Source organism: Sabethes cyaneus, chromosome 2, assembly GCF_943734655.1.
Source record: "Sabethes cyaneus chromosome 2, idSabCyanKW18_F2, whole genome shotgun sequence".
Classification (NCBI taxonomy): Eukaryota; Metazoa; Arthropoda; class Insecta; order Diptera; family Culicidae; genus Sabethes; species Sabethes cyaneus.
Window position 1 is genome coordinate 38,128,084 of NC_071354.1, and position 144,179 is coordinate 38,272,262.

The following is a 144,179-nucleotide window of genomic DNA, read 5'->3' on the forward strand; positions in this document are numbered from 1 at the left end:
TTCAAAGTAGGAATTGAAATTGGTTATAAATTGAATTTAAATTTAAAATTGCTTTATATGCGTCCAAAAATCTTTAGAAAAGTTGTAAAGCGTACTAAAACGAGCAAGTTTGCTGAAGAAATTGAAACTAACTATTTCTTACTGGTTGAGAAATATAATGATTTGAATAAGAATAGCATTTGAAAAATAATTTTGCTGAATAACTTTGCACACGACTTTTTTATTGCTTTCAATTGTTCTATAAAGTTATTCAGAATAATGAAATATAGATTTTTTCTGAAGATTGTTTATCGCTAGGATGTATATTTAATGAGTTATGAAATATTAAAAAAGTATTGGATCGGTACCTTTGTGAGATAGCACGAGCCAGTAACATAATTTCGCAGTCATTAAAATTTAAAAAAATTAGGACATCAAAAAAGTTAAGAAATAAATTATCTGTAATTTTTCCTTTCACATATCCCAACGTTTCCACGAAAAAAATAAGACTGGTGCGTATCACGATCAGTTGCCTCATATGTATTCTCAAAATAAGCCAAAACAGCTAATTAAAAAACCTTGATTGTATCAATATAGTTAGCGAAACGGGTCTATTGCTGGTTGTAAAAGTTTGATTAGAAGACTACTGACAAAAGCGCTATTTACTATCTGTTCTGTGAAATCAACTCAATTCAGTAGTAGGGTTACGGACGCTCTTCGTCATAGGTAAACACGATCCATAATTTAATGCGAGTTTTTATAAGAATCAAGTTTTTTACGCCAGATAAATCTGACACATCTTGCCTGTACATGTATACCCATTTAGCCCGAAAAAATATTTCGGAACTTACATTTCTCAGTGGAACAATTTTTTTCATGCTCCAGCGCAGCGGGAGTTCGTCATACGAAAATTCACTTCGTCATAAGCAAGATTTCCTTCGTTTATCCTTGACAGACAGCAATTATTTACAAAAATCTATGCACGTATTCTTTGAGCCATGTGCAAGAGCTACCCAACTAGTATAAAAAAGTGAAAATAGTTTGAAATACAGCTCAAAATTTCAAGTAGTTACTCTTCGTCATACTCAAACTTCTCTTCGTCATACTCAAAACTGGTAGAAAAATCAAGAGGACTTCTATTTTTTTAACAAATAGCGAGAAATAGTAATTTTCTAACATAATCTTTTCCTCGATAGCGAAGAGACAATCCATAAATATCAATACCAGGTTAGTTTGACTGCAATTCGCATCAAAATTGGTTATAATGCTGGTTTCTTGTCCATATGTGTGGAAAGTAAACGAAGACCCACCGTAGATGAACCCATCCAGCACCCTATTTCATGCTCCTCACAGAATCAAAATGACGGTAGATTGATAGCCGTGTTATAAAACTCGCGATTAACCTGTACCTAATGCACTTTCTGCCATAACGTTGCTCATATTTGTGGGTGCGCAAGTGTGGGTGAGCCGCATTACTTACATTCAGAATCGGAAGGCAAATTTACTTAACCTTCCCAGCGCAGTCCAACCCAGTCCAGTCCAGTCAGATGATAAAGATTTAAAGCGATTTTCTTCCAAGTTGGTTTGACAGGCTTGCTAACGACATTACGCGACAGGATAGAAAAAAAGCTTTTCTGCTTCGTAAAATCTGAAATATATCATGGATTGTGCAGCACACGGATAAGCATATTTTATATCTCACCTCGTTTTTTTTTCGTTCGTTCTTCGTGCCCTTTTTTGTACTTAAATTGACACAAGCATGGTGAGTGTAAATTATGTTGCAGTAAAAAGATATAAGTACTTAACTTCATATTTTTTTATTCAACTAGATAATGTTTTTCGACTATTTCGGTAGAATTAATAGTTCTTCGTACAGTGCGATGTCAATTTGGCCAGGTTATTAACTAAATAATGCACTGTTCATAGCAGTGCACTTAACCATTCGTAGGGTCTCTGTGACAGCGAAAAAGTGAGTCACGTCTTTCCGGCATGTAAGAAGCCAAATGATGGTACATTTTCTCCAGTGCGGACGCGGTTGTTAAATAAAGTTGAGATACTTTCCTCTCAAACGGTGAAGACGAGTTGTTCCGTCCCGCCTCACGGGTACAACAGGAGCCTGTACCAGGCTGGGGGTGGTAAGTAAGTAAGTACTGGAGGTCACACTGTGCGCACTCCTCTGATATCGTTGGTGATAATCAGATAATGGTTAGGCGAGCGAGTTGTGGCTGGTCCCAGGCAAAGTTCGCCCGTTGGAAGCATATATTGAAAAGTGAAAAGAAAGAATGTAGCAGCTCTGAAAATTTAATGCATTTTCGAGATTATCGTGCTTTCTTTACGTACCGCATGTGTTGTAGATGCAGTTGATAAGAGGTGACTCGATTTTTCTGAGATTTCTCTCTTTTGCCGATTCAAGAATCATACATTATCTCAATCGTCATTTACAGATTAGCTACTCTGGTTCTTAGCTTAATATTGATCACGCTCTACTTTCAATCATTTAGAAACGTTCAGAAACATTTTTCTACTCATTTTTCAAAGAAACTTCATGGGAAATGTTATCAACTGAACCCCTTAAGACTATGCCTTTTTCCTGCACATCATTCAAAGCAATCATCATTAGGCTTCTGTTGAGCACGTTTGAATTACCCATCTGCGTGCATCCTTCGTGCACACTTATCAAGCAAAACCTCGTGGCAAACCTGCAGCCTGCCAGCAGTGAATGACAGTTCATTCTGCTGCTATTGAAAAACAACTTAATTTTCTGCGTCATGATTTGCAGTGCATTTGTTCCAGCGCAACCCCCGCATAAAATATGCAGGATGCTGCCATCTGACACCGCTGATGTTTTATTTTAAATTCATTTTTCCTCATAATTCTATGCAACAAGCGACACATCTGGTGTCCTATCTGGTGCACCGGCTGCACCGGCAGCAGGGGTGGCATTGTTGATGCATTCGGTTGAATCCAGGCTGGTGCAACAAATTGTCCTACCAGCGCATCGTACACGACCCGCGTATCACAAAGCATACAAAGTTGTTGAATAAGTTTGTAAAAAGTAAAGGAAAAGGCGAAGAAAATAACTAATTTTTACTTTTTATGATTTAGGAAATAGTCCAGCAATGTCAACATTATGTTTTAAAAATAAATGATCGCATTTTTAAGTGTGCACAGAGCGTCCCATTCTTTCGACGAAAAAGTTGGGAAACTTTTTTAAATTGCAAGACAAAGCTGTTCAAACAAGGTAAATGCACACCCGCACATACACGAGATGACGATGATTCATTTTCCTACTTCTTGAGGCGGATCCTCTTGCAAGCTGCCTGCAGGTGGAGTGTTTTTGTTTGGTGCTAATGATGTCTCGGTGCGTTGCACCGGGGGACCTCCAAACTGGTGGATGTAAGTTCGAAATGGGTGGCTAATATGATGAAGTATCGTTTTTATTAAGTCTGAGAGATAGTTCGAAGTTTCTTTGCTTTAAAGTAAAAATATTATACAAAAAGGGAAACACGATAAACCATAATCATTTTTAACACCGACTGTCTTAAATAGACAAGGAACTCCTCAAAATGGATAGGATAAAAACTGTTGACTTTTCCAATCTCCAGTAATTTATTTTTAGGGACTGCTTTTTTTTCTACATTCCTTTGTTAAGATATCTTTAAAATTTAACACTTTTTTGTGTCCAATTTCGAATGAAATCTGTGATGTTAATGCTCGCCTTGATACCCCGCGTGTTGTTTGAAGAAAAAACTTTCCCAGCACGCATAGCTAGCAACCGTCCGTAGCCATAATGGTACGGAATCCTTTTGGAGGAGCAGAGCTTCTGCTTCTTTTTTTTGGTCAAAGGCCAGCTACAGCACAGATCCACAGATGATTTTGAATGCGTTTTTTATGCAGCAACGAAGCGACCGGCGACGACGACGACCGGCGGACGGACTGAGATGAATGTGCCGTGTATTCTGCCGGCTGGGTCTAATTTCATTAGCAGCTGGGAATATAATTCTAGCCATTTTTACAGAATGGCGAACAAGCTATGAATCCTGCTGAATGTTGCCGCAACAGAAAAGTTTTGGCGAAAGCAAAGGATTTTATTAGTTTTTGCTGGAAGCTCATATGCAGCCGTCACCTTTTCGGTGGCCTGATGTGACTGTAGGGCAGCACCAGGCTTCCATTGAGAAATGGCATGTTAAACTTCGTTGTAAAGCTTTTTCTGAGTTATTATCTTTTGGAATGTAACTTTTTTGAATTTTAGTTTTGGTCTCTGGTAATTAAACACGTGGAAAAAATTCTGAATGCTCTTCTGTGGATGAATAGAATATTCAAGGTTGTCAAATTAATTGCAATGATACCGTATACTTAGTTAGGTTGCGATGTGCTGCGCATGTGTTTAAATAGATACATTCGATGTCAATTGACCGGTTATATTCGATCATCTTTGATTTAAATCAAAATAGACATAATTATTCATTTCGATCCAACATTCAATTCTCCTGAGTTTCATACAAATTGATCAACTCCTACCGTGGCGCTTTTTCATTTTTTTCCGTATTTGTTATGGTGACGTTAATAGCTAAAGCTGAAAAATAAAATGGTCAGTAGTTCTACAAGATGCTTAATGTAATGGGATGTAAAATCAGTCGGTAATGCACTGCTTTGTTTATACATATCGCACTGACCGGATAACAGTCTATCTTCTCGACGGTAGAAACAAAGAAAAAGTCATACAAAAATAATTTCGTCGCATAGAAAGTGTGTGATGCATATACGGGGGATGATAGAATTGGGAGAATAAAACAAAATTAGTTATTAAACTACGTTATATAACGGGCTGGCAGTAGTTTAGTAAGTAAAACAATCGGGTGCCCGATATGTTTTAACCCTCTAACGGGCAACATCGTAAAAACGATGCGATCGAGCAAATGATTACTTTATCATGAAAGTACACTCAAAAGAAGCTCGAGTGTTGATTTTCACGGGAAAATATTTATCTAGAGAACCGCAAGGTATGAAAGAGTCCAATTTCTCTTTATAGTTTTTCATGCCTAACGCTCTACCCAAATATTTTTTCAGTTCAAATATATCACAAAAATGAAAAAAAAAGCATGTAAATTAGTCATAGGAAAAATTTGAGATCGAACATTCTGTTCTAGATGTTCTTTTTCTTCAAACGTAAAAATGGGAATATTCGCATCATAATTTTTTTCCGAATTTTTCGAAATGCTTGTTTTTGAAAGATGATAACTTTTGAACGCATGGTCAGAATGTTGGGATATTAGTATCAACATGTCAGCAAATCTGTTCTGAACAAATTTCTCATATTGTCAATTCAAGACAAATTTCGTATGTGGCTCCGGAGCTCCAAAAGCGAAGGCCGTCTACAGACGGTCTTACCCGTTAGAGGGTTAAATAATGAAATTTTGCAGTTCATCAGACGCTTCCTCTCTTTCCAAAAAAAGATCAGATAATTTTCCATCAAGAACTTCAGCACAGTCGAGCACCGCTTTTTCGGTGAATCTACAATCAGTTCCTGTCATCAGAGTCGGTTCATTTCTGTGCTCGGTACCGGTGATGAGGGTTTTCAACTTGTTCTACCAGGCAAGTATCGTCGTACTAGCTCATCTTCGCTTCGTGAAGATATTTCCGTCCGTCGAGCCTCTGGTCTCTGTAGCAATACCCTTGTCGTCGAGCCTTTGATCCGATTGCGCTCTCATATTGTTTTCCACCAGTTACCACAACTTCAAAGCTGTACAATGAAGCTACTACAACTAGCAACGTGGAAGATTACCACCCCATGCGATTTTACTACCAAAACATGCGAGGATGACGGACCAAAACGAATCCATTTTTCTGGTTGCAAGTGAGTGCGACTACGATGTTATTATGTTGACCAAGACATGGCTTGATAAATATTTATAGGTACAGTGCGCAACTATTCGGCAATGACGCCCCAAGTCTTTTGATCCTAAATGCCATCATAAGAGTGTTTCAACTCGCTGGAATCGTTGTATCGGTCCAATGGTTGTTTTCGAAACCATAGAACAGCTACGGGTTAGAATCGCTACGCCTCGTCGAGTTGTAAGTGTGGGTGTGATCTGTTGACCCCCAGATCGTCGTAACGATATTAAACAGCATTCATGAGCATGTGGACTCTATCGGTGCTTTTGTCTCTAACTTGGAACTCAGTAATTATGATCTGCAGTTTGGGGGCTATAATCAGCCTCAGCTTCGGTGGTGTAAGTCAAATGACGGAACAATTCAGGTCGACTTGCTACGGGTTTTATCTGCCGCCAATTCTACACTTATCTACGGTTGTGCCCTACATGGGTTGATCAAGTTAATTCTTGATTTAGTCTTGTCTAACGAAGCCGCAACGTCCCTCTGTACCGTTTCGTAAGCCATTGAGCCTTTTATTACTCTCGAAGCTGACCACCCTGCTTAGGGGGTTTTGTTGAAACTCCCAGCGCCGATTATTTTTCAGGATTCCTTCGAAAATGATGGTACACTGGACATTCGACAAGCCGATTATAACGGGATCAGATCCGCTATCTCTCGTGATGTCTGGCACTAAACTCTCCTGCATGTAGTGACAGCGCCGTCGAATATTTTCAGCAAACAATCTTGAACGTGATAACCGAATTTGTACCGTTTCGAAATAGGAACACTGGTCTGCCAGTGTTAGTTTATCTTCGGGAACAAGTTGCTAACTTTGAATTTGAGAAGTGCAATCTTTTTGCCCAACGCTTTACGAATTCGTAAAGCTCTGTTACACCTGCCCAAATCGTCATTGCCAGCAATGACTGTCCTAGTAATGCTTTTGAGTTCCACCCATTTCACATTAGTAAACACATCGTCATATCTTCTTTTGTTTAACAGTTCATTGCAAGAAAGTAAATTTCCGGAATTATGGAAATCCTCATTTATGTTCCCTGTTCAGAAGAAAGGTGACAAGAGAGACAAGAGGTGACATTGAGATCACTATTCATGAGGCACTTTTCTTCTCATGTAAGAATTGCATTTCAACTGCTCAACATGGATTCAATCCTAAGCGGTCTGCTGCGACAAATTTGACCGAATTTGCATCATTCTGCGTTCGCACAGTGGACACTGGTGGACACGTTGATGGTGTCTACACTGATCTCAAGGCAGCATTTGATCAAGGGGATCGCGGAATTCTGTTGAAAAAACTAGAGAAACTTGGAATCTACAGATCCTTGTTCGTATGATTCAGAACCTATTTGACAAACCCATCGCTTTGCGTTAAGATTGCAGCTTTTCGTTCTGAAGTGTTTAGGAATGTTTCAGGCGTCCTTCAGGGGAATAATCTTGGACCGTTTTTGTTTTCACTATTTATCAACGAGCTTTGTGTCATAACGCTATCTGGATGCCGCTGCCGACATCATAACAGTACCAATAATTGCGACTACTTGCAGCTAAGTGTAGATCGCAGGCAGAGTTGATACTTCCGGCACTTTTTGACACTTTGCATCAACAAATGCAATGTGATAACCTTGCATTGCAGGCAGAAACCGATCATGTTTGCGTATTCAATTTCTGGATACATATTCAGTATAACTCTCTTCTAAAAAAGTTTTATTACGTTATGAAACATTATCTCTGGTTTTATCATGGTGTAGCGCAATACCAAGACGATACGAGTCAAAAACTACTTAGAGTAAGGCGGGGCATAAGTGCGATGTTTGGAGTTGTCATCAATTTTTACGAGATATAAAGAAGCATAGCAATAAAATATATTTTATATTGATGCAATTACTCAATATCTTCACATTAAACTATAAATCATCTAGAGCAATAGTGTTATGCAACATAAATTCTCCATGTTTCTGATCAAGAGTTAAATCGCACTTTTGCCCCATCAACGGGGTAAAAGTGCGAATACGACGGGGCAAAAGTGCGAAGTTTGTATCCATGAAATTAGCACAGCAGTTGCTAACAAAACCATAACCTTCAATCTGCGATGTGTTTTGGTAAGGAAATTCTTAATTTGCACTTTTCCTATTCTCCGCTGGCGTACTGCAGCCAACATCAGATCGAAACTTTACCAAACGTTTTTTTGTTTCACCAGCGAATAGACGCTGTTTTTCTTCGACCAGCATCTGTAGAGCACACAGTTTACGCCCGATCTTTCATTTCTAGTACACTCAAATCTCGTTTTACGTCCACTACTGGGGGACGTAAAAAAGCAGTCGTAAAAAAGAGAGAACGAGAGAACGTTAATTCAAATTTTGGACGTAAAAAGAAAAGACGTTATTTTGAATTTTCTAAAACTATCTTTCAAATTTTGGACGTAAAACGAGAAGACGTTAATTCAGATTTCGGACGTAAACGAAAGGACGTCAATTCAAATTTGGACGAAAAAGAAGAGGACGTTAATTCAAATTTTGGACGTAAAACGAGAGGACAATAATTGAAATTTTGGACGTAAAAAGGTGACGTAAACCAAAATCTCGTAACATGAATGAACGTAAAGTGTGACTGTAATATAGTACCTAAAACTGTAAATAATTCAGACGGTAGATTTTACAATTTACGGAGGGAATTGTAGAAGAAAGTAATGAAACAAAGAGTCGATATAATCTAACAGATTGATACCAGACGGGAAGGGGAAAGAGTGGAAGATGATGGGGTAAGGGAGGGTCGTATGAGAATCTCGGCTAACCCGCTGACAGACGAACAGCGTCACGCGCAGTAAATTATAGGTCGCAATGGCCCACATAGTGTCGTCGTCCCGTCAGTAAAACGAGTCAGATTCTCGATCCATGAATCGCACTTATGCCCCGTCCGTTAATCGCATTTTTGCCCCGCTAGGCACTTGACGGGTTTTGATCAAATTACGGAAAAACGAAACAAATTTTGTAAATTCTTCTCACCGCAATTTCAAGAGAAATATCTGAGTGATGTAAAACGCTGCTACAATTTTTCATCAAAAAATATCCTCCAGCTGATATTGTATTTGCCGTATAACGAAATATTACATCAAAACCGTTGTAAAATAACATTAACCCATAACTCAGCAACCATGCTTCGTAAACAACAAATGTTTACGATACATTCAAGCTGTCAAAGTAGTCATCCATCCATGCCACTGTAGTCAATTTAATGGGAATCTGCACTGATAAATTGACTGCACTGATTGAATCGCACTTTTACCCCTCCTTACTCTATAGCTAGCTATGAAACCATAATAAAACTGTTTATAAAGCAGATTATATGTTGCTGCTTACATTACTACGATAAAACTGGTTGATTGCTACAAATTTCTTATAAACTTACTATAAGTGAGACGTAGCAATACAATATGGTGGAACAAACAAAGTTGATCTTGTTACGTTTGCTTGTCAAACCGCAATAAGATTGTCAGTTTTATGGTGCTATTAATATGGTAACACATATTGCCGTTTTCTAGTATATTATTGTGGTCACCAAATAACATTTCATCAAAGAAAACGCTGAGTTGCAAAATGGAAGCCATTAATTGGTTTTCACATCTGAATGCAACTGGAATGATTTTGTTTACAACTATGATTGTTTTGTTTAAGCAGCTGGTTTTCAAAAATTGCTAAATTTTGATAGCGCGTTAATTTTAGCCATTCCAATATGCACGATAAAATTGAACTTGCATATACTGCACAACTCTGGAAACTGCTGCAAACTTATTATATGTTCTTTCGGATATCAAATCGATGTAAATCAAATCGATCAACATGCTATGATAGTAAAATTTTACCTTTTCTGCTCCTGGCTATATATTTTCAAGTTAATATAGCTGGGTGATATAGTTTTTCACGCTGCTTTATAGATTTATCAAATATAGCGAAAAACTTGATTAGATTAAGGAGGATGCCGTCGGTTTTTTGCTGCTGATCTGTAGATCTATTTGAGCTTATGACCTGACTAAGACGTTTTAAAACCCTTCTGAAGAGTGGGTTTCTTGGTCGGAAGGAAGTTTCATAACAGTCATTAGAAGTTAGTTTTATTAGTGGTTTTATGAAATTGGTTGTGAAAACCACTAGTGGAAAATGTTCTTTTTGTTTTTATTCAAAACTTGTCAAACAACATGTTTGACTATTGCGTATGTCGCTATAATTCAGAAAAGCTCATTTTTAGTACCTGTCTTTAAATCTTGTAAGAAATCCTACATTCGTAATTATCGAGATGCTATAAAACACTTCTGTTTCATAACTCTCAACTACCATTCTCTTCGTTTCTTGGAAAAATTATCGTTAAATAAATATGACAAAATCGTATTTCGTTAGCAAATTCTTGTACTTTCTTGAGCATTTCTCTGCTTTCAGCTTCTGCTTCGCGTTAAGGTGCGTTTAAATTGGGCAATTTTTGACGTAGAACTACGTCTTGCTTGCTGCGAAAAGAATAATGATCGTGGCATGAAAAAGTGATAGATTTTATAGATAGAAAATAACTCAGTTTGTTTTTGATATTGCTGGTTTGCATCAGGTATCAGGTGTCGAAATTTTACATAAAGTTGTACAATTTTAGAGAATTTACATGAGCTTCCTGTCAATCACGTTTGAGCATTTTCGGGTATGAAATCGATACATCCATTGCATTTATCAGGTAGATGTGAGAGTGAAATCCACTATTTTTATAACCTTTTGGTCTAATTCTGGCTTGATCTATATGACTCCGTTTGATTTTTGCTTTTGACTAGCTATCAATAGAAATGATTGATTGATTGACAACATAGGCTCATGATTGTATTGCAATCTTTTTGCTTCTTGGTGTTATTTGTCTTAAAACACATTTCGTCCAGAAGAGAAAGCAAAACGGATTCATTTGTCATGTCTGTAATAAAGTCAGCAAAATGCTGATTGAAGTCGTCATAAATATGCAGTTCCTTCTACCTTACTACCTTACTCCCATCCACTCTGTACACTTTCGCAAGTTTTGTATTACTTTGTACAGCCTGCGTATGTAGGTCAAGTTCTTCTGCGACGGTGCGCTCAGATGCTACCCACCCACACCCACGCCACGGTGGGTCGTTTCGAGATTATGAACTTTTCACGATGATGTTCTGCTTTCTTGAAAAGCTCTGGATAGAATGAAGCATGTTCACGATGAAATAATGTTATACCGTTATACGGTGTGTGCAAATGATACAGTCAGTTACTAACTACAATCTTGACAAATTAAAAAAAAATAATTTTAATTTGGAAATTGTCGACCAGTGTAATTCTTTCCAGGTGGTGCAAGTGGAGTAGAGAACAATTTATTTAACATTAACAGTTCATTTATCTTTCCACAAGATACAACTACAGCCATTATTTTTGGTTCTGAGGCTCTGCATAATAATGATAAAACTATTAAACTGCACGCCTGTGAGGAGTATCGAAGGATTACTTTCGACATATGCTGAACTTTCATGCTGTGCCGTATATAACTTTATTTGTATGAATAAAAACCAGCCTTCAGATCTCGAAATAATTCCTCGACAAAACTTTCCATATCTTGTGGAAATTTCAAAAAATTTAAAACATGTCTGTTGGTTGTAGTTGACAAAATTTCAAACTGAATAATCGTAAAGTTAGGAAAGAATGGTGTCGTTCCGAAAAGGTAATACATTTTTCATTCCAATACAAGCGGTAGCTCGAAGCACGGTTTCGCACCACCTGTATACGACCTACGTGGGACTGCTTTGCTGCTATCTTCTTTTCACCCGTCCAAAATGCAAATTGTGGCAAATAAATTTCCATGCTTAGAAACGAACGGATTTTTTCTTCTTACATTCTACGAATGGAGTGTGTTGTCCTCGCTAAGAGCTACGCGTGTAACACTCGGAAAAGTCAAGTGGGTTACACCGATAAGGGCACTGCTGATGTTGCCCTGTACCTACATGTAAATATCCGGAGCAGAAAAAACAGATTCAACGGAGTGTAGTGTGTAATAGAGTGGTGGTTTGCATGTCAGAGTAATAAGTTTCTCTGGAAAATATTCAACACTAAATCAAACAACTGTACTGCTTCATCTTAGATTCGTACACGTGCGCATATGTTGACGTTATTTCTCATTTATATGCAACACAAGTATTTTTGGGATGTCTGATATTTTCTTTTGTATTTTGTCACGTAAAAAACCTAAACCCAAAAGTGAATAAATAAATTAAATTCTAGTGCAGTTCCTACCTTACTAAATTGGCTCACGCAAACGGTAACAACTGTTAATTACAATTGCTCTTTAAAGTTCCCATTGTGAAGCGTTGAAAAGTAAATTCTTTATAACCGTCTGCACTTGATTACAGATTCGCAAACCAGGAAATTCCGCTAAAAGCTTGTTTCAATTCATCACATTCCAGCTTCCGTCTGCAAAAAGCAATGATTTTAAGTTTCGCCGATGAATCACTTACTCTCGTCCTCCCACTCGCGCCGTAAGCCGGTGTGCCGTGCGTGCATTTCCGTAGATTACCTCTCACTCGGGATGGCTCCGGACGAGCCGGTACAATTGAAATTTAAAAACGTTCCGTTTCCTCTCATTCAGTGGCGCCAAACAAAGTGCATTATGTTGTAACATAAATAAACCAAAACCGCACATATCTCTCGAATGCAACTACACTGCACTGTCTCGTCGGGCCGCGCCGCGCGAAACCGAGAAGAAGTCCAACCAAGCATCGCATCGCCTGATGCATTTGCACCATTCATCGTGCGGCAGATTCGCCGGCATTGCGACCGACGATCCTTGTTGGTTTCCTTCATTTTAAACCTCTTTGCTGTGCGAGAGTTTTTCCGGCTTGAGGAAACATTGTATCATGCTGCCACTGGCGTGGTCGGGGAGGGGCGTGCTGCCCCGTCTCCTGTTGTTTAGAACCTCTTATTCATTCCACTTGAAACAATGAAAAGTCATTTTCTAGAATAGGACAAATTAATCTACTTTTTTGTGATACTTGGAAATTTGTTGTATTAATAATAAAATGGAAAATTTGATAAATATGTTGACTTTCATTGTTACGGTTACAGTTACAGTACAATTAACTGTGTAATAAAAAATTGAAAAATTGCTTTGATACCATATCTTCGATAAAAAAATTATTCATATGTAACTCTGAGACTCAAAAAGTCCGTATTGTACGGTCTGGGCACGATAGTGTAAGTTGCCTTAGATTTGCAACGCGACGAAAATCTCGGATTAAATAAAGTTGGCAGAAGGGAAAAGCCTCATTCCATTCACTTGCCGAAGTGATCTAGTCTGTGCATTTCGTTTTTATCTAGTTTCCTATCTATTTTGGCATAAATAAAACTGGACATGAGAATTAATGTATCATAAAGTGACCTATTTTAAATAACGCGTTTGTTTACTTAATTTTTATGGATTTTTTATTAACTCTTAACATTTAACGCTTTATGTTTAACGTTCCGTCTGTACAAAAAATACTTACGTTGTCTGTACATTGCGGTCAGTTTGACCCCAAAATTCAAACTGCTACATATTAGCAAAAAATAGACGGATTTTCAAATTTTCAAGTGAAAGGCCATTCAATGGACTACATGAATAAATCGGAAAATCGGGTTTTTTCAGATTTGTGGCGATTATATCACGAAATTCGTACCACCTAGAACAATGCTTCCTTCTACAAACATATACGCGAACACGAGATCGATCTTCAAAGTTACAGGGGTTAGACAAAATGATCGCGACAGGCAAAATTTTGACGAATTTCAAACGACCATAACTTCTACAAAATAGGACATTTTTAGAAAAACTACAGGGTATACAGCCCTAAGGGTTGTACGAAAGGGTGACGTAGGACTGTGTCATATAATACTCATTATATTGATAACATGTTTTAATCGATGAAGTATAACTTTATGTCTGATCATTAAATCAAAGACTAATGTAAACTGCGATTCTGGCATATGCATATTTGAGTATTTGTGAGTATCATTGTTTGGGTGTTTATTTGTAAAAGAAGAGCGAAATATTCTGATTTAATTCTTCATTGAATCAATGGTGGTTTTGAAAAAAACCGTTTGAAATTGTTTGGTGGCCCTGAAAAGAACTATGTTTGAGCTGATAGCACTTCTTAAAAATCAGTACTATAATTACTGTTGCCAATATATAGATGGATGTCGCTATTCGGTCCTTTAGACTCTAGGATGATGGTTGTCCGCTAATACAGGAGTGATAGGAAATACCAAATCACTGTAAAGTAGAAATGGATTAGTTTTATCAAAATACTGACCGTCCGTCAGTGCGATCGTGCGATAAATGAGCAGGCGGCGAACCAAGAGTACCATTTTATAGTCACTGGCACTGCCGCTGCTGCTTGTAAGCTAGTGTAGGTGGTGGGGGAAACCAGATCAATTGCTGCTGCTGCTCGAATGATTGTCCGACACTGATTGAGCAAGCTATCGAACAATTTCGCATGTCTGCGATGGGGATAATGTAAAATGTAATGTTAAGTGCATCGTGTGGGATTCACGTTGGCCATTGCCCTCTGATTCCGCTTGTCTTTGGGACCGGTGTTGCCGTCAATAGCCATCGTTGCCGATTGGATTGGAAAAGGGGTGTGGCTTACAAAGTGGTCTCAAGGTTATCATTTGGATCCAAATCCTTTGGTGTATCTAATTGTCGTCCGTGCCTGTGAAGCTAGGCGATAACAAGGGAAATGTATGGAAAAATTCGACCTTGAATCTTTACACACATTTTCACTATTTAGCGTATAAAAAATTATTGTTAGTATGTTACTATAAAATTGCTGGACATTTTATCTATCCAACGACATATTAACTGTTATTTTTCGTTCAGTAGTATAGTAGCTATTAGCGTTTGAAATATTTCATTCAAACGTTACACTTCTATTTCTCGTTTTTACAAAGTGCTACCCAGTCCCAGTATAGTAAACAAAGACGTAGTCCTACGTCAAAAACGAATTGCATTCGACGGGGAAATTTTTCTAAAATATTTCAAAGTTTGCAATAGTCAGCGGGCACCGGAGATATTCCGGGTTTTTCGGGGGTATGTCAAAACTAATTTTTTTCATCGCTTTTTCTGCCAAGAAAATTAATTAATATTTATATTTATATTTTATTCCGAAACTAGATTTCATTTTCAGTCGATTGGTGAAAAGAAGATCCGTCGAGAAACAACCAAGTTACGGCCATTTCCGTGAAATCAGTACTTGTAACATCTATAGCTCTGGCCAGTTTAGAACATGACGCAAACCATATCAATATGAGCATCAAACTTTAAGGTTTTAAGAGCCATTGACACTGGAAACATTTCCAGGTCCGCAGCGTGTCATGGCAACCCTGTAGCAAGTTCTAGGTACGCCGGCGGAATTGGTCGTTTTAGGGAATATTCGATATCATTCAACATGGGTGTCAAACTTCAGGATTTTCAACCCTCGTAAATTTTTGAAGTTTGACTTCCATATTGGAATGGTTTCGGTCATGTTTTAAAATGGTCATAAAGGTAGGACATTACCGGGAACATTTCCAGAACTGATTTCATTGAAATGACCATATCTTGGTTGTTTCTTGTTGGATTTCCGTTCTTTTTTCACCAATCGACTGGAAATGAAAATCTAGTTTTGGGATAAAATAGGAATATTAATTAATTTTCTTGACAGAAAATGATACAAGCGATGAAAAAAATTAATTTTCGAGTTACCCCCGGGCAACCCAAAATATCTCCGGTGTCCGCTGACTATTGCTATTACTATTAATTGGTTTCATCTAAAAATGTTCAATTTTGTAAAAGTTACAGCCGTTTGAATTTCATCAAAATTTTGCCTGTCCCAATCATTTTATCCCATCCCTGTACGTGTGGTATTTTATAGGATTTCTTGTTCTCGCTATAGTTGATTAGATAGGCAAAATATTAAGTGAACATTGTCTAGCGGTAGAAAAAACCTTAGCAAACAGTTTAGAATTCATCCACCAGGTGGTGTATGTGTACCATTTTATAAACGTTGGTCGCAGTTAACGACAAGGTCGTCAGACTACATTTATGGCAGTCAGCATGGCACCGAATATCACGCTTCCCAATTAAATTAAATTAAATTAGTTCATCTAACCTGCTAGCTGTAATAAGATCTTGCAATTTAACGCACTAAACATTGCATTCTATAGGTTCTATTACCTTTTGGGGCATAACTTACACTAAATATTAAGATTTCTGCCCAATTAAAATTCATCACTTTATTTTCACTTTTTCGCCGTGGATTTTTCATTTTTTTTTTCGACCGTTCCATTCCTCACATCACTCGCGAAACTTAACTTGAGGCACAGAAAACTTTTATTGACCACCCGAACACTTATTTAGTAAGACATTATAATGATTTTGTCCAAACTGTTCACTTGAATTGATAGGAAAAACTTCACTTCGTTTTGATTGCAATTCTGAATCCGCGACCGTCGTTGTTGTACGTTGCTAAGGGAACGGACGTTTATATGGAGTGATGCCAACGTAAACATTTGAGCATGAAATTGACCAATTATTTTCGCTATTAAATTAAAGATCGTCGAGTGTCGATAATATACTTATAAAATTCACTGTAACAACATTTTATGTGAAGGAATTACTGTCGGATCTAGTTCAACAATAGATAGATAAATAAATAGATAGATAAAAATAAATAGATATGCGATTCTTCTTCTTTTTCAGCAGCATAGAGCCGGGGTAGCTCGTGCTGTTTCAAGCACTCGTCTCCATTCAACTCGGTCTTGGGCCACTCGGCGCCAATTTCCTAGTCGTCTCAGAAGTCGCAAATCGCTTTCGACCTGGTCGAGCCAGCGTGCACGTTCCTGGTGCCGACCTTCTGTTCCTGGTGCCGATGGGGTTGTTGACGAGAACTATTTTCGTCGCACTGTCGTCCGGCATCCTTACGAAGTGTCCGGCCCACCGTAGCCTGCTGACTTTCGCTAGTTGTACGATGGGAGTCTCCCCAAGCAGTGCATGTAGCTTCCGCCACTCTCCGCTTTCAGTTTGTACTCCGCCAAATATCGTCCGCAGCACTTTCCGCTCGAACACGGCTAGTGCGCGTATGTCCTCCGTGAACAGCGTCACGGCTTCAAGTCCATAAAGAACTACCGGTCTAATAAGAGTTTTGAACATTGTTAGCTTCGTGCGGCGACGTATGCTTCTTGATAGTAGCGTTTTACGAAATGCAAAGTAGGCCCGATTTTCCGCTTGGATGTGCCGCTGGATCTCCTTACTAATGTTGTTGTCCGCGGTCACCAGCGATCCACAATACACGAACTCCTCTACCACTTCTAGTTCGTCGCCGTCAACGGTTACCGTCCGTGGGAGACGCGCGTTTGTTTCGTTTGAGCCTCGTCCTTTCATGTATTTGGTCTTCGACGCATTTATTTTTAGCCCAATTCTCCTATACTACGCTTTCAGTCTTGCGTAGATTGCCTCCGCCGTCGCAAAGTTCCTGGCTATGATATTGAAGTCATCTGCAAAGCCTAGAAGTTGGTTACCCTTGGTAAAAATTGTGCCTCTCGTTTCGATGCCCGCTCGTCGGATCACCCTCTCAAAAGTGATGTTGAACAGCATGCAGGGTAAACCGTCGGCTTGTCTCAACTCTCGCCGCGTCTCGAAGGGACTCGAGAGCGTCCTCGAGATGCGTACAAAACACATCACTCGATCCAATGTAGCCCTGATCAGTCGCGTCAGTTTGTCCGGAAAACCGTGTTCGTGCATTATCTGCCATAGCTTGTCTCGATCGACTGTATCGTGTGCTGCTTTGAAATCAATAAAGATGTGATGCGTGGGCACGTTGTATTCCCGACATTTCTGCAAGATTTGTCGGATAGTAAAAATTTGGTCCATAGTTGCGCGAGCTGCATCCATCTGTCGACCACCTCGCGCTCGTTTGTGACTAGATTCCCTCCCTCGTCCCTGCACATGTCAGGTTTCGATGTGTAGCCCTTCCTAGTTTGGTTTACCTTTTCATAAAGCTCGGAATAGTTGTTCTCTCTGTCCTCTTTTTGGCGCCTTTTCCTCCTCAGGAACGTGGTCAACTGGTTCCTAGCTCATCGGTATTTGGCCAAGTTCTCTCTAGTGGCAATACTTAGATAATTTTCTCAAGCAGTTTTTTCCCCTCCACCGCTTTTTGGCATTTCCCATCAAACCAATCATTTTGTGTACACCGAGGCTCAATACCTAGTGCTCAATACCTCTCCGATTGCCAAGCGTATTCTGCCCCAACCGGCTTCAAGGTTTGAAGCACCTAACTCGTCTGGAGAAGGCAGTGCCTCATTCAGTACTCGCGCAGTCGCGCGTAGTTCTCGGCAGCTTGCGGGTTATTTAGCTGTCTGATGTTCAGCTGAGGAGGGCGGCTTTGACATGTCCGGTATACGGTGGACAGCTTTGAGCGCACATGTACTGCTACTAGGTAATGGTCAGAATCAATATCCGCACCCCGTCGGGAGCGTACGTTCGTGATGTTAGAGAAAAACCGGTCCTCTATGAGAACGTGGTCAATTTGGTTCATTGCACGTTGGTCAGGTGATCTCAGCTTTGTGGATATCCTTGCGTGGGAAAAAGGTGCTTCGGATCACCAGGCCTCGGAAAACTGAGAAGTTTATACATCTTTGGCCGTTCTCGTTCGAGTCGGTGTGCAGGCTATGGGGTCCTACCACCGGTCTATACATCTCTTCCCTACCGACCTGGGCGTTCATATCCCCGATGACGATTTTGATGTCCCGTGGCGAGCAGCTGTCGTACGTTGCCTCCAGCCTCGCGTAGAACGCTTTCTCATTGTCCGGTCTACCTTCGTACGGGCAGTGCACGTTAATGATGCTATAATTTAAGAAACGGCCCTTCATCCTCAATACACACATTCTCTCGTTGATCGCCTGCCAATCTATCACGCGATCTTGCATTCCGCCCAACACTACAAGGCCCGTTCCTAGTTCGTTGGTAGTGCCACCGCTCTGGTAAAACTGAGTCTTTCCGCCACGGATCTTGCAGACCTTCTCTCCTTTGCGACAGATTTCCTGCAGAGCTGCGATGCCGAGTTTGCGGGGTTCAAGCTGTTCAATCAGCACCCGCTCGCAACCTGCGAAATTTACCGATCTGCAGTTCCAAGTACCGAGTCTCCATTCGTCGTCCTTGTTCCGTCGCCTTATCGCCCTATGTTATTACTTAGTTAAGGTAAATCAGTGAAGATATTCCGATATTAGTACCGTCCGAATTTTGATGCATGATTCGATTTTCAAATTAAGCGGATATCAGCTTAGTCAAAGTTTGAAAAAAAGCTTCCTTACCTGTTGAATTCCAAGCAATGGCGCAAAAGAATTTTTCATGATGGTTTTCATTCGACTGTTACTAGTTTGTATTCCTTTTCATAAGATACTGCGCATGCATAATTAACGAACAGCTCAAAAGTGTCCGAGAAATATAAATTATTATCGTCAAGTCAATGTATGCTGAAAACTTGGGATCTTTCTTTAAGCCCACTACAGGTTAATACCCTCAGCAACCTCTACTTTGAAAGTTTTTCCGAAAGATGTCATTCAAAAAGTTTATTCAATTCATGCACTATAAGTGCACGGGTTCTTTTTTTGAAAAAATAATCAATAGTACCGTGGCGCTCTGTGTTCAGAAATACTCTCATTATAATACAGTAACATCGAAACGGTGGCATAAGCCCACTACACCATGCATAGGCATCAACAGTACTAGCAAGTAAAGTAAAATCAAGTAAAATTTCAAATGGAAAATCCCGCAGCATCCTTAATATCACATTAATGTTTTACCAAAGCAATTCTGATGCAGAATAAAAATATATCTTTATAATCTCTTAGTCTACGACTGAAAATAAATCAATTATTACATGATTAATGTGAATATGAAAGCTTGAATTCACCGAATGAAATAGCAACCATGTTGTCACGTGTCGTTCGAACTTGCTATGTCTCATGCTCATCGCAGGCGGTTTGTTCCAGCACAGAGCGAGTAACGTTCATCCTTCATAATTGTTATTCAGATGAAGCTCTTTGACGTCAGTGTCACGCGTAATCACTTCTCTAGGTTGGAAAATAAATTTTCCATACCTACCTTCGGTGCAGGAGTTAAATTATATTTGACAAGGGTGCGTTCGCATAATGCCCCGTTCGGTTAACGTGCTGGCCCAGGTTGTTTCATTACGCAAAAGGAATATAATTAAATTCATTGTTACGCTTGTACTGTGATTGGTGCCCCTGAGACAGGCCGTTGGTTCGGGAATCCACCGGGTCACGCCTCTAATTATACAAGGCATTTCGGTTCCGTTAAATGATACTTGAACAATAATTACATTTCCGGATACCACTAGAAAGTACTTCTCAGCCTCGAAGCGACAGCCAATATTTATAATTCCCTCATCGCCGTCTCGAGCGCGACTGGTTTGTTTATATTGCAAATCAAATTTAATATAAATTTAATTCAATTCAATTCCGTTAGCCGTTTCCACCGAAGCACAATGAAGTTGAAGCAAGCACTTTAGCTTAAGTTTCCTTGACAGGACCTCTTACCCGGCGACTGAAGCATGGTTTTGTTTGTCTCTTCCATAAATCTGTTTCAACCCGCAGTTCGAGTGGAATTCAATCCCATGAAAAACCCACCTCTGCGTGGCGTCCGTCGCCGGTCGGTCGGTGGTTGGTGCGACTGAAGCCAGACAACGAGCCCAAAGCCAGAACTGCCACAGCCAGAGAATTCCTGCAAGAGTGGAGATTTATTCCAGTCAGCCAACAGCAGGACGAAAAGTTTGCAAAATTTTAACTCAAACACATTCAAGAAGCGCCCGTTTTGGACTTCATTTGCACAATCACCGCAGAGCGAGCGGTTGGTTTGCTATGCAGTACGAACTTGTCCGAATCTGTGCAAATTGCCACCTACTTTACGGAAACTCTTGGGCTAATGGTTGTTGGGTGATAATCTTGTTTGATAAGAGCTTGGTTCTGTTAACATCTACTGCTTGGAAAGTGGTGAGCTGAAGTTCCACAGAGGTCGCCATTTATCTTAATAATTTAAAAAGATATCTTTGTTCTAAGAGAGAGATTAAGACATGATAAATATACATTGCAATTATTTAATACAATCATTATCGCAATGAATACGAATGGACTAGGAAAAGTTTTTGTTGAAGAACTAATAATTTATCATCATTGTTCAGATTTTTGTCCTTGCTTTAAGATTTTCTAATAATTACTCTGAAAATTATGACTTTCAAGCAATAATCGAGGTTTGAGTTGACCACTATAATTCCCGTAGCTTATGCTACGCTCCGCTTTACTCAGCCCCCTCGATGGATGCACTTGTATCGATCGCCGCTCTGCTCTGCAGCAAATGCCATTCTCCAACGGGATTTTCAATTTACATCCCCGGCGTTGTTGGACGTTCGTTGGTGGCTAGCTTCTTTTCTCAGATCAAAGCATTTTCCGAGGCGAAAGAACTATCGAAAAAGTAGACACAAATGCCATTCCATCCCAATAAATCTTCTTAGGCTCTTTAGGGCGAAAGCCACATTTCCGCAGCCGACCGAGGCGTAAAACCAAGATCTTCTCTGCACGCTGGTCGCCGCGCCGCTGCCGGTTCGAGCTCGTGCTCGGGCTAAAGGCACTTTATTTCCCCGCTCGCTCCCGGCAGTCAATGTGTGCCGTTGATTGTTGACATTGTACCTTCCAAGTTATTTACTGCCAACTGTTTTATAATCCTGCCGCACAGTCAGCGTGTACGGGAACGAGATTCGCCAGCTCGACCGACCGACCGAACCAGTCGTCGGGCCGGATCGTCCCACTGTTTGATGGTGGGCATTTTCCGAAACGGAATCTTCATTGGTGTGCAGTACAATTCTTTCCGCTTCCTTTCAGGACGGTTGGGTCAACACACAGAGCAGAAGTGTCGGAAAAATAGTTTGTTTATTTATAGCAAAACAACACGACATCTCGACCTCGGCCACTCGTTTCGCATTTCCACTGTTGTTTGCTGTTTGTTTTTCCCGGTCTTTCTATTTGGATACGCAGGAAAACGTTGCAGTATGCGAAGTCATTGCGTTTTTTAACGTTTGCATTAGGTTTTTTATTCAAGTACAGTATTCGAAACATTGCTTTCAAGATGCATAACTTTCGACTACATGATTGAAAGTAATGCCCGGCGCGTACTTCCAACTTCTAAGCAACATCAGCACGATTTCCTTACGATGACACCCAAGCATACCGACGAAAGATAGTTATGGCCCAGCACCTGATCTCCAAGAAGTCAAACGAGAAATCGGGTTGCTGAAGACCAATTGAGCCGCCGGTAAGGACAGCCAACCAGTAAAGCTAGAGGAGGAGAAGCTACCAGAGGAATGGATGGAAGGAGTTGTTTGTCCCATCTACAAAAAGTGGGGTTTCATAGCCCATGTTGCAGAAATGTAGTGAGTACAATGTGCCCACGCATCCTTATTGACTTCAAAGCAGCATGCGATACAGTCGATCGAAACCGGCTACGACAGATAATACACGAACACGGTTTTGGACAAACTGACGCGACTGCTCAGAGCTACATCGAATCAAGTGATGTATTTCCTGTGCATCTCGAGGACACTCTCGTGTCCTTTTGAATCACGGCGAGGGTTGAGACAAGCTGGTAGCTTACCCTGCATACTTTTCAACATCGCTCTTGAGGGGGTGATCCGAAAAGCGGGCAACGTAATGAGAAGTACGGTTTTCACCAAGGGTAGCCAACTCCTAGGCTTTGCAGATGACTTTGATATCATAGCCATGGCGCGCCATGGGACGGTTTAAAAAGAAGACGAACATCGATATATGTGACGAAACTTTTAAAGGTATCACCTTAATATCTTCCGCAAAGTTTCGTCGCTTTATAAAAACTTTTTTATAGTATTGGAAAATTTGAGATTAAGGGGATAACACAATAGATAGAAAAAATGGTGGTTTTCAAGTTGTTTAAATTTTTTACTTTTTTTATTGCAAACTTTTAGGGGATATTTCTTATATTAAATGTTCATTTTACGCATGGGGAGAATGTGGCATCCTAGTATTTATACCAGATATGAGAAGATTTGCCTGTAATGTCTAATGTGCGTTGTTTACACATTACTTAGGTAGTTGCCGGTACCGTGTAACGGGACTGAGGGAAAATATCATAGTGAGTTGACAGCTTCCCGCATTAAATGGGACGTCAGTCATTCAGTCGTGAGACGGTGAACAAGCAGCATATCACAATCCGTAGAATATTTGATCCGTACGTCTGTAGAAAATTCCTAAATTCGTAGAACTACGGATAAATCCGTAGACCCGGCGTCACTGGCCGCTAGTTATCTGTCAGATAAGGCACAAAAAATGGGAAAACAACACGAACATGATCACGAAACATGATAAGAATAGGATTAAAGACATGTAAGAAGCAGAAGTTAGCAATAACATTAAAAAGCAAAGCAGTGTTCAATGCTCGTGCTTTATAGTTTTTAAGGAAAAAAATATTTTAAATTTTGTTCTTGAAAGATTAGATGCTACATTCCGTTATCGAAACTTGACCTTCTGTTTTTATACGACAGACTTCGCAGCTAGCTGTTAGAGTACAGGACAATTGTCAGTGCTATGATCCTATTGACACTAACAGCCACTCCCAATCGAGATTCAGGCTTGTTAGGCCAGCATCGCATTTCGAGGTCAACTGGGAGGCTTTTAGGAGAAGATACCTGGGCATTAAATTAAAGGGAACCTTCGCAATGGAATAATGAATAAACGTTTTCTAAACAAACTGCCTAAAATTATTTTAGGTTAATCTATACTAGTTTTTTGTAGAAAGATGTATTTTGATTGCAAGGTTCGACTCAATCATATAACTCTGGATTCACTCATTTCCCTTCCGAGAATATGCCATCTACTTTTCTTTGTAGTATTTCACGCAAATAGACCTGATTCAACGTCAAAGTAAAATGATAACAAGGTATTGTCCTTAGAATGTCGTGTTTATTCGTGCTAATTGGCAAAATCTGACTCTTAATTTAATCAAATGCTTGCCGGATGTGGATGTCCGGTAATACTAGATGAAATTCATTTATGCGGCCCTCTATCTGCGTTGGCGGTGTTGCTGATATTTTTGTAGGCGTTGTGTTCTTTTGTCTACATTTTGACAATTAATGAGATTTCTTATAGACGGGAGAACGTTAATAAAGGTTATTCGAAACCAAACAAAATGCTCGTCTGGGATGAAACAAGTTTATGCGTCGAAAATTCATCTCCTTGCAAATAATAAATTGGTATCCATAAATTGGAAAATCAGTAGATAAGTTGAAACAATAGTAAAATCATATGTTTTGATTAATATTTTCCCAGTTTTGAATATTTGAATCGATTTCGCGGAATCGCGGAAGTTCAGCTTGCTCGTATGAATTATAAACATAACATACTGCATAATCCACACCGGAATAGAACCGAAAGGCAACTGTAGCAGAGCGAATAAGATCTTCGCATTAAATTATCTGCCATATGCACGCAGTGCTAACCACCAATAGCCCGCCGATTTCTGCGGTTCGGTGGTTGGTTGGTTGGTTGGTGGAGACAAGATGAAAAGAATCAGCTGAAATGGGGGAAAGGATTTCGTTCCGCAAGCACTCACGTTCTTTCCCTATCATCAGTGCAGTGCAGTGTGCATGCAATAGGCAAACAGAACAGAAATTCGCTTCTGGAAAACGGAGGAAAATTTATCGCCGCTGCTGTACTCGGCTCTAAGAAAGCTTGCTTCCGAGAGGCGCTATGTAGGGCTATACGGGTGGTCATAAATCACTGCGAAAAGCAATGCATGTGAAGTGTTGAATGTTGGGTGACGAAAATAATAATGATATTAAACGGATTGAGATGTTCAGCGTATGTTGCTGCGAGCAAACATGGTGTGATTGCTAAAGCGTATGCGATTCGCTGATAATCCCATGTGACGTGCCAACATGTAACATTTTTATCACCAAATTGATACGGCTTTAAGATTCACAATTCAACAAAAACGCCTATTATCGCTGGTTTGATTAGTAATCGGAAGGTGTTCCGGAAGAGAAAGATGTGTCGATTGACCATATAAATGTAAAACATTCAACCGAAGTCCATCAAACATTCGAAATGTCTCGATTAAGCGCAGTTATTGTACTTGGCTTGATCGGTGCTATTTACGCCAGAACCCTCCCAGACGAATATAGTGCGTGGGAAGGTCGTATTGTGGGAGGTTCCAATGCTGACGAAGGACAGTTTCCGTATCAGGTGTCGTTGCGATCGGCAGCCAATGGTCACTTTTTTGGAGGTTCAATCATTAACAATAACTGGGTGATGACTGCGGCACATTGTACCGTGGGAAGAACGATACAGAATACGATTGTAGTTGCTGGATCACTTCTGTTGAACGCCGGTGGATCAATACATCAGACGGAGCGGATCGTTAACCACCCTGGTTACAGCGCCGTGACATTGACCAATGATATTTCCCTGGTACGCGTAACATCTTCTTTCGTTTTCTCTCCGACAATCGGTTCTGTTGAATTAGAATCAAACTTCATTGAATCTGCAACTGGAGCGCAAGCCTCCGGCTGGGGCCAAACTTGGGTAAGTTCAGCTTTTGATATCAAAACATAACTGCATAATGTTTTAGTAGTTTTCCAGTAGTTCCCGACAGCATCCAGCTGTACCAAATCACCTGCAGTGGGTCAATGTTGACATCATCGGTTTGCAAGACTGCAGGGATGCTTTCTCCTCGGCTAACGCTGGACGTGTTCACGATAACACAATTTGTACCCGATCTGCTACGGGAGTTGGAATGTGCATGGGAGACTCCGGCGGTCCGCTGACGCACGGAGGCCGCCAGCAGGGTGTCGTTTCCTGGGGCATTGCTTGTGCCCGAGGCTTTCCGGATGTCTTTGCGCGTGTTTCTTCCCATCGTTCATGGGTTCTGGAAAATTCGAGTGTCTAGGAAGATCACAGCAATTGCAACGAGCATCGATGATCGGCAGATTTCAGTGAAATGTTGGGCATAAATGACCACCAGATCGTAAAAGAACATTTTATTGGCAAAATCCTAGGTTTAAGATTCATCATAGTACGTTGTCATCTGAAACTGACCAAAAGCTACTCGATTAGAAGGTCGTAATAAAATTGTAGTAAAGGATGTCCCACATCAAATGGCATCACGGAAAAACGCTGTAGAAGATTACCTAGTTGACCGATTTTTTTCAAACTTTCAGACAATGAAATATAACCCATAAGTAAGCTTTTGGCATATTTATTTCATTCAACTTCAATACCATAACCGTATGCTCGCGCCTTATGCTTAACTCCGCTCATAAGATCCTGTACAACATCTAATTGCAGCTTCTTCTGTACGGAAACCCACGTTTTCTTCTTTCTTCCTCAGATTTGACCTACTTGGAATGCTTCCGTAGTGCCTACTTCATAATAGCCCAGTATTTTTCGATGGGCCATAATTCCGGGGTACTCCGTTTGCCACATGAGCAGATCACTTGCTAAATCATGTATTTCTTGTCAAACTTTGACAGTTTCTATTTCCTTACTTCCTCCGGAACATCAAACTTGTGCTAGGCGGTGAAGAACAGTAGCCCAATAAGCTGCTGGCAGTCCGCCTTGACGTAAGTCTCATCATCCATGATCAGATAATGCGGCTTCGTTAGCATCTGGATGTACAGTATCCGGGTTCGTGACTTTCCCACCGTATTTTGCAGTTCGTCACGATTTGGAACCTTCTGCACTCTGTACGTATGCAGTCGCTCCCGGTCCTTGGCTCTCTGAACGAAATTCAACTTTTTGGCCACATCCCTGACCGAAGTATTGGGATTCCGCTTAAACGCTTTCACTTGTGCGATACACTTGTGATCCTAATCACTATTCTGATCACTCTATTCTGACCGCATTTCCCCTTCCGTTCGATGCTCAGAGTTTCGTTTCGTTTAGTAACATTTAATCACACGACTCACCGTTGACGGTACGATTCCGAGTTGTTTTCCGATGTCCTGACTAGAGAGTTGAGGATTTTCCAGGTGCTTGCGCAATATCAATTCGCGACGTTGCTTTTCGGATGACGCCATTTTTCCTATTTTCGAAAAACTTAAAAGCGATAAAACTACAGTGTAAACAATACACTCTAGACTACTTCTATCCAAATTTTCAAGAGAAACAACCCGATGGGTAACTTTCGACAGCGTCCCATTGCCCATTGATCAATCCCCCTAGCAGTGGCGGTACTTCCTTTTTTTTACGATTTTTCTCTGAAACAGTTTGATGTGAAACTATGCTAATATACGACCGCGCAGTCGAATGATGTTATCAGTTTTTATCTAATTTGACAACATCATACATTTTTTTGCAATTTAAAATGAAAAATGCGGTAATCTAAAAACACACCCAATTTTATTTTCCAATAAATATGTTTAAAATGTTCACCAGAAGATTCTGCATAAGAAACACTTAACTAGAAAACATAATATTGGTAGTTTTGGAGATATGGCGTTTTGAATATCTGGGGCATGCGTAATTCTATCTGAATTGTTAGTGAAAGTATGTTCAAATTCGTCTGCTTACAGTTTCCGGACATTTCTAATAACTATTCTATTCTAATAACAAATAACAAATGTTATCTAAAACCATCACAAAAATGATTCAAAACGATACGAAGATCGTAGAAAGATGATTCCAAAGGGCCAAAATGCTTCGAAAGAAAAATACAAAAATGACACGAAAAAGGCATAAATTAATAGAGATAACAGATAATACAAAAATAACACAGTGAACAGTGAAACAATAGTATAGGGTAATATCGTTAGCATCGGGCTACTGTTATGGTCGGGTCATAACGATTTAATGGTTCTACTATACTCGTGCTATCTATTTACAAGCATTGTAAAACTTCTTACTGTGACTGCTAACTTTTCACATTTTGGAAATGGAGAACAAGAAGCAAGTTGATGTAAATTACACGGACTTGAAAGCTGCCTTGGATAGAATTGATCATACCATATTACTGGAGTAAACTTTTACAGCTAGAGCACAGACAAACAGACGTAACACTCGTTTTCCATTCTTAGTACCTATTAAAGCGTCATTTCAAATTTGAGCTTAGTTGGAAATGTCTCCGTTTTGGTCAAAGTGGCGCTTTTTGACGAAAGAAGGGGAATTCCCCGTAAAAAATACTTGCTATTTTTTGATGATTCAATGGCTAAGCTGGTACCTACGAGGAGGAGTGCTGCATGTGAAGCTTGATTCTTGTATTTTTTCACAGTTTGCGAACATGACTGGAATTCCTCAAAGTAGTAATTTGAAACCGCTACCTTGGCAATATTTTTGACTTCACTTAAATATGCCTGTAAGTTTATTATTTTTCAAGCAATCAGTTGAATAATTTCCATAAATATACCTTATTCTTAGACCTTTGCATCGACGTATTTAGATTTCCAGATTCTTTTTGGAGCGGAAATTATGCGCGATCGTCAAAAGAGGGGCCCAAGTACAATGACATTCCCTCACAAAAACAATTAAATAAAAAGACACTGACGCAGAGATGACGCATAGATGATAAAAAAGTACATATAAATGGTACACAATAATTTTAGTTAATATTTTAGAAGAAGAAATTTAAATTTCTTTATGTTTAATGTTAATGTTTAATTAAATTTAATATACCATTTAAAATCGCGCTCTGGGTCATTCGTGACTTCTGTGGAGTCGGGATTTGAGCCTAGTTCCTTGGTGTGAGAGCCACGAGAGGTGTGAATGCTTCTTCAGGATTGGCCCTTAGAATCACGGTTTATTATAATGACATAAAAAATAGTTATTTCCTAACATAAATAATGCAAAAATTCTACATAAATTACAAAAAAATATAACTGATGGAACAAAAATGGTACAAAAAAAAAAAATACAAAGTAAAAATATTATACAAAAAATAATAAACAAGACATAAAATTAACTAATGTTTATTTGACCGTCTTAGTAGAATACCTGAATCAATAAAAAGAATAAAACAAAAATTATTTATATCCTTTAATTATCGTTTAATAAAATAAATTGTAAAATAAATTTTGATTAATCCCCCTACAAATGCAATAAAAAATGTATAACACATTGTTGTGTTCTGCACAGTTTTATAGCATGTTATTACAAGGAATTTTGCGAAAGACAATAACCTTCTGTCTCTTCAGCAAAGGCAGAAAAATTCTATTTTTCATATATGAAAAATCGTTAAAATTCGTATTTCAGCTGTTTTTGTAGTTGTTGTATGAATGTTTCCTGTTTTTCAAAGTTGTACAAATAGTAAAAATACACAACATTGCTGAATATAGTATACCTCTATCTTTGATTGTTTAGGAATTGTTGAACTTTTAATATAGAAATAGGGTATGTTTCTACATCGTCGTAATTGCCTATTCCTGTCCTATCCAACACAAATTATTAAAAATATCAGCATTTTTCTGACACACAATGCAAAACTAATATTTTAGTTTGTTGTCTATGACATGCGATCAATCAAAGTGAGCTGAGATCTATTTAAATGCTTTTTATCATTAAAGCAGTCCTACCAGCCAAATTTCCTACGTTTTTTCGTGCGACGAAGTAGACAATGTCGACTAATCGTTTTAATTTCCGTCATTCATTAATGAAAATAACTCACGCAAGGCATTGTCGTTTTTCTACAGCCAGGAAAACTTGCCTGACCTGCAGATATTTGCAGAATAACATTTGTCATGCCGTCCTACACGAATACATGCGCGTTAGTTTCGTAAAAAATGTTGTGATTTTTAGTTCGGACGATGAAAAATTTTGATGGACGGATTTTAAAACGGTACGACGAATTTTAGAAATAAAGTCAGTTGCGTAATTTCAATAATATGCTTTAATAATCGCTTTTCAGTGATTTCAAAGTTCACGGATCGGAAGGTAAGTGTGTTTTAGTCAAATCAGCACAAGAACTTTTGGAGTATTTATTAAATTCATCCAACAAATGATGAAAATTAGAATGGCTTATTACGACGGGAATTAGAAAAAAAACCCTACCATAATTTTGATTGGCATCATCTTATTCAAAAAATTTCCCCTTGGAATGAGAATAGTTTCATGCAGGCTGAAAAGTTTTATAAATCATGTTTAAAAGCACAAACGTTAAACAAAATTTATAGGCTGACAAAATCGGGATGAAAAGCTGATAAAATACAGGGTAGACCAAATCGGGGGTAGACAAAATCGGGAGCTGACAAAATCGGAACATTACAATATAGCGGTATATATTGTACAAAAATGGTACAAAAACACAAAAATAATAAAACTATTATGTAAATAACTAGCTGACTCGACAAACTTCGTATTGCCACAAATTAAACTATGTTGTACATAAATCGTGAATCTCGGATGACCTTTGTCACAATCCCGAATTTTGCATGTTTCTGAGGAGTTCATGGGTGTTTTAATATACAAATTTTCCTCACAGTAAAGTATAAAACAACTCCCCCGATCGCTCAGCCTGATAAAATAAAGCGGATAGTATTTAAATATTCGCCATCATTACGAACCATTTCGCCGAATACCATTTTGCGGAACACCAATTCTCGGTTGACCATAACGCAGAATATAGAATTTCGCAGAATACCATTTCGCGAAAAACTTTACGCGGGATGTACCATTTCACGGAAAATCTTTTCGTAGAAAGTACCATTTCGCAGGGGTGACCCAACTGAAGGAAAGTAATAGAGGTCAGTAGATCTAGGAAAATAAATAAACCTAGATAGAGGTGATCTCTACGGGGCTGCCCCCTCGCGGCCTATGGCCGACTCGCGCTGAATTATCTAATGTTACTATTGATAGTTTTTGGTGGTCTTGTTATTGATTAATGTTTTATGAGTCTAAAATTTCTCGAGTTTGATTAGTTTTTGAGTTACGCAAAAATTTCTGTTTTATTTGTATGAGAGTCCTTATCCCCCTACCACAGGGGTGAGGGGTCTCAAACCATCATTAAAAAAATTCCCGCTTCTAAAACCCCCCACATGCCAAATTTGGTTCCATTTGCTTGATTACTTCTAGAGTTATGAGGAAATTTGTATTTCATTTGTATAGGAGCCCCCCCCCCCTCCTAAAGTCGAGAGGTTTCATTTCACCATAGAAAAATTCTTGTCTCCAAAAACACCCACATGTCAAATTTGGTTCCATTTGCTTGATTAGTTCTCGAGTTATGAGGAAATTTGTATTTCATTTGTGTGGAAGCCCCCCTCTTAAAAGGGAGAGGGGTCATTATTCCCCTACTATAGAGGGGAGGGATCTCGATTCACCATAGAAAAACTTGCCTAGAAAAACACCCACATGCTAAATTTGGTTCCGATCCGTTGATTAGTTCTGGAGTTATGAGGAAATTTATTTTTCTTTTGTATGGGAGCCCCCCCCCCTCCTAAAAAGGTAAGGGGTCCTAATTCATCATAGAAATAATTCATGCCTCCAAAAACACCCACATGCCAAATATGGTTCCATTTGATTAATTAGTTCTCGAGTTATGAAGAAATTTGTATTTCATTTGCATAGGAGCTCCCCCTCCTAAAGTGGAGAGAGGTTTCAACTCACCATAGAAAAAATTCTTGTCTCCAAAAACACCCACATGTCAAATTTGGTTCCATTTGCTTGATTAGTTTTCGAGTTATGAGGAAATTTGTATTTCATTTGTATGCGAGCCCCCCCTCCTCCTAAAGTGGGGGGGGGGGGTCTTAATTCACCAGAGAAAAAATTGTTGTCTCCAAAAACACCCACATGTAAAATTTGGTTCCATTTGCTTGACTAGTTCTCGCGTTATGCAGAAATTTGTGTTTCATTTGTATGGGAGCCCCCCTTCTTAGAGGGGGAGGATCTCTAACCATCATAAGAACCTTCCCTGGTACCAAAAACCCCTACATGCAAATTTTCACACCGATCGGTTCAGTAGTTTTCGATTCTATAAGGAACATAGAGCAGACAGAAATCCATTCTTATAGGCATAGATTTGTATGACAACCCCCCTCTTAGTGGGGGGAGGGGTATTTTGCCATCGAGAGAACCTTCCCTAGCCCCAAAAACCTCTACATGCAAATTCTCACGCCGATCGGTTCAGTAGTTTTCGATTCTATAAGGAACATACGGACAGACAGACAGAAATCCTTTTTTATAGATATAGATATGTGGCACCAAACTGGTACAAAATTGACACAAGCAATGAGAGAAAAATGCCTCAAAAATGATACAATAAAATTCGAAAAACAGTACAGATATGGCACAAAGACGAAACAGTAATGAATAAAAATACAGGAAATAATGCAAAATCAACTTCTTTTTCTTAAGCGTTGCTTCAATGACCGTTACCTAGTTTTCTGCTCTTTCCTCTTCAGGCCTTGTCCCATTCTTTTCGATCCTATCAACATCTTTGTTTTATTACTTTCTTTTATCGTCTCCTACGTCAATTGTAAAAAACTACCGTTACAAAAAATGTACCGTGCCAGCACCATATTCAAGACAGTGCCTAATTCTGGACAGTTGCAGATTTGACCTTCATATTGACAATAATCTAGCTATTAGAACTATTTTCATTGGCGGAAATGAAAAGGAGAGATTTAACCCCTCCCTAGAAAAATTGACTTGGCCGACCAATAAAACGGTCGGAAAAAATTCCGGGGCTATAGCCCCCCCCCTAGAAATGAGCGCTAGTTCCGCCAAAGACTATTTTAGTAATATAAAATCATCACATGTAGTTATTACATTGTTAAAATAGCTAGAATTTTGTCAATATGTAAGCCAAATCGGCAATTGTTCAGAATTAGGTACTCTCTTGAATATGGTGCTGGCACGGTACTGATTGAAACTTTGGGATAGTCTTTGTAGAATACGAAACCTGAAATTCATGAAAAGAAAAAAACTTTTCCCAAATAAATTCCATTATAAATATTTAACCGCGGCAGTTACGTATTTCGCCTACGACTTGCAGGCTCCTTCAGTGTCTGTTTCTGTGTTCTACTAAGACGCTTCAAAAACTTTAATCAAAAACACGAGGTTGGTCTGGTACAAAATAGGTTTAGTTAATAAAAACTTTTAATTATGTATTAGAAACTTTTATTTTTAAGTGCACAGTTACATCTTAATAAAAGTGATGTAAAAATCGCAGTTTTCGCCTTGTTAAAAGTGGCAAATTATGTGATCCAGGTGGCAGTACAGTGCCACCAATTCGGATTCGGCCTACAGGAAGCTCTGTTGAATATTTTTCTGTATTTTATGGTAGCTAAATAAAAAGGAAAGCCATATGATTTTTTGAAGAAAATTTAATCAAAATACACGTATTCAGGCATGACCGAATTTTTATTGTAACAGCCTTTAGTCACACATAATATTAACAAAAAAGGAATTAGGGGTGACCACGGTAAATATCAATTACCTTATGTATCGTTCGGAAAAGGGAATTCTGCTGCCATCTGCTTATCTTCGCGTAGTACACGCAGACGGTTGGTACTAGGTACAAATTGTCCTAATCCTACGTCATAACATGATAACAAAAAACTGTTTTTCGATTACAAAGTTTGAACACTAAAAAATTTGGGAATGATAACTTTGGTGGAGTAAAATTATGCTTTCTATGCTTTTTCTATTTCCCATATCATAATTCATTATTAGAACTTTTCCTCGAACATGGTTCATCATTCTTCGCTCTGGCTTGTTTGGAACTGCAAAGAATGCTTTACTTCTGTTAAATCTTTATCATCGACCAGTGTTCGTAATTCGGTCTTAGCTTCTGCGTTCAGCAGGATTGATTTTCATTCCCTGGAAGCCACAATGACGCTATTGTCATTGTACCACTGCACTGGTTGATCGAATTTCAATAATGGCAGTTTACCAAGTCGCACCAGAAAAAGCAGACTTCTTCGGAAGTTGAGGATAAGTACAACTAATGTAATAGCATTTGGTTACTGGTACTGATTTTTAGGAAGTTCAAACGTTCCATTCTTTCGGCATAAGTTTACAGTTACTACGAAGATCATGCAGCTCGAGCCATATCTAATAAGCTTTGATTACTGTAAGGTGGTAAAAGCTCCAAGGAAGTTTGCTACCGATAGAACGGGAGCAAATAAATCACTGCGAAAATCAACGCATTGTAGGTGTCGAATGTCAGGTGACGAAAATAAAAATGCTAACTTATGTCTGCTAAACGGTATGTGATTCGTTGATAATGTGGTGATAAACACCCACTCGTACTAAAACCCTTGATTTCCCATGACGTGACGGTATTTTACATTTTTATCACCAAATTGATACGTTTTCGATTTACGATTTAACGAAACCGTTTATTATCGCTGCTAAGATTAGTAATCTATTAAAAGCTAGGAGTGTCGAAAGGTTTTCCGGACGATAAAGAGCTGTTGATTGCCTGTATAAAAGTGGCCTGTTGACCTTAAGCCGGTTAAACATTCGCGATGTCTCGACTAAGTGTGGTTATTGTGCTAGGTTTGATCGGTGCTATTTACGCCAGAACCCTCCCAGATGAATATACGGCGTGGGAAGGTCGCATTGTAGGCGGTTCCAATGCTGCCGAAGGACAGTTTCCGTATCAGGTGTCGCTGCGATCAGCCGCCAATAGCCACTTCTGTGGAGGCTCAATCATCAACACCAATTGGGCGATGTCTGCGGCACATTGTACTGTCGGCAGAACAGTAGCAAACACTATTGTGGTTGCAGGATCACTTTTGTTGAACGCCGGAGGAACAACACATCAGGCACAGACTATCGTCAATCATCCTGCATATAGCTCGTTGACATTGGCAAACGATATCTCTTTAGTGCGCGTGGCAACTCCTTTCGTTTTCTCACCGACTGTCGGTTCTGTTGAATTGGAATCAAACTTCATTGAATCTGCAACTGGTGCGCAAGCATCCGGCTGGGGTCAAACAACGGTTAGCGAGGATTTGGATATATTAGCATAGATAAATAATACTTAAATATTACTTTTTTCCGACAGCACCCAGGCTCGATACCAAATCACCTGCAGTGGGTCAACGTTGACATCATCACCTTGGCAGCCTGTAGGGGCGCTCATAATGCGGTAAACGCTGCCCGGGTTCACGATAATACAATTTGTACCCAATCTCCTGTGGGAGTAGGCATGTGCATGGGAGATTCCGGTGGTCCACTGTCGCACGCAGGCTTCCAGCAGGGTATCGTTTCGTGGGGCATTGCTTGTGCGCAAGGTTTTCCGGATGTTTTTGCTCGCGTTTCTTCCCACCGCGCTTGGGTTTTGGAAAATACAGCCAACTAAGTTAGTTACTGATAAATAAATATAAATCGTTATAACAATGTACGTAATTTAGCATATTGTATTTTCAAGTAACCTCCAGAACTTTTATGTGGTTATGAATAAGTCTGACACAGAGACAAAAACTGCCAGTGTTCTAGCTTTCGTAAAGTAAACTGTAGAAGCTGGCAATGCGATCCGTCATGGTACTCAAGTTTGCTGCGTAAGAGTGTTCTGGCTCCATGAGTTGTGTTCATTGTTGGATGTTCCATTGTTTTGACATTCCAAGTCAGTTTCGCTCTAGTTATACTGCCTGTTGTCTGTCCACGGTTTACAATATAGCAATCCAGTCTTTCCTGTGATCTACCGATCGTAACATTGGGTGCGCCCGAGCAGGAAGCTATACCAAAAGAGTATCTTACTGATATGATTCATATTTATATGATGATGGAGATATTTACGATAACATATTTGTTATTGAGAAGATATTTAGAACATACGTTATAAGATGAGTTTAATAACTGATTGTGTCATCATCTAATATTATAAGCGTCGTGATTTGTCTGTAACAAAAACCAGGCATCTGACAGGACGCCATATAGGGTGATTTATGTATTTTGGACAGGCGTTACGCGTACGCTATTTTTGGCATTTACGGTAAAATCAAATGGAAATGTCCAAAATAGCGTACGCGTAACGCCTGTCCAAAATACATAACTCACTCTATCCGTGGTAAGCGTATTAAGCGAAGACTCAAACCAATTATGCCGGATTGTAGTCAAGCCTAGCATCAGTAACGTAGCTTATTGAGCTACATTACACCAAATTTTGAAGTGAAAATATTCGATTTCCATAACACGGTTGGACATTATTTTGCCTTTTACATAGCTTTGTTTTTCTCTTCGTCTGAAAAATAGGCATCGCTGTTCATTTAGAGCACATGTATTGCCGTCGTGTAAACGAGTGTTTACTGTACGATCCTCTGTCATCGTAAAATATCCTCTCATCCAATACCCTTTTATTTTAGTTCATAATGTATGAAACGTTAGCTAATATTGCTTAAATCGTTCATCAAGATCTTCTAGCAGCTCAGGGCTTACAATCGATTATCTTAGGCTTTTCCCGACTCAACCTAAATACGCGTTGGCCTGGGGATTTTGCCGGCTCGACCATAATATGAGTTGTTTTTGGGCTTTTCCTTACTTAACCCAATCGCAATAGGCCATTAGGCTTTTCCATGTTAAAACTTCCTAAGCGTTGGTGGCTTTGGACTTTCCCTTACTCAACCTCTTCAATCTTTGATCCTATTTTTTAGACCTTAGTTATTACATCGCGTTGTTTTGCTTATCTTACTAAAATTTTTCAACTGCATGAACCCGACTTAGCTGTTGAAAGTTTTTAAAAAGGTCAACATGTTTCCATTTCGGATTCGGATTTCATAGGCTTTTCCACTTATTTTGACATAAATTGTTTGACGAATCGACTAGCGGTAGAGCAGAAAAAACTTTCACGCCTATGCATTCTAATGCCTCGTGGTACAAACTCAGTAGAGGACGCTCCTGCAAAATCACGTCTTTTGAATTCCGTCCACTTTTTTCTCAGAAGTGTATTGGAACAGACTTTCTTCTGTTTTGTTAGTATTTTTGAGTTTTAGTATCAAACACATTCTGAATATAATTGGGTATGAAATGGGGAAGGCAATGAGGAGCGTCCAATATAGCTCTAGCTATCCCAAGCCCCTACCTAGCGCCTCCACGTGGCCATACCCGGTAATGCTCTAATGAGTAGCCAAGCTAGGAGGTGCGATACTGTGTGGTTCCCGGCTGCCTGATCTCATAATCGAGGTTTTGGGCAGACGGTGGAGCCACACGATCTGGTAAGCATAATATAAGTTATTTTAATTATTTTTTTCGTTTTAGCTTATGAAGCATTTACTGCTTTATAGTGAAAACTTTGGCCAATACGAGTGTTAATACTGCATATGGATATTGGATACCAGAAGAAAAATTAAATTAATTATTAGAAGCATTTATGGAAACTAAAAGGACGCAACTCTATTCCATTCGAAGGACTGCTGGTGAGATTGTTCTATTTTTACCCATATATACCACATTTCATAAATAAACTAGAATCGGGAAGAGGGAAGGACCATCAGAGCACTTGTTTGAAGCGGTGGGCCTAGGGAGAGTGAAACAGTCAACTTTCTAGGGTTAATCTTGGCCCGATTGACAACACATCGTGGATAATGGGCGGGCTCTTCTCCCCACCTTCTGGAGTCATTCTGCATTAAGACGGTTTATTCAACGATTGACTCAGATGACTTAGCCCTTGGAAGGAGTTTCTCTAAATCCCTGGTACGTGTAAGTGATGTTGCTTATCGACCAATTCCCTTTTGGCCCTTCATACAAGAGTTGGGAAGCATGACCAATCGTTGAATATGTTCAACTCTTTTTGACATGATAGGCTCATTGCTATGAACGGGTGTTCTGCTATGGCAGGTGGTAGTACCATATATTCATCATATTCAAACACATTCTGAATATAATTGAAATAATTGAAATAATGGCTTCGTAAATGGTTTATCTTGGCAGGATCGCCAATATGATATCCAGTATTTCAGGTCTATACTACTATGATCTCGAAAATTCTCTCCTATTTTTGTTCTATGACTGAGCACGTTTATAATGCTAATATTGAAATAAAGACCCTTTATTCATAGTCAGCACATTCGTGGGTTGATCGGCCATCTCCCGATCTTTGGTTGGAGCATCCCTAACGTATGGACCATCATTCCCTTCCAGCATGGCTCCTATAGCGCGACGATGTCCAACTTGTGGCTCTTCACTTTTTCGGACACACATGAGTACTTTATAGAAATTTTAGAGGCCCATAGTTTCACGTTCCGAGATTTCGCTTCAGTCCGATCCCGTCCCTTGGCTATTTGCCGATTGTTCCGATCCGAATTATTTGCCATATTTTATTTTATTTTTTAATCTTACTTCTTCCATCAGAGAGCCGGGGTGGCTATTGCCGTATATAGAATTCCTCTTCTGTACTCGGTGTTGAGTTACTCGTCGCCAATTTGTTGAGCGTCTCGACCCACGCAAGTCGGTTTCAACCTGGTCGAACCATCTAGCACGTTGGGTCCCTCTATTAATGGTGCCGGTGGGCTTCTAGAAGAGAACGGATTTCACAGCAAATTCGTCCGGTATCCTTGTGTTCCCAAATGTATGAACTCATCAACCGCTTCCAGTACCGCTTCGTCCTACCATAAATTTGGTTTTCGATGCATTGATTTGTAAGTCAATTCTCCTAACCTCCGTATTTGGTCGTCTGCAATGCCTAGGAGTCAGAAGCTCGTTCCTCTCGTTTTGATGCCCGCTCGTCGGATAACACCTTTAATAGCGATGTTGAATAACATACATCCACTTGCCCTTGCAACCCTCTGTGCGATTCGGCAGAACTCTAGAGTGCCCTCGCTCCAGGATAGCTTTGATCAGCCGTCCGTCAGTTTGTCCGGAATACCTACTCGTGCATTATCTGCCATAATTGTTCGCGCTCCACTGTATCGTATGCTGTCTTGAAATTCAAGAAAAAAATATGCACGTAAACGTTGCCATTTCTCGAGGATTTGTCGGAGAGGAAAAATTTGATCCTTAGTAGCACGGGCCCCAACAAACCCCGCCTGATATTGCCCTACGAATTCTTTTGTTACTGAGGACGATAGATGACGTAACAAAACCCGGGAGAGCACCTTGAAGGCGGCGTTGACCAACATAATGTTGCGGTAATTATCGTAATCTAGCCATCAGTGTGCCACTGTTAAGATCCAGTCTCAAAGCATACTGATTTTACCTCGTTCCGGATATTTGACAGTTTTCCCATGGATTTTCTGTCAAATTTTCGCCTGGTACTTTAGTGACATACGTTTTCCACGGGTTACTGTGATCGTGTGCTCGTTTCATCTGTCAAAAATACGTATTTTCTATAAATCATGTGTGCATTTGTTATAGCCGCATGGTCTGTTTTGTAACGTTTTAGCTTCGGTTAAATTAATTTCGGTAAATGTACATAATCAAACAGCATAATGCGCAAAAAGGGGAAAGTTTTGCGTGAAAAATAAATGAGAATAATTGAATTTTATAAGATAGAAAGTTTATTAAAACGTGAAAACAGACATTGGGTCAGTAAATCGGATAAAGTGGCTAGTGCCATGCTGCAATTAAACGAAAGTTAAAAATCGAAACATTCAGCGACAGTTAAATATTTCATTGGGAAATTTGCTACGAATTCTATCATCTCACTATCGAAAATCAGAACTACACTGTAAGTTACCAGTTTATAAGGAAACTCAAAGTTTTGATTAGTTCTCGAGTTATGAAGAAATTTGTGTTTCATTTGTATGCGAGCCGCCCATTCTAGAGGAGGGGAGGGATCTCAAACCACCATAGAAAAAAATCCAGTTTTTAGAAACCCCCACATGCCAAATTTGGTTTCATTTCCTTGATTAATAGTCGAGTTGTGCGGAAATTTGTATTTCATTTGTATGGCAGTCCCCCCTCTTAGAGGAAGGAGGGGTCTCAATCTATCATGGGAAAAATGTCTGCCACCAAAAGACTTTACATGCCAAATTTGGTTGTCTTTGCTGGATTAGTTCCCGAGCTATGAAGAAATTTGTGTTTAATTTGTATTGGGGAAGGGGTCTCAAATAGGGTTGTTTAACCGGTAGTACCGGTAGTACCGAAGCTGGAAATACCGGCCAATTTTGGGATACCGAAATACCGGTTTTGGAAAAGCAAAAAACCGGTATTTCCGGTTTTTTCTAATCTGCTTGTTTTTTCCAATTCCTTATTCGAATAAGAACTAAATTTGCTAAAAGATTATAAACTCTTAGAAAAACAACTTGGTGTTTATGCCGACGAGATTCTTCGACTACTAACAATGAAGAGAGTGAAATTGTGGGTCAAATGATTATAGCTCTTGAACCCGTTTAAGGTACAGTAGAGTAACTTTGTTGTAAAAATGTTTTATTGAATGAGCTAGACGTCGCGTTTCAATTTATTTTTGAACAACTTGATATTCAAAAGCCACCAAATTACTTGAAGCTCTCAAATAACGAATTTAGGAAACAAGATCAGGGCCCAGAAACGTCACGTAAAATAGTAAATTGTTGTTCAACAATGAAGTAAAGAAGCTTCAGTTTCAACAGAAGAGCAGCGCCGCTTCGTTCCAAAACTGGCTTCAATCAGCGTCATTGAAACGATTTTCACTTCATCATGACGACCAGTTTTAAAGTTTCATTTTTATTTCTCTATCAAATATTCAGAAAAAGGTCAGCCAAGACTTTGAATGCAATTGAATTGATTTTGAGTAACGTTTCCTACAATTTAATGCATAATATGATTAATCTACACAACATCGACAAATGGTGCCTGACTGTCATTCGTCGTCATTTGACATAGTCAGTAGCTTCAGCTGAAACTTGCTTGAAACGTTCTGTTCAACAAATGAAACAAGTCGCTTCAGTATGAAACGAAGGTAAGGGAAGGTTAGCTTCATTTATTTGTTTCGACGATGCCAGATTCTGATCAGAATGCGTGGATCTTTGCGCTTTTTGTGCATTCTTGCCATCAAAGGATATGCCAGGAAAGAATTTGGAATATTTTTCAAGTATTTCGAATGATACATTGATTAAACATGGAGATGAAATCTGCATCCCACTATCATAGAATAGTGGGATTAATAACAAAGTAGAGAAGGTATTTGTGAACGATGATGAAGAGGATGATGATGTGCTTAGAGCCGTTCGCCAGACATCGATGAAAGCGGAAGTTTTTTCAATTGTTGGAAGTGTTGGCAATAAAATTCGTTCAAGTAAGGGAACTAAATCGCTAAGAGCAGTGCTGTTAATATTCATCAGCATAACGTTCAAACTTCTGGATTATCAGTCTACCTTGCATTGAAAATCTGCTTGCTTTGATCAAACGTACATAATAACTAGATACAGCAAGCATGAACTTCATGCACGAGAATATAGAATATCCGCGCCCTGTGATATTGTAACAAACGGATATTCACGTTTGAGCAGTGAAAATCAATAAAAAAAAATTTATGTTATTATTTAGCATCTATTGCGTTCAGCTGTTGCACATAAGATTTTTCTTTTCATTTACTGCATTTAAAATTATTTTTTTCCTGAAGCGAATATCACCTTCTGGGTTTGAAAATCACTTTCTGCTGTTCTATTTTCACGATATATTGAACTTGTATACTATGATGAAAATCACTGTGCAGTTGTACTTACGAAACTCAGAGGCATAAAAAACAATGTATACTAAGAAAAAAGATTTTCTGTTTTGTTTGAAATTCGGTGATTCCCCAAAAGCGCCCAATACCGACAGCCCTAGTCTCAAACCATGCTAATAACATTCCTTACATCATACGCAATATGTATGCCAAGTTTCATCCAAATACGTCGAGCGGCCTACGAGTCTATACCGGACACACGAACAGCATTTCATTTATATATATGTAAATCGATAGATAGATAGATAATTCCTCAAGATTCCAAAAAAATAGGTTGGAATTCATCAAGCTCAACAGTGGGTCATAAAAAAATTATTGCGATTTTGAGTTAATTTTACAAACTATCGTAAAAAAGTTCAATTTGGAGAGTTTCGAGGGATTTAAACGGGCTATTAGCAAAACCTGCATAAAAACCGGAGTAGTTCTCTATTCGCAATTTCTGAGGATAATTAGATTGGTTCGTATTTTGCGCTTCCTGAAAGCTTAAGGACTGTGGGATTATTTTGAAGTTCTACAGTTGCTTGATTTTCGCACGAAAACCGACGCAATAAATCCTGTATCAGCAATACAACGCACGTATTTATTCACACCAGTTTGATTCGATACCCGTTCTACAGTGCTTAGCTCAAACTTCGAATCTATATCAAATTAAGAATAACTGGAAACTCAATAAACGGATCTATGCAAAGGGCATGAATGAACATTAATGAACTGAATGTGACAATTTTGAAACCGTAGGGGATATTGGAATGAAAGTTTTAAAGATTTTCGTTTGATGTATGCCCAAAAGGAGAACTGAAGGACCAGTTGATTTTTAAAATGTTGAAAATGTTTCAAAAACTGAATATACCATAAAAAAGTCACAGTGTATAACTTAAGTACCCATGCTATGTTCAGATAAGTACATTTCTGGATGGTGCTGCTGAATATTCGCCGTGCTAAATCAATCTTGGTCGCTCATTGACTGCGACAGATTACCTGCCAGTATCGAGTGCATCAAACTCTGCCTTCCACTTAAAGCCCCATTATCTTACTTTGAATGTCACAACCGGCAATTTTTTAATTGATATTTGGGGCAATCATCCGGGGAAATAACCAAAAACAAAAAAATGTTTCGCATGCTTATCACATTTACGGTAGCCGAAACATGACGGTGCTGGCAGGTACTATCGAATCGGATCATAAATCAATTCTATGCGTTGTATCCATGAGTTGGGTGTATGGGTATGTGATTTTTTAAATTTTTGATTATCGTACCCTGAAGCTGAGATAAGAACGTAACTATATATACCATTGCAAGTAAGCGTTCTTGTCAATCGGTGAATCAATTGCCAGGGAAAGTAATGTTCCGTCTAAGTTTGCTGTTCGTATTCGCCAGTGCCGTTGCCGTTTTCGGTGGCAGTAAGTACATACCAGGAATCTGAAAAGCACCTTCAGTTTAGGTTGTTGCACCAAATAATTTCGATATTCATTTCAGCTCTTCCGGCGGAATACCTCGAATGGGAAGGACGCATCGTCGGAGGTTCGAACGCAGCTTCGGGACAATTCCCTTACCAGGTCTCGCTTCGCTCGGCCGCCAATGCTCACTTCTGTGGAGGATCCGTGATCAATAACCGTTATGCACTATCGGCTGCTCACTGCACTGTTGGTCGCACTACTGCCAACACCCGCGTAGTGGTTGGAACGCATCTGCTGAACAGTGGCGGAGTTATGCACAATGTCGCCCGTATTGTCAATCACGGATCGTACAACGCCAATACCTTGAACAATGACGTATCGTTAGTACAGACGGTTTCGACTATCGCCTTCAATAATCTCGTCCAGACCATTGGTTTGGCAACTAATTTCATCAATACCGGTGCCGGTGCCCTGGCGTCCGGTTGGGGACAGCTAGGAGCCAACGCCGGAATTCCGAACAACTTGCAGTGGCTGAGTACCAGCATCATCACGCTGGCCGATTGTCGCTCTCGTCATTCGGCGGCCAACGCAGCTCGTGTCTTCGATAGTACTGTTTGCACCTTGAGCCCGAACGGTCAGGGTATGTGCATGGGAGATTCCGGCGGCCCACTGGTGCATGGCGGTCTTCAGCAGGGTATCGTATCGTGGGGAATTCCCTGCGGAGTAGGTTCTCCCGATGTGTTTGCCCGTGTTTCGACGCACCGTACCTGGATTCTGAACAATGCCGTGTAAGGCGAACGTTTTGTTGAGTTGTTTAATAAATATTTGTTGCTCTATAAGTGAATTTTTCTTTCCCTGGAAGTGACTAGCGGATTTTCGTGATTAGCATGTCAATTTCACATTAAGAAAGCCATAATGGACTTAGAGTTCCCCATTGAAGATTTACTTTTGGAGTGGGTTTTTAGCTTTGAGTAGGTATTTATATGAATGAAAAAATTTAACCAGCCTGATTGGAACTGCTAGACAAATCCTGGGAGTGCTCGAAATTTAAAACAACAATACTGCTGTGGTCTTCTTGCAAACCGGGGCCACAAGAAACTCGGTACTTGGAACTACAGATCACTAAATATCGCAAGTGACGACCGGGTGCTGCTCGAACAGATTGAGCCTCGTAAACTCGGCGTCGTAGCTCTGCAGTAAATCTGTCGCTAGGGAAAAAGAGTTTAGAGGATTCGCGGCGGAAAGGCGTAGTTGTACCTAAATGGTGGCACTATCAACAAACTGTGGACGTACTTTAAGTGTTGGGTAGAATGCCGGATCGCGTGAGGAAGCATTCTACGCGAGGTTGGAGGCAATGTTCCACAGCTGTTCGCAATGAGACACCAAGATCGTCATCGAAGATATGAACGCTCAGGTCGGTAGGGAAGAAATTTATAGACCGGTGACTGGATGCCATAGCCTACGCACCAATATGAATGATAACTGAACGATGCATACACTTCGCAGCTTCCCGAGACCTGGCGATCCAAAGTTCCATTTTTTTCATGCAAAGATGTATGTGTATGTGTATGGGGTTAGCCACCATCACCTCAAGGGTTTCCCATTGTATGCAAGTAGAATTACTGCAGAATCGAATTTATGTACCCAGCATCTTTCATGTCAATGCTGTTCGTGAAGGATCAAAAGGGGTTGGGTGGATCTATAAGCAATGTCGCTTATATGATTCCACGGGAATATAAGACACTCCTTCTAGCATAGACTTCCGGTTCCAAGATACATAACTTCGCCGTGCAAACTTATCTTGCGTGATGATTTGTGTGCTAGAAGGGCGCGTCAAAATCCTCTCCGACCTTGTATGACTTGGGCTGGTTACCACATCCCTCATCCAGTCTTCGATTCATTCGATACCCTGATGCTCCCTTCCCTCTCTTTGAATTATGTATATGTAAATGTATTAAATAATGAGTAATACGAATATACAATATATATAAAGAATATCTATATGAGTGGCAATGATTCTTCACTTGTTTATGTATCGCAGTCATATACTAATAATAAGCTATATTTTGAAAGTGCATTCAATAGTACACTGTATTATTAACCGAGTCAGCCCCTCGATGGGCCAGCAAAGTCTGCGACTGTGTAAGGTTTAAAACGGACAGCACACAAGAAGGACATCGCAACACATCAGTCTTTAGCCAAAAAAACAAACAGTCAAACCACTACTTATCTAAGCACTCGTCGGAATGTCCTCTGTCCACTCTACACATCAGACCTAACATATGGGGAGCATGGTACCCGTACACTATGTACATTATTATTTCACATCAACTACTTCACATCGACCCGTACGGACTGTTTGCATGATGGTCTCTTATTCCAAGCACTAGCAAGCAAAAACATGAAAAGACGAACGGCGAAGATCCGGTTTATTCGTCAGCGGCTTCAACAGCAAGTAGCGCAGCAGCGAAATGCACACACGGAAGCAAGAAACTATGTGTTGGCAAAAAAAATTAACAAGCCCCAACTGCTTCACTAACACACATGCACTTTGCATTTTGAACACATTATTAAGCCCTGTATAGAGTTCCGAGCGAAGTGAAAATCCCATACAAAACGTTCAACTTTTTCACTAGCGCAAAAACTGCATTTCGCTTCACTCGGAACTGTAAACAAACGTGATCCACCGAAATTAAAGATTGTGGATGACATCTTTTTCACTTGGGTACTTTTCTTTCGCGCGCGTCTACGTTCGTGAACAAAGCTGCAGCTAGCGAAAACTTGACGTTTCAAGCCAATGAGTGTGTACAGGTGTGGAAAAGGGAAATATTTATTAATATTGGCAAAAAAAACTTCATGACTCCAAAAACATACCGCAACGAGCAATGTGGATTTTTTGTAGAATTAGACGTCACGCCAAACCGTTATTACTGATTTTTAGGTTTTAAAAACGTATTGATAATGTTTTGCGCTACACTTAATTACTGCAGCACCATTGCCCCACTTGTAAATACCGCATTGGCTTTAAATTTGTTTTCACTTCGCTCGAACTGTAAACCCTTCAATTCACTTCGCATGAACTGTAAACCGAAAGCTCATGAAATTATGAAGAGATCCACAGTCTTTATTTTCCGCGAGCGAAAAGACACGCTTTTTCACTTGCTTCGATTTTCACTTCGCTTGGAACTGTATACTATGCTTTACACGAACCGCCGAAACGGAAATTTTCTTGCGGTCTCTAAAGACGCACACAACTGAGCGGCCAATATTATTGCTTGTTACTTGAATACACAGCCATGCATAACCGACAAAGGGAAAAGTTGAAATAGCTTGCTTCGGAATCGCACTTTTCATCACAATTAGCCCAAAACATCACTCATTCCGATCCGCGGGGTATAAACTCATCGTTAGTCACTCTTGGTAATAAGAATTCCAACTAGAGGCACTCGCGTATATTAAATCAAAGCGAAAACTACGGATCTTTCGATTCTACTTCTCGCGAAAACACACAAGCGTCCGATCTCTCTGCTTTCCCATACCGAACTGCCATTTTTTTCATGCAAAGATATCCACAAAATTCCTTGAAGTTCATCCGCCGATAGCACAAGATTCCGTAGGAAATTACCGTGTGGGTAATTCAGGGGGCTCGCGCAGCTGCAGACCAAATTTTTACCATCGGATATATCTTGCAGAAATGTCAGAAGTACAATGTGCTTACGCATGGCATCTTTATTGACTTCAAAGTAGCATTCGATGCAGTCGATCGAGGCCAGCTGTCACCTATGGCAGATATTGCACTAACACGTTTTTCCGGGTAAATCGACGCGGTTGATCAGATCTACATTGGATCGAGTAATTTGTTTTGCGCATCTCAAGGACACTCTTGAGTCCCTTCGAGACGTGGCGAGGGTTGAGACAATGTGACTCTGCTTACTCTGCATGCTGTTCAACATCGCTCTTGAAAGGGTGATCCGACCAGCGGGCATCGAAATGAGAGGCACGATTTTCACCAAAGATGATCAACTCTAGACGTTGCAGATAACTTTGATATCATAGCCGGGAGCTTTGCGACGGCGGAGGCAATCTACGTCTTTCCATCTGAGTCTAGGAGGATTGAGTTGAAAATAAATGCGTCGAAGACCCAATAGATAAATAAAAGAGCCTGAAGGTGACGAACTAGAAGTAGTAGATGGATTCAAACTGAGACGAGACGTGTCAATTTGTAGCAGATTTTTAGACTATTTTAGACCAGCCGTGATTGGCCGTATTGAACCTTTTTTGCACGCATGAATAAACACAAAAAGGACACTCAGCAGTGTTGTCAAGAACAACGTGTGAAAAGTATCGAAAGTTTGCTGAAAAGAAGACAAAGAAGCCACTTGTCACGTTTCGTCTCAGGATTAGAGTATTTGGGATCTCTGGTGACCGCGGACAACAACACTAGTGGAGAGATCCAGCGGTGCATTCCAACGGGAAAACGGGCTTAATTTGCCCTTTGCAAAATGCGGTAAAAACAGAAAGCGGAGGGTGGTGGAGGCGTAGGGTAATTTGGGGGAATTTGGACACCACCCTAAGCAAATCACCTATTATCCCAAAATCTATGCATCAAAACTCTAAAAAGTTGAATCGTATACTGAGATTTACTTGTTTTCTGTTTACCAGCGGAGTTTAACAATTGTATCTAGCTTAGTTTGGCTAAAATAGGTTAAAATAAAAATAATGATTTTTTGGCATCAAAATTTTGTTTGGGGTGATATGGACACCCACTGGGGTGAAATGGACAATATGTAAAAAACCCGAATTAATCCACCTAGCGGTGTGACCTAGCCTTTCTACTGCTGCAATTATTATTTTTTAATTTCTCAGGAACATCTATAATTAACTTGACTATATTTTTAAATATCCGTTCCTTATTTTTCAAAATCCTTATCCAAAAAAGGTAATATCTGAATTTGAAAAAAAACTGAGTAGATAATTAGATATGAAAAACGAAAAAGAGAAATAGGAGTTTTTGTAAGTTGGCGCTCTTTCAGTTAATTATTTTTGCATGAAAATCAAAACTTGAGCTTCTTTTGAATAAACTTTAATGAAAAAATAGTCATTAGCTTGATCGTATCGTTTATACGATATTGCCCGTTAGATGTTTTAGGAAACGATGAGATCAAAGAAACAAAAGCAGCGTCATAAACATGCTTGAGGATGGCCATATGATCGATATAATTTTCGGCACTTGTTATTTTTGCTGGTATGAGTGGATCCATATTTATTTAGGCCATTACAAATATTTTATAAAGGTTTTGTCCTTCCGGTGTTCGGCCAATGAAGGGGGGGGGGCGAAAAAAAACAAAGTGAATTTTTTAATCGAGCAAAAAAAAACATGGATTTTAAGAATTTTTATTTAAGGTTTAAACGTGAAAACCGAATCTATTCTTGCTTATAATATATACGTTATTATTTTCTATGCAAAAATATACGAAAAAAGACAAAAACGAAGGAAAATTTTTTTTGACGATTTTCGCACCCCTATTCTGTATTTCGAACGGGTTTATGTTTCGTTCGAAACTGACATTTCGTTCGAAAAAACAGCGGCTCGAACGAAAGATCTTCATATGAAAAAACAACTCGAACGAAATATTTGCCAAGTCGATCGAAATATTTCAACTCGTTCGAAATACAGAATATGGGTGTCGGAAATTCCATTGGGCGAATTTCCATTTCTGTTTCATACTAGAAGCGTTAATTCAACTCGGAGACTCATTTTTCAAGTTTTTCAGACTGTAGAGCCCACAGACAATTGCTTTTATGAAAAGAAATGTGACTCATATCCTACAAATTATTTTTTTGCCCCATTTTTCAAGCCAATTTCCAAGGGGGGGGGGGGGGGGGTGACAAAAACTTAAAATATGATTTGCAATGGCCTTATTTATTTATTTATTTATTAAAACATGAGACATGACATACGATATTATCTTTTAAAGTGTGACTAGCGAAAACAAATCGTACAGAATTATTAGTAACCTTTCTTCCTCTTTTTCATATAAAATTTTGAAGCTCTAGCATCTATTGATTGGAAAAGCATCTATTGATGCGCAAAATTTGTTTGAAATAGGTATAAATTTATTTGGGAAAATCAACTCATTAGTATTTTCAATACAGTAGACTCTCGGAAAAGTTAACTCTCTGAAAAGTTAATTGTTCAGAAAAGTTAAGCGAATATTAGCTCTCATGTAACGCTCTAAAAAGTTAATTTTTGGCTAAACTTTTCTGAGAGTTTAAAATTTATTGGTTGTCCAAAGCGTTCATTCACACACGTGTGTTTTCCTTCTATCTTTATTTCTCATTTTTCGGTTTATTATCGCCTTTCCACAACTTCATACAGAGTATCCTCACAGCTGGGATTAAATTAAACTTCAGGATTTTTAATAAAAAACTGGAAAAGTGCAAACTCGGATTGAATTTTAAATGCAAAAGAAGGAACAGTAGGGAACAACAAATAAGCGCGAACATTGTGAAAACGTTGTCGTAGACTACGAAAAATCAAAAGTTACCTAGAATAACCGACTATTTTAAATTGACTGAAAGTATCATTTCATAAGGATCTTACATCTTACATATTTCTTTACATTACAACTTCCAGATTCCTAAAAATGTGTATCCTGTATCCGAAAATATATTTTTCGCTTTTGTATTTATCATTTTCGATGACTCTTAGGGCTACTCAGAAAAGTTAATATTTCGGAAAAGTTAATCGACCCATTCCCCAATCGATTAACTTTTCCGAGAGTCCACTGTACTATACACCACTAGGTATACCTATATGATTAAATCAAACACTTTTCTTCGCTTTTTGCTTTGCTCGTCCGATTGCGAGTAACAGCAAGTAAAGAAAATGACAATTGGAATGTTTCTCACTCTTCTTGTATTTCTACGCAAATTTTAAAATTGCAAATCGCATATACATACATACACACATACACGCATGCATACATACATACCTACATACATACATTCATACATACATACATACATACATCCACACATACATACATACATACATACATACATACATACATACATACATACATACGTACATACATACATACATACATACATACATACATACATACGTACATACATACATACATTGAATACAATCGACCCTTGATTGATTTATTTCGATTTTATACATTTTAACGGTTTAATATACGGCGCTGAAGTGTTAAAGCTTGAATAACTTAATCAGTCGTCCGATTTTCAGTAACTTGGTTTCGTTTTATAGATCTCAACAGTACTTTTCAAATGATAATAAATTGTAGGATGTTTCCTATTGAATTAATGCTTATGTGCAACAAAAAGCAGTTTTAAATACATTTTTTCCACATTTCTTTATGTAACTTTCAAACCACAAGCCCATTCGTCATGAAATCTCGAAGTTAAGGTTTTGAAAGACTCCCCTTTCATATGCAATCAATTTTGTTCAAATCGGTTAAGGGACCTATGAGATAATGAAGTCCCATGTTTTTCGTATTTTTATACATAACTTTTGAACTAAAAGTCCGATCAGAGTGAAATTAAATAGCGATCAATGGGACACCTAGACCTTTCATTTGACACTAAGATCATTAAAATCGCTCCAGCCATCTCCGAGAAATGTTGGCTCAATCAAAAGCGTTCCACACACACACACACACACACACACACATAAAATGCTCAGTTTTTGAAACTGAGTCGAATGGTATATGACATTCGTCCCGCTAGGCTTTCTTTCGATTTTCGGTTTTTCGAGTGATTCCTATACCTTTATACTATATTTTCATATAGTAGAAAGGCAAAACGGTTGTTTTTAACGAAATAACATACTGAGGCTCATAGCAGATAACTTAGGAACACATATTAACTAGTACTAGTGTTTCGAGCTTAATTCCGTCTATCTGAGTGGATGAGCCAGTTCATAAGTTATACCAATATCACTTTTGTTTTTTCGCAAGTAAACAAAACCTTATTTTGAAGAATCTAGATCTTATTTAAAGTTTTATTCGACATTTGTCACATGCAAGTGCTCCTGCATTAGTTCCTGGTGGTTCATAGAGGGTGGTCAAACCTAAAGCTGAAGATATAATGACAGTTCGACATATCGATTGGGATAAAATAGTTACGATAACAAAATGAATGTGACATTGCATTTTGCACAACCATAGACATTCAGGGATTAGCCCCAAGTGCATCAAAAATCACAAATTTCAATATGAATTTGAGTATGAGGGAAAATGACCAGAGAAATATTTCGTTCAGTTAGTTCTCAAACACATCGAAACCCGATTATTAAAATCCCTGACTTTTGTTGCGAATGTTCTCTTTGGCGATTGGCGGGATTGCAAAAACTCTCATATAATCAAAACCCATTCTTGATTGTCTATAATGATCTTTTCGGCGGATTCTTGTTTTAACATCACATGCACATCTGTTTTGTACTTTTACAGTATCTAGAATTAATGAGACCGACGAAATGGTTTAAAATAAACTGGACCATTTCACCCCAAAAAAACTGGCCATTTCACCCTACACAGCATACAACAATATGAGTTTAAAAAATTGGATTTATTTTTATACAATCTAGCTATAATTTTTTATCAAACAGTTTTTTTTTATGTAGCCAAACAGATCTGCACAGATGCACAATAATTTGAAAAGTTTGTTAAATCACTGGAAAAACCTTAAAACCTAGAGCATCGAAATTACATTTGGTGTCGTTTTAGGCAGTTGTTTTGTTTACATTTACATTTGGCAACACCTGTCAAAGTTAAGCCCAATTTTTTTAAGTTAATAATGGTGTAAAAAGATAAGGAAGAAGTTGAGAATAATGTGAATGTAGAGAAACTGCTACTTTCCGAGATAAAACACCTGTCCATTTTACCCCAGGTGTCCAAATCACCCCAAACGATCCTATGACTCACGAGCTACAGGCACTGCTTGGAGAGATTCCTACCCGATCAAATGAAAATAATAAAATTGTAACAGAATGAGTTCTGAATAACAAGTTTTTTATAACAAAATCTCCTTTGGGTTTTGTTATGAATTTGGTCTCGTTAGTAGTTAAAATAACAAGAAATGTAACGAGATTCGCTGTAGGCATATCCCAAATATATCTAATTATGATATAATAGTTTATAACAAGATGTGTCACAAAAAACAGACTTCTGCCCTGCTTTATAACCAAAATATAACAAAGCATGCTAAGTAACTGAACGAGATAGAATCTCTGCAAAACATTTTGCGTGTCACAAGTTTTCTATCACATTTATAACAAACTTTAATAGAAATATCATTTTGAGCTACAGTTCTGTTAGAATATTTTTGTTAGAATCATTTGATCGGGTATCGTACATCTGGCGAAAAACAATAGACTACGGTGGGCTGGACTGGTCGACGGAAACGGTGTACTTCACCAACATCCTGTTATAAAGCTGTAAGCTGATGATGCTTATTTCAATGTTAAGTTATTGAATATAATTTATCTGGGTAATTGGCTTTTCACGAAGTTTGTTGTAAGAATTGTTAAGCCCATACATTTCTTTCGAGCTTCTAAAGAAGGAATCTTGCTAATCTATTTTAGCCAATGTTTTTCTATAAAATGGTTCATATAAAGCCATATGAATTGAGCTATTCCATCAGAGGTTCGCAGAAAACAAAAAAAAAGGTGGAAGAGCACTATACTAAAGGCATGTTTTGTACAGGAACTAGATGAAAGAAGCAATGATTTGAGCTTAATAAACTGCAAAGAACTTTGCACGACTATTTTTCCTACTCTGAAAGTGGAATTACTTAGGGGGAACTCCTGTATGCTCGGGCATATTAAGTTTTTCAGATAAAGCTCAATAAATAGCGGCTTTATTACATCCCTTTGCCCTTTAATGTGGAGACAAACAATAAATTAGAGGCAAAAATATACAAAGTAACAAAATTTGAAAGTAGATAGTATTTTGTGTACAAATTTGCTCAAATCGAAAACTGTCCCCTATGCTCGGACATGATAAACTGATCTATTAAAACCTGCATCAATGGAAGAAAAAGATCATAAAACACTTTAAAAGTTGGATAAAGTTCTATTCACATAAACACTGACTTGTTCATGCTGGGGAACACTGGGGCATGTGCCCCACCTTCTATAACAAATTTAATGTATAACTAAATAACTTTTCAATATACAACCGGGAAGTATGGAGTTGTCAATTCAATAGCCCGGTAATAAAATTAATTGCGTTAAAATAGATTCTGCTTCAAGTTCAACTTCAACTTTAATTTCGAGTCCAATTTAAGTCAATTTTCAAGTACGATTTGAGTTCAAATACAAATCAATTTAATGTTCAGTCACAAATTTCATTTTAAAGGCAATTTCTAGTCTAATAAATTTTTATTTCACCACCGATGTCAAGTCCAATTTCAACCGCGTTTTCAAGTCCCCTGAAGGTCCAATTGTATGTCCAATTGCAAGCCCAATTCTAAATTAATGTTTAATTTTAACCCTCTAACAGGCAACATCGTAAAAAGGATGCAATCAAGCAAATGACTGCTTTATCATCACTCAAAACAAGCTCGAGTGTTGATTTTCATGGAAAAATATACATCTGGAGGACCGCCAGGTATGAAATAGTCCAATTTCTCTTTTCCGTTTTTCATGCCTAACGCTCTACCCAAATTATTTTTCAGTTCAAATATAGCACTAGATTGAAATAAAGCATGTAAATTACTCATAGAAAAAATTTGAGGTTGAACATTTTGTTCTAGATGTCCTTTTTCTTCTAAAGTAAAAAAGGGAATATTCGCACCATAATTTTTTTCGGAAGTTTTCAGAATTCTTGTTTTTGAAAGATGATAACGTTTGAACGCATGGTCAGAATGTTGTGATATTAATATCAAGATGTCAGGAAATCTGTTCTGAACATATTTTTTACATGGTTAATTCAAGATATATTTCATATGTGGCTCTGGAGCTCCAAAAGGGAAGGCCGTCTACACACGGTCTTACCCGTTAGAGCAGCGGTTTCCAACCTTTTTCGGTTCGCGTACCCCCTGACGGATTTCCCTATACTATTCTGCAGCGAACTAAAGTTTTGGCGAACCCCTGGGGGTTCGCGAACCCCCATTTGGGAACCGCTGCGTTAGAGGGTTAAAGCCCAAATTTAAGTACAATTTTATGACCAATAATTCATTTTAAGTTTTATTCCGCGCCTAATTTAATTTCATCTTGGATTCCAAGTTCAATTTAACTCTTATTTTAAGTCCAATGTAATGTCCGATTGTATGTCCAATTTCATGTCTAATTTAAATCCAATTTCAAATCCGATTTGAAGTTCAATACCAAGATTAATTTGAAGTGCAATTTCAAGCTCAATTTTAAGTACAATTTGAAGTTCAATTGTAGTATAATTTCAAGCCCAATTTAATGTTCCACTTTATAAGCAATCCCAAGTCGAATTTAATTGCAATTTCAGCTCCGATTTAAAGTCTAATTTGAAATCCAATTTTTATATTCGATGTCCAGCCCAAATACAAGTCAAATTTAACTCTGAAGTTCAATTGCAAGCCCATTTTGAGCTTAACATTTAGTCTAATCTAATTCCAATTTAAGTTTGATTCAAAGTCAAAAATGTGGCAAAATGGTAACGGTACGGTACGTGTTTTTTAATGCATATGTCTCCTTTATAAGTAAATTTTCTGTGCCTGGTAATTCTCCTAATTTCCTGATTTGTACGCCGCACAACAATTCGATTGAACGTGTGCAATATTAGGCAAAGGACGTTAATCAAATGGGCGACAGTCGGGTCTGTATGTTGTTGAAGAAAAAATAAAATTGCGTAACCCAAGTAACCAAAAGTTCCGATAAAAGGGGATTTTTTGGCTTAATCAGCCAATGAAATGATCATGAATAGAACTCTATTCAACTTCATTTTTAAATAATTAACCGTACTTTCAAGTTCGTATTTGATGATTAAACTTCGAAGGGAATACAAAGTAACTTCTAACAGAACTAGAAAGTTCGCAAAAAGTATACTTAAGTCGCTATATAGAACACTGTTCAGCCCAAAAAGAAACTCCAATAATTTTAGAAATAAAAAAAGATTGGGGGAATATTTTCCCATTTCTTCCTGTTTTGCAGATTCATGACATTTCTCATTAACTAAGGCATTTAATTTCGGTTAATAACCGACTGTTTTTTTTTAATATTAATTTATTGTAACTTACCACACACCACCAACCAAAATCTCGGGGATTTGAACTCGAGTACTTCTTTTCGGTGACTTAGACGCATACCACTGCTCCATTGCTGGAATATGCGATATGCGTCGGTTTTACTCGATGTGCTAATTTCTCTTTATCACAGCCCCGAAACGAACTTACACTTAATAACAACTCATCGGCAAAATTCATGTCACTAGCGGCGTCAGAGATGGTGCACTGCATTAGGATAGGCTTGCAACGCGGAACGCTCGGGTTCAAATCCAGCAGCGGTCGGTGTTAGTTAGGCTTTTTTTTATATGGTCTATCTTAATCGCATGACCGACGCAACCGACTTTACAAAAGTTAGGAGGAGGCGGAGGAAGAAAATAGAAAAGTATAAAAATAGAACTAAAAGTGCTGTTTTATAAACTTTTGCCAAAGTTTCTTCAGAAGCTGCTTAGTGCTCTATGCAGCGAACTTAAGGCAACTTTGAGTTCGGTTAATTACGAGTAAAGCTGCTTAGCAAGCTATAGATCCATATACATAAAGCTTGTTAACCTTCCTTAGACACCATTATCCGAACTCTAAGTTACTTTCAAGCTGTGTGTTGAACTTTCAAGCTGCATGTTGGACTTTCAAGTTGCTATAGATATTACCGGTACTTTAATGAGAATGAAGTTCGGTTTACAAATGTAGTGTCTGGTTGTTCAGCTAGAAAGTTCTGCGGAACTAAATTTGAACCAAATATGAACTTTCAAGTTTGTTTCTTAAGTGAAATTCGAACTTTTGGTTGCTTGGGAAGATATGCGATGTTTTAGCCTATGAAATCATATCAAATGTTTTATTGAAAGGTCATTCCTTTTACACTTTACAGGGTAAATTTTGATACCAATAGCGTAATATTTTTACCCGCAAGATAAGAAAAATTGAAAAGGCCTATGTTAGGAGTACCATAATTGGCGAATTATCATAATTAATGCTTTCTAGTAAAACTCTAGGAGTGCCGGTCTCATCCCTAGTGTCTGTCTTACCCGCTCTATCTCTACTGATAGTAATATCGAAAAACAAAAACGCCCCAGGCGTAACTCAATTTTGTAAAAGCTTAAGTCGATTTTTACGCCTGAAAGTCCTAGCTGTGACAACCAGATAGCCATATCGATACGTCGGGGTACGTTTAGCACTGTTGTTATCAGTGTGTACGTGTAGTGTATTCTTTTGTACAACGATCGGGGTACCTCTTGATGGATTTCCACTTTACTTAAACAAAAGTAATTTTCTTATTGCAAAAATATCGTCCGACTAGATCGAGAACTACGGAGATCCGGGCTGAAACATTGGGATTATTTTACATTTAATTTTCATAGATAAAGCAATGTGTGTAATGCGGGAAACATGAGCTTATAATTATTATGACTAAAGGGGACGGGAGGGTATTTCCAGCCCATTAAGCGGTAGCCTGAACAATATTCAGGAATTACGTTGAAACTATAGGTATTTATTCGAGACAAGATTTTTATACTTGTTGACAGAATAATATTTACTGAATATCGGCATGTATTTTGGTCTTAATAAAACGCTACTGAATTTGAGTTACAGTCGCGAGAAATGATGACGTCGCTGCTGCTAAATTGGGCTCATTTTCTATATTGGTGTCTGTGTTTTTTAAATCCGACTGGCCGAAATAGCCAGCACAGGGATTAAATGCTTTTCAAAAACACATCAAAAGAGAAACCGATGGATAACGTGTCGGTATTGCCTAGATACCGACTCATTGAACATAACTAGTTTTGCAGTGACAACAGCTTGCTGCAAGTGCTAGTGAATGATAATTGATTTATATTTTCATATCAGAAGGGAATTTTTGTGTTCTTCCGTGATAAAAAGAGGTAGAATTGTTCTGTGATACCATATTCACAGCTGTTTAGTTTCTAGTAAACGTTCTACAAAAGTTAGACGAGATTTTTTCAATTAAATATGAAATTTAACTCCAAAAATGAATTTTTTCTCACTTTAGGGGTCCTTAAAGTCATCTTAAAAATGACCCACATTCCTGAGCTCAACATCACTTGTTTTATATTCAATCCTAAGACTTTGGTCAAAATTTCAGCCAATCGGTCAACATTTGCAAATTTGAGACCATTTTTAAGAGTTGTAGAATTTGTTCCTTCTCATATATCACACGCCTAATCTTACAATTGAGCATTTTGTACACGAGGTAAGATTAGGCGGGTGATATATGAGAAGCAACAAATTCTACAACTCTTAAAAATGGTCTCAAATTTGCAAATGTTGACCGATTTGGCTGAAATTTTGACCAAAGTCTTAGGATTGAATATAAAACAAGTGATGTTGAGCTCAGGATTGTGGGTCATTTTTAGGGTCACTTTAAGGATCCCTAAAGTGAGAAAAATTTCATTTTTGTAGTTAAATTTCATATTTAATTGAAAAAATCTAGTCTAACTTTTGTAGAACCATAGTGAATGTGTATATATTCTGAAAGCTTGTCCTCTAAGCTTTCCAAGAATGTATAAAACACTTAAAATTGCTTGAAATTTTTTTGAGTTATTCATGATAGTATGTGTACACCTAGCCAAAAAACATTTTTTTGCCATAACTTGAAATTTTGGGGGTGTTAGGAAGATTTCAAATGTGTTCTTATGATGTACTAGGTATGACTAACAACGTACACTAGGTCATTTGAGAAGTATTTTTTCCGTGGAACACCGTGTAATTTTCACAATACCCAAGAAAAAATGACAGCGAAAAATGGGGCTGCCGACCACAGGCGTTGGTTACTGCGATCTTCACTTGGATTTGCATTTGAACTTAAAATTGTATCGGAAATCGGACCTAAAATTGAACTTCGAATTTGTAGAGGTACTTAAAATTACATTTAAAATTGGACTACATTACATTTAAAATTGTTATTGGTTTATTAGGACTTTTTAAACGCAAGACGTCTAATCCTTTTGTGTTCATTAGCATCTGATAGAAATTAGAGATCGCTATTGTCTTTTTATGTGGTAAGGTACCCCGGGGCAAGTTGGACCTAAAAATGCATAGTTTGGGTTTATGTCACTGCACTGTGTTATCTATACCTATGATTATTTCAAAATTCTTTCAGCGCAGAAACTCTTCAGTGGTATCACTTCGAAGGATTAATTAAGAAAAAAGCCTATCAATTTACATGAAATAAATCTGGAGGTGAATTTTCAAAATTATGGCGATAGGTCTCACTTGCCCCGGTAAATGGGGCAAGTGGGACCCATATTCAAATTTGATTGTGTAAGTTAATATACAGAAATGTTAAAGCATTGCAAGAAGCAATTAAAAACAATATTTGTACGAATGGTTCATTCAAAAATAGTGTAACAAAATCAGATCACAACGGGTGACTTTATAATTTATGTAAAACACAGATCATGAGCAATTACGCTGTAAAGCATTATTGTATTGAAATGTAGTTGAATATGTTGTTGTATCCAATTCTTGCGAGACGTAATTTAAGATTAACCATTGTTTTATAGCTCGAAAATACGATTATGATCTGTTTATTCTACCATGCCCAATCCGGTAGAGCTACTCATAAGAGATAGTTACGCTATAATAACCACAACACTTTATTGTTTCAATTCCAGTTGCAGATTTGCTTAATTATATCAAATTTGCCTTTCCAAGTTCAATTAACATCGTTTAGGTGTAACCAAAATGTGACGAAACTGTTTGTTCCGTCATAAGCTGTGCTAATGGGCTTCTTTTTTGGGGCCCCTTGGTTTAGTCCTTTTCGGTTTTATTTTAAAGCTTTACTGATATAAATGTTATGTAATTGAACTGAAAATGTTCAGTGTACTACTAAAAAATGTATTAAGACAGGAAGTTTTGTGCTGAAACATTTTATTTTTAATAAGTCCCACTTGTCCCGGGTGTTTTCAAGTGCCGATCTTCCCAGGTAACCAATAAGCATTAAAATAAGCAGTAAATCAGTTGTTTATTAGCATCGCTGGCGTTTTATACTGCAGGTTGTTGTTTATCAGCTTTTTGACTGCATAACTGTTGTAAATTGGCATCCAAAATTCTATTTAAATTCTTCTTGTTGGTAACTAGTTGCAAATAAGCATTGTCAGCACTATAAGAGGGCTAGCCGTAAAGTAGCCGCATATTTTGCCAAAATAGCATTTAAGTAGCATTTAAGGCAACTTAAATGCTCATTGGCTTGCTTTTAAATTGCATTGGAAATGCTTATTGGTTACCTGGGTTATTCAGTCCCAATTTTTTTAATACCGTTTGTCAAATTAAACAACTAGTTTTCAGGTGCAATTTGTTAATACACTCATAATGTTTACCCACTATCAGAAAAACATATACTTTTACGTAAAGTCTGTGGCCAAAATATCATTTATAGAAATGTGCGTCAAATTTATAACACAAAATGAAAATAACGCTCAAATTTAAAGTCCAATTTTGGTGTTTGGAATGCCTGTTATAAATAATCTATGCTTTTAATACATGCGTTTGAGTTGTATCTTTCATTTCTAGAAAGGTTCGGTTGGAGAAAATGAGGTTGCAGAGAGTTATGAGCTCCGTTCCCACTTGCCCCGTATTCTCACTTGCCCCGGGGTACCTTATACGCCTTAGATATGATCTGGCTTAGATTCCTGCCAACGCTGATAAGATTATTAGATAGGCGACAAAAGCACATAAAATTTTGACAGATAAAATTCTTGAGATGGATCAGTTTGTCGGATCTACAATATTTCCAGAATATTGGTAGGTTGTTTACGTTGTATGAATTTGTAGTAGATTATCTTGGAATACTCTACGTCAAAACATAAACAGTTACTACGTCGCCATAATCTATACAAATAAAATCAATTATAACGCTAAAAATAACAGTGAATACAAGAAAGCTGTGACATAGTAAACTTTTTCTGCCAAACAAAGAGGGACGTATGTGCATTATCGATAAATTAGGTTTCTGTATATTGACCGGTCATAAACAAGCTCCTGATAAGTTGTGATCAAATGGGTATATTTGTAGCAATGTACTTACAAGATCTCTTCAAAATGCATTGATAATATAATCATTCTCCTATAAAAACTTCGCCAGAAAACTCTGTCTTGCATTTCGACCCTGCAGTCTGGTAGAAACATGTTTAGACTCGCTCTATTGTTTGTGATTGGTAGTGCCGTAGCAGTTTTCGGTAATAGTAAGTACAGTTGAACTAGACGTATTATTTTGGATGGATTTTGGAGTCAAGATTTATTCATTTTCCAGCTCTCCCAGCTGAGTTCCTCGAGTGGGAAGGTAGAATCGTAGGCGGACAAAATGCTGCATCCGGTCAGTTCCCGTACCAGGTTTCACTGCGTTCATCTGCTAATTCGCATTTTTGCGGTGCATCTATAATCAACAACCGCTGGGTTCTCTCGGCCGCTCATTGCACCGTGGGACGTACGTTGGCCAATACTCGAGTGGTGGTTGGAACCCATTTGCTGCTTAGCGGTGGCTTTTCCCATGCTTCATCCCGAATTGTGAACCATGGATCGTACAATTCCAACACATTAGCCAATGATGTTTCGCTGGTTCAAACGTCAGTGGCAATTGGCTTGAATAATCTTGCTCAACCTATCGGCTTGGGAGCTAACTTCATCAATACAGCCAGTGGTGCCATAGCCTCCGGATGGGGACGCCTGGGAGCAAATGCCGGAATTCCCAACAACTTGCAGTGGCTGAGTACCAGTATCATTACGTTGGCCGATTGCCGTGCCCGTCATTCAGCAGCTAACCGGGGAAGTGTCTTCGACAACACCATCTGTACGCTGAGCCCATCGGGTCAGGGCATGTGCATGGGAGATTCCGGTGGTCCGCTGGTACATGGCGGCAATCAGCAGGGTATCGTCTCGTGGGGAATTCCATGCGGTTTGGGCGCCCCTGATGTGTTTGCCCGTGTTTCGTCGCACCGTACTTGGATTTTGAACAATGCTAACTAATTTTTATGGTATTACATTTGGCAAATAAAAATAATGTTCAATACTTGAAAAGCATGTACTGGATAATTGTACGTTGTCAACCAATATGAGCTGTCGTGAGGGCCTGTGCATTTTACTTAGAAATTTTGATGCACGACTGCGTTTTATGGGATGGTGGGCATAAAATGGGGATAGCAATAGTGAAGCTTCAAACATAGCTCTAGCCATCCCATGTCCCTATCTAGTGCCTCCACGTGGCCATACTCGGTAATGCTCGAAAATGAGTAGCTAAGCTAGGGGGTACGATGGCAAGGTAACCAAATCTTTAAAATTTGATTCGTATTTGACTAAATATAGCTGGATTTCGAATTTGGCAACAAATGCGTATCGCCTATGTTGCCAAAATCGAGACCCTTTTTCGATATGAAAAAATTTAATGTTAATGCTTTAGAAATTGACTAAATATCATTAATCAACGATTGCAACCCTCTTTTGTTTAAAAAGTCCGCCAAGAGTTGTCCGTCCAGTGCAAATAAGTTATTGACACCTTGTGGCAAGACGTAGTCCTACGGCAATAAGAATATTATTGTTCGAAGCCACATAACTTTTTTTCATGAACATACTGAGGGCATCATGTTTTCGTCATTTAAAGCATGTAGGTATGCGGAAACTGGTTGATATTTAAGCATATGTTTGGGAGTAAAATATCTTGTGTTGCCAAAAACGAATACTTTTGTTGCTAAAATCGAGGCATGCCAAAATCGAAATCCAACTGTATTTTATTTATATTTTATCTCATGTCTAGTTATATACGTGTCGACTCCCGTGGTAAGAATATACCAAATGAGTTTGAAAGTCTGAAAGCAATAGTAAAATCCATATGATTCTAGTATTACTTTCTGGCGGGGCTTGATGACAGCCATATGATGCCGGGATACGCTGCAAGTACTCAGTCAATCTCTCATGGGTCTTTGGATTATCAATAGAGCTAACACCTTCTATAACCCGAAAATAAGATAGTTGCAGAGACGTATGCAGCTAGCTTTTTTTCATAATATCACTGCCGGACAGTGGGAGATAGATGGGTTACACACACGACTGCGTTTTACGGGATGGTAATCCAAATCTAAAAAATGAAAAATTATTCAGGATTTGAATAATTTTTGAACGTACGTTTATATCTGTTTTATTTCTTAACGGATTAGTAAGGTTTTCTGCATCAACCAAAAAGAAATGGGTCCACCTCTTGCTTGACTTCTGATCAGCTTTGCCCTATTTTGAGTGCCGCTGCCAATTTTCAGGCTTATACCATTTAATTGGAAAACTATGTAATCTACCAATCCATTCTGATGGATCCAGTTTATCATTTGTTTCAAAGACAAGAGTGACTTCAATTTCCATATTGCAAAACACATTGTTGAATACCGAATCTCCATTACAACGTTTTCAAATTAAGTAAGTCATTTTGTAAACTTAAATCTGATGTCTTAAATCATGGAGGTGTTAACCATTTTTGAAAGCTCATTACCACATAGTACATCAGTAATTTCGCCAAGCTTTTTAGTAATATGATATGATTTTATTCTTGTTTCAGGACGGCGAATGGAAATTCGGTTCTGCTTGAATAGCTAAAATTACTTAAATCCGGCTCGAGGACCCGGGTTCTTAACCCCACAAAGGTCTTGAATGACCCAAACTGTTAAAGTAACTTTGATAAGAAAAAAAACATCCTTGTAGCTCTGTAGGAAATCTGTCGCAAAGAAGAGAAGGTTTGGAAGATCGGCGTCAAAAAGGCCCAGGCATAGCAGAGGCACTAGCAACGAACTGAGAACGGACTTTGCAGTGTTGGGTAGAAAGTAAGATCGCATGATAGATTGAAAGACAACCAACGAGAAAATGAGTCTAGAAGATAAAAGACCGTTTCTTCAATTACAGCATAATCTACATGCACTACTCGTGCGAAAGTGGAAATGAAGCATTCTACGCAATATTCGCTTTCGCTTCGCTTTTCACGTTATCGAGAAAAAAATATTTGAAATAAGGCAAAAAATATGGTGTAAAAAGTACTATGCCCCCTTAACGCCCAGGTCGGAAGGGAGGAGATATATAGACCGTCAATAGGACCCCATGCCATGCACACCGACCAGAACAACACCGGCCCACAGTGGTCCGGTTTCGGAAAAGTGCGGACATTAGCAATTGAGTAAAGCAAAGCAAAGCCTAGGTGCTACATTTCGTTATCGAAACTTGACCTTCTGTTTTATTCGACAGACTTCGCAGTCAGCTGTTAGAGTACAGGACAATTGCAGGGCCAGTTGCTACCATCCTATTGAGTCTAACAGCCTCTCCCAGCCGAGATTCGAACATACGACGACTGGCTTATTAGGCCAGTGTCATACCTTGAAGCCAACTGGGAGGACAGCAATTGAGTAAAAAATGCATAATTTTTCAAGAGCGGTGTCTTCGGAGAAGTTTAATAATAAAATATAGCGTATCTTTCTGTACTATTAGGGTGACCGTAAATTCACCTATTAAGGTGATACAAACTGATGTTTTTTTAAATAATTTAAAAATTTGTTTTCTCCAATCAGTTGCAGAACATAGTAAAATAAGCAAGTTTGCTGAATATAGTAAGTACAGTTGGATTTCGAATTTGGCATGCCTCGATTTTGGCAACAAAAGTATCCGTTTTTGGCAACACAAGATATTTTTCTTCTAAAAATATGCTTAAATATCAATCAGTTTCCGCATACATGCTTTAAATGACGAAAAAATGATGCCCTGAGTATGTTCATGAAAAAAAGTTAAGTGATTTCGAACAATAATATTTTTATTGCCGTAGGACTACGTCTTACCGCAGGGTGTCAATAACTTATTTGCACCGGACGGATAGCTTTTGTCGGGCGTTTTAAACATAAAATGGTTGTAATCGTTGATTAATGATATTTAGTCAACTTCTAAAGCATTTACATTAAATTTTTTCATATCGAAAAAGGGTCTCGATTTTAGCACGGTTTCGATTTTGGCAACATAGGCGACACGCGTTTGTTGCCAAATTCGAAATCCTACTGTATCTTTTACCGGTTGCAAAATATAATGATAATAAAGAACACTTAACGACAAGGTCGTCAGAGTACATTTATGGCAGTCAGTATGGCACCGCATATCACCCTTCCCTTCCCTTCTTCAGTGTACCAACATGCTCCCATTGACTCGGCATACTATCACAAAAAAATAAAATCAGTTCAACTAACCTGCTAGCCGTAATAAGATCTTGCAACTCAAAGCACTAAACATTGCATTCTTTAGGTTCTATTACTTTTTGGGACATAAATCACACTAAATATTAAGATTTCTGCCCAATTAAAATTCATCGCTATATTTTCACTTTTTCGCCGTTGATTTTTCATTAAATATTTTCGGCTGTTCCATTCGTCATATCACTCGCGAAACTTTACTTGAGGCACAGAAAACTTTAATTTGCCTCCTGAATAGTTATTTAGTAATACCGTTCTGATTCAAACTTCGAACACTTAAGCTAAACTGAAACTTTCTTCAAAGAAAAATGTTCGAAAACATCTTTATTCTACTCCCATAAATGGTTTAATAGCATGACAATTTGATTATCTTCATGTTAAAATTTTGAAAATGAGGATAAAATGTTAATTTACATTGAAAAACACTAAAACACTGCTGTTCGGTTTTGATTCAAACTTGGAACACTTTCATGGTTGACATTCAAAGCTCGAATATTTCAGTCTCAGACATCTAGCAATTTTATTACTTTGAAAAGTATTAATGTTTTTAGTGTCGTTTTACCTAAATAAGTGAATTTTCATCCTTTTTCTAAACACTGTCTTTTTAAATCCACCTAACAATATGATTTAAGTTTTTCACACAATAATTAGTTTCAATCCGTACTACTGGAGTCAATCTGGGTATAACCGACACTGTGGGTAAAACCGACACCCCTCGATTTGTTATGTTATAAGCTGTTTTTTGCAAATCGTCTAATGAATTCTGTTTACACTTGTTATTTCTTACGTTTCGAGTCATTTTAACATCGCCAAACAGCAAAACAAGACCAGTAAGCAGTGAAGAAACAGTCCTTGTAAAATTTCGCAAGTGGAATTTAAGAGTTTTAGTAGGAAAAATTTGTCTTTAGTCTACTTTGTAAAAATACAGGCGATTTTTTCGTTCATTGCTACTCTAAACCATTGTTCTGAAAATTTGAGTCAATTCGGGGTAAAATCGACACTTTAAGTCAGGACAAAGCCGACACAGGCTTTGTGCTTCTAGATAGTATGTGTTTTAAGTTTAATGCGTTTATTTTTATGTTTTGGTATAAAACTGAGAGTATGGGCCGAAAAACAAAAGAAAAATGTCAAAATTTGAATTTGGTTTTGACCATTGAATTAAAAAAGACGAACTCAAGGATAAATAAAAAATCTGAGGGGGAGGAGGGGAGGGGGTTGATTCTTCCTCGCTGTCGCTAGGTATACTATAGGCCCCTTTCCTGAGAATCATAATTTTTCAAAGAAAAGAATTCACCTGATATTTATAAGGTGTCGGTTTTACCCTGACAGAGTGTCGAGTTTATCCGCACTGCTGTTTAATGCGGCTGAAGATACAGAGTTTTCTTTTTCATTATATATCAAAAACATTCAAAATATGTATCAAACAGACCTCGTGGAATGAAGCATTTAGAGTTGAACTATGATAATGGGAAGTTTGTTGGTCAATAATTGACGTACAGATATGGAATTTCTGTGAAAATTGTTAGGGTGTCGGTTTTACCCACAGTTCCCCTACCACATCTGAAGAAAGTTAACTTTGAATAGCTTTACAATGCACATAATTCATTTTCCTGAAGGAAAATCCGGAAAAACCTGATATTATTCGTGGGTGTTCGAAGTTTAAATCACACCTCAAAACGTGATTCAAACTTCTAACACTTTTTATTTATCTAATATCTTTGAAATAATGCATGAAATATTGTATTTTAACTATGCTTAAGTACATATATATCTTGCACTTACCTAATAATTGCGAAGTGGAAAGGTAAATGTTCTAAAATTGGTAAAATAATGCAAACGAAAAAACAGCTACTTTTGCACGAAACGCTAAGAGTATGCGAACGAAGTTAAAATCTGAGTTCTTACTTTTTTCCGGCGCCTGCTGATTTCTTACAAGGAGTCCTACAGTTCAATGTCATAGCTCACCGGATAGAGGACATTCTAACGAACACGGTGGTGTACAATAAGCATAATATGTTATCATATTAGCGATACTAACGAGCATTTTATTCTGAAGTGTTCGAAGTTTGAGACTGTTCTAAGTTTGAATCAGAACGGTATACCATGCTGCATCAATATCCGGACACTTAAGCAGGTCATATTTTTAATATGCTCCGCAAACAATAATTTCGCCACATTCTAGTAATTGGTTTGTACTATAATCAAATATAAAGCTTAAATTTGCAATAACACATCAATTTTACAATAAAAACTCACTAAATACATATAAATAAGAAAAATAAACAGGCTTGTCTTGTTCATAAATCTTGACACCTCACATCTCAGTGAATCAATATCCGGACACTTTTGAATCGTTTTCCGGACAGGCAAAACTTTCTCATATTTTGTCTGAGAAATGTAGGCCTATAAGTAAACAACTTATCACTTGTTACATGTAGTATTAAACAATCATCTCACTGGACATTTTTTTAATTTTAATTGCACTTTTGTGTCATTAACGGTACGATTCTAGTCAAATACGACACTGACTCACTTACCTAACCAGAGAATGAACATTCTACATTAAATGCCTTAAAGTATTTTGGATTTTCAAATATTTTGCCGGTTCCATGGATCGAGGCTCCTTCTTCCACACCTTCTGCCTGGTTCAACGTGTCATTTCGCATTTTCTAAGAAAAACATTAGGCAGTTACCATTAATAGTCAAACATGTCCGGATATAAAAACATGGTTTTGAATCCGGACAGCGTAATTATTTACAAAAATACACCTTATTTCATCACTTTAATGAATGACAACGTCTGAATTAATTAAAATTTACTTTTTTTGTCAATGCTAAGTTAAAAAATTGGTTTCTTTGAATAATAAGTTCCCAAAACCTTAAATCGCGAAAGCACTCCTTTTTAGTAATCTAAAAAACTCGCAGAAAAATAACACTGTTTGACACCAACGTTACGTTTGGATTTATTTAAGTTATTTCGCTCAGCCTACTTAACCACCGATTATGTTTAAACGATCTTAGATATATTTGCAAAGTAAACCACAAAGCTACACCTCATAAATTGGATATATTATTACTTAATAAGGATAAATTAGTGAAGGTGTCCGGATATTGGTACCGTCCGGATTTTGATGCAGCATGGTATAATGATTTTGCCGAAACTGTTCCCTTGAATTGATAGGAAAAACTTCACTTCGTTTCAATTGCAATTCCGAATCCGCGACCGTCGTTGTTGTACGTTGCCAAGAGAGAACGTTTATAGGGTAGACGCACCATTAGTGGTGGTAGTACCAGTAGTGGTGGAAACTTGAATTATTCCATTATTTTTGCATATTTTGGTACAAGTTTGGTAAGTATCGAACTACCAGTAACAGTATTATTTGATAAGTATCCAACTTGTACCAAAATCTGCAAAAATAATGGAATAATTCGAGTTTCCACCACTACTGGTACTACCACCACTAATGGTGCGTTTACCCTATGGAGTGATGTCGATGTAAACATTTGAGCATGAAATTAACCAATTATTTTCGCTATTAAATTAAAGGTCGTACAATGTCGATAATCTATACATATAAAAATGAATTTCTCTCTGTCTGTCTGTCTGTCCGTATGTTCCTTATAGAATCGAAAACTTCTGAACCGATCGCCGTGAAAATTTGCATGTAGGGGTTTTTGAGGCGAGGGAAGGTTCTTAGGATGGTTAGAGACGCCTCCCCCCACTAAGAGGGGGGGCTCCCATGCAAATGCAACACAAATTTATGCATAACTCGAGAAAAAATCTAGCAAATCGAACAATATTTGACATGTGGGTGTTTTTGGAGACAAGTATTTTTTCTATGGTGAAGTGAGACTTTACCTCATTTTAGGAGGGGGGGCTCCTATACAACTGAAATACAAATTTCCTCATAACTCGAGAACTAAAGAATCAAATGGAACCATATTTGGGCATGTGGGTGTTTTTGGAGGCATGAATTTTTTCTATGATGAATTAGGACCCCTTACCTTTTTAGGAGGGGGGGGGGGGGTCTCCCATACCAATGAAACACAAATTTCATCATAACTCGAGAAGTAATCAAGTAAATAGAAACAAAGTCGGCATGTGGGGGGTTTTGGAGGCTGGAATTTTTTTAATGATGGTTTGAGACCCCTCACCCCTGCAGTAGGGCAATAAGGACTCTCATATAAATAAAACAGAAGTTTTGCGTAATTCAAAAACTAATCGAACTCGAGGAATTTTAGACTCTTTCATAAAACATTAATCAATAACAAGACCACCAAAAACTATCAATAGTAACATTAGATAATTCAGCGCGAGACGGCCACAGGCCGCGAGTGTTGCCGGCGACCTGCCGTCGGAAGTGCCGGCCACTGCGAGGGGCAGCCACCCCTATCTAGGTTAATTTATTTTCCTAGATCTACTGACCTCTATTACTTTCCTTCAGTTGGGTCACCCCTGCGAAATGGCGAAATGGTACTTTCTACGAAAAGATTTTCCGTGAAATGGTACATCCCGCGTAAGGTTTTTCGCGAAATGGTATTTTGCGAAACTCTATATTTCGCGTTATGGTCAACTGAGAATTGGTGTTCCGCAAAATGGTATTCGGCGAAATGGTTTGTAATGATGGCGAATATTTAAGTGCTATCCGCTTTATTTTATCAGACTAAGCAATTGGGAGAGTTATTTTCTACTTTACTGTGAGGGAAATTTGTATATTAAAACACCCATGAACCTCCCAGAAACTTGCAAAACTCGAGATTGTGACAAAGGCTATCCGAGATTCACGATTTACGTAAAACACAGTTTAATTTGTGGCAATACGAAGTTTGTCGGATCAGCTAGTATACTTATAAAATTCACTGATAATAAAATTCACCGTAAACAACATTTTACGTGATAGAATTACTGTCGGGTCTAGTTCAAAAGCAAAAATAGATTCAATAGATTCGCGATTCTACGTTTCATAATTGTTCATAACAGATTATTACCTACTACTAGCAACTCTATTATCAACAAAACGATAGTGGCAACAAGTATTAAAATCAGTAAAAAAGCAACTGGACTCTGATGACCTTCACCTTAAAAATCAATTATGCTCAATAACTTTGTACACAATTTTTTTATTGCTTTCGAGTGTTTTACAAAGTTATTCAGTATGCTAAAATACACATTTTCTCACAAGTTATACAATATATGGAAAAAAAAAATTCTTTGTCGTAAAACATTCAAGATCCATGATATTTTCATGGAAAGTGAAGTTTATGAACTTACATCGCATAATGTAGTTTGAGAAAAATTTGTTTGTTGTTTGTTGTTCCCAGATAGATTTTTCAGGCCAATTTCACAAAATTGGGTGACAGAAACTTTAAAAATAATTTGCAATGGCCTAAATAAAAATAAATAAAATCGGTGCACAGAGAGTAGGACAGCCCTGTCATGGGATCAAACAATGGTATTTTAGTCAAAGATTACGTTAAAACTCTGTTTCTTATGCCAACTGTTTTTCGTCTGTCATCATTTCGCCACCATCACCAAGCTTCAAATGATATTGTTGTTAGAAAAAAATTGCTCTATTGTTATTGTATCAACACTTTTTTTTATCAGACAGATACACAATTCTACGATGATCGATAGCAACAAATTGGCTTTCTAATCAGAAGCGTATATTTTACAAGCAATCGTTCTTATCAAGTGGTGTAGAATCGTAAATGTTTTCCACCTAAAAAAATTATACGTCTCTAATAGACTTCTCTATTTAGACAGACTTCCCAGAGGACTGTGAGGTAGCAGAGGGCCACTCCAGTTCGAATGCACTGCGACTAGTTTTTTAAGCCGGCAAAAGGGACGCTAAATAAGAGTTCTAAATAAGAAATTTCTTTCAATCACAATGAGAAACCAAATTGACCTTCGTTAACTAATCATTGAAATTACATCAGACACTATTGCATGGTGTGCGCCAGAACCCATCCTCGCTGGCTAGATACTCGTGTAAACACATCCGGATGAGCACCTCCGCAGGACATCCCCCAGGACACGATACCGTGCAGTTCGCCACCGTAAACCAACGGAGAGCCTGCGTCACCCACACAGGCGCTTCGGCCCGCAGGATAAGTTGTACACATTACAACATCCGGAATCAGTTCATCGTTGAAGTGGTCTCTGCAGGACTCCAATGAAATTACTTGTGTCGTGAGATATTGCAGCCAATCCGGGAAGGCAGGACTGCCCAGCTACAAGAAAATGAAAAATTACCATACTTAGTAAATATTCACATTTGTATAGTTTACCGAACGACGACCCCAGCCGGAAAGCACAGCTCCAATGGCCGTGTCTATGCGATAACTGGCCAACCGAAGAGCGAATGTATCGGCCGAGAGCATTATTGGCGTTCGCACTCGAACAACTGCCACATCATTTGCGAGATAGTTGAAGTTCGGATGAATGATGATCCTGTCAGCTTGATGATTAGTTCCACCTCGCATCAGACTCTGGCTGCCTGTCAGAACCAGTATTTCCGCCGGATCCTTTCCCGAAACACACTTAGCTCCCGTAATTACCCATCGATTGTTCAAAATAGCTCCGCCACAGAAATGCATCCGCTGCTGGTCCCGTAACGATACCATGTAAGGGAACTGTCCATCGCCGGCATCTGTGCCTCCGGCGATACGCTCTTGCCATGTTGCTAGAATTTTTGTAAACAAAACATTATTCGAAGAATAAAGGATTAAACACAAAACTACATACGGCTCGCTGCGGCCACAGCTAGACACAAGCTCACCAGCAGGATACTGATTCGATGCATTTCTAAAATCGTTCTACGGCGCGGGGCACCCGATGCCGGCTTTAAAACCCGTTAGATTATCACCAGTGCCTGCCATATCGAGTAGAGATAATCTCGTAGAGAGTGTAGAAGGTTCATACAATGATGTTGTTATTTTCTATGTGATTTGAAAATTTTTTCCGCTCGCCGAGGTGCTTTTACTTATATTTTTGATGTGGCTATTTCTTGATTCTTGCCAATATTTGTGCATTTTTCTGTTCACTTATTTTACAAAGGATCTCTGGATTTCTATCTACCACATACAACTGTCGTGTACAAAACATGAGCAAAATGTATTGCAATTTAAAGTTTTTCGTCTTACGCAGTAGGTAAAAAAAATGTAGTTAAATATAACATTTCGATTAGAAATAAAAATAAAACCAACAGTGGCTGTATCTGAATAACTATCGCAAGCCCGGCCCTTTCCCTTTCATGCCTTATTCCACCCTAATGACACGGTGAACCCCCGCTAATATGAATGACACTTCGCTCAGATTGAGTGTGTTAATTTTTAATCTGAATGTTTAGTAATTGTATTCATCTTTAGATACCCACAAGTAACGCACCCAATGAATTTGTTGTTTTGATTTGACGAAAACAGGTTTTGAAAATGCATCAGATGTGCACGAATTCTCAACGTCTGCATTGTAGAAGATAGGACATTTACTAGGCAATTCAGTCTAAAACGTTTAATGTTGGGTACTGCAGAGAGATACGTTGCATACGGGCTATATTGCCAAAGCTGCTGGGCAAGAGGAAACGTATTAAGTTTTTGTTTTGCCTTTTTCAAATTTGTCCCGTCAACTGTGTATGACGCTAGATCACCTTTTAATGTAAACGCATTCAGATTACCGGGGTTCGAATTGAAAATGTTTAAATTAAAGAAGGTCATACCAGCGGAGATTCACGGTACAAAACTTTGTTTCACTACTTTTATCTACCATTTCCTTCGTCCATTGTTCGAATGTGCTCATCGATTAAGATATGTAAACTGGATTATATTTAGGAGGGAACATCATGATAGTGCATTTCATGTGCTAGCATCATACTTATTCTTTTTGTTACTCTTTTTTTTATTTTTATAGTGGTTTTAACCCAAAAGGTCATTCACCACTTATTGTTACTCTTTTGTATTATACCACTTAGGACAACTTTCCACTGCTCTGCTATTATCTAAAATTGAGATGTAAAAGCTTTGGGTTATAAATGTGTTTAAGACATGACCTTCTCTATCGGCAGATTTCTCAGCTGGTTATTAGCGTACAGGACAATTACGGGGCAAGTACAAGGACTGACTCTATTAGCACCATCCAACCGAGATTCAAACATATGACGACTGGTTTGTTAGACCAGCATCGTATCTCGAATCTAACTGGCCGGTTAAAATTCATATGCACTTTTTAAAATAAATATTACTAGTCATATAATTCATAATAATCCAAACCTAAATGCGTTATGATCTAAAAAACTTCGCTTTAATAAGATGATCGCTACGCTATAATAGGATTGCACAATATTCCAGTTTAAGAAAACAATAAAAGTCATTTGATAAGAAAACTGCAACACCAGCACCCGTAATCTGTCTCCAACTTTAGCCTCAAGATAACCTCCAGTTATAATAGCACTTTTTTGCATCTTCTGACGTAATAGTACGTGTTACCACACATTATTGATTATCATGTTTCTAAATTGATTTACACCGTTGAATAATGCGGTCGGCAAATTGACACCGAAACGATTCACATTAGGTACTCTTTCAATATTATATATTACTCTACTATGCATGGTGCATCGGGGCAAGTGGGATGTAAATCTAGCGTTCTTAAGGTTTATGCACCTGCACTACAAAATTCTTCCAGCATTACTCTTGAAAAGTCAAATGTTTTTTTCACCATTAACTTTGTAGTGGTAGTGGCGCATTTATCATTAGTGGCGCTTTTAGTAATAAAATTTCCAAATTGGTCAAAAGATAGTGAAATCAGAATAAGTAATTGCATGCACATTATCACACGATCAGGCAACACAAAATCATGAATTTGCGTTGTGTTGTACTGTAAGAAGTTCGTAATATCATGATTATAATTCATGGTGTACTTTCATAAAACATAAGCTAGAAACCGGAAATCATGAGTCATTTAGCGCATTTTGGAGATTAAATTTCTACCCGTGTTGTTTTGACGCTCGCTCACACCTTCAATATTGATGTTAAATAGCAGACGGCACTGTCCATCGTCCATCGAGCGTTTCGATAGAACTCGAGAGTGCTACTGAAACATGCGCGTAGAACATCACTCGCTTCAGGATTAGTCTATCCTGATAATCGTTCTTGTGCACTGTCATAGCTTTTCGCGTTTACCTGTATCGTATGCTGCCTTGAAATCCACGTGTCCGCATGCGAAATCTGCTGACGTTTAAACGAAAATGAAATTTTTTATACCTGTTCGAAAAAACTGATTGCTGTGATTCAATTTGGTTGCGCTGTTATTCGCCCGTAGCAACCAGTTGCGTCCTGGAAACAATGATGGTTATACAGTGAGCAGGCGAATATGAATGTGCGAGATAGAGAAGAACAGAAACGATCATAACTGCGTCATCATATTTTTAGGTACGATCTGCGTAACATAAAGCAGTAAATTTTTGACACGCAATTCAATTCAGTTCAAGATGTTGATCCAGAAACATGTAAATATAATTCAGTGTTAAAATATCAATCAAAAGAGTTTAAGACGAATAATGTTAGATTAAAACATGTGTTAAGAATAAAGTTGAGTTAGAAAGAGTTTCTGTTTTGTTAAAAATTGATTACAGTCCATTGGGTATAAAAAATAGTAAGACTAGGTCGAGCCCTTACTTACTTACTTACTTTAGCCGCCGAGAGCCGGGGTGACTCTTGCCGTATCAATAATTCCTCTCCATTGTACTCGGTCCTGAGCTACTCATCGGCAATTCGTTGCGCGTCTCGACACACGCTAGTCGACTTCAACCTGGTTGAGCCATTTAACACGTTGGTCCATTTATGACTGGTGCCGGTGGGGTTCTTGAAGAGAACGGATTTCACTGCACAGTCATCCGGAATCCTGACAACGTGGCCGGCCCACCGTAGTCTCCCAACTTTCGCCAGGTGATGGGAGTCTCTCCAAGTAGTGCCTGTAGTTCGTGATTCGTAAGCTTCCGCCACTCTCCGCGTTCCGTTAGTACTCCGCCAAAAATAGCCCGCAACACCTTTCGTTCAAATCGGCAAGTGAACGTATATCTTCAGTAAGTAAAGTTACTGTCTCAAGTCCGTAGAGGACTACCGGTCTGATTAGCGTTTTGTACATCATCAGCTTTGTGAGGCGGCGTATGCTCCTAGATCGAAGCGTCTTGCGGAGAAAAAAGCAGGTTCGATTTCCAGCTTGAATGCGTCGTTGGATCTCCTTACCAATACGAGTAATGTCGGAGACGCCCAGAGATCCCAAATATACGAACTCATCAACCACTTCCAATTCATCGCCGTCAATAATCACTGTCCGTGAGTGGCAAACGTTATTTTCTCTGGAGCCTCTTCCTACCATATATTTAGTTTTCGATGCATTGAATTGTAACCCTATCCTCTTTACCACCGTTTTTAGTCTGGCGTAGATTGCCTCCGCCATCCCACGCTTTCTAGTAATGATGTCGAGGTCGTCTGCAAAGGCCAGAAGTTGGCTACTCTTGCTGAAGATCATTCCTATCGTTTCGATACCCGCTCACCGGATCACTCCTTCAATAGCGATATTGAATAACATTCAGGACAGTCCATTCCTTGCCGCAATCCTCTGCGTGATTTAAAAGGACTCGAGAGTGTCCCCGAAATGCACTCGTAGCACATCGCTCGCTCCAGAATAGCTTTGATCAGCCGCGTCAGTATGTCCGGAAAACCGTACTCGTGCATTATATACCATAGCTGTCCGCGTTCAATTGTATCGTATGCTGCTCTGAAATCCACCAAAAAATATGATGCGTGGGCACGTTGTACTCTCGACATTCCTGGAGGATTTGCGGGAATTTGTAAAAATTTGATTCGTAGTAGTACCGGCCCCTATAAAGCCCGCCTCATACTGCCTTTCAAATTCTCTTGCTATTAGGGATAGACGACGCAATAAAATCTGGGAGAGTGCCTTGTAGGCGGCGTTGACCAACGTGATGCCGCGGTAATTACAGCAATCTACTCGGTTACCCTTTTTGTAGATGAGACAGACTACTCCTTCCATCCACTCCTCCTGTAGTTTCTCCTTCTCCCAAGTCCTAGAAATTATCCAATGAAGTGCCGTTGCTAGCGATATTTATGTAGAGTTCTGCCGGTAGTCGGTCCTTTCCGGCGGCTCTATTATTCTTCAGCTGACCATTTTTTTTGCCGGATCTCTTCGAGATCGGAAGCCGGCACGCTGTTGTTGTTTGTAGGCACTCCGAGGTTAACTTCCATTGCGTCTCCTGCTGCTATATCGCCGTTGAGATGCTCATCGAAATACTGCTTCCATCTGTCGACCACCTCGTATCATACTCCATCCGTCTTCGAGGGTCAAAGCACCTAACTCCACTCTACAGAGGAAGGTAGAGTAAGCGCGCGTAGTTCTCGACAACTCCCGGGTTGTCTAATTGCCGAATGTTTAGCAGAGGAGGGTGACTTTGTCGCGAGGTATAAACCATCGATAGTTTTGAGCGCACGTGTACTGCTACTAATCGTCCGAGTTGTTGAACGGAGCGTACGTTGGAGATGTTCCAGAAAAACCGGCCATCGATGGGAATATGGTTAATTTGGTGCAAGGCAAAGGGAAGCTGCAAAGTTGATGCATCGCTCTATGTGCAGGCTAAGGGACCCGATCACCGGTCTATACATTGCTTCGCTGCCGACCTGGGCGTTCATATCCCCGATGACGATCTTGATGTCCCGTCGTGAGCAGCTGTCATACGTTGCCTCCAGCTGCGCATAGAACGCTTCCTTCGGGCTTTCATCCTTAACACGCACATCCTCTCGTTGCTCACTTTCCTGCCAAATTCGCGATCCGTCATTTTACCCATCACTATAGGTATTATGGAAACTACCGAAAATGAATTTCCGAAAATGAAAAAGGTATTAAATTAATTGGCATATCGCTCACTCAATAGCGAATATAACAAAAAATGCAGTTCAGGTGACAGGAAACACCCGGGCGATATCAGAAGATATTAACTGTGCTGGTCGCAGTTATGAGTCCACACAAGGAAAAAACGGAATACATACAAGGAATTGTTATAGTGAGATTGACAAAAAAGGGGTCATGCCAGACCAGGTAGGTAGGTCCAAATAAGGAAAAGGGCTTTGTTTCTCTTGCATGGGGAATTGTCGGATTCTGAATCGGCATATCGTCATCGAAGACCAATTCGACTGGAACTGTAGGAATCAATAATTGTTCTTAACTGTGACTGGTTGATTGATACATTTTGACAATGTTTGCATAGTAAATTTCCAAGAATATCCAATTCGTTGACCGATTTCTAATCGATTGGTGAAAATATCTTTCGAATTGTCGCGAAATGAACAAGTTGTCAGCATTCAAAACCTGACCACTTTTCATGACGATCGAATTTTAAAAGTTTTCATTTTGTCTACAAGACCTAGCCCTACCTGTAGATCTACCCATTTCAGCCATTAAAACCCTTGAATTTCAGTTATTTAATTTGACAGCCCTAGCAGCCTGTTAGCGGTATGACTGCAACGCTGTGGGAGGAGATTCGAATAAACGTCGGCTGGTTCGTTCGATCAGTGTGATAGCTCGAGGCCAGCTGGTCGGTTATAGTGATCCTTGTGATTAAATTCCATCGAGTGCTTACTGACAGAGCTTCATCAACACACTTTTCTAATATGGAACTGAAATAATTATATAATAAAATACAATTACTCAGACTTTTTACAAGGTTTTAAGGCTCGCAAAGCAATAAACGCTCGATAAGAACGAAACAAAAAATGCTTTTCATTATGCCCGTAGCCGCAGCTGTCAATCTGCTACGAGCGGCGGTGCCGAGATAACCACCGACGGGTGGTAATAGCAGTTTAATCGCAATTTTTTCCTGCCATTTTCAACGATAACTTTCTAAATGCACACACTATTGATAACACGGCCAAGATCAGTAGATTTTGTCTGCGAGACAGAGAGGAAACTCCAAAATACTTGCTTATCGCTTCAGTTCGCCGCAATACATTGATTGAACGCTCCGCGGTGGATTAGCGTTATCCTGGCTTTATAAAGCTACGTGTTGCTCGCTAAGTGTGTCAGAAGTTTACCCATAATGTACAAACTCAGTATCTTACTCGTAAGCCTTTGTTTAGGTTTATCTTTTGCCAGCCGTAAGTAGATCAGATGAAGGTTACGTAATGACTGCTTCTTGAAGTCAACTAAGGAAAGTGTCCATTTTTAGCGAATGGGCAGCAACGTATCGCTGGAGGAACCGATGCAGCTGACGGTCAGTTCCCGTATCAGGTGTCTCTGCGGGACCAACAGTTGACACACTTCTGCGGTGGAGCGATCATTAACAATCGCTGGGTTATTACGGCGGCCTCGTGTGCTGTTGAGAGAGAACCGTCTAATGTGTTGGTTTTGACTGGAACCCAGCGCTTGTCCACTGGTGGAACCAATCACCAAGCTGATAGGATCATAGTGCATCCCTTCTTCAATATATTGACGCTTGAGAATGATGTCGCAGTGATCCGGGTTCGAACACCCATCATGCTAACTGGCGATACCGCCGCTATTTCAATGGCTAGCACCTACTTATCGATTGGATACGGAGCTTTTATTTCCGGATGGGGCCGACGAGCAGTAAGTTTTTTAAAATACAATCATGATTCTGTAATAATAAGTATGGTATGTTAGATCGACCAACCAGCTTTTCCGGATTGGCTGCAGTATATTACGACGACGATCATCACTCACACGGAATGCCAAGCTCGGTTTGAATCACCGTACGATGATCGGATTGTAACCAGTGTGCTGTGCACATCCAATCCTCCGGGAGAAGGTGCCTGCCTGGGTGATGCCGGATCGCCGTTGGTTTACAACGGAGAACTGCACGGCGTTGTGTCGTGGAGCATTCCCTGTGGAATGGGCCATCCGGATGTACATTCTCGGGTCACCAGCCACAGGGCGTGGGTAATGGTGCACACGATGGTTTGAATTTCTGACAAATAGCAGTAAGAAGTTGTGATGTTAGCGTAGCGTTGAATGAATAGCTGTACATTTTGGAGAAGTCGCGCAAAAAAGTATCATTAGCATTGCATGAAAAACTTTGGAGATAACAAAAACGAAATCATTGTTCAAAACTCATAACAAATAAATGACATGTAACCGGATCATTATCGTTTACCCAACTTATTCTATTAGGAGACATGGACTAAGCAGTTTTAACAGCTGCAAATAATTGCGTTATAGGGGAAAGACGCCTATATTGAGACACTTTTTTCTCCAAATATTTTAAATTTTTTTATGCTAAGTGCCGTTATTCTGCGAGTCACATGACTCAATACGACAATTGTCACTCGCCGTTACTCGCTACGGCGAGTCGAGTCACCTAGGTGACAACCGTGTCACCTAGGTAACAATCCCCTGTCACCTAGGTAACAATCCCCTGTCACCTAAGTGACAAACCGTGTCACCTTGGTGACAAAGCGAGTCACCTCATTCGCGGCGAATCCAAAATAGTCACGTCACTCGCCTCGCAGAATAAGGATCAAGGTACCGTGAACGTACCATATTCTGCGCAGTTAAGACATTTTTATGATTCTTCCGCTATTCTAAGTATTCTAGATTAAAATTAACAACGTGGATAGCCTCAACGTGTAGTGCAACGGTCTATAATATCTGGTAAAAAATGTGAAAAGGTGAAAGGAAGAAGAAAACTATTGGAAAAAGAAGAAAAAAAGAAAAAAAACAAGTAGAAAAGAAAAAACTTTTGTTATATAGTACAACAAAGGTAAAGAGGACGAGGCCCCTGACTTCGTGATTCTTTCATGAATTCGTGTTCCTGCTCTTTCGCTGTTCTCTTTCCCTCTCTTTTTTCTTCTCTTATATCGTTTTCCTTATCCTTGTTTTTTTCACTTAAATTTTCCCATTTTTCTTAATCTTTTTCTTTTTATATTCTTTTTTAGTGCCCTTTTGACGTAGGACTACGTCTTTGTTTACTATACTGCGACTGGTTACCACTTTGTGAAAACGAAAACAGAAGTGTAATGTTTCAATGAAAGATTTCAGATGGTAATAGCGTAACTGAACGTAACTGAAAAATTCATATGTCGTTGGATAGATACAAATACAAATTTCGTCATAACTCGAGAACTAATCAAGCAAATGGAATCAAATTTGGCATGTGGTGGTTTTTGGAGACATGACTTTTTATGATGGTTTCAGACCCCTTACCCCTGTGATAGGAGGATAAGGACAAGCGGTAAGCTGTGTAAGTAAACTAGTAAAACCTTCTCGGAGCAAGAGCCGCTAACTTACGTGCCTGTTGCCATTCATGTCAAAAGAGAAGGACATTCGCCTGGCTTGTCATAATTGCGATGAACGTGCTTTGGCTCTAATGTAATTTGTAACCAATGGCCCTTATAAAGGGCACAAGTGAATTAAAGTAAGATTATTGAAACATGTCAAGCTACGCATAATCATATTTAATACAATAATCTGTGGGCTGGCATTCATTACTATTTCAACCTTTATGATGGACGCAAGTGATTTTTAAAAGAAATCTCTATCTCAATAGCTGCAGGTGTTGTACTTAGGAACCCTCGTCTACGTATTTTCAAAGCCACCATTGCATTTAATGAAGAATTGAATCTGAATATTTCGCTCCTCTCTTTTAAACATTCACTTAAACCATGGCACACACAGATTTTTATAAACATACCTATGCCAGAAATGCAGATTACATTAGTCTTTGATGTAATGATCTGATATAGTCCTACGTCACCCTTTCGTACAACCTTTAGGGCTGTATCCCTTGTAGTTTTCTATTCTATTTTGCTTTCTTCTATTCCTTTTCATATTCCTGTCCTTTTTTTCTTTTCTCCTTTACTTTTGTTTCTCTTTTTTCCTTTTCTTGTTCCATTCATCTCCTTTTTTCTTTTTATCGTGTTCCTTTTCCTTTCTTTTTTTCCTCTTAGATTTGTCCTCTCTGAATCAGTGCGGTTTCAACACTTACCACTTTTGCCCAGTTTTATTTTAATTTATTACGTTTAATACCAAGTGAAAACTATACACCATGAAAACAAAATAAGAACGAATATTTTATATTTCTATGATCATAGAAAATGTTGAGCTTCGGTTAAATATTTTTTCTTTAAAGTTCCCTTAAATACCTTTTATTTGCTTAAAATCATTAAAATTACTTTATTGGTTCAAAAGTTATGAATTCTAGGAGATGGAAAGGTCAGCAAACCATAGTTTATAGCTGGTAAGGGATGTCCCCGTTAGCTTAACGGCATAGGAAAAACTTACAAAAGAGCATTAAGAAATGTCAAGAAAAAAAAGTATTTTAAAATAAATAGCTGCTACCTTACGCATTGGATACTAGCATTATTATTTCTATTCTGTGTAAAACTACATACAATAAATACCATATACCAACCAAATGGTGAATGACTCTCTGGGTTAAAACTATTTTAATAAAAAAATGCCAACCAGTTGACTACCAGTAAAATACAAAGATATATTCTCAGTTATGAATAAATTTATAAAACGTTCTAAAGGGCTAGATATAACCGGTAAACGAGTGTAATGCCACATTTTGAAATTTTTTGTTTTAGCCAAACAATATTATCCATCCGAAAAACTTGATATTAAAACATGAATTGATTAGATAGTAGCGAAAGCTTTTACAGTTTGACTTGATAAGCTTGCCAACTCGGTCTCCTGTATGTATCGAACAAATAGAGTAGCGTTAGCTTCGAACGCAAAGAATACCCACTAGAGGGACCTTCTTTAAAAAGCTCAAATGTCTGGAGAATTCGTTCAAATAATGCTGATTAAGCAGCAATGAGTTTTCTGAGAGAGGATTATCTCTCTCTTAGCTCTGCTGATAAATCCTGATCATACCACGGCTTAAGCCAACGTGATTGTTTTAAAGGCTGCCATCGGATGCTTCGTGCTGCAGAATACCTTCAGCAATGCGTCGAATTAGTCTTCTGGTTCTGAGTATATGGCTAGCCGTGGTTACCGCAAGCCGTAAGTTACTTTGTGGTCAACTACAGATTCATCTAACAATATTGTAATAACAAAAATTTCAGCAAGCTGGCGAAGCCGTATCACCGGAGGCTCGGATGCTGGTGAAGGACAGTTTCCCTATCAGGTGTCACTACGGGATCTGCAACTGGCTCATTTCTGTGGCGGAGCGATTCTGAACAGTCGATGGATAATTACGTCCGCTTCGTGCGTCTTTGGTGTCAACCCGAGCAATTTGTTAGTTTTGACGGGGAGCCAGAGTCTGACGCGAGGTGGAACTAACCATCAAGTCAATAGAATCGTCATTCATCCAAACTTCAGTGACATCGAAAACGATGTAGCCGTTGTGCGACTGCAAACGTCCATAGTTCTTGCCGATAATGCATTCGCTCTAAGGATGGCCAGCAATTTTTTGGAAGTGGCACAAGGGGCTGTGCTTTCCGGTTGGGGACGTCGATCGGTAAGTAGATTGAGTAGATTTTCAAATTGACATTTTTTTAATCAAATTTTTGTAGTTGGAATCTCCTGCCTTTCCGGATTGGCTTCAATACGTTTCGACTACAGTTATAACGCAAGAAGACTGCAGGGCTCGCTATGAACCTCCGTATGACGAACGGATCGTGGATTCTATATTGTGCACTTCGTACCCGACAAGTCAAGGAGCCTGTCTTGGGGACGGAGGTTCTCCGTTAGTTTACGGCGGGGAACTACACGGTGTTGTATCTTGGGGAACCCCCTGCGGAAACGGTCACCCGGATGTGCACACCCGAATATCTAAACATAGAGCCTGGGTTCTGGTGCACACCATGCAGTGAGAAGTGATGTATTGCAATGACTGATTACTGCTGGTTAATAAAAATTGCTTATTGTTACGGAAGGCGGCCGCGGCTTGTTATCTGCTGCTGATATGGTTGCGTGTCAATTGAATGCCTCTGATTGGGAAGTCAATTGCCGATTGTCATCGATCATAGTAGAACTGTTAATCTGTCTGGTAGGAACAAGTGTTGGGATAATTGGTTTTGCGTCTGACCGAATTGATGCGGGGATGCGATTCTGTCACCTGTTTTGTTGCATTTTATCAGAGAGCATGATTGTCAGGTGTCGTGCTGATTGGTACTGGTTTTGGGGAGAAATTGATAAAACTGTTTGTCCAATTGTAAAAGTTTTTTTTTTCGTAACCCTGTTAAGCATGGTGGCAAACTGCCCGTTTTGAACATTAAATTTTTATTAGATGCCCATTTACAAATAAGAAAAATTTGGAACATTTCTTTTAATTCTATTATGTTTTATGCGATCTTCACAGATACGCGTATTTCGGTTACGACTTGTAACTTTCATCGTAATGTTCGAAAATAATAATTTAGATAGTCTTCAGGTTACTCTAACCAAAGATACTCATATTTGCTATTTTTTGCTGCAAAGAAAAAAGCCCAGATCATTTTTTTCATAATATTTCAAGAATTCAAAATTGCGTAGTTTCTTGTTATTGAGACAATTTGTCAAAAATGTCAAAGTAGGTTAATCCAAAAAAATTGGGAATTTTCTTTCACACGAACGAATGTTGCGAATGTATAATCTGCAGCTGTTTTATGTGCAATTAGGTGTACTTGAGATAGTCTACTTTGAACATTATTGATTTATGGCCAATAAAAGGCAATTAACCTACAATGGATGCGTGCATCAAATCGACGAAGACATCTTCCCAACTCGAAAAGCATTTTATTGCTGCTTTAAGCAAGAATAATTGGGATTTTTTATTATCTTACAGATTTCAAAATATTTTAGATATATAGATATATCATATATAGATTTTTTCCTGTATGCCGGAAGGATCGTCGCTGTGGCAAGTTATTAACCGCTTCACAAGAAATATGATTCGGCCTTCTGTGACTGTTGTTGAAATTCGGCCATTTCGATTTCGGCCATTCGTGATTCGGCCATTTGTGTTTTGGTCATTCGTGTATCGGCAAACAAAAATAAATTGAGAACAACCATAGCAGCCATTTCAAATTGAATCGCAATATAATAAATTAATAGGGTAAGGCATCCAGTTTTCGACCCTGTGCTAGTTTTCGCACCATTACTGAAACATTCATTAAATAGATTCCTAAGGAAAAGGTAGAGGAAAGCTATTATTTAGAATTTTTCCGGCGGACGGAACAAAGAAAAACGACCACTGACTTTCCTTAGTAACCTATGTATTTTGATACAAGCAGCTTTAAGCTATGAATATAATTTGGTTTCATTAGTTAGTATTTAAAAAATTAAGGTGTAACTTACAATTTTTCAGTGTCGCTATTGAGTAAACCGCATGTATTTAGCCGTAAGATGTAGGTTATAACTGTAACTGTTCATTGCATGTTCAGTTTTATCCTAGGTTTTAGTTTAGTTTTATTGATTCTAGTACTTACTTATTTAGAAATAGCAAATAAGAGTAGCTAACTTCAATAAATTGTAGATTTAAAGAGATTTTCACTAGTTTTTAGCGTAATTTTAAGTAATTTTATTGAGATTAAAGAATTTTACGACCGTCAAGCTACTATAAAGATTGTTTTCATTCTGTCTTCTCCTCTGTCATGACAAGCCGTTTTATATTCTGTCAGCTTGACACATTGTCTGTCAACGCTTGACGTCAAGCAGCACGCCGCAGCGCATCGACCTTATCGGCCAATGTTGATTTATGGAAGCTAGGGTACCCATGCGCAACATTCTCCCCCCGTAACACTAGTCATTAGAGCCAGTTTTACCGTCAGTCACACAGCCAGTTTTGATACATGTCTACGCAGTATCCCTCTTGTAGTCTGAACAACAGCTTGCCGGATTCTCCCGTCCTTCCCAGCCACAGCTTCCAAGACTCGTCCACGCAACCAACCGTTTCTTAGGGACTCGTCGACTATGAGAACCAGATCTCCATTCGCAAGAGGTTTCACTTCATCGAACCATTTTGTTAGCATTGTCAGCATCGGTAGATATTCCCGGATCCATCGCTTCCAGAAGATGTCAAGCTCGTATTGAATTTGGTGCCAGAAGCTTTTGAGCCCCTACGCAGGGCCAGTGAATGCTGTCGCTGGTAGGAGTACACCATTGGAACTCCATAACCGGAAGTGGTTCGGAGTCAGAGCTTCTTTCTCAACAGCATCTAGAGGCAAGTAGGTAAGTGGCCGCTTGTTTACGATTGTTTCATCCGCGACGACCAGGGTCGCCAATACTTCATCATCCAGCTTGCTATTATTGTAGTACGCAGTTTCCAAGGCAGTTTTTGTCGACCGTACCAGTCTCTCCCACGCTCCGCCCATGTGGGGTGCTGCCGGTGGTATGAAGATCCATTTAGTATCAGTATTAGTGAACGTTGCCCCCAATTCATCGTGTATAGCTTCGACCTGTTCCCTAAGCAGCCCCGATGAAATTAGTGCCGCTGTCCGAGTATATCTCCGCAGGTGAACCGCAACGGCTAACGAAACGCGTCATACACTTCACACTCGAGGGCGTAGAGAGAGAGGGCGTGCAACCTCAACGTGGACGGCGCGTGTTGTTAAATAGATAAACAGGCAGATCCAACGCTTCGCAGCGCTTCTGCGGCCGAGCGAAGGATACTAATCGCGCAGATGAGAGTGAGGCCTTTCACGGAACCAACCTTCGGTGTCACTTTTATCAATTTGCACCTACGACACGCGGTTGCAACCTGCTTCACCACTGTCCGCAGCCGAGGAATGCGGTAATGTTGGCGAATTTCATTCACCACTGTTTCCGAGCTGGCATGGCGAGCCATGCTACTTCCGAGCTATGTTACGAAGCGCACGGTGGTAGTCGTCCACGATCAGCTCGGTAACCAGATGTTTTCTCGGGAGCATCACCGAATACCTTGTGTCGAATTGAGTATGCGGAGCAACTCCAATTCTGCCATTAATCCGCAGCAGGTGACTTCTTGAAAAGACTGCTAGACTTTGCAGTTCGTTTCGTACTCCATAGACTCCATACGCATTGCTTTACTTCGACGGTGTGGTTCTCTACGACCGATGACATTAAGCGGGTTTCTAAAACCGCTGCATGCAGCTCTAAGCGAGGAATCGACAGCGGTTTTAATGGCGCATTTTTCGTTTTGGCAGCTACTAACGTACATTCTACTTTACCGCTAGGTTTGACCACCCTGAAATAAGCCACAGCGGAGAACGCGACTTCACTTGCATCGCCAAAGACGTGGAGCTCAAGAAATTTGCAGATTTGCGCGTTCGCTTCGGAGAAGTAACAACGTGAAATCCGCAGGTCCCTGATCTTCGGGAAGTGCCCGGTATACCTGTCGAATATATTATCTGGTACTTTCTCATCCCACTGCAGTCCAGCTCGCCAATCGTCCTGAAGAAGTATTTTGCCGTAGACCAGGAAAACACTAAGAAGACCTAGTGTGTCGAAGATTCCCAACAGGCATTTCAGTAGTTACCTTCTCGTTGGGTGTTCTGCGCTATCGATCACTTGCTGAATCTCGTCTTTAATTTTCATGGCGAATCGTAGCTCATCGTTCACCGTCAGCCACTGCATCCCCAATACTCGATCATTCCTTTCGGTTAGGTTCAAGCAAAGGGTCTTGCTATCTTGCGGATCTTCCTGCTTCACCTCTATCAACACATCTGTACTGTTTGAAAACCAGTTCTGGAGCGGGAAGACTCGCTGCTGGTGAATGAATCTAGTTTCGTTAGATACGCGCGCTGCTTGCTTGTCGCCTTCGGCTTCGACAGCTCGTGGAAACTGGTTCGCGAACTCCTCGGTATTTTTGTTTTCCACGAACTGTGCCGACACCGGTTAACTAGAAGAATCAAAGGTGGCAACGTCAATTAGGAACGTTTCCAGGGTTTCCTTTGGGTTGTTCCTTCACAGAAAACGTTGCGAATGACGGTCCTGTTCCCGTATCGATATCTGGTGGAACATTTCTTTAATGTCTGCCAAAACTCCCACTCTGTACTGGCGAAAACGAGATAGCACAGCTGGCAGAGACGTAAGTTGATCTGGACCCTTACCGACAAGGTCGTCAGAGTCCATTTACGGCAGTCAGTATGGCACCGAATATCACCCTTCCCTTCCCTTTTTCAGTGTACCAACATGCTCCCATAGACTCGGGAAACGATCACACAAAAATAAAATTAGTTCAATTAACCTGCTAGCCGAATTAAGATCTTGCAACTCCAGGCACTGAAGATTGCTTTCTATACCGTTCTGATTCAAACTTAGAACAGTCTCAAACTTCGAACACTTCAGAATAAAATGCTCGTAGTATCGCTAATATGATAAAATATTATGCTTATTGTACATCACCGTGTTCGTTAGAATGTCCTCCATCCGGTGAGGTATGACATTGAACTGTAGGACTCCTTGTAAGAAATCAGCAGACGCTGGAAAAAGTGAGAACTTAGATTTTAACTTCGTTCGCATAATATTAGCATTTCGTGCAAAAGTAGCTGTTTTTCGTTTGCATTATTTTACCAATTTTAGAACATTTACCTTCCCGCTTCGTGATTATTAGGTAAGTGCAAGATATATACGTACTAAAGCATAGTTAAATACAATATTTGATGCATTATTTCAAAGATATTAGATAAATAAAAGTGTTCGAAGTTTGAATCACGTTTTGAGGTGTAATTCAATCTTCGAACACCCACGAATAATATTCGTTTTTTCCGGATTTTCCTTCGGGAAAATAAATTATCTGCATTGTAAAGCTGCACAAAGTTAACTTGCTTTAGATGTGGTACATAGAGTTTGAAAATATTAGCAAATGACTGCAGAAGTACGGATTGAAACTAATTATTGTGCGAAAATTTTAAATCATAGTGTTAGGTGGATTTAAAAAGACAGTGTTTAGAAAAATGATGAAATTTCACTTATTTAAGTTGAAAGACACTAAAAACATTAATACTTTTCAAAGTAATACAAGTTTTCGATGTCTGAGATTGAAATATTTGAGCTTTGAATGTCGACCATGAAAGTGTTCGAAGTTTGAATCAACAGTTTTTTAGTGTTTTTCAATATAAATTAACATTTTATCCTAAATTTTTAAATTTTAACACGAAAATAATTAAATTGTCATGCTATTAAACCATTTATGGGAGTAGAATAAAGATGTTTTCGAGCATTTTTCTTTGAAGAAAGTTTCAGCATAGCTTAAGTGTTCGAAGTTTGAATCAGAACGGTAGGTTCTATTACTTTTTGGGGCATAAATTACACTAAATACTGAGATTTCTGCCCAATTAAAATTCAGCATTATATTTTCACTTTTTCACCGTCGATTTTGCTTTAATTTTTTTCGGCCGTTCCATTCATCACATCACTCGCGAAACTTAACTTGAAACAAAAGATATTATAATGATTTTGCCCAAACTGTTCACTTGAATTGATATGAAAAACTTTACTTCGTTTCGATTGCTAATCCAAATCCGCAACCGTCGTTGTTGGTACGTTACCAAGCAAACGGGAGTGATGCCATATTTACGTTGGGCATGAAATTGGCCAATAATTTTCGCTTTTAAATTAACGGTCGTAGAGTGTCGAAAATATACTTATAATATTAACTGATAATAAAATTCACCGTAAACAGCATTTTATGTGATAGAATTACTGTCGGATCTCGTTCAACAGCAAAAATAGATGCGTGATTCTACGTTTCATAATTGTTCATAACAGATTTGTACCTACTACTAGCAACTTTATTCTCGTAGTGAAAGTACCGAAATCACTAAAAAATGCAACTGGACTCTGACGACCTTCACCTTAAACAGCATGGACTTCAGGGATATTCCATCCACTTTAGCTGCCGCGTCCCAAATCAATCGAACTTTTCCTGGCTTTCGTGGGTTCGTGACCACTCCTAGTGGCTGCCGGCGCTCGCTTTGGGTCTCCTCGGAACAGTCAAATCAAATCGCACGATGTGCGTAACCTTTCACCTGATACTCGGCTATTAGCTTTCTCAGATTTGCAACTAATTCGGGTTCTCGAACCATCCTGCGCTCCAGACATTTGAAGCGCTTGACTGCCATACCGTAGCGTAGCTATCTGGAAACTCAACATGGTGATGTCTCCACAGTAATCCTGTTTCGAATCTATCTCCAACCCGGAAGGTCGTTCTTTCCATAATTCTTCTGGCCCGCTTGTCTTCTTCGGACTCTAGCTGCGGCGATGGCTTCGCTCCCACATCATCCAACGCGAAGTACCCACTGTCACTGCCACCAAACACGCGCCATCCCAATCTGGTTTTTACGGCAACAGGCTCGTTTTTCTTGCCTGCTTTCACCTGCAGCGGCACCGTGAGACTTAAATTATTCACGCCTATCAGCAGACGAGTACCCTTGAGATGACGGAACCGTTCATCGTATCGAAGGCTCTGTTTCGGCAGGGTGAGCTCTTTTACGGTACGAACATCATTCAGGGTGGACTTCTTCTGACTAGTCGCACCTCTAATTGTGATCCGAACTTGCTTCGACTCCGACTCCACTCTGGTCAAATTTCCTGTCCACTTCAGGCTTCGTCTATCCGTCGATGCCAAGTTGTTCAACCAGCTCAAGTTCGACCAGCAATGGGGATGACCCATCGTCCAGGAACGCAAAGGTCTCGATAGTGGCTCGAGGTCCACAGATAGTGACCGGAATTATGCGAAATGGAAGTGACTGATCGTACTGTCGATGAGTGTGGTTTTCCGCATTCGAGGAATCTTGCTAATTGCGGTGATGACTCCTAGCATAATTTTCCCGAAAGTTTTTAGGTTGACCACCGGGTGTTGTTGCAAATAATCCGCCCACTGCATTTTGGTGTGTGTGGGAAGTTTCTCTACCAGTTCCATCAGCAGAGTCGGATTCGAGAGGTGATCCTGCTATCCAGCCGCTTCAAGATGATCACATAAACTGCGTACCGCCATACCGAGGTCAATGATCGTCTCTAATTTCTGCGCTTTCGGAGCCGGAACACTACGCACTTTGTCTAATAGAGCACTGACTAGCAATTCCGACCTACCATATAGTAAACGAAGGGTATCAATCACTTGGGGAACCGAATCGGGGATTCTCGGCACAATTGCAACCGCAAGCGAGCGTTGTGTTCATAAAACTGCTTATGAATATCGGCCAATCCGCGGGATTGCTCGAAAACATAGGCAAATCGCGGGGCATTACCTGTCGTGCAGCTAACTGTGACGGAGAAGGAGCGAATTGTTCAACGAGCAGCGGGTTCCCGGTGGCAGCGGGATATTACCTGCCGGCCAAGTCGGATTCATATTATACGGAAGAGTTGTATTCGTTCCGAGTGGCGGAACAGTTTCGGCACGATGCGAGTATGAATTGAAAGAAGAAAACGTGGCTGATGGCATCAAGTGCTCAAATTGCTGCATCATTTGATGGAAGGAGTTATTATAATTTGGTAGCAAACTGTGAATTTCTTTTAGATATGCTGGTTGTTTATCATGCTGTACTACGGGGGAATTTTGGGTATTATCATTACCTGTCGGATCAGATACCGGCATAACTTCCGAAACTGTCATCGAAAACGCGCCGGTTTGATGCTGCTGTTGCCTCTCGGTCAGTTTAGACTCCGGAACCGCCGAAGGGAACGCGCCGAATGCCTGATGCTGTTCCCCACTAACGTGCTTCGGTTTGACCGTCGAGTTTAACGGTTGTTTGTTGATGTTGGGAACGAATGGACTCGGTAACTTATCATCTTCAGTGCTCTCCGGGACGCGTGAGGTATTCTGTGGAACCAGGGAGACTGCTACTTGCTCTTCCAATGGGAGATTTTGCGCGCCTTCTCTCTGCTCAGCGCATTCATCTTGCCACTGCTGTACCCTTCTGAGGCTCGACCGATCGCTAATCCTGCTTCAGTTGCTAGCTACCTCGTCCAAATCATTCATCTCCTCTTCCAGTTTATGCTTCTCGGCAAGGTGGCGTGTCTCCAAAGCCTGCTTCTCCTCCAGCTGTTGGAGCTTCATTCGGTGGCGAGCTGCTCTAACGCTGGAAGTGGTAGTGCGGGACGAGACGCTCCGAGGCATACAGTTACGACAACTCCAATGCTGATCCGCAACAGACTTTGTCACTCCAGTGCATGACATATGCCACTAAACTTGACGCTGTTGTTGGCCTTATAGCGTTCGGGTGTATGCACAGCGATGTCCGAAATTTTCAATTATTCGTTTACCGATTAATCGGTTAGTGTTGTATGCACTAATCGATTAGTTCAATATTCGTGCTAGTAGTAACCGATTAGAAATATTTGAATATTTCGTTCAATAATTCGATTACTCGTGCCGGCAGTATTCGATTACAAATTATTCGATTATTAGATGCTCTAATCGATTACTCAAGCGATTACCGGACATCACTAAATACGACTAAACAGTGCAGTGGTACAACGACAATGGCGTCGATCTGGTCCTCAAGGAGTCTTCTTCTTCTTCTTCTTCTTCAGCAGCATAGAGCCGGGGTGACTCGTGCTGTTTCAAGCACTCGTCTCCATTCAACTCGGTCTTGGGCCACTCGTCGCCAATTTCCTAGTCGTCTCAGAAGTCGCAAATCGCTTTCGACCTGGTCGAGCCATCGTGCACGTTGGGCCCCCCTGTTCCTGGTGCCGGTGGGGTTGTTGAAGAGGACCGTTTTCGTCGCACTGTCGTCCGGCATCCTTACGACGTGTCCGGCCCACCGTAGCCTGCTAACTTTCGCTAGATGTACGATGGGAGTCTCCCCAAGCAGTGCCTGTAGCTCGTGATTCATACGCCTCCGCCACTCTCCGCTTTCAGTTTGTACTCCGCCAAATATCGTCCGCAGCACTTTCCGCTCAAACACGGCAAGGGCGCGTATGTCCTCCGTAAGCAGCGTCACGGCTTCAAGTCCATAAAGAACTACCGGTCTAATAATGGTTTTGTACATTGTTAGCTTCGTGCGGTGGCGTATGCTTCCTGATCGTAGCGTTTTACGAAGGGCAAAGTAGGCCCGATTTCCCGCTTGGATGCGCCGCTGGATCTCCTTACTAGTGTTGTTGTCCGCGGTCACCAGCGATCCCAAATACACGAACTCTTCTACCACTTCTAGTTCGTCGCCGTCAACGGTTACCGTCCGTGGGAGGCGCACATTTGTTTCCTTTGAGCCTCTTCCTTTCATGTATTTGGTTTTCGACGCATTTATTTTTAGCCCAATTCTCCTAGACTCCGCTTTCAGTCTGGTGTAGATTGCCTGCGCCGTCGCAAAGTTCCTGGCAATGATATCGAAGTCATCTGCAAAGCCTAGAAGTTGGCTACTCTTGGTAAAAATCGTGCCTCTCGTTTCGATGCCCGCTCGTCGGATCACCCTCTCAAGAGCGATGTTGAACAGCATGCAGGATAGACCGTCACCTTGTCTCAACCCTCGTCGCGTCTCGAAGGGACTCGAGAGTGTACCAGAGATGCGTACGTAACACATCACTCGATCCAATGTAGCAATGATCAGTCGCGTCAGTTTGTCCGGAAAACCGTATTCATGCATTATCTGCCATAGCTTGTCTCGATCGACTGTATCGTATGCTGCTTTGAAATCAATAAAGATGTGATGCGTGGGCACGTTGTACTCCCGACATTTCTGCAAGATCTGTCGGATAGTAAAAATTTGGTCCGTAGTTGCGCGAGCCCCCATGAAACCCGCCTGATAATTCCCTACGAAACCTTGTGCTATCGGTGACAGCCGGCGTAACAGGATCTGGGAGAGTACCTTGTAGGCGGCATTTACCAGCGTAATACCGCGATAGTTGCAGCAGTCTAGCCGATCACCCTTTTTGTAGATGGGACAAACCACTCCTTCCATCCATTCCTCCGGTAGCTTTTCCTCCTCCCAAATCCTCGAAATAACCCAGTGTAGAGCCTTTGCTAGCGTTTCTCCGCCATGTTTGTAAAGCTCTGCCGGTAAGCGGTCCTTCCCAGCGGCTTTATTGGTCTTCAGCAACCTGATTTCTCGTTTGACTTCTTGGAGATCAGGTGCTAGGACATCACTATCTTCCATGGGCGCTCCTAGGTTAATTTCCGTTCCGCCTCCTTCTGCGACTTCGCCATTGAGGTGTTCATCGAAGAACTGCTTCCACCTGTCGACCACCTCGCGCTCGTTTGTAATTAGATTCCCTCCCTCGTCCCTACACACGTCAGGTTTCGGTGTGTAGCCCTTCCGAGTTTGGTTCACCTTCTCATAAAACTTGCGCGTGTCATTAGCTCGGAATAGTTGCTCCAATTCTTCACGATCTCTGTCCTCCTTTTAGCGCTTTTTTCTCCTCAGGATCGTGGTCAACTTGTTCCTAGCTCGTCGGTACTTGGCCAGGTTCTCTCTAGTGGCAATACTTAGATAATTTTTCCAAGCATTTTTTTTCTCCTCCACCGCTTGTTGGCATTCCCCATCAAACCAATCATTTTGTGTACTCCGAGGCTAGTGCCGCGGTAGCGGCCTCTCCGATGGCCGAGCGTATTCTGCCCCAACCGTCTTCGAGGTTTGAAGCACCTAACTCCTCGGAAGAAGGCAGTGCCTCATTCAGTACTCGCGCGTAGTTCTCGGCAGCTTGTGGGTTATCTAGCTGCCTGATGTTCAGCCGAGGAGGGCGGCTTTGACGTGTCCGGTATACGGTGGACAGCTTTGAGCGCACATGTACTGCTACTAGGTAATGGTCAGAATCGATATCCGCACCCCGACGGGAGCGTACGTTCGTGATGTTAGAGAAGAACCGGTCCTCTATGAGAACGTGGTCAATTTGGTTCATTGTACGTTGGTCAGGTGATCTCCAGGTGGCTTTGTGGATATCCTTGCGCGGGAAAAAGGTGCTTCGGATTACCAGGCCTCGGGAAGCTGCGAAGCTTATACATCGTTGGCCGTTATCGTTTGTATCGGTGTGCAGGCTATGGGGTCCTACCACCGGTCTATACATTTCTTCCCTACCGACCTGGGCGTTCATATCCCCGATGACGATCTTGATGTCCCGTGACGAGCAGCTGTCGTACGTTGCCTCCAGCCTCGCGTAGAACGCTTCCTTTTCATCGTCGGGTCTACCTTCGTGCGAGCAGTGCACGTTAATGATGCTATAATTGAAGAAACGGCCCTTTATCCTCAATGCACACATTCTCTCGTTGATCGCCTTCCAATCTATCACGCGATCCTGCATTCCGCCCAGCACTACAAAGCCCGTTCCCAGTTCGTTGGTAGCGTCACCGCTCTGGTAAAACTGGGCCTTTCTACCACGGATCTTCCATACCTTCTCTCCTTTGCGACAGATTTCCTGTAGAGCTACGATGCCGAGTTTGCGGGGTTCCAGCTGTTCAATCAGCACCCGCTCGCAACCTGCGAAATTTAGCGATCTGCAGTTCCAAGTCCCGAGCCTCCATTCGTCATCCTTATTCCGTCGCCTAGGTCGATGCCGAATATTCCGCTCCGTATATGCTTGAATGTTGTTAGTTTGTGCTGTTTAGGTGTGTAGCCGTACTGGGGTAACACTACCGAGTCGCGTGATGGGGCTGCCATCTTATAGTGCCGAGACTCACTATACCTCCTTCCCGGTTAGTATACGACCTTAGTTTCCACCGGGGTTGGTTACCCGATCTCCGCTAAGGTTGCTCGTATTCCGGCTGGTACCACGAGGAGGTCGGGATCGGAGTGGCTGGATAAGAGGCTAACGACCACTATGGGGTCTATATTCCGCATTATCCAGCCGTTTACCAACCGTTGATACTGACGATGTTTCATACCAATTGTAGGTATGTAGAAAACGGTATTCGTAAGCTCAATTTCAATAAGTCTGCCGAACTGGATATGCTAGCAAATAGATTCCTGAAATAGTTTCGTCTAGAATTTGTGGTGCCTCTTACGTGCTTGTTCAATGTGTCACCGGCCATTTTCCGGGAATCTGGAAGATCTCGCACATCACTCCGATGCAGGGGCTAGAAAGGGGCTAGAGGCGACGTGGAAAATTATCGCGGAGTTGCTATCCAATCGGCTATTGCGAAGCTTTTCGAGTCCTTAGTTTATAGTCGCCTTTAAGATAATGTCAACCATATTGCTCCTGTGCAACATCGATTGCTGAAGGTCACTCCTCAGGAGTACCCCAAAGCTGTTACTTAGGACCATTGTTGTCCGTACTTCTGATGAACAAATTGCCAGATGTTATCGCCCATGCAACTATAATGATTTAAGTAGATGATGTGAAAATTTTTTTCTCATCAAATCTATTGATGATTCCACGAAATTGCAGCTTGACTTAGGTTATGTGGGAACTGACCGAAACCGATGTGCGAAAACCGTAGATTGAAAGTAAGCAGGAATGAGTGCTCCGCGACCTGGGCCAAACTTCGATCGCTCGCTTGCCTTCAATAGGCACATTGACAACGTCATTAATAAGAGTCTGAAACTTTGTGTACTTGTCCGAAAAGTTTTGGCCGTGATCTCGATGACCCTCATGCAGTACTAGCGATCTACGAAGCCCTCATCAGAAGAGGTTTATAAGAATCGCTCCCAGATGGTTATAGATGGTACGGAGAACAACTACCGCCTTAATATTTTTTGAAACGATGGTTCTACAATTGATGGAGGAACGGTAGGGGAAGGTAATGACAATTTTTTGGGAAAGGAGGGGAAAGAGTGGAAAGGAAGGGGGAGGGCTACGCTTAACAAGTTGTCGTTGTGACTCCTACCTTTTGTCCAATGCTGGAAGGTGCATGGGTCGGACCAAGCTATAATCAGAGATTATAACCGGATTTCAACCCACAACACCCGCCAGGGCGTGTGGTTCGCTGGTATCCGTGTACCTTTGAACCATAGAGGCGCTGGACTACCGCCTTTTTTCCATGTGTGGACTCATTACTGCGCCCAATATAGTTGATCTATTGTAATATCGCCCGGGTGTTTGCTGTATGACCTGCACTGCATTTCTTTTTGCTATAATCGCTATTGAGTGAGCGATATGCTTATTAAATTTATGCGTGCTTGTGTGTATTTGGGTATAAAGGTTACTGACTTCTCACAACAAATTAAGGTTGACAGCCTTTTTTGGTTCGACTGCGCGGTTCGCGGCTGTTTGTCACTATTCAAATACAGCTAAACAGTGCAGCGGTACAACGACAATGGCGTCGATCTGGTCCTCGAGGAGTAGAATGCAGTAAATTTCCCTGAGCTAATGATGATTGAGAAGTACTGGTATGTTGCGAATTGGCAACTAAAGAAGAGTAATGGAGCTGTAAGCTACGAGAATAAGTAAATCTGAAAACGGAATCACAATTATTAAATTCTATAAATTAAATTTACGTTGTGAATTTGCATACTGATTTACTATTCAAACAAGTTGATCACTTAATAGTTTTGAAACTGAAGAACTGAAGAAAATCTATAATTTTTTTTCAGATAACGCAGTGATGAATTAGGTTAAAAAAGAAAATTCTAGCAGATGGTCTTGCATGGGTCCAATTGATGAATCAACGCTTTCCAGATACCCCCCAAAGACGTCTGCGCTGGATATATAAATCAACCGCCAGAACAGAACTGCTTCAGTTTACCAACCATCATGTTCCAGTATCTATTAGTTGTCTGCCTTATCAGTTCGGCGCTAGCGAACGGTAAATTAGCAGTGTTAACGCTACCGAAAGTGTAACTGATTCCTAACAACATCTACTTTCAGAGGCCCAGTCTGGCCGCATCGTCGGTGGTCGTCAAGCGGGGCCTGGACAGTTCCCATTTCAGGCTTCGTTGCGTGATCTGAAAAATTCCCATGTGTGTGGAGCTGTTATAATAAACGAACGGTGGCTGCTGACGGCAGCCCACTGTACCATGGGCAGTCAGCCCTATCAGCTCCGGGTGGTGGTTGGTTCTATCGATCGGACTACTGGTGGCACAAGTTACAATTTGTGGCAGATTATTGAACATCCTGATTTCAATGAGCGCAGCCTGGATAATGATATCGCCTTGATGCAGACTGGTTATCCGATTGTGATGACCACACAGGTGAAGTCGGTTAACATGGGTGATTCCATCGTTCCGGCAGGAAAGATCGCCGTCGTTAGCGGTTGGGGCAAATTGCAGTCGGACGCTACCGCTTCCACGATGCTACAGTATATGGAAGTGAGAACTTTGGACAACCTGGATTGCAGACTCAGACATGATACTTATCATCGCACTAGAATTCATAGCGGCAGTTTGTGTACGTTCTCGCGGGTTGGTAAAGGTACCTGCATGGGAGACTCGGGAAGCCCATTGATTGTTGATGGGGTTTTGGCTGGTTTAGTGTCCTGGGGTGTTCCGTGTGCTGTTGGAAAACCTGATGTTTATACCAGAGTTGCCACCCATCGTTCGTGGATTTTAAGTACAACCAGAGTCTAAAATAATGAGCTGTTTAAGAAAATCATGAAAAAAATATTTTGTGTCAAGAGGAAAACCCACAAGTACAGCACGAAAGCTTTCAGAATAGAAACCGGAAAATAACACCCATTTTACAGTTCAGCAGAACTAGAAATATATTTTTTACCGTATTCAAACAACGTGCTTCTTGTGTCAATATATTATCACTTTCCATTTTGTTGGTTAATGCCTAGATTATGCTCATCACCCAATCGCGGATGTCGGATACTCGTACGAAGACATCTGGGCGTCCAGTAGCGCATGGGATCTTCCAAGAAGCAATGCCTATGGCCATTCCATCAAACACAAGAGAACCTCCGGCATCGTTCTAAAATCGCATTTGGTCACTAATTGCACATGCTCATACAGTAATTACTTTCACAATACTCACCGTGCATAGTCCTTGTCCTTCGCGGTTCAGTGTACACAGCGTGGTGCCAGTGACCCGCATTCCATCGGATCCGAGCGAATTACGGCAAGCTTCATTATGCATCACGTTCAAGTTGATGGTCATCAGGGCGTTCGAATTGCCGCCATTTTCTTCATTGGCACCCCAACCGAAAAATCTTGCACGAGTTCCGGGCTCTATGAAGGCACCATTCAGTTGAATCGGTTGCACAATGTTGGTGAAAACTATGTTCTGGATCGTCTGGAATAGTGCCACATTGAATTCCAACGTATTCTGATTGTATTGGGGATGTGTGATTGTTTGTAATCCATAATAGGGGGCTGCTACGGTATTCAGGAAACGCGAACCAACAACAGCCATGGTAGTGGAGGATAGTCTACCCTCCATACAGACGGCCGTCGTGAGGACGAATCGCTGGTTCAACAAAGTTCCTCCACAGAAGTGAATGTTGAACGAATTACGCATCGAAACCATCCATGGCGCATCTCCGGACTCGGCGGGAAATCCTCCAACAACACGCTTATCAGCTGTCGCTATGTAATGATTAGTTTGCGGTTAAGCCATTTCGCAATAGTATTCCACTACTGATTTGAATACTTACGCACGGCAAGGGCGCCTCCGAGTAAGCAAAGTAAAAGAATGTGGATCATGGTAAACCGTAACGACAAATGGCAACAGTAGCTAATAAGCCTATTCTTTTATAAGTTACAAATTACGGAAGATAAGCACCCAGGATGGAGAATATCCGCAATCTGATTTAGCTGATTGAGACCCTACCACCAACGAGTGCTCAATTGAAGCCGCTTGTTCTATAGGGGGTATTGCTAAATCGTATGTTTTAGATACTCTTTTAACTCATGCTAATCTATACACGTGTGAGCATTTTTATCATTTTAATTTATAACGATTCTTATCTTATTTTGCTTTGCTATCAGTTGGTCCTAAAATACGTTCATTATCGGTCATAAAAATGAGCGTACTTTAGCTCGGATGTTGGCAATGCGTGCACGGGACATCCCGCAATTAATCGAACAAACGAAAGACAAAGAAATAAGGAAAGGAAATGAATAATGTATTCCATGTCGAACTTTTATGCGGCTACGGGTTTTTAAATGTGACCGTTGGATTACACAATGTCAAATCGTATGACTACCAGGATCTAGGTTGGTTTTATTAGCAAATATTACTGTTTTACAGGAAGAAAATCAACACCGCTGGTCTATAACATCCTGTTTATGCCACAAGCACTCATACTGACTCGTATCCCAATGTCAAGTAAATAACAAGTATGATTGACTAATCCTAATCCAACTGTGCATATTTCTGGATTCACTGAATTTCATTGGACGGCATGTGGGTCGTTCAACTCTAAATCCGGCAATTTTGCTTGTCAACATTCCAGAAAGCCAAAAATGGTCAATGAAGACAACCTGTCCATAAAAAGTAAGCATCTCGCTGGCTTATCCCAAATTAATAGGCGAATAAGTAATTGTTTCAATGTTGCAATAACGAGGAGATTTGTGGCGCGACCACGATGCCATTAGCATAGAACAACTTAGGCTAAATGACTAAAAAGTTGGTTGATGAAACGCGAGAACAGATAGAGGTCTAGATTGCTTCCCTGGGAAACGTCAGAACAATCAACTAATAACTAATGTCGAAAAGAATATTTTTAAGTTACTTGAAATGAATATCAAATATAGCTCTGGATCTCTGAAGCCCTTACCTAGTATCTTCTCGCAGATCCTAGTCAAAAAGCAAAGCCTTGGGCTTAAGTGTCTTCCTAAGGTTTGACCCTTATTTATCGATAGACTTCGCAGCCGGCTGTTAGAGTACAGTTACGGGGTTAGTGCAACGATCCTACTGACTTTATCTAGCAGCATATAATATTTTTTGAGTAAATTATTTCACTTAAAATTTATCTGTGTGATGAAATAAAGATCCAAACTAAGGTTATATACATTTTACTGCTTTTTTCTATTCTATTTGGTACACAAAAAATAATCCCAAAGCATTCTAAAAAACTTTTTCCGGCATGTTTTTCGAACATCTTTCCTACAAAATATTCTAAAATCTATATTTTGATGGTTGTTTGCTCGAAAGGAAGAGTACAATGAGACGAGACGTTGGTAGTAATTTGGCAGTGCTAGTTTAAAACGCGTCAAAAACCATGGGTGTTTCACAACAGGGGACAATCCCCTAATTCGCATCAAAGTTGGTTCCAATGCTGTCGGGAAAGTAGACGAAGACCCGCCGTAGATGAAACCATACAGCACCCTATTTCGGAACTCCTCATACCGCGAACGACGAAAATGAAGATACAGAAAACAGAACAGATCAATCGGCATACGCCAGTCCATGCCGGATGGTACCTGGAATGTTCGAATATTTCATGAATCGACACGAGGTGACTTGCTTGCTTGAGAACTGCACCGACTAGCGGTGGAAGTTCAGTGGTCAAATTCCGGAGAAAGGGATTTTCGTGCAGTAGGTTCTATTACGAGTACAGGACAATTGCAGGCCCAGTTGCTACGATCCTATCGACTTTAGCAGCCTCTCCCAGCCGAGATTCGAACATACTACGACTGGTTTATTAGGCCAGCATTATACCTCGAGGCCAACTGGGAAACAAAAGTATATTCATTTGTCTTAAATTAGTCCAATTCAAATCTTTCTCCCTTTGCTTTAACTACCACCAGTCGCAATCGTTGTTGAAAAGCGTTACAGCTGGCACGCACGATATCCTGAGGCATTTCACTTTTCATACTTAAATTTTTTTACCGAACACCGTAACGGTGGTGCCAAACGTTACTGTAGATCCGACAACGTTGAAATCTATCACCGACATTTTTACCGAACGTTCAGCAGTTGTAATTTCGTTAAAAAAATTCCGGTGTTCGGTAAAAAAATTAAGAATTTTAATCTTCACCAAACGTTGCTACGCCACAGCCAAACCTTTGGTGCTCTTAGTTTGCCTAGTGTGTAACCTCATGCATAGAAGTTGAGATTATTCAAAACAGGCGAAGAGGTATGCCACTTTTTCAAAGAAATGAAATCGGAAAAATTGTCCTCACGCCAATCCTGTATAGCTTTCGCTTGATGAGACGGTGCAGAATCTTGTTGGAAGCAGTATGGAGCATTACTGTAATGTTTTGCCTTTCTACTATATAAATATATAGTATAACGGTATAGAAATCACTCGGAAAACCGGAAATGGAAAGAAGGTTCTGCGGGCCGAATGTCATATACCATTCGACTCAGTTTCGAAAACTGAGCATTTTCTGTGCGGGTATGTGTGTGTGTGTGTGTGTTTTTTTTTAACGAGTAGGGAAATCTGCTATCAGACACCTGAGAAGACAACTCAGGGAGTGGGGTTTGGTATCCCGACCCCCCTACTGGGGCGTGAGGATCCAGACCCACTAAAACCCTACTCGAGTCTCCAGCCTCGATCCCCCCTGGAACCACCTTATCGGTATTACTTCAGGGAGGGGCTATTGTGCTTAAAACACACTCTTAGATAACTACTGGACTATGGTAGTTAGGCTGTTTATTCGCCGTTGATCGGCTTTCCAGCGGTTTTGTAGCTCAAGTACGATCTGGGTAGCAGCCGCATTGACCGCACCCCAGACGTCCGAGCTAAAACACATCCTTTGGACTAAGTTATCCGGAGTAGTGTCCTGTCCGCTAACTGCCATCATGTTGCTTCTCACGCCCGCGAAACGAGGGCATATAAAGAAAGCATGTTCTGCAGTTTCCACAACGTCCACGCATTCGGGACACGCGGGGAACTCCGCCTGCCCAAACTTGTGCAGATACTGTCTAAAACAACCATGCCCTGACAGAATTTGTGTCAGGTGAAAGTTGACTTCGCCGTGGCGCCTATTGACCCACCCGGATAGTTCCGGGATAAGTCGATGTGTCCACCGGCCTTTTGTGGAATCAGACCATGCCCGCTGGCATGTGATCATCGAGGCCGATCTTGTGGTACACCGTATGCCTCTAGTTCCACGTTGGTTGAAGCACTCTACGTCCTCGCTGATGATGATACCAATAGGCATCATACCCGCTAAGACGCAGATTGCGTCATGTGAAACTGTGCGATACGCACTCGCCACTCTTAAGCACATGAGACGATAGGTGCTTTTCAGCTTGGCTAGATAGCTTTTGGTACCTAACGCCGATGACCACACCGGCCCGCCATACCTGAGTATGGACTGGACCACGTTGGCTAAAAGCCTTCGCTTGCTGCCATATACCGCGGAGCTATTAGACATCATACGAGACAATGCCAAAATAGCTGTGGAAGCCTTCTTGCAGGCATAGTCGACGTGGCTCCCGAACTTGAGCTTGTCGTCGACCATGACTCCCAGGAGTTTTAAGGACCGCGTTGACGAAATAGTGCAGTCCCCGACGCTGATATTTGCTTGCTGCACCGACTTGCGGTTGTTCACCACGATAACCTCCGTTTTATGATGCGCTAGCTCCAGTTTCCTGGATCGCATCCAATCTTCAACAATGCTGATAGAGTGGGCAGCCGTCAACTCAACCTCTCTGATAGATTCACCGTAAACTTCCAAGGTGATGTCGTCCGCAAAGCCATCCCTACCGGGAACTTTAGCTTCAACACCTCGTCATACATGACGTTCCACAACACCGGGCCCAGTATGGAACCTTGCGGAACCCTTGAGGTGATTGCAACGCATTTCTGACCCTCCTTCGTGTTGTAGCATAGCACACGATTCTGGAAATAATTTTCCAGAATTCTGTACAGCGACACCGGCACTTGGACGTTCCGAAGCGAGTTGGCTATGGAGTCCCAGCTAGCGCTATTAAACGCATTTCTCACGTCGAGCGTGACAACTGCGCAATAACGAATACCTGTCCTCTTGGGCTGGATTGCCACCTCGGCTGTCTTAGTGACAGACAAGATGGCATCCACCGTAGATTTACCTTTTCGGAAGCCGAATTGGTTCCTTGACAGACCGTTTGTACCCTCCGTGTACTGTACTCTCCAGCACCTTGCCGGCAGTATCGAGTAGACAGATCGGCCTATATGACGAGGAGACACCCGGAGGTTTTCCCGGCTTCGGCAATAGGACCAGGTTCTGTCGCTTTCATCTGTCCGGGAAGTGGCCAGCTTCCAGGTATCTATTCATGACTGCCCCGAATAATTCGGGAGCCTCTAGAATAGCCGCTTTAATGGCCATATTCGGGATACCGTCTGGCCCCGGTGCCTTGCTCACCTTTAGGGTTTTAGCGATATCAATGAGTTCCCCGTTCGTAACCGTCACTTCCTCCCCGACCTCCAAACCGCCGTCGCCCACGTTACTTTGGATGTTCGGCTGGGAGGCCGACCATCCTACGCTATGGTCTGAGATACTGGAACGTCGGCCGTGGGACGACTCAGCGGGCTAGGGCCAGGGCCTTGGCTCGTGGCGCGGAAAGAGGCCCTCGATGATCCGCTCCAGCATCTCTGGCGATTGCTCTGCGGGCGCCATCACGCCCTTGGTCTTTGCCATTACGACCCTGTAGGCATCACCCCACGGATTCGCATTGGCACTAGCACATAACCTTTCAAAGCAGGCTCGTTTACTATCTTTTATCCCACTCTTAAGCGCTGCGCGTGCGGCAACAAGTGCTACTCGACATTCAACCCTGCCTTCGTCCGAACGAGCTCTTTGCATAATTCTCCTCGCACGAAAGCAGGCTCCGCGGAGTTCCGCAATTTCATCTGTCCACCAGTAAGCCGGTGACCTGCCATACCTAGGTCGACCTTTCCTAGGCATGGTAGCGTCACAGGATCGCGGCCAAATTCCATCAACCAAATGATCAGCGTTCGGATCGGGCATACCGCGATCACCGCACTCTCTCCGGATCGCTTCCACAAATACTTCGGGATCGAAGTATGATGTCTTCCATCCACGGGTGGTTGGAGTGTTGGCTCTACTCGCCACCTGCCGCCTCGTTATCTGGCTGACACCATAGCGGACCGCCTGATGGTCACTGTGAGTGTAGCCATTGTCTACCCTCCAGTCTCCTATCAGACCTGGACTGCCGAATGTCACGTCGATGATAGACTCCGCACCGTTCCTACTGAAGGTACTTGTGGTGCCGACGTTGGCCAAATCTATGTTGAGCTTTGCCAGAGCCTCAAGCAGAATCCGACCCCTATGGTTCGTGCGACGACTTCCCCACTCTACCGCCCAAGCGTTGAAGTCGCCTGCCACAACCACCGGCCTTAGACCAGTCAGCACAACTGATACTCGGTCTACCATCCGCGTAAACTGCTCGATAGACCATCTCGGCGGAGCATAACAGCTGCAGTAGAACACTCCACCCACTTTGGCGGCAATCGCAAATCCGCCGTCCCGAACCCATGCGACACCCAGTTGCCGTTTCCGGCAGGGACGCGATATGGGTTCGAGATGATGGTAACGTCCGTTGTCGACTCGGAAACTGCTTGGTGTAACAGTCGCTGAGCCGTGCTGCAGTAGTTCAAGTTGAGTTGTGTCACTTGCACTATGATCGTGGCTTGGTCGCCGGCACACCAGCCGGGCACCTTGGACCTCCCGTTACGTGCTTTGCGTCCCTTTTACCGGTACAGATCAAGCACTGGGGAGGCTCCGCGCAGTCCCTTGCTTTATGGCCAGCCCTGCCACATCTCCTGCACAATTGGCGCCTATCTGGCCCTTTGCAGTTCCAGGCCTTATGCCCGTGCTCGAAGCATCGGAAGCAAGCCTCCGATTGCTTCAGCACGCTTAGTGGGCATACCGACCACCCCACTGTTAGCCTAGCAGCTTTCAGGGCTTCGTTTCCGTCCGCCAGCGGAAGTCGTATGGTGGCTACCTGGGTCCCGACAGAACCCTTACGCAGGCGAACCGCCTCGGTTGCCACCACCACTCCACTTTGCTCTTTGAGGGCCTGTACGACCTCACACACATCGGTGATCTCATCCAGATTTTTAAGCTGGAGAGTCATTTCTGGTGTGAGAGCACGTACGTGCACTCCCTCCCCGAGCACTTCTTCCGCTATCGACTTGTATGCGGAACTCTTCTTGGTGGCGTCCTTCTTCAACTCAAGGATCATTTCGCCCGTGCGTGAGCGGCGGATGCTCCGCACGTCCGCGCCCAGTTCCTTGAGTAGGGCATCTCCTCTCATGGCCTTCAGAATCTCCGAGTATTTCGACCCGTCGGTTTTCAGGATAAGAGCGTCGCCCTTCTTCGCTCGCTTCCCTGTCGGTTTAGGTGAAAGCTTTCTTTTTGGTGGAGCTTCCTCTTTTCTTCCTCTTGGCCGTGACCTCGATCCACGGGCCACCCGTCTTGGTGTTTCCCGCTGCTTGGTCGGTTGGCTCCACCAACTCGCTAGCCTGAGGGCTTTTACCGATCAGGCGTTTTTTGGTCCACCAGGGGTGCCATCCCCCGAGGACTGTCTCAGACGCTTAGCAGATGCCTTACCGCTGTTGGTAGCGCTCTCCGTGGCTTCCAGGGCCACGTTGCGACACGCCGTCAACGAGCAGGCATCCGTTTGTACCGACTTCGACGCCTTCACGGTCTTCACGTCTCCTACATGCGCCACGAGGTCGTTGTGCACTTTGGTCGCAGCATACAAGGTTCTCCGAAGCATGAGAAAGCTCTGCTTCAAGTCCTTGGAGAAATTGCCGCGACCTGACGTGAACTCGATGATTAAATCGAGCTGCTGTGACGCGGCTACCACTTTGGGTAGTTCCTCCCTATTCTTTCCCATCGCCTTGATTAGCGATGGGCCGTTCATCGCTGTGTCTGGCGTGGCAGGCGTACCGCTGCTCTTGCCACCCACACTAGCACTTCGGGTTGCTTCCTTCTCCACCCTTGGTGGAGAACGCTGGATGCCTCCCCTCGCGAACGGGTTTTCCACCGTATCTGCACTTGCTGTAAATTTGTTTAAAAGACTCATTTTGATTCTAAAGGGTCCCCCTTCAAGCCGCTATCCAAACCCATTTGAAGTAGTCACTTTAATGATCCCATGGCGATCTATGGAACAGGGAGAACCATGCGAGGGTTGGGGCAGCGCCTTATGGGCAACTGCACCTCAGAGCCAGACTGACGTAAATCAGGAAAAAGCATCTGAACCTACTCCCGCCCGGTGGTCGCCGGTCGATAGATTTGGAACGTACTTGAAGGCCTGCCAGGTTTTGTGTGTGTTTCTGTGACGCTTTCAATCTCATTCACTTTTCTCGGAGATGGCTGAACCGATTTTAATGTTCTTAGTGTCAAATGAAAGGTCTAGGTGTCCCATAGATCGTTATTGAATTTCATACTGATCGGACTTTTAGTTCAAAAGTTATGTATAAAAATACGAAAAATATGGGGCTTCATTCATTCATCTCATAGGTCCCTTAACCGATTTGAATCAAATTGATTGCATATGAAAGAGGAGCCTTGCAAACCTTTAACTTCCAAATTTCATGACGATTGGGCTTGTAGTTTGAAAGTTACATAAAGACATGTGAAAAAATAGTATTTAAAACATATTAATAATAGAGGCAATAGAGGTCAGTAGACCTAGGAAAATAAATAAACCTAATTGATAGTTTTTGGTGATCTTGTTTTTGACTAATGTTTTATGTAAGAGTCTAAAATTTCTCGATTTGCACCATAGAAAAAGAATATGCCTCCCGAAACACTCACATGCCAAGTTTAGTTTCATTTGCTTGATTAGTTCTAAAGTTTTGAGAAAATTTGTATTCCATTTGTATGGGAGCCCCCCCCCCCCCTCCTAAAAAGGTAATGGGTCCTAATTCATCATAGAAAAGTTCTTGTCTCCGAAAACACCCACATGCCAAATATGGTTCCATTTGCTTGATTAGTCCTCGAGTTATGAGGAAATTTGTATATCATTTGTATGGAACTCCCCCCCCCCCTCTTAAAGGGGAGAGGAGTCATAATTTCCCTTCTAAAGAAGGGAGTGGTCTCAATTTACCATAAAAAAATTCTTGTCACCAAAAACAGCCACATGCCAAATTTTGTTCCATTTGTATGGGAGCCCCCCCATCTTAGTGGGGGGAGGGGTCTCTAACCATCATAAGAACCTTCCATGGCCCCAAAAACCTCTACATGCAAATTTTCAAGCCGATTAGTTCAGCAGTTTTCGATTCTATAAGGAACATCCCGACAGACAGACAGAAATCCATTTTTATATATAAGATTCAATCAAGTCTGCAAAAATTATCTTTTGTGTTTACATTATATTTCTCTAAATCACGTAAATATTATAAAACTAAATAAGGTGTTCGTCAAGTAACATAAATCACGCTTACAAGTATTTATGCACCCAAGGAAAGAAAATATAATTATTGTACGCAATACGTTGTGAATTTGACTGGCAAATAAGGATTTTGAGGAATACAGAACGGATATTTAAAAATATAGTCAAGTTAATTAGGCTTATACAAATTTGAAAAAAAGTTTATGTCCTGGTCTCAAAATATTGTTGAAGGGGGGGGGGGGGCAAGAAAAAAATAATAACATTAAACCTTCAATAACCAAACAAAAGAGAAGAAACCAGCGTTTATTTTTCCATATTATTAAAATTTGTACAGTACTTAAATTTTAGTTCAACCCTTTCAAACTTCAAAATTTTTCGACCCAAGCACATAAAGTAAGCATCCTGGTAGAGATGAACCAGTTTGATAATAGTGGAGTGTCACAGGATCACCTTAGAGAGCCACAAACGTATAACTTGACCTTCATTTGAATTTTGATTTGAACCTCCGTGCCACTCGGTTAGTTACCTTGCTTTTTTCAATAATCGAAATCCGTGTCACTTACTAGTTCAGAACTCGGTAACCACGATGTAGTATCGTAATCTAACCATAGTGTGAAAATGGCAGTTTAGGTCCCTGCCACTTTATTACTTGCAACACTTATGCTGTGCTATCGACATGTTTTAAGAAAACAAATCTCTGAAGCTATTCACGTTTCTTGGTCAACCTTTTAGTCATGAATATTAGACCTCTCCTTTGTATATTAAGGGGAAACCGAAAGTGGCTCAAAGATGGCTGGATAAATGGCTACCATTCGAAGCATGTATTGTTTTGCGCCTTAAAAATGCATCTGTATTGGCAGAGCACGCTTTCGCCACGTAATCAGTGCTTCCAGCGCTGTTATAATGTCCTAAAACTTGTAATTCAATTTATCGATCTGCTGTGTATCATATGCTAATGGAAAATAAATTTAACTGAACATATCGATCATTACGTGTTCATAAAAGCGACCAATGTATAATTTGGAATTAGTTAATAGATATTTGGTTACGCACATATTTCGTTGAACTAGCGATTTCCGAAAAAATCAGAGGGGTTGTGTACAAGACACGACCGCATATATAGGTGACGCAGGACTACTTAAGTCTCTTTGTAGTGATAGCAGCATGTATTCATGCTTGTATTCATTCGATTCTTCATGTACACATGCTATATGCAACATATATACATGCTACATGCGTTGTATGTAACATTTATCAAAGTAGTAACATTACATACGTTCAATTCTCAAAAGATTGTGCATTTGAAAACAATTTAACAAAATCAAGAACACAAACTATTGCTTTCCTGCTACCTTACTGAAATTAAAGATTGTTTTTATTACCCATGGTTCCCCACGTTGAAGGGATTTTACCAATTCAGTCCTATTTTATCAACAGCACATCTTTTCACTACAGTTCTAATGAAACGGCATCGGCAAGCATGTGGATTCATACAGTGTCGTATTAAAACCGAACACTACAGCTGTAGCACATTTTTCCAACACAGATATCAAATTCGCTGAGGTTTAATCGTCTCGCAGTAAAGAATTTGCGATCTGTTGGGACGACGAACTTGTCATTTTTTTCTGGCACACTTCCCTAACACAGACATCAAATTGGACTAGGTTTATTCGCGTTCGTAAGAAATCTGTTGGCACGAGGCGGCTTTGTCACTCTTTCTGGCGTACTTCCCAAGCAAGGACATCAAAATGGTCTAGGTTTAACCACGGTCCACGGTGTTAAGAAATCTTGTTGAAATGAGGAAAGTTTGTCACTTGTTTTGGATTACTTCCCAAGCACAGATATCAAATTGGTATAGGTTTAGATCATCACAAAGAATCTTCCAACCAATCACGAAGCGAGAATTCTGGTAAAACATAGGTTCATTATTTTCAATTTTTCAATAGTTCAACATCAAGAATCCATACTTTTCTTCATTTAGGTCAATTCTTAGAAGATTTTCCGAGCGATTGGTGTAAGAATATTGAAAATCGATAGTAAAACCGCTGAGCTATTAGCGCTCAAAACCTTTCATTTTGGATTTTTTGGAATGACACCCTATTTCAAAACTTGCCGTAAGACGTAGTCCTACGTCAAAAGCAGCAACACAGTATCAAACTTTCATCACATCAATGAGCTTTTAAAGAGCTTTCAACTTTCGCCGCATCGATGAGCTTAGAGTGAAATAAACAAACAAAACTCAAACGCAGGAATCAAAAACGCAATCCGATGCAAGCGGATTAATTAAACATCCTAGTGATCCTACGCATTATTCAGTTGCTGCTGTTAATTTTGATTGAATCGGAATGCCTTGATAAAGAAAACAAACCCTTTTTCGGGATGTTTGTAGTCAGTGCGGTTGGCTGCGGATCAGCTGTTTATGTTTGCAAGCTCCGCTATTTGACATATATTACCAATACTAATGCAATATTCAAATAAACGTTTAGGTTTTAAACGAACACATGAGATGTGCAGTACAGTGTTTGTCGCACTAACACAATAACGTTAGCCACTTTCGGTTCCGCCTTAAGGATGCACACCATTTAGAGTTTCGAACAATTCAGTGACATCCTGCATGCTGCATGCATCCAATGAATGGTAAAAACTGTATCATTGAGTTTTACGTCCCCTACCTCCAAAATTAGGGAAGTTACTTGGACATTACGGACTAAAACGACCAATTTTGAGCCCCGAAAACCCGAAAAATTGTGTTTCTATTTTTATCTTATCTAGTACCTTTGAGGGAAAAAAAATAATCCCACTACAATTCAAAAATCGGGATATCTCCGTCAAAAGCGGTACCAAATTTCACTAATATATTGTTTAATTGATTGTTGCCTCCATCTAATTCTTTTAAAACAAGGTAAATTAAAATGGAATTAAGCCGAAAGTCTGATTGCAAGCACCCCAATTTTCGACGTCGGGCACTTAAAGATTAAGCACAATAGTTGCCTGTGACTTGCAGCAGAATCAGAAAGCTTGGTTGGTGAAAGAAAGTTGATCGAGACTAACGAGATAACTATAACTTTGCACATATTGGATAATTTAGAGATGTAAACTCAATGAACTGTGAAAAAATCCGCTTGTCACTAAAAAATGCAACAGACTAATATGACACTTTATTTTTTTGCCGCTTCACATTTCGAAAATTTTCAAAGGGGGGGGGGTGACATAAACTTTTTTCAAATTTGTATAAGCCTTATAGATGTTCCTGAGAAATTAAATAGTGATTATTGTGACAGTGGAAAGGCTAGGTCACGCCGCTAGGTGGATTAATTCGGGTTTTTGACTATGGAAAGCAAATATTTCTTCAAAACATTATCGATGTAATATTTAGTCACAAACAAACAGACATAACACTCGTTTTCCATTCTTCGTACCAATTAAACCGTCATTTCAAATTTGGGCTTAGTTGGGAATGTCTCCGTTTTGGTAAAAGTGGCGCTTTTTGACGAAAGAAGGGGAATTCCCCATAAAAAGTTCTTGCTACTTCGAGGGATACTCCTGTTTGATATTTGGCAATGTCTATCATAGATGGTGCTGGTGTTTAGGCTAAATGTGAGGTACGATAATTTTAGTGGATTTTTCTTCCAAGAGTTATGTCTGTTTGTTTGTGATTTAGTGTTGACCCGGGTAGCATTTTTATATGTATACTAGCTGACCCGACAATCTTCGTATTGCCACAAATTCAACTGTGTTGTACATAAATCGTGAATCTCGGATGACCTTTCCCAAGTAACAATTTGGGTTTTATTATACTCTTATGATGGAATTTAAGACCAAAATTGGCCTTGAAAACCGCCATAAGAGTGCAATAAAACTCACTTTGTTGCTTGGGTTGTAACAATCTTGAGTTTTGCAAGTTCCTTGGGTTGTAACAATCTTGAGTTTTGCAAGTTCCTTGAGTTTTGAATGCCCCTAGGTAGTTGTATCTATTTTTGATTACCTGGACAACTCAGAATCTCTAACAGTTTTACCAAGCTATAGTAAAACTGATAGCACAGGAACACTACCTATTCCCGAGGTAAAAATTTACGTAGATTATACAAAATATCGATTACCTACATTTTACTAGCATGTACCTACTAACCTACATTTTAGGTAACACTGGGTATTGAGATAGATAAGTTGCTATAAAATCTGTAAGTTTTGTAATAGCTTCTTTTCGAATTGTTTGACGAAAGTTCTTCATATCTAGGCAAGTTTTCTCAAAGTTCAGCGAAGGAAAGACAATATTTAACATAATCATGGTTAATTTTTTGGTGAATGATAAAGGGAATTGTCCCCTGTGTAACGATCCTGATTGTAAAGAAGAAATGGTCGTATGCGACGAGTGCAATAGGTGGTTCCACCTCAATTGTGTGCATCCTACGATCGCGCCGACGCCGGGAGCTAATTGGATTTGCCCGAAATGTAAACACATGCAGCAAAAAGCACCATTTCTTGAATTGGAAGCCAAAAATGATCTCCAAGCATCGAAGGTAAACAAAACCGCTATTAAAGACTTGCGTTCCGTGAGTAATAAAACTAGTATCGGGACATGTGATCGACCAATAACCAACAAGGAAAGGAAAATATTAGACCGTTCTGAAAGGGATAAATTACGACAGTCAAGGAACAAAACCAGTTCTAAAGACGATCAAAAGTCTTCTGGCGCTAGAAATCGCCAGCAACCAGAAACTAAACAGGAAGCATCAAATAAACGCAAGGAGCAACCGGAAGGCAAACCATTGACCGAAACCAACAGCCGACATACTAGAGAACATCACGCGTCAAGATCAAGTGATAGTGACAAACGTAAAATTAACGACAAACATTATCCGAACACTGCAGAGGACAAAGCACAACTCGACCGCGCAGAAAGGGATGAATTGAGGAGAAAATCAAGATCAAGCAAGAGCAATTCAAGTGACCAGCGCGCAGAAATTAAAGGTGAAATATCAAAAATTAGCAAGGACCAACCGGAAGCTAAACCATTAGATAAAACCAACAAACATAGATCAAGCAGCACATCTATCGGGTTACAGCATGTGCCAAAAACAAGGGATGACGGAAACGAATTCCCAATTTATTCAAGTGATAGCGGCAGTCTGGGAAGCAACGATGAAAACAATCCACCAACGAAAACGAAAAGGCGCACTGATGATGAAAGCAATGGCAATGTTGAAAGTAGAGCACGAGCGGACTGTGCATTGGAACAGGCAAATTGTCCGCCAGCAGTGGCAAAAACGAAGAAGCCAATCAATCCTTGCACTTGGTTTGCTAATGTGATGACAGCAGAAACTGCGAAAGTAGAAATGCAAATTAACTATGCAGAAAAACCTCAAATGAGAAGAAAGATGCAATTGAAGCGCTAAAACAAATGTGGCTCCACATGATCGCAAATAGCTTAGTGCGGTATGCAGTACCTACCAAGTAAACATGACTATCTATATATGTTTTTCGTCTCGATTTTTCTATCGTTTCGGTTTACGCCGACGCACAGTGGGGCAGATTGATTCGGCGCTCGGACAAAACCTCATAACTTCTTTCATATACTTCGTAAAGCTTTATTGTCTTCAGCAACATTGTTTGTAATAAAATTGCGCATCTTTCTGTAAATTTTAAGTAGTTGTATTTTTATTCCTGTAGATGGCGTTGAGATCTAACTTTTTAAATAATGACTTTAGAAATATTGTGTCTTCAGAAAAGTTGTTTGTCCTGTAAAGTTACGTAAAGTTACTGAACATACCAAAATTGTAGGACTTACGGGAATCAAGTTATAAATATTTTAAATACTCAAACACATTTTTTAAGTAGTCGAAATTGGTAGTCTAACGACCTCCTATACAAATTATCACAATCTGTATATCAAGAGTAATTTAGTATTATTATTCTGGTATAGGGTAAATCAACTATTTGTGGACCTTTCTATACATTATTTTGAACTCGTTACGCTAAACACCCAACCAATGGCACTTACAATATTAGTAACTTTCAAATAAGCCTAAATATATCAATTTCTGATGCAAATCTATAGTTTAAAGATTTTTTAAAACAGATTAGAATGTCCATTTTCCTTTCATGGACCCTTGCGGTTTACAATAGAATAACGACCGGGTCCATTATAGGAATTTTAGTGTATTTTGCATGGAGAGAGTCCGGTAATGGCGACATTTTTTGCATTGTATATAATGGACCCACTTGTTGAAAACGTCAATTTTAAAGCATTAATAATGAAATGCAGCTAAAATTTTATCAAAGAAGTATAAGCTAATAAATACCGAAATTTTATCCGAGTGTCCATTACAGGTAGAGGGTTTACTATATATGTTAACTTACTCTACTATCTGCTTTAGTGCATTCATGTAATTTTTTTAATTCATTAGTTTGGCCATACGCAGAAAAAAGGATATGAGTGGCGAGATAGGCTGTCATCGGCCTCAGCCAAATCCTGGCAGAAGGCACAAAAAATAACGAGTAGGGTAACTGGTGGTAAAATGCCCAGTCGTGGCAAAATGCGCCGCTGTTATATTTCCTAAAATACACACTTTTTAACATTAATTAAGGTGCCGATCACTTTAATTTTATATTATAAACCCCTGTAAGTCATATAAGTTAGGTATATTACTTAGATTCTACGAAAAAAAAATAGAAAATAGTTGTTCAGACCTATTACTTGCAATTTTCACAACTCTTTTCATAAGATATTACGGCATAAATAAACAATATGATGTGCTTGTAAACTGCTTTTTTGTTGAATAATGATCTTGTGGTTCAGCATCCAAAGTAAAATTACTCTATGAAATTGTTTTTTGTTTGATTTAAACAATTTTTATCAACCAACTTGAGGCGGGTCAAAATGCGCCGTGCGAAGCATGAATTTGCTAAGCGAAATGCTTGCGGTCAATCGAACGTTCGTCGATCTAAGCAATCCATGCGCGTGTAGGCAAACGTCAAAACGTCGGTGAAAAGTACGGTATTGTTTCAATTCGATTCTCTCTGTAAGAACCGGTCAAGATGCCGCGGAATTATATTAGAAAAACCGACCGTCGGTCTTGGACGGAGGACGCACTTTCGGCGGCAGTGAAGGCGATCCGGATGGGGACATCGAAGAGGAAAGCTGCTAGTATATATATAAAATACCAAGGAAAACCCTTTCGCGATACCTCAGCATCGACCGCTCCAGTGAAGATGGATCTTTGCCTAAGTTATCACAGCTGGGAAGTATTTCTCCCGTCTTCAATGCTATTCAGGAAGATGAATTAGTGAGGTATGTCTTGGAAATGAGCCAGTATGGGCTAGGAGTTACAAGGGGAGAACTACGGAGCCTAGCATTTCAGTTAGCGGAGAAAAACCAGGTGAGTCATCCATTCTGTCGAAAGAAACAACTAAAGGGCCGTGATTGGTTGGCTGGTTTCCTGAGAAGACATAAAGAAATTTCACTGAGGTCCCCAGAACCGACCTCTCTTGCTCGATTGAAGGGATTTAACCGATCCAGCGTTGACCGCTTTTTCGAACTGCTCCAAGATATTTACAATAGTGGTCAGATTCCCCCGAGCCGAGTATGGAACGCTGATGAGAACGGCTTCAGTACTGTAAGTATACAGCAGAATATTAGTCGTGTTGGAGACCGTGTCTGAGCTTATTTCATTTAAATAGGTTCCAACAAAGGCTTTCAAAGTATTGGCACAACAAGGATCACGTCAAATAGCGGGAGCAGTTTCTGTAGAAAGAGGTGTGAATACTACAACCATAGTGGCCATGTCCGCAGCCGGAGAGTATATTCCACCTATGATAATTTTCCCCCGGAAACGAATGAACGAGGCTCTAAAGGCTGGAGCACCTGAGGGAACGATTTTTGCTTGTAATGAGAACGGTTGGAGCACAAAAAACACGTTCTCCATCTGGTTTAACCATTTTTTGGCGCACACCAAATCAACAGCACAATCTCCAGTACTTCTGATCATTGATGGGCATTCAAGCCACACCAGGAATGTGGAAGTGCTTGAAAAAGCAAAGAAGAACCATGTGCGGATCCTTTCCATACCGCCTCACACCTCACATAAGTTGCACCCCTAGACGTGTCTTTCATGGGGCCACTTAAGTCGAACTACAACAAGGCCCTCACGAAATTTCAAAAGGAAAATCCAGGAAAAGCTGTCACAATATTCAACGTAGCTGGTTTGATAAATAGCGCATACTCCGCAAGTGCGTCTATCGCGAGTGCTAAAAACGGTTTTAAGGTGACCGGAATAAGTCCCATTAATCAACACATTTTTACGGGCAACGATTTTGCAGCTGCTGATTTCTTGAATACAGATCCTTTAAAAAACGCCGTGGGTGATCAGCCAGCCGAAAACAATGATTCGAACATAGACGCACAGACAATCATCGATGCAGCTGCTGACTTGCTGACTGCAGATACTTCCAACGACATCGTGGATAATCATCCAGCCGAAAACAACGATTTAGCCATCACACAAAGAATCAATGATTTTGTGAATTCTGTAAATTTCACAGAATCGTTTGACCAACGCATCAATGAGACAACGGAGGGTAATTTGAATTCATTATTGCAATAATTGGTTTCAAATCAACAATTTCCTTTGCGTGACAGGTTATGTCAACGTTACGAGCGTTGATCAACAGTTTGATGCATCGGAGTTTCTTTTTTTGGATCCAAATGAATACTACAGTATAGAGGAAAATGGCAACATTGTTGTACACACTATGGTTTCCAATGACCAGAGTACTGAAACCAATCCCGGTGTACCAGTCGTTCATTCTGTATCGGAGGGACAGCACGAACTTACATCGGAGCCACATTGTGTAAACTACTGCGACGTACCAACTACAGCGGAGTTGGAAATATTTGACACTGATGCAGACCTGCTCGTTTTGGACCCAACAGTTCACTACAGTGTTGACGAGAACGGAAACATAGTTGTCCACTCCTTGATTGCCAATAACAAAAATGTCGAAAACAGCTCATCCGCATTGAACATCATCTCTCCTACATCGATTACAGAGAAAGAGAATAAACTTTTCAACGAGGATAAGCCCAGACGTTGGGATTACAATCGGGTACCAACTAAAGGAGAGCTGAAGGGATTCGACTTGCCACCCACCGCAACAGCACCAGTATCGAAGAGAAACGTTAAAAGGCGCCGAACACCCAAATCAGAACAAAGTGAAGAGTTAACATCATCTCCGTATCGTAAAAAACTGTTGAAGGACAACGCTACCAAGGAATTCAGAAACATCAAGAAGAAGGATACGGTTCGAAAAAGACGGAAGCGGAATACTACAGTAAATACTGTGATTGTTTTTTCCATGTGTGGACTCATTACTGCGACCAGTATAGTTGATCTATTGTAATATCGCCCGGGTGTTTGCTGTATGACCTGCACTGCATTTCTTTTTGCTATAATCGCTATTGAGTGAGCGATATGCTTATTAAATTTATGCGTGCTTGTGTGTATTGGGGTTTACCCTTCCTTCAAAGCTTGATCTACTTTACCCACTTATTCCTCGCTGCCAGCACTATCCCATATTATAGCCGTCCCTGGCGAGGACTCATTCGTACCTCTGACCAGTACACTTAACTATAGGAGGGACATTTGCACTGTCAGGAGGCTTCAGTGGGTAAATATAGAATTCAGCACGAAGGAAGGGTAAATTGGAGGGGCCTGAGAATAAACCCATGCTAAAGTCACTTTGACATCGAATGGCTTGATTCTACTAAGATTCGAACCCACGACCACTCACTTGTCAAAGCAGACTCGGTAACTGTGATGGATGATATTCTATGCTCAATCTGCGGAATTGTGTTTAGCTTATCTATAGATGGTGAAGGTTGGATGATGTGTATTCAATGCAAAACATGGTTCCACACTGAGTGCGCTGCCAACCAATCTTCAATCACTTGTGACATGTGCGTTTAATGTTAAACGTTATTACAAACATTTTTTTCTTTTCAATGAAATATGTACTTACTGAACTTTTAAAGAATATGTTTGTATTTTTTCCTAATCTCCAAATAAATCTGAACACTAATTCCATCTGTTTCATTTAAATGTTTTCATCATACTACTGTATGCTTGCAAGAAACCTTTCATAAAAAATATAGAAGGAATAGATTTCTCCTTACTGTATTCTTTTAAAAAATGTAAAACCGCTATCTTTTTATATATGGGCCCTATCCTGTAAGTCACGTCGAGCAACTCGGCTCGACTCAGTCACTGTCGAATGTCGAGTCCAAGAAGAACGGGCAGCATAGCGGCTCAATGCACGACCAAAACAAAGCTAGCTCAGGCGTCACTTGCTAACCGTTTAGTCACTTGCTTTTTGGCGGTGGACTCAGCCGAGTTACTCGACAAAATCGGGTCGCGTGTGACTTACATAATACCAAAAGTCGACTAGTCGAGCAAAGTGACACTCGACGTGACTTACAGAATAGGGCCCATAATTAATCTCTTCCTAACAAATTAAGCTAGCAAATTGGATGATTCTTTGTTGTGGCGCATTTTGACCCTTTGTTGTGGTTCGTTTTGTACACACATATGCGCATTTTACCCCTAACGAGTCTGAAAACAAATTTTTGCAGGCCTCATAATATTTCACGATTTTAACGTATTTTATTGATTTTTTCGCTTCAAGACGAGTGAGTTATGTAAAAAATTGTTCAACTTTTGGACCTATTATATAGTTTCTTGAAATGCATTCCGCGTTGACAAGTAATACGAGATTCTTTTTAACATGGGCATTATACCCCCAGTCCCCCTAACTGACAGAGTATAGCAATCTGTTTATCCTGCAAACTCGTATCAACATGTTCGACTCTAAATAAACAAAATGGAGGCTAGTTGAGTCGAGCTGAAAGTCCAATCGAACATATTCTACTGCCAACTTGACTTGAAACAGAGCTAATTGGGAAAAAGCTGTTAAGTAGTCGCCTTTACAATGTCCTGAATTCCCCTTATCGACTCCGATGTATCTCATAACGATAATAATGCTATGTCTTACATACACAAGCATGACTATTTAACGTACAGCAGGAATGAACTTCGTACTGGCGCGCGCATTTACTAATTTGTAGCCTAAAATGCCGGAAAACATGCATTTGAAAAGCAACTAGTAGCAGCTAATTTTTTGCTTGTTACTAGTTAACACCCTGAATGTTGATTTTATGGTAGTGTCAGAGCGGAAATCTGTGGAAATCTTTTTCTTCACGCTATTGAAAATTGACAAAAATAACAAATATTTTGTTCTAAAACACTTCGTCAGAACAAAGCCTACTAGTAAAAAATCTGTCTTAATATCACCTAAACTATTAGTTTATAATCCCTTAAATGTGAATTGTCCTTCAAAAGTATAGAATTTTAAGCAGCATGGTAGCTAGATACTAAAAGATTAAATGATATTTATTTTTTCATTTTCCAAAATTTTTTTACACTGTGTTTCACCTTCTTTAATGCCTATTGAAAAACTACTTATTAAAACAATTTATGTATATTTCTTATAGATTATGTGTCTACTATACGTAGAATATTAAGTTTGATAGAATATCTCAAATAAAAATTTTGAGGTTTTGTCTGAGCATTTTCGGGTTCTGCCCCATAGTGCGACGCAACGACACCCAACGTGAACATGCCGATGCTAATTAGGTTATGGTAGGGACCAATTTTTTATGTAGGGCTAGGCTAGGGTTAGTTTTATTAGCTTTAAGCTAGAAAGTGTAGTAAATATGGAAAATAGATTGATCAGTCGGGTTTTGACCCGTAATGGGATAAGTTGTGTTTTCTCTAATAACTAAATTCGGTATCACAAAAAGCCCTACCCAATCCTTCATAATATTTCAAGTTTTCGCATAAGCTTTATATTTTGGTTTTTGATCATAGCCGTCCGTTAACCATGTACCTATGTGTACAAAATTGTATAGATTTCTGGAATATTTCGGTTCAAACCTGTATGATAGCTTTGAAATTTCTCTATTTTCTCTATTGGCGTGCCGTGGTTATTGCACCAGAGCGGTTACGTACGTCGCCGGCCCTTTTCTCGCTACTGTCAGATTGACAACATTAAGCTGCCCAGGAGTCATTTTAACGATATTTTAACAGTTGATTTTAGTATGTTTATAATTTTATATCCCACAACTTCGAACGGTGTGCTGGTGCTAGCGAAACGTTCTGACAGTTGCGTTATGCAGTTTTGTTGATCGTTTTGATTCCAAGTACCGTAAAACGGGGTAACATTGATCATCGAGGGTAACATTGATCAGTTCAGTAAAGTTGGCAGAAGTTGTTTATTTCTTTTATTTACGAGAATGGTCTAATTGCTCAATGTTACCTCGTTTTACCCCGTATATAAATAGTAAAAAACTGCACTGAGCTAGCCAACCTTTGGATGTCACAGGTAGAAGGATGTTACAGGTAGAAATCGATGTTATAATGTACCTCGTGGAGGTGCAAGTCTCTATCTGTAAAGAACCAGATGAGCTATGATTCCATAAGCGAGCCAACATATACAAATCGAATTACAATTTTGCGTGAAATGCTACTCAAACAAGAGAGATGTTGTGACTTTTGATGACTGAGAGTGATGAATATTAATAAAAATTATGGATTTTTAGTGGTTTTAGCCCAGAGGGTAATTCACCAAGAATTATGGATTTTTTTTGAGTGTCTAATTGACAAAAAATATTTAAATGTTAATTCTAAATAACGCAGCAGAATCAATAAAACATACTTTCACTGTAGTAATCAAAGAGTTAGTAGTTCGCTTTCGATGTGTAAAGTTGACACTTTTCACGATTAATTATGTTATAGTTTTCCGGTGAATTTATTTTTTTAAATATAAGCACATTTATACTCTCAGTAAGAAAAAGTGATAACCTTTGCGCCTACGTTTTCCACGGAGCGCAGTTAATCGACGTAGTTATCAAGTCCGATGTATACAGCCGCTTTACATCTCAACAGTAACAGGAATTTAAATTTTTATCATACTCAAACAGTCTTTTTTGTCAATATCGCTTTCGAATTTATAATGATCTAGATTATGCTCAGCACCCATTCGCGGATATCGGACACTCGTACAAAGACATCCGGACGTCCGGTTGCACACGGAAGCTTCCAGGAGGCAATACCTATGGCCAATCCATCGAATACCAGTGCACCTCCAGCGTCATTCTAAAATCGAATTGGGTCACCACGGGCTGAGGCAAGTAGTTATTCCCACAATACTTACCGTACATACTCCTTGTCCTTCGCGATTAAGCGTACACAGCGTGGTATCGGTAACTCGCATTCCATCGGATCCGAGCGAATTTCGGCAAGCTTCATTATGCATCACGTTCAGGTTGATGGTCATCAGGGCGTTTGAATTGCCATCTCCTTGCTGGATGGCACCCCAACCGAAAAATCTTGCCCGAGTACCAGCCTCTGTGAAATCAGCACCCAGCTGAATTGGTTGTACTATGTTGGTAAAAATTACACTCTGGATCGTTTGGAACAATGCCACGTTGAATTCTAGCGTATTTTGATTATACCGTGGATGTGTGATGGTTTGTAGACCATAATAGGGGGCTGCTATGGTGTTCAAGAAACGTGAACCAACAACAGCCATGGTTGTGGAAGACAGTCTACCCTCCATACAAACGGCCGTTGTGAGGACGAACCGCTGGTTCAGCAAAGTTGCTCCACAGAAATGGATATTGAATGCGTTACGCATCGAAACCATCCACGGTGCATCGCCGGATTCGGCGGGAAATCCACCAACAATGCGCCGATCAGCTGTTGCTGTTTGTCAATGATTGGCAGTTAGGGCATTTCGACGTATAATTCTATTGATTTGAATACTTACGCACGGCTAACGCACCAACTGATAAGCAAAGTAGTAGTAAACCAAAGCGGATCATTGTGAACTGTACGAACAATAATGGCAACACAAACTAGACGGTATTCTTTTATAATCTGCGCCATTCGGGTGATAAGTGATTTCCAATTCAAGAATTATCGTAATCGGATTCAACTGATTATGAGCATACCACCAACAAATGGGCGATTGTGACCATTGGGGGTAGCTACCTAGTGTTAACTAGGTATTTTAAGGCTTTGAGAAAGAATTTCCAAATCAACCTCCTCGGAAATTCAGTTTGTAGTCAGTATTTTACAGGAGTTAGGTGATTAATTGAAGGTAAGCCTAACATTTTAAGCAATATCCATGCTAAGGGGTTTCGGAAGTCTAATCCAGAAAATTCTCGCCCGCATTGCAAAATCGCTTGCTACGCTTATTGCTTTGTCGCCAACGTATCATAAATTTGCCATTTTATCTCACACCCAAAAACGACCAGTGGCTTTTCCAGGTTTGAACTGTAATCAACGTATGAAAGACATTGTCATTCTTGATAAGGGGCATTACCGCTCGTCATTCAGTAGGCGATTTCAATGCAAAATGTCCCCAATAGTGGTTGGAAGAAAAGGCAGTTGTTGATCTCGCTGATATGATAAAATCAGGGAAATTATTCTTATAGAATTAATCACTGACCTGTCTCTTTGGCAAATGATTCGAAATAAGTGTACTGAAAGATCTCAATCTTCCACTTTATTTAATTTAATTGTATTAGTGGAGTAAAAATTTCACTTAATATTATGATATATCCATAATCATATGAGAGTAGTTTGAACCTAAGAGAGAGTTTCGTTTCGCAAACGGTTCACTTTTCTCATACTTTGACCGTTCTTCTTTAGACTATCACATTTTTTCGGTTCATTTTTGAACTGAACTTTTCAATTGAATGTGAAAAGTATGCACCTTGCAGTGACATGTTTTGGCGCTTAGTGAGCCATTCACCTTTAACTTTCCTGATATCCCCTCGTCACAGTCGAGTTATTCTGTTCTCGATTTATTATCTGAACGTGAGGGGCTTGCGTACTAAAATCGTTCAACTGGGGCTGTTATTAAGTAGTTGTGACTATGACATTCTAATCCTACTGGAATTACGGTTCCACGAACACTTCGATAGCAGCAAAACCTTTTTCAACTATACTAACTTTTACGCTGTGATCGAAGCCCGTCAACCAGTCTTCATTCTTGGGATGGCAGCGTGCTAATTGGTGTCAAAAACCACCTAAGAAATTACTGCGTGTTTCCAGCTAACTGCGTAAACCTTGAGTAAATAGCAGTTTGCATAAATTTGCGAGTTCAATCGCTCTACGTTGCGACTGTATACATCCCCCAAACTCGACCTCTGAAATACACTCTAGCAACGCATAAGCTATGTAGTACAGATCGTTTTCCGGTTGGACTATAATATTAATGTACTACTACCGGGGGCATGATACATGATGGGTCTGCCTAATACCTAATAGCTTGCGGGGTACAGACTTTCATATTTTAGTTACCTGGAAGGAGCGTGACATATAGCACTGGCTCACTCAAGCCCTAGCGCCTCCTCGAGGATCTAAGTCAAACGATGACGATCGATATCCATACCTGGAAATGCTTTATGTATATACTGGAGCAGCAAAGCTAGAAGGTGACAACTTGAGTGCCTGTAACCCACGCGAGGAGCGGCTCAAATAGCGTCTGTTTCAGAGTGAGCGATTGAATATTAAATTCTGTGCCTCGCAAGCTATACCTAAGACGGCAGATCCATCAGCGGGATGTAAGTATCGCGATTGCGGTAAGGTAGTATACCGAAACTCTCATTTACCGCGAACAAGCATTAACCATTTTCATTTCATTTACCACGGAAATACGAAACGGATACAGCAAAGAACAAGGAAACGATTATTGCACTGAGAATATAATTTCGTATTTTGTTTGAAAAAACATTCGTAAAACTATATTCGTAGCTGGTACAAATAATTTCATAGCATTTAAAAACTTTCGTAGGCTTATTGTGTACCGCAAATGTTGTTATTACGAAAGGTTCGTATTTTTTACGAGAGCACATTCGTAGCTGTCTTGCATCAAGACCCATTTGATGCACGGTTGTTGTCTGGCATCATTATCGACGAAAACGGGATGCGAAGATTGTATGGAGAGAAAATAGACTTGTGCAATTATGTACTTCTTGGTACGCAGTAGCTGTAGTTCTGTGGTTTGCGGCGTCGTCGGCTGTTCGTAAAGAAGTATGACAAACGAGCTCAGTTCGAATCCCGATAAAATCAGCTTTTTTTCAGAGATAATAAAGGTTTCGCTATTTTTCGATAGGTGTCGGTAATGTAGCATACTGACACCTATCGGAAAATAGTGAAATCTAGTATTATTTTTATCGACAGCCTTTTCGTGCATTCGTAAAATCTACAAACCATTTTGTAAAATGCAATGATTCGCACGAATATAGCTTTGATACTACGTACAAAACATTCAGGATTGATTTTACGAATCTAGTTCGTGGTAAAAAACAACGAAAGAATTCGTAATGAGCTGTGGCAGATATCATTTGTCATTAATTTTTTTTAATCATCTGGCCAGCCAGTCCTCCTTGAGATGATCAGATCAGTCATTTTCAAGGAGGCAAAAAAACTCCATCATTTTTAAAAATCAATACTCAATACACGTTTACAAAGTTTACAGTACGTTTTTGATCACACACAGTTTAATCTTATATACTAATTTAAGATTAGTGCCTATCTTATATACTAGAGTAATCTCCTTAACTTATTTTTAAACACATCAATGGACCCAGAAAATTTAAAAAAAGAGTATTATTTATTAAAAACGTCACACATTGCCCCTATGGATTCGTTTTTGCCGCGATCAGTGCGCTGATAAGTTTTAAAAAATCCAATGATCTGTGGTTTCTAGGTGGAATGTTGATGTTGGGAGAGTACTGCTCTACATTTATCTCTTCTCTTGACCAAAGTATTCATATCAAGCAAGCGGTTGCACTTAACCTATGGTGGTAATTCCGTTGGGTTTTTCCAAAGCAAATATCTCAACGTGTAGCGTAGGAATCTTGCGTGAGTAACTTACATCCTGTTCGACCAAATAGTTGTGTATGAGCTCCAAATGGCAGCTGAAGCTTTTAGTACGGAACGAACAAGGGATTAATACAATGCATGTAAGTAGATCAGTAAATTCTTTGGCAAGTCATTCAGGTGTCGCTAAAATTCGATGCAATCAGCTGTCGAACGTACAAAAGGGTAAAGCTTTAGATAGTCAACATAAATAAAAATATCGGCCACATGGTATAACCTTACAGGCGTCGTTGAAAAATTGTGAAAGAAGCAATAATCCTTGGTTACTGCCTTGTGGTACGTCCGAGAAGTTTGTGAAGTATTATGACCAATAATTATGCACACAATGCATATAAACACGATTTGTTTGTTCTGACCAAGCGTATTTAATCTGTTTCACATTCCGTTTTCCCAACGAATATGATAGAAATCCGATCGGAAAATGAAATATTCGCTGCTTGCAACTACCAACTAAATCAAACCATCAAAACAATAACAAAGAGCAGGGCGGCCAGTTCATACGAGTTTCAGCATATTTAGGGTGGCCAGTTGTTCAAATTAAAAAGTAACCCCGTTAGTTTGCATGAGGAATCGTTCAAACGAACGGGGGTCCACTGTACTCGTAACTGTGTCGCCAACTACCCTGAAGTCTCGTTACTTTATTGCCTTATTAACGTATTAGAAAAATTAGCTTACTAGCTTACAGCGCCCTGTATAATGCAGTGGCACAGTCATCTCTGAAACTCATCACAGTTTCCACCACTAATCTCAGATGCTATGGCTCTACTATATCCATAAAGTCGAAATAAAACGTAAAGTCGACTCGGAGTATATTGACTTTGTAAAGTCTTTCGATGCTGTCCTGGTATATTCTGGTTATCGCTAAGTTGAAGAACATGGGCATTTGGGCCCTTGGGATTCGATTTCAAAACGGCCCTGTTCATATCTGATGGATAGTGCTGCATATGTTGTAGTGCGCTTGCACTCGAATATTTTTTCTCCCTTCCGGCGTACCCCAAGGAAGCGTACTCGGACCCTTGTTCCTTAATATCTTCGTTAACGACTTGGGTGGACTTATGTCGTCTCTCGTAGTACGTTCGCGGATGATTTGAAAGATTTTCCTGTTATATTGCCGGTTTCGGGCAGCAAATCTTTGCAATCGAGTGAATACAGAAAACATTTTTACGTATTGCGCATTACTAGGACAATGTACCTGATCAATGTACCTCGACGTCAGTGCACAGTGTTCCAGAAACGAAAACTAAGCGGAAATTTAGTTTTGCGGCTAAGCGATTCATAATAGCTCCCTGCAATGTTTGGCAAATTTCTTCAACTCTAAAAGACAATTAATGTGAAATCAACGACTAAGCTCCAGTTTGGCTTGCAAACACATAACACATAATAACTTTTTGTAGAAAAGAGATAGAAGGATAATTTCTTCGACAAAGTTGTAACTAAAGATTATATAAATAACTTTGCCAAAGACATAGTAGGCGTATTTTTATAGTTTCTATCTCACAGAGCGTTATACATAAAGACCTCTTAAAAATCACGTTTTCGCTTCAAATTTAATGGTTTTATTGCATTATAATGCTTTACAAAGCTGTTTCTCTTATTAAAAGACATATTTTTGTAGAACATTGCAAGTTAAAAACTCATACATATAACGAGTTCTAACGTTTTTCCTGTGTTTTTTTAGTTTAGTATAGAATATCTCAAAAAGGGGCAAACGGAAAAAAATAAACATGGCAACATTTTTTATTCACAAGTAGGTATTTCGAAAGAGGCAAAAGTTTAATTTTTGTTTGTGTTTCCAAATCAACGATATTCTGATATAAGCAGGTTGAAGTTTTAGAAAAGGTTCTATGCTTTATTTTCTCTTTTGCCTCTTTCGACATATCTACTTATGATTAAAAAATGACGTAAGCAACTGAAATGATAATTTGCAATATTACGTGTGGAATAACCAACAAAAACTTGTTGAAAATTTTCACAAAAAGTCATTATTGATGGTACAGATTAATCCAATTTGCAAAGTACTAAAAATTGAAAGATTGATATTTATCCAAAACAGCTGATGCATATAGAAAACTGATGTTATATCCGAAATTCGAAGACTATTTGGTCGGAGTTAAGTCAGACCGAACCAAGTGACAAAACTTTGACTTTGATAAAGACGCGTTCAAAGTTTGCTACTGTATATGGGTTGTAGCTATTAATCTTTCAAAATCATCTCATAATTCTGGCTGTTTGTAACATTGATGTAATCTGATAAGAGTAAAATGTAACTAAGAAAATTCTTGATCGCTTGCTGTCATTAACTCATTTTTTTTTAAATTTTGCGACTTGGTCCGGTCTGATTTAACACCGCCCATTTTACGCGACAATAAAAAAACTGATGTCATCGTACGACAATTTTCTTTTGTACTATTGACTTGACTCTAATCGTCTTCAAGAAGATATTAGAAAACGCTGCATAGTGGAAAATGGCCAAACATGGAATAATTAAACTGAAATTACTTGAGTTAGAGAAAAAACCAGTTTTTTATTTTCATATATGTTTGAAACAAAATTTCAAGCTTTCAGAAACGGCCAAGTTTATTTTTTTCCGTTTGCCCTTTTTTGAGATATTCTATATTGAAAAAGACTAAAAAACACAAGAAAAACGTTAGAACTCGTTATACGTATGAGTTTTCAACATGCAATGTTCTACAAAAATATGTCGTTTGATAAGAGAAACAACTTTGTGAAACATTATGATGCAATAAAACCATTAAATTTGAAGTAATTAGTGAAAAAGTGATTTTTGAGAGATCTTTATATAAAACGCCCTGTGACATGGATGGAAACTATAAAAAATACGCCTACTATGTCTTTGGCAAAGTTACTTATATAATCTTTAGCTACAACTTGGTCGAAGAAGTTATCCTTCTATCTCTTTTCAATAAAAAGTTATTATGGTTTATGTGTTTACATGCCAAACTGGAACTTAGTCGTTGATTTCGCAACAATTGCCTTTTAGAGTTGAACAACTTTGCTGAACATTGAAGGGAGCTATTTTGAACCACAAAAAACTTTCCATTAAATTTTCACTGCTGGACCACTGTGCAGTGTCGTGATACGCACTCCAGCATGAAATGCAAACTCATTTTTTTGGAAAGGGAGTAAGTGTCTGGTATAAAGAATGATTGATTGGATGAACTGGAAAATTTCCATTTAAAGACTCGACCCAAATCTCTCGATTGCCGGTCAAGTGTATTAACTTGAGACTACCACCGCACCCTTCTATCAAGTGGTGTAATACCTAGTTTTGTTTCGTTCTTACAAATCTATTCTTCCACACACGCATCACATACTTCCTCGGCGACGACTGCTTTTATACCGTGCTTCTGATGTTTCTGCCGCAGAGAAGAGAGACTGTTATCTACTCGATCAATGTGATAGAAACAGGCAGTACGTTGCCGTCAATCGCTCTGGCAAGTCTAATGATTTTCCAACACCGGGTGTGTTTCTTTTTAAACTCATGTCTACGAACCTTCGACGATACGAATGGTTACTTCTTACTTTTTCTAAATTCTAAAGCTTACTTCTTATTTTTAGCAGCATAACTCTACTGCAGCAGAGATAACTCTTGCTGTATCAAGAATTTTTCTCCAGTAGTCTCAGTCCTGGGCTATTCGTTGCCAATTCGTTGAGCTTCTCGACATACGCAAATTGGCTTCGACATGGTCAACTTGCTTCAACATGCCAGATTGACGTTGGGCTCCTCCATTCCTGGTGCTGGTGGTTAGAACTCCAGGGAACAGGTTTCATTGCATTGTCGGCCGGCATGCTTGCGACGTGACCCTTCGTAGCCCCCAACTGGCGAAAGTTGCACTTTTTCGATGAGAATCTCTCCCAGTTAAGCCTGCAGCTCGTGGTTCTCACCCTTCCGCTGCTCTCCGCTTTCCATTTGTACTCCGCAAAAAACGGCCCGCAGCAGCTATCGTTCAAATATGGCAAGTGCACGTCTGTCTTCCTTAAGCAAAGTTACAGTATCATCATGCTCGTAGTGAATAATCTAAACAATCGGTCTGATTAGCGTTTTGTACATCATCAGGTTTGAGTGGTGGCATACTCTTGATAGAAGCGTCTTGCGGAGGTAAAAATAGGCCCGACTTCTAGCTTGAATGTATCGTTGATTCTCCTAACTCGTCCTAGCCTCCTTCTTTAGTCTAGCGTAGATTGGCGTCCGCTGTCTGTCCCAAGGTTTCTAGTAATGATTTCAAGGTTGTTTGAGAAGGCTAGGAGTTAGCTCCATTTGTCGAAGATCGTTCCCGATTTCCGACGCGCACGCGACGCTTCACACCTCCAATTGTGATGTTGAATAACATACAGGACAGTGCCGCAACCCTCTGCGCGTTTCGAAAGGACTCGAGAGTTCTCCCGAAACACTCGCTCCAGGATAGCTTTGATCAGCCGCATCAGTTCGGAAAACCATTCTCGTGCGTTATCTGCCTCAGCTGTTCGCGCTCGACTGTATCATATGCTGCCTTGAAATCCACGAAAATATGATGCGTGGGCACGTTATACTTCCGATGTTTCTGGAGGATTTGCGAAGAGTAAAAATTTGATCCGTGGTAGCACAGATTGCCCTACGACGTCTCTTGCTATCGGGGTTAGACGACATAACAAAGCCTGGGAGAGCACCTTGTAGGTGGACCCTTATGTAAATGGGACAAATCGTACCTTCCATCTATTCCTCCGGTAGTTTTTCCTCCTCCCGAATCCTAGAGATTATCCAGTGAAGTGTCGTTACTAGCGTTTGCTTGCCACCTTTGTAACGGCATTTGATCGTTTGCATTGGTTGCCATTTAAGTTGGATTTTGGATTTCAGATTTGAACAAGCCAGCTAGGTTGAACGAATACCGGCTTGCTGGTGTAGGCTGAAAAAATACCCACAGCTACCAACGCCGGATAATTTATAATTTGGTTGATATAGATATATGAACACATTCATTTGGGTGACACTAAATGGTGATATTTGAAAATGTACAATTTTCTGAGCGATTAGTGAAAATTCTACATGCTCAATTTCTAAACGTCCTTTTTTCTTCACTGCCCCAGAAAAATTAACTTTCAGCAATTTACACCAGTGCACCGTGTCAAGTTAATACCGTTTTGTGATACTATATCCGATGGAGAAAGTTTCTACGTTCCAAACATCGTTTCCTAGCAGGTAGCAGCCAGCAAAGCGACATAGTTTTAAACCCAAAATTCACAACCCTTCTGTGTTCCATGACGAACGACCGGCTACCAGGACCAACAACGCAACGCAAACCGGTAGGGTTGGGATGTACATACATTCCGGATTTACACGTCACAAATGATCGTTCTCAAATTCCTCGCACCCGGTAGTTAATAGGAAAAGTTTGAACTGTCCGGAAAACCGCAGGTGTACGGTTGGCTAGTCAAAATCAGCCTCGTTTCGGTGTCGTGAGAAATAGTTTGTGTTCGAACTTGCGCATGTTTCGGGTTAATTGATTTTTTTTTCAAGCGGAAGCAGCTTTGAACAATTATTTCAGTTTTTTTGTATGTTAGTTCTAACTGAATTTGCTTCCTTCCAGATCCAGCGAAATATTATTTATTACCGTGGGTTAATTATTTATCGGATTATAGTTACTCATCGCATTCCGTCATGTCCGACGCACCTATAGATTAACATTTCAACCTTACCGGGCTGAAGCGTGAGTTGTGTTATTAATCTCAAATTTATTGCCTGTGCACATAACTTGTAACCGGAATCCATCCAGCGGCATTCTACTACATTTACTTTAGATTCAGTGTTCCTGCACAGGCACCGTCAGGATGTCTACGGTAACCGGATAAGGAAGGAATTAGGTATGTGTATAATGAAATATCGGAAAATAGCTAGCCAGCCGGCAAACCCACCGTGGTCAGTGAACAAAGCTCTTGTACAACAATACTGTGGAACAGGATTAAGCAGAAGTTAAAGAGGAATCAATGTTGTTCAAGACCAAGACCAGACGGGCATCCAAAGCGAAATTGTGCATAACTGTTGATCGACGTTTTGTGCGGCTAAGGAAACTCTTTAAAGAGCGGTTTATTGTCCGTAATATTGCAAAACTCCGTGCTTCAATATACCATTAAAAGGTACCATGACCGGGAAAAGGAAAGCAGGTTGAACGGAACCAAAAGACTAATAATAATAAAAATATAAACTTCCGAGACGAGCTGAATCTGATTAAAAGTCCGGCCAAACTGAATGAAATGAGCTGATATAATAGGAGAGAAGCGAAAAACTTTTTTCATACCTCATCTCGAGTTTTAATGGTTCTTGCCTACAGTTGCCTGTTTATTCGTTCGGGAACTGGCCTCCAAAGCCAAAGTAAAGTTGAGTGAAAACAAGGAAACAACAGAGGAAGTCCATCTCTGCCCGGTGGCTAGCCAGGCACTGACTAGGAAGGCGGCCGGTTGGTTGGCGCGGCAGGAGCAAACCGAACGCTTCTGGCAGCATCGAGTTGGTGAAAAATCCTTATTAAAAATTTCCTTCATTCCGTCCGTTCCAGCTCCTTGCGGTTTCCGAACCTGCCGGAGGGGGGGGCATGCAAAACAATTGTTTTCGCAAAGCAAAAAGGCCGAAACGCAGTCGAGCAACTTAACTTCCTCGCCGCCGAACGTGAACGTTGTTGGCTGGTTTTGTTTCACCTGGTGACTTTCTTAAGACTGACCGCTGCCGGTACCGGTGGAAATCTTTCGTTTCTTCTTCATTCGCCGGAGGAAGCATGTTTTCTATAACCGTTTCTATGAATGTACTTAAAAACTCGTTATACACTCGTTAAATTATGATTGTTCTGCTACCTTCTCTGTTGGATTTGCATCCGCGGTAGCAATTTGCTCTGGTGCGCCTACTAGGTCTGTCATGGTGCCAGTTAATTCAACGTCAAACTGTTTGTTCTTATTCTCCAACATTGTGGCATATTGCAGGAAATTAGTTTCATTCGAGAACACTTCATTGTCGGCTTAGTAAGAAGGAACTCCAAAACTCCTTGCCTGTTCCGTCTTATTACCTCCTTTATTGTCACTCCTCAATCAGATTCGAATTATCAAGGACAGAAAACATTTGGGAAAAGTAGAATTCAAATTTGATATTGTTCGGACTGCTTTTTTTACCTTCCTTCCGATTGATCCGGGCGCAATTTTTGCCTGCTGCCGCGGTACATTGCAATCCTCGAGAGTAGCGGTTGCATTCTTGTTGGTTACTCCTCGTCGTCATCGACTGCTCCTTTCGTACAGCAGGAAGGTGGCCAGATGGGTGTTATTCTAGGTCCAACGCCAGCTATAAAGGGCGTTGGAACGGTATCGCCGAGATCAGGGAATTGAGCGCTTCCATCTTAACCCTAACGAAGTGTTCGCCTAGCTTCCTGTCGCTTCCTCATTGTTGCATCGCGTGGCGGGTCGTCGCAGAAAAGACATTGTTTTGCACCCAGTGAAAACCACTCGTTCGCACTGCATGAGAACATTGTCTGCTTCGAGAGGAAAGCGAGGGAAAGTGCTCTGTAGCAAGGAATAAAAGATTTCAATAGAGAGCGGGACACTTGAGATGGCTGTCGGGTTAGCCTTTTTATCTGCTCTTAGCAGGTGCACTTTTCCGATACTACACTGTTCTCTAATCAAATGTAAGAAGATCTTCAGTTTCAAGTTGGTGAGGAAATTCCGCTACCTGAAGGAAATTCAAGAGTCTTTCGATTGTGCAATGTTCGAAGCATCCATCCTTCGTGCATGACACTCTTTCGAACGGTTTTTCGACATAGGGAAGCTAAGCTGATCAATTTTCTAGTTATACTAACCCATGGTTCACAATTTTACCGGAGGTTAATTAGAATGCAAAGAACTGGAATTGAGTTAGCTTAGCAATTAACTTTCGATGCAGAGAGTATGTGAAAAATTGAAAAGTTTCCAAGCGAACTCTCGAAAAGGTGATGCTGATAAATTGATTTCACTATGAGCGAAGATTCGTTCGGGACCAATTGGATTAGTTAGTCTCTTTATGATCGACCTGTTACTGTGCGCATAGTAAAGTGTCAAACAGTTGACGAATTGGATTTCAGTAATAAGGAAAAGTCCGATAACGACCCTGACAGTGGCTGTTGGCTAAATGGTTCATTACTTTTCTGCAGAAAAGTAGTGAAGCTCAAAAAATATTCGCTACTGGATAAATAAACAAACTAAAAAAGAATTTCTTTTAACGTTGGACCTTCCTAAGTAACAACACAGTATACAGCATCTTTCTAGAATTCGATCTTATTTACAATGCAGCAATATGGTAAATAATAGAGTAATCGTACCAGTTGTGATGATTTAATAATACCATTTTAAATTGGCGATCAAAATACGGTGATGTCAGAATCTTAATCTTTCTAAAAATGACGTTTAGAATAATTGAAATTACTTTTTTTGTCATCATCATCTCCAATTAATGATGGTAATGTTCATGCAGTGGGGGCATCGTGTACCCAAGGTAATTCATTAAGCATTCAATGCTCCAGCGGTTTTCATGAGCGCAAAAAATAAAGAGAATTTTTTAGGTGACATTAGTGATCATTAAGTTATCGTCATTTTATATTTGTATTATTTTGCGAATAGAATAGAAACTGTAAGCGACAAATAACCAAACGCATTGTGTGTGTACATGCAGATTATCGAGCAATGTTATTAAAACACGGAAGTATTGTATAACATATGATGAACATTTCAGCTAAAGTCACGCGAGAGCTTCAAAATTCGCTGGTATTCTTTACCCAATGTAATGTTGCCATATCTTCTGTTAGATTTCTTTAGTACATGACGAAAAAGCAACAATTTTAGTACTTTGTATGGCATCACTGGCTTACTACGTGCAAGAGGTAAAAGAAAGAATACAAAAATCCCTCTATCACATGGAAAGAGATGCACTCAAAATATCGGCACGTTCATTCACCGGAATAATTTTGGAAACATCTGGTTTACAGTCGGTATGCATTTCGTCTTATGTTTAGGAATAAAGTGAATAAAACTTACTGTAAAACTTAGATTTTCAGATAAAACGGCTTATATGAGTAAAAGCTGCTGAAATGCAAATTTTAAGTAGTTCGGTGGATCAAAACTGCGCAAGTTTTTACGCCAGTTGTACAGACAGATTTTTTCATAGTGCATGCAGAATGTCTTTTGCAAGCGTAAAAGACGCGAAAAATTTTAAAAGTAATTTGCAATGACCTAACTATCAGCTGCTCCATTGAGATTGCTGACAGCTACCGTATGCACACTATGCCGCGTATACGTACACGCGATTTGTTGTTGCTGCTGCTGCTGCTGTTGGTTTTTCCATGACGTTTTTCAAACTGGGGGAAAATAAACCACCAACACAACTGCAGATTAGCAAGCTCTATTAGAACCTTCTGATGACCGCTATAAAACTCCCTTCCAACCAAGTAACCTCTTTTAGAATCAGATTATAAGCTCAAATAGTTTTATCACGCTCTATTGAAAGCAACAATAAAACCGAATATGCTTTCGTTGCTTGACAGCCACCGCCAGAACTTTTTATTTTACACTCGCTTTCTATGATGGACACCCTAATGTCATATACACCGAAAATGCGAAAATTAAAATAACAAATTTACTCCGATCATACTACCGTGAATGTACCACATTCTGCGCAGTTAAGATATTTTTATGATTCTTCCGCTATTCTAAGTACTCTAGATTTAAATTAACAACGTGGATAGCAGCAACGTGTAGTGCAACGGTCCAGCCACGTAGCCAGAGGTGGGGGCCAGGATCCCTATCTTGGCTCCTAATACATTATATGCATATCTTATTGTTTATAAATATAAATATAATACATCACAATACATTTAATGTATTGTAGTTCTAAACGCAAAAATATGCATATAAAACAGTTAAAATCAAAATTGGGCCCCCGGGCCTCCCTCTGGCTACGTGGTTGCTACGGTCTATAATATCTGGTAAAAAATATGGGAATTATAAGTCGACCAACAATTGAGTATATTTTTTGTTTTGTAAACTTATCCACGGTGCCTAATTCTGCGCATGTTTGCTCCTAATTCTGCGCACCCAAAAAGTGAAAATAAATACTCCTGACATGCTGTTTATGTCTTTATTCGCTGAAAGCACATCAAAAAACCCGGCATTAGCCATTACCATAATTAGATCCATCATCCGGCCTTCTTATGCTGTTCGGGTGGCAAAGGAATATTGTTATCATTTTGATTTCCTCATTTTAAATATTTTATTCTCGATAACGTGAAGGACGAATTGATTTGGGGTTTCTGCATACTGAACATTACACTTTAGACTAATACTAATAATTGTGTTTTCATATAGAAACCACTTCCCCACGCTCTGACAGCCCCATGAGGTTGGACATTAAAAAAAATAGAAGACATGGTTTCATGAATCGGCGCTCGTAGGTTCGAACCCCGAGACACAGCACAGGATTCCAATAAATGCAAGTTAAAGATTCTACTTGAACAACCTCAGCCATTTGGGTGAAGTTGCGTATTCTTTCGCGATTTCTTCGTAGGATACATTACTGCGCAAAATTTGGAACATGAATAAAAAATCTGTGCCTAAATCTGCGCATTATTGCATCACTTTTTTCTAAGGAAAGCAATGCATGCAATCACTCTTTTTGTCTAAAACGTGACTAAAATTAATTATTCTTTCTAATTATGCTGGGTAATTTGATGATAGCAAAGATTTTCGATCATAAATTTGTTAGTTTTCTAGAAGGACAATCTTAGCGTTGGTGCTAACGACGATGTTTTCTGCCATATAAAATACTATCAGTTTGACGTTAAATTATTTCGCTCTCAAATATTATGGCCCGTTTGTGTATAATGACGTAATATTCAACAGACATTTATAAAAAAATAACGCAATGATCATAGTTATGCACAATGTTAAAAAATACTTATATAAAGAAAAATGCGCAGAATTAGGAGCTGCGCAGAATTAGGAGCGGTCACGGTATATACCTAGGACTAACGGTTTTACCACAGAACATAAGTGGAGGCCCGAACGATTCGGCGTTCAAAACTGGTAGCAAAGTCATTTTTGTTTTTCTTTTTCTTTGGGAAGGTTTTCGCATAGAAGCAAATAACAGCAATATAAGCAGAACGCTCGCTGCCAATCGCTTAGCAGCTTTCACATGCTTTCCTGTGCATTCGTATGCGTTCGTGTGTTTTCGTGTTTTCCCCAAAAGAAAAAAGTGACTCGCAACCGCCAGGTTCGCTAGTATCTGTAGAAAGTAGCATGTACGTATTTGGATTTCTACTTCCACTTCTGTTCTTGTGGTTTTAGTGTAATTACTTTTGTCCACCTAGATTTGGGTTTCATCCCACAGTGCACCCCACTTGTGGTAAATTTATAAGAGATGTAGCGCACACAACTAGTGCTATGATGGTAACATAAACAAAAGCAACCAGAATAAACTGGTGTTAATTACAGTTTTATTATGGTTTTATAAGCTTTAAGTAAGTTTTGACTTGTATCATCTTGATAAAGCGCAATACATTAATAAAAATTATCGAGTAATTCTCGCTGAAATGGAGCCACTACTGACACGAGGTCTTCAAATATTCGAACTTTTGCGCTTAATTGGTTGAAATTTTTTTGAAAAATAAGAATTATACTCTTAATACCTCGAAATAGTGGACCCCTCGTTCGCCAAGGGACCTATCAGTTTCAAGAAAAGTTGAATTTGCAGCAAACCTTGAGATCTATATCATGTGATATTTCATAAATTTGCCATGAAACAACTAACAAATAGCCCGGTTCTGTAAAGAAGAAGAGCAGGGCTTTCAAATGGAGTAAACATTTTTTTGGCGGCCATCTTGGATTTGGTCGCCATATTGGATTTTATCAAAGGATCGCCGTTTTTACCACGAGCCCTCCAACCAGTTTTCATTTTAAGACCACCATTGGAAAGCTGAGAAAAATGCTACAAGAAACATTTATCAAGTTAAGTGTCCAATTTCAGGTACAGTTATAAATTGAATTTTAACCCTAATTTAAGCTCAAAGTAGTACTTTGTACTTACAAATATTACAAATGTATCATCTACGGGAGAGTCGTCGTTGAAAGTTATTAACCGTCAAGTTGAATCAATAGTACACTTCGTTGAACCGCATTGTCATAAATCGGAGAGGGTCGCACAGTCCATAGTTTGCATTTTGGCCTTGCAGGTACATAAAATTCCTAGTTCTGAGGTGTCGTTCGGGAGCATACATGTTCAGTTGACTTAAAAAGGCGGGGCAGTCAATGTCTTCTAAAATCATTATGGCCAGGAATCTGGCTTAAGCGTTGGCACGTCTTCTTTCTAGTATCTCCAAATTATGCAAACGGCAACGTTCCTCATACGGCGGTAGGTTCTTGGGATCACGCCATGGAAAACTGCGCGAAACTCCAAAAAAGACCTGAAGTGAAAAACACAATGATCGAAAACAGTACGAGTCACGGAATTTCTTAGCGACTTCAAAAATAAACCCAAATTACTTATTGGCTCTGGCGATAATGTTGTTATAATGTATACGGAAAGTTAGTGTGCCATCTATGACGATACCAAAATCACGAATATAATAGACGCGATGTTACAAATGACACGCCATATTGTAGCTAAAAGCTATAGACTTATTTTTACCGTGGAAGGGAATGGTGGAAACTTTGCGATCCTGACGGTAACCATGCTACTTGGGCACATATCATTAAATTTTTCCACCAAGTATTGAAGTTCAATGCAACGTTCATTTTAATTACCTTAAAGATTTTAACATTGTTGGCATGAAAACACCGACAGCCAGGTGGCAGAAGAACTGATAGCTTATTTATAAAAAGAGAAAAGAACAGTTGTCCAAGATTGCTCCCATGTGGTACGCCAGAGATGTTGCAGAACGAGTCGAAAAACTAAGACCCGATCGTCACACTCAGCCTACAGCGTGTCAGTCAGATACGATTGCAGCCACTTTCAGAACGATGCGGAAACTTCCAGCTTATCAAGCCTTGCAAGGAGGAAATCGCGATTCACTCGATCAAACGCTGCTTTCAGATCCGTGATACTGTATGCGTTTTGCAATTCTTAATTACCGCGCAGGCAGAACGAGACGAAATCAATGAGATTCGTAGAGACTGGACGTTTTTGGCTTGAAGAAATGTAATGTTGACAGCTAGCAAACAAAGCGTCTTTCTCGATTATCTTGAGCATTTTAGAGCTGGAGCACAACGATGTCCCTCGATAGTTTTCAACGCTGCATTTATCACCCTACTTTTTTTTTGTCGGAAGATTTGACCACTGCGCACATTTATCCAGCGCGAATATTAATGAATGATAGAATCAGGCATGCGTCATAGCAAAACCTTGATATAAGACCACAGAGTATAGACGGGTTAGTGGTGTAATTGGTTAAACAACACGCTTAGTTAAACAACTAGGGATTGGGAGCTGTGAGTTCGACTCTCACCTTCGCTAAGTTTATATTTTTGGCCTAATATCAAGAATTTTCAGTTTGCTAGAATCTACATTTCTCGCATTAAACATTTATTCTTCCCCTACAGAACAATTTTATTTTAATGATAGATAATATAGTAGTCTGTTTTGCCCTATTTTACTCAAGGTTTTTGTACCACAGGCAAAATGCCAATCCGATACATTTACCAGAGATTTTCAACAAGGCATGCTTGTTATGAAGGTTGAAAAAGTCAGTAGATCGAACGATGATCAAACTTTTCACAAAAATGTTGTGAAAGGGAATGTTGCCTTGCCTTGTTTTACCCTACATTTTTTATGGAAATCTGAAAATGTAGTAATATTAAAAGTAGCAAATGTGAAAGTGCTCCGATTTCATTTAAATTTGGTGTGATGGTTCCTAGTCGAAAAATTTTAGATCCATATTTTTTTATTGGACGTTTTCTGAGTTGGGGTGGCTTAAAAAATCATCATGTTTGCCATTCTTTCTTTCTTCAAAGTTTCGAAGTCGAATATATTTTCTGAAAAGTTGAATATTTTCTGTTGAAATATGTTTTATTTAGAACCAAAATCATTAAAATCACTTCAGTGGTGCAAAAGTTATAAAGTTTAAATTGAAATAAAATCGGAAAGCATGACGATTTTTGTGGCCACCCTAACTCAGAAAGGGGCACCCTATACTTACTTACTTTAGTGACAACGGTCCGTTACCGATTCTGCGTCGAACGAATTATGGTCCTCCAGTACCGTCAGTCCTGGGCTGCCGTTCTCCAATCCCCACGAACACCAGCTGAACGTGCATCGTCTTCGACAGCACACACCCACCGGGTGCGGGGTCTGCCTCGGACTCTACGGCCTCTTCCTGGTTCTCTGCGGAAAATAGTTTTGGCTACTCTTTCGTCGGGCATTCTGGCCACGTGTCCAGCCCACCGCAGCCTGCCACATTGCACTACCTTTACTATATCAGCATATTTGTATACTTGGTATAGCTCGTGGTTCATGCGTCTGCGCCACACTCCATTTTACATTTTGCCACTAAGTATAGATCGCAGAATTTTACGCTCAAAAACCCCAAGCACTCGCCGATCAGCTTCCTTTAGCGTCCATAATTCGTGTCCGTAAAGGGCCACCGGGAGGATTAGTGTTCTGTAGAGCGCCAGTTTTGTGCAAATTTGCAAACTACGGGACTTCTGCTGGCCACGTAATCTGTAGAAAGCCCGATTCGCGGCTGCAACTCGTCGTTTCACTTCGCGGCTTACATCATTGTCACATGTCACGAGTGTACCAAGGTATATAAATTCCTCCACTACTTCATATCGTTCCCCATCTAACTCCACCTCGGCACCAACACCACTTGAGCTCCCACGTTCCCTACCAGCAACCATGTACTTCGTTTTGGCGGTATTAATGGTAAGTCCCAATCTCGCAGCTTCCCTTTTAAAGGGCCTCTTCCACTGCTCTACGGTTGATTCCGATGATATCGACGTCATCCGCAAAACCAAGAAGCATGTGAGATTTCGTGATGATAGTTCCATTCCTTTCCACGTTTGCTCTTCGTAATGCACCTTCCACGGTAATGTTGAATAGCAGGTTAGAGAGTGCATCCCCTTGCTTCAGTCCATCCAACGTCACGAAAGCAGCTGAGGTCTCACCCGTTATTCTAACGCATGATTTGGATCCGTCCAGCGTCGCACGAATCAGCGTAACTAGTTTCGTCGGAAAACCATGTTCTAGCATTATCTGCCACAGCTCATTTCGTTTAACTGAATCGTACGCCGCTTCAAAGTCCACAAACAGAAGGTGTGTCTGCAAGTTGTACTCCCGGAACTTGTCTAGCAACTGGCGCAGGGTAAACATCTGATCCGTCGTGGAGCGACCCTCACGAAAACCAGCTTGGTACTCGCCGACGAAGGACTCCGCTAACGGTCTCAGTCTGCAGAACAGGATACGGAAAAGCACCTTGTAGGCAGAATTGAGCAATGTAATTCCTCGATAGTTTTTACACTCCATTCGATGTCCCTTTTTGAAAATTGGGCAAATGAGGCCACCCAACCATTCCTCCGGCATATGTTCTTCCTCCCAGATCCTGACAATGATCCGTTGAATTGCTTCGTACAGCCGCTCACTCCCCGCTTTTAGAAGTTCAGCCGGGATACCGTCCTCCCCAGCAGCCTTACCGTTTTTCAGCTCACTGATTGCCTTCTTAACCTCCTCCTGTGTTGGTGGCTCCACAGCTTGACCGTCGCTTACAATTTCTATCCTGTCCCTGCTGATCTCCGCATTTACCTCTCCATTGAATAGTGTCTGAAAGTGCTGCTTCCACCTGGCTGCTACCGCCGTTTTGTCGGTAAGCAGGTTGCCAGCACTATCATTGCACATCACAGGCATGGCAAAATTCCTGCATCTCACCGTTTTATAGAAACTCCGTGTGTCGTTGCTGGCGTATCGCTCCTCTGCGCCGGCGAGCACGTGCTCCTCGTACTCGCGTTTCTTTAGACGATGGAGTCTTTTTTCCGCAGCTCTAGTCTCTCTGTATCTCTCTCTGTTTTGACGCGTTGCCGCAGTGAGCATGCAACTTCTGGCCTGGTTCTTTTTGTCTGTCACTCTCTGGCATTCGGCATCAAACCAGCTGTTACGCTGTCTTCCACGCGTCGTGCCTACCGCCTCTCTCACAGCTGTTTGGATGGCACCATGGATGTTCCTCCACAGCCCATTTATATCTTCTTCTTCTACCTGCTGTTCTGCGATTCGCTGGTCAAGCTTCCTGGCGTACTCCACTGCTACGCCGTCTGCCGTTAACCGCTGGATGTTGAAACGCAGCATCCTCTCAGTGCGAGCTTTCGCCGTGTTCGACAGCCTTGCGCGAATCTTACTCACTACGAGATAGTGGTCAGAGTCGATATTTGGTCCATGAAAAGACCGTACATCGATAACGTCCGAAAAGTGTCGACCGTCAATCAAGACCTGATCGATCTGAGTCTCCATTTGGATGCCTCCAGGTGTGTTTCCGAATATTCAAACGTGGAAAGTAGGTGCTACAGATGGTCATCCCTCTGGCCGCGGCAAAAATTATGAGCCTCAGACCGTTATCATTGGTCGACAGATGCAGGCTATGTCTTCCAATAACTGGACGGAAGAATTCCTCCCTCCCGATCTGCGCGTTTGCATCTCCGATGATGATTTTCACGTCGTGTTTTGGGCACTCTCCATAGGTCCTCTCAAGCTTGTCGTATAATGGGGCAAAACACACTTGTAGATTATGGCGAATTAAAATTGTTCATATACTTTTTTCCCAACATTCTTCTTCTAAGAAGATACCACAGAATCTCAAATTAGAGAGAGTTTGTACATGATTTTTTTCAAAACTATTAGAAAATAGGAGTGAATGGGGCAAAATGGGCTACTTCCCGTCATTTCCGCACATTGAGACCATCACCAACAAGATAAAAAATTCCAGTTCTAATTTCAAGCAAAATTTTGTGTTTAATTTTGTGTCTATGTCCGGTTTGAAGTAAAACTTCTAGTTCAAATTAGTCCAAATTCAAATCTAATTTAATATTCTATAACATGTCTGATTTCAAATCCAATTGTTGGTCCAATTTTGAGCAGAATTTCAAGTCTAATATATTTCCAATAAAATTTAATAAAATTTAAACTTTGATTTCAAATCCAATTTCAAGTCTAATTCCTAATGTAATTCCTTGTCTAATTTTAAGTCCAATTTAAATCTAATTTGAGTCCAATGTAAATTCGAATTTCAAAGCAAAGTAAAGCAAAGCAAAGCCTAGGTGCTACATTCCGTCATCGAAAACCTTCTGTTTTTTTATACGACAGACTTTGCAGCCAGCTTAGAGTTAGAGTTAGAGTGTAGGATAATTGCAGGGCCAGTTGCTACGATCCTATTGACTCTAACAGCCTTCGAATTCAGTGTTGTTCAAATCAGTACGGCCTGGTAATTCTTACTAACAGAGGAATTCTTTCTTTCAATATATCAAGAATTTCTGTTAGAACGTTAGTAGTTAGAACGTTTTCTTTATCGAGTTCCCGAGGTATCCTAGGAAGTCCAACTGTGGAATTCCTATACATGAGTTCTGGTTTGTATAAGCAAGGCAATTAGTATGAATAATTTTCTGAAAAATTTCTTACAGAAGACAAGAATCTGACTACGTGAAAACTGAATTTGTGAATCAGCAAGGCGGTGCGAATCTTTTTTGGTTGTCCGGGAAACTTGCTGCTGCGAAAGTCATCCGAAACAGTTCAGTTAATTTATAGTTTGTGTCTTTAGCCACATAATACAAAATTTTATCGATTGCATTTAATTATCTCTGACCCTTTTACGTTCTTACGTGAACGTCTTATGAACGTATCATATAACAACCAACTCTAAGTCATAGTAGTTCCTCGACTGTCATATGTTCTTCAGTAATTACACTCGTCGGTCTACTTTCTTATTGATATCTTATCGTAAGCAATCGAGACCTCCGGCTTCATAATCTAGGTATAGACAAGGCTTTCAAACATGATACAACTTTTGCGAAAGAAATGTGATGCCAGTGCCAAGTTATAAATACTACAAATCATGCGACTGATGAAATATTTTCAAAAGTCCACAACAATATTTATGATGATTTTTATGTTTTATTTTGTAATTAACCCACTCTACTGTATTTGTCGAACATAGCATTATATCAGTTTAGGCAATCAAAATCTATACCGATTTTTCCTCGATTTTTTCGGTGTGAAATAAAGTTACTACTTACTCGGTTGGTAAACGGCCGGATAATGCGGAATATAGACCCCATAGTGGTCGTTAGCCTCTTATCCAGCAACTCCGATCCCGACCTCCTCGTGGTACCAGCCGGAATACGAGCAACCTTAGCGGAGATCGGGTAACCAACCCCGGTGGAAACTAAGGTCGTATACTAACCGGGAAGGAGGTAGTGAGTCTCGGCACTATAAGATGGCAGCCCCATCACGAGACTCGGTTGTGTTGCCCCAGTACGGCTACACACCTAAACAACACAAACTAACAACATTCAAGCATATTCGGAGCGGAATATTCGGCATCGACCTAGGCGACGAAATAAGGACGACGAATGGAGACTCGGGACTTGGAACTGCAGATCGCTAAATTTCGCAGGTTGCGAGCGGGTGCTGATTGAACAGCTGGAACCCCGCAAACTCGGCATCGTAGCTCTGCAGGAAATCTGTCGCAAAGGAGAGAAGGTATGGAAGATACGTGGCGGAAAGGCCCAGTTTTACCAGAGCGGTGGCGCTACCAGCGAACTGGGAACGGGCTTTGTAGTGCTGGGCGGAATGCAGGATCGCGTGATAGATTGGAAGGCGATCAACGAGAGAATGTGTGTATTGAGGATAAAGGGTCGTTTCTTCAATTATAGCATCATTAACGTGCACTGCCCGCACGAAGGTAGACCCGACGATGAGAAAGAAGCGTTCTACGCGAGGCTGGAGGCAACGTACGACAGCTGCTCGTCACGGGACATCAAGATCGTCATCGGGGATATGAACGCCCAGGTCGGTAGGGAAGAAATGTATAGACCGGTGGTAGGACCCCATAGCCTGCACACCGACACAAACGATAACGGCCAACGATGTATAAACTTCGCAGCTTCCCGAGGCCTGGTGATCCGAAGCACCTTTTTCCCGCGCAAGGATATCCACAAAGCCACCTGGAGATCACCTGACCAACGTACAATGAACCAAATTGACCACGTTCTCATAGAGGGCCGGTTCTTCTCTAACATCACGAACGTACGCTCCCGTCGGGGTGCGGATATCGATTCTGACCATTACCTAGTAGCAGTACATGTGCGCTCAAAGCTGTCCACCGTATACCGGACACGTCAAAGCCGCCCTCCTCGGCTGAACATCAGGCAGCTAGATAACCCACAAGCTGCCGAGAACTACGCGCGAGTACTGAATGAGGCACTGCCTTCTTCCGAGGAGTTAGGTGCTTCAAACCTCGAAGACGGTTGGGGCAGAATACGCTCGGCCATCGGAGAGGCCGCTACCGCGGCACTAGGTATTGAGCCTCGGAGTACACAAAATGATTGGTTTGATGGGGAATGCCAACAAGCGGTGGAGGAGAAAAAAAATGCTTGGAAAAATTATCTAAGTATTGCCACTAGAGAGAACCTGGCCAAGTACCGACGAGCTAGGAACAAGTTGACCACGATCCTGAGGAGAAAAAAGCGCCAAAAGGAGGACAGAGATCGTGAAGAATTGGAGCAACTATTCCGAGCTAATGACACGCGCAAGTTTTATGAGAAGGTGAACCAAACTCGGAAGGGCTACACACCGAAACCTGACATGTGTAGGGACGAGGGAGGGAATCTAATTACAAACGAGCGCGAGGTGGTCGACAGGTGGAAGCAGTTCTTCGATGAACACCTCAATGGCGAAGTCGCAGAAGGAGGCGGAACGGAAATTAACCTAGGAGCGCCCATGGAAGATAGTGATGTCCTAGCACCTGATCTCCAAGAAGTCAAACGAGAAATCAGGTTGCTGAAGACCAATAAAGCCGCTGGGAAGGACCGCCTACCGGCAGAGCTTTATAAACATGGCGGGGAAACGCTAGCAAAGGCTCTACACTGGGTTATTTCGAGGATTTGGGAGGAGGAAAAGTTACCGGAGGAATGGATGGAAGGAGTGGTTTGTCCCATCTACAAAAAGGGTGATCGGCTAGACTGCTGCAACTATCGCGGTATTACGCTGATAAATGCCGCCTACAAGGTACTCTCCCAGATCCTGTTACGCCGGCTGTCACCGATAGCACAAGGTTTCGTAGGGAATTATCAGGCGGGTTTCATGGGGGATCGCGCAACTACGGACCAAATTTTTACTATCCGACAGATCTTGCAGAAATGTCGGGAGTACAACGTGCCCACGCATCACATCTTTATTGATTTCAAAGCAGCATACGATACAGTCGATCGAGACAAGCTATGGCAGATAATGCACGAATACGGTTTTCCGGACAAACTGACGCGACTGATCAGAGCTACATTGGATCGAGTGATGTGTTTTGTACGCATCTCTGGGACACTCTCGAGTCCCTTCGAGACGCGACGAGGGTTGAGACAAGGTGACGGTCTATCCTGCATGCTGTTCAACATCGCTCTTGAGGGGGTGATCCGACGAGCGGGCATCGAAACGAGAGGCACGATTTTTACCAAGAGCAGCCAACTTCTAGGCTTTGCAGATGACTTCGATATCATTGCCAGGAACTTTGCGACGGC

At 40.3% G+C, this 144,179-nt stretch overlaps 10 protein-coding genes across 10 annotated transcripts; 7 read left to right on the forward strand and 3 right to left on the reverse strand.

Moving 5' to 3' along the window:
* Positions 1-25,061: 25,061 nt before the first annotated feature.
* LOC128734193 (chymotrypsin-2-like) lies at positions 25,062-25,902 on the forward strand. Its single transcript, XM_053828251.1, has 2 exons — positions 25,062-25,538; positions 25,609-25,902. Exons 1-2 carry the CDS (start codon positions 25,062-25,064, stop codon positions 25,900-25,902), a joined length of 771 nt encoding a protein of 256 aa, XP_053684226.1.
* Positions 25,903-34,408: 8,506 nt separating this feature from the next.
* Positions 34,409-35,247, forward strand: LOC128734111 (chymotrypsin-2-like). The gene is made up of 2 exons (XM_053828128.1): positions 34,409-34,885; positions 34,951-35,247. Exons 1-2 carry the CDS (start codon positions 34,409-34,411, stop codon positions 35,245-35,247), a joined length of 774 nt encoding a protein of 257 aa, XP_053684103.1.
* A 7,625-nt stretch (positions 35,248-42,872) lies between these two features.
* LOC128734924 (chymotrypsin-2-like) lies at positions 42,873-43,719 on the forward strand. The gene is made up of 2 exons (XM_053829330.1): positions 42,873-42,930; positions 43,007-43,719. Exons 1-2 carry the CDS (start codon positions 42,873-42,875, stop codon positions 43,717-43,719), a joined length of 771 nt encoding a protein of 256 aa, XP_053685305.1.
* Positions 43,720-60,295: 16,576 nt separating this feature from the next.
* Positions 60,296-61,134, forward strand: LOC128734845 (chymotrypsin-2-like). The gene is made up of 2 exons (XM_053829220.1): positions 60,296-60,353; positions 60,422-61,134. The coding sequence occupies exons 1-2, from the start codon at positions 60,296-60,298 to the stop codon at positions 61,132-61,134; spliced, it is 771 nt and encodes a 256-aa protein (XP_053685195.1).
* Positions 61,135-70,310: 9,176 nt separating this feature from the next.
* On the reverse strand, positions 70,311-71,173 carry LOC128735306 (chymotrypsin-2-like). The gene is made up of 3 exons (XM_053829796.1): positions 71,116-71,173; positions 70,659-71,053; positions 70,311-70,601 (listed from the first exon to the last, which is right to left on the reverse strand). Exons 1-3 carry the CDS (start codon positions 71,171-71,173, stop codon positions 70,311-70,313), a joined length of 744 nt encoding a protein of 247 aa, XP_053685771.1.
* A 6,306-nt stretch (positions 71,174-77,479) lies between these two features.
* Positions 77,480-78,363, forward strand: LOC128738094 (chymotrypsin-2-like). Its single transcript, XM_053832938.1, has 3 exons — positions 77,480-77,537; positions 77,591-78,009; positions 78,064-78,363. Exons 1-3 carry the CDS (start codon positions 77,480-77,482, stop codon positions 78,361-78,363), a joined length of 777 nt encoding a protein of 258 aa, XP_053688913.1.
* Positions 78,364-81,347: 2,984 nt separating this feature from the next.
* On the forward strand, positions 81,348-82,217 carry LOC128735308 (chymotrypsin-2-like). The gene is made up of 3 exons (XM_053829797.1): positions 81,348-81,405; positions 81,468-81,862; positions 81,918-82,217. The coding sequence occupies exons 1-3, from the start codon at positions 81,348-81,350 to the stop codon at positions 82,215-82,217; spliced, it is 753 nt and encodes a 250-aa protein (XP_053685772.1).
* A 13,711-nt stretch (positions 82,218-95,928) lies between these two features.
* LOC128737276 (chymotrypsin-1-like) lies at positions 95,929-96,740 on the forward strand. The gene is made up of 2 exons (XM_053831880.1): positions 95,929-95,980; positions 96,043-96,740. The coding sequence occupies exons 1-2, from the start codon at positions 95,929-95,931 to the stop codon at positions 96,738-96,740; spliced, it is 750 nt and encodes a 249-aa protein (XP_053687855.1).
* Positions 96,741-96,948: 208 nt separating this feature from the next.
* LOC128735309 (chymotrypsin-2-like) lies at positions 96,949-97,817 on the reverse strand. The gene is made up of 3 exons (XM_053829798.1): positions 97,769-97,817; positions 97,150-97,700; positions 96,949-97,086 (listed from the first exon to the last, which is right to left on the reverse strand). The coding sequence occupies exons 1-3, from the start codon at positions 97,815-97,817 to the stop codon at positions 96,949-96,951; spliced, it is 738 nt and encodes a 245-aa protein (XP_053685773.1).
* A 21,663-nt stretch (positions 97,818-119,480) lies between these two features.
* On the reverse strand, positions 119,481-120,346 carry LOC128737938 (chymotrypsin-2-like). Its single transcript, XM_053832715.1, has 3 exons — positions 120,292-120,346; positions 119,677-120,227; positions 119,481-119,618 (listed from the first exon to the last, which is right to left on the reverse strand). Exons 1-3 carry the CDS (start codon positions 120,344-120,346, stop codon positions 119,481-119,483), a joined length of 744 nt encoding a protein of 247 aa, XP_053688690.1.
* Between the last annotated feature and the right edge of the window lie 23,833 nt (positions 120,347-144,179).

Bases quoted from the DNA above. Each gene is read 5' to 3' on its own strand.
- LOC128734193 (XM_053828251.1), top strand. From the start codon at position 25,062: ATGTCTCGATTAAGCGCAGTTATTGTACTTGGCTTGATCGGTGCTATT. The intron at 25,539-25,608 runs GTAAGTTCAGCT...AGTTCCCGACAG, and splicing joins CCGGCTGGGGCCAAACTTGG to CATCCAGCTGTACCAAATCA.
- LOC128734111 (XM_053828128.1), top strand. From the start codon at position 34,409: ATGTCTCGACTAAGTGTGGTTATTGTGCTAGGTTTGATCGGTGCTATT. The intron at 34,886-34,950 runs GTTAGCGAGGAT...TTTTTCCGACAG, and splicing joins CCGGCTGGGGTCAAACAACG to CACCCAGGCTCGATACCAAA.
- LOC128734924 (XM_053829330.1), top strand. From the start codon at position 42,873: ATGTTCCGTCTAAGTTTGCTGTTCGTATTCGCCAGTGCCGTTGCCGTT. The intron at 42,931-43,006 runs GTAAGTACATAC...TATTCATTTCAG, and splicing joins CGTTGCCGTTTTCGGTGGCA to CTCTTCCGGCGGAATACCTC.
- LOC128734845 (XM_053829220.1), top strand. From the start codon at position 60,296: ATGTTTAGACTCGCTCTATTGTTTGTGATTGGTAGTGCCGTAGCAGTT. The intron at 60,354-60,421 runs GTAAGTACAGTT...TTCATTTTCCAG, and splicing joins CGTAGCAGTTTTCGGTAATA to CTCTCCCAGCTGAGTTCCTC.
- LOC128735306 (XM_053829796.1), bottom strand. From the start codon at position 71,173: ATGCATCGAATCAGTATCCTGCTGGTGAGCTTGTGTCTAGCTGTGGCC. The intron at 71,054-71,115 runs GTATGTAGTTTT...CAAAAATTCTAG, and splicing joins AGCTGTGGCCGCAGCGAGCC to CAACATGGCAAGAGCGTATC. The intron at 70,602-70,658 runs GTAAACTATACA...ATTTTCTTGTAG, and splicing joins CCGGCTGGGGTCGTCGTTCG to CTGGGCAGTCCTGCCTTCCC.
- LOC128738094 (XM_053832938.1), top strand. From the start codon at position 77,480: ATGTACAAACTCAGTATCTTACTCGTAAGCCTTTGTTTAGGTTTATCT. The intron at 77,538-77,590 runs GTAAGTAGATCA...AAGTCAACTAAG, and splicing joins AGGTTTATCTTTTGCCAGCC to GAAAGTGTCCATTTTTAGCG. The intron at 78,010-78,063 runs GTAAGTTTTTTA...ATGGTATGTTAG, and splicing joins CCGGATGGGGCCGACGAGCA to ATCGACCAACCAGCTTTTCC.
- LOC128735308 (XM_053829797.1), top strand. From the start codon at position 81,348: ATGCGTCGAATTAGTCTTCTGGTTCTGAGTATATGGCTAGCCGTGGTT. The intron at 81,406-81,467 runs GTAAGTTACTTT...CAAAAATTTCAG, and splicing joins AGCCGTGGTTACCGCAAGCC to CAAGCTGGCGAAGCCGTATC. The intron at 81,863-81,917 runs GTAAGTAGATTG...AAATTTTTGTAG, and splicing joins CCGGTTGGGGACGTCGATCG to TTGGAATCTCCTGCCTTTCC.
- LOC128737276 (XM_053831880.1), top strand. From the start codon at position 95,929: ATGTTCCAGTATCTATTAGTTGTCTGCCTTATCAGTTCGGCGCTAGCG. The intron at 95,981-96,042 runs GTAAATTAGCAG...ATCTACTTTCAG, and splicing joins CAGTTCGGCGCTAGCGAACG to AGGCCCAGTCTGGCCGCATC.
- LOC128735309 (XM_053829798.1), bottom strand. From the start codon at position 97,817: ATGATCCACATTCTTTTACTTTGCTTACTCGGAGGCGCCCTTGCCGTG. The intron at 97,701-97,768 runs GTAAGTATTCAA...ATCATTACATAG, and splicing joins CGGAGGCGCCCTTGCCGTGC to CGACAGCTGATAAGCGTGTT. The intron at 97,087-97,149 runs GTGAGTATTGTG...ATGCGATTTTAG, and splicing joins AAGGACAAGGACTATGCACG to AACGATGCCGGAGGTTCTCT.
- LOC128737938 (XM_053832715.1), bottom strand. From the start codon at position 120,346: ATGATCCGCTTTGGTTTACTACTACTTTGCTTATCAGTTGGTGCGTTA. The intron at 120,228-120,291 runs GTAAGTATTCAA...ATTGACAAACAG, and splicing joins AGTTGGTGCGTTAGCCGTGC to CAACAGCTGATCGGCGCATT. The intron at 119,619-119,676 runs GTAAGTATTGTG...ATTCGATTTTAG, and splicing joins AAGGACAAGGAGTATGTACG to AATGACGCTGGAGGTGCACT.